Source organism: Pleurodeles waltl, chromosome 6 (assembly GCF_031143425.1).
Source record: "Pleurodeles waltl isolate 20211129_DDA chromosome 6, aPleWal1.hap1.20221129, whole genome shotgun sequence".
Lineage (NCBI taxonomy): Eukaryota > Metazoa > Chordata > Amphibia > Caudata > Salamandridae > Pleurodeles > Pleurodeles waltl.
Genome location: NC_090445.1, coordinates 345214039 through 345358217, shown reverse-complemented (window position 1 = coordinate 345358217; position 144179 = coordinate 345214039). Strand labels below are relative to the sequence as shown.

General features: G+C 46.0%; 1 protein-coding gene across 1 annotated transcript; it reads left to right on the top strand.

Moving 5' to 3' along the window:
• Window positions 1-22855: 22855 nt before the first annotated feature.
• Window positions 22856-104540, top strand: MMP14 (matrix metallopeptidase 14). Its single transcript, XM_069238243.1, has 10 exons — window positions 22856-23307; window positions 68441-68589; window positions 78038-78160; window positions 78568-78875; window positions 79514-79681; window positions 86844-86998; window positions 87464-87602; window positions 95035-95185; window positions 99398-99513; window positions 100365-104540. The coding sequence occupies exons 1-10, from the start codon at window positions 23230-23232 to the stop codon at window positions 100679-100681; spliced, it is 1704 nt and encodes a 567-aa protein (XP_069094344.1). The 5' UTR covers window positions 22856-23229; the 3' UTR covers window positions 100682-104540.
• Window positions 104541-144179: the final 39639 nt, after the last annotated feature.

Below are 144179 nucleotides of genomic sequence, written 5' to 3'. Positions count from 1 at the left end.
GTAGGAATGTACACCACATCCTCAAGTCCTCCTTGACGCCAGCATTAAGCCGCACATGATGGTGTGGTGCTGTCCCGCCTGTGAGAGCCATCCCCAGCCGTCTACAAAAAGTCCTGCCCGCTCGCACCACCCTGCAAGCAAAATTCAGATGCCCCAATAGCACCTGAATATCCTTCACAGTCACTTTCTTCCTTTGCAACACCGTCCGCACCGTACCCAGCATGTGCACCTTTTTGTCATTTGGCAACCGTGCAACCATGGCTTGAGTGTCCAACTCTATGCCTAAAAACGACAAGGCCGTGCAGGGCCCTACCGTCTTTTCCGGGGCCAGGGGCACACCCAGGTCCCCCATAATCTCTTGGAATCGCTGCAGCGCCATCCTGCAAGATTCCAACTCTGCTGGTCCTGCGATGAAGAAATCATCTAAATAGTGCGTGACGGAACTATGACCCGTAACCGTCACAAAAATCCACTGCAAAAACGAGCTGAATGCTTCGAACAAAAAACAAGAGCTCGAGCATCCCATGGGCAATGCCTTGTCAACATACCAGTTGCCTTGGAATTGAATGCCCAACAATTCGAAATCTCGCGGGTGTACCGGCAGCAACCGAAAAGCAGATTTTATGTCTGTTTTCGCCATAAGGGTGCCCTGACCCAATGTCTCCACTAATGCCATTGCCACGTCCACAGAGGCATACGACACTTTTGTGACCTCCTCCGGAATAAAGTCATTGACCGACGCCCCTTTCGGCCAAGACAAATGATGTATTAGCCGATATTGCCCTGGCTCCTTCTTAGGCACCACACCAATAGAGGACACAATCAAATTAGGTAAAGGCCAATCCGCAAAAGGGCCTTCCATTCTTCCTTCTTCCACTTCCTTCCCAAGTTTTTGCCGCACCAGCTCTTCCTTCCCGTAGACCGAACGCAAATTCTCCGCCCACCGCCGCTGCCGCGGACCCGTGTAGCCCAATTCGAAACCTTCAGAGAAACCCCGCAACAATAAACGCCCCTGCTCCTGCAAATGATACCGACTCGCCCAATAACAGAGCCTCTCCAACCTAACTGGCGTAAAAGCCTTTTCCCAAAGGCCCCTGCCCCCTGGGCTTGGGCTGTGCCGCACTCCCCTGTGTATTGGCTCCTGACCCCGCAAACTGTGGGCCTCCGCCGGTACCCCCGAAACAGCTGGTAATGGCATGCTTTCCCCCACACTTGGAGCATTCGTGCCGAAATTTACAGTACTCCTGTGTGCACAACCCTTTGTTGAAATCCCAGCATGCTCCAGGTTTTTTCCCACCTGCGCCTGCGCCTGTCGCTCCCGCTCCTTTATCACTTGAGTTATTGCCACTGGCCCCACCCTGGGTGGGGCGATCCCGAAAGGGCCGATAAATTATGGGCAGCCCGCTAGCCGTAAAAATTGTTTTACCGAATTTGGCTGGCCCCATTGTGTGCTGCCACAAATCAGCATCAATCTCGCCCCACTGCGCTTCCTCATCTGCTGCCATACGCGCTCTAAACTCTTCATCGTATTGCGCCCATGCATACCCACCATAATTCAAGTAGGCCTTCCGAATTACGTCCATATATTTAAATAGCGCCACCGCCCGCTCCGGATGGCGCTCACAGTACACACTCGCATAAATCAAAAACGCCGCTGTCCAATTTTCTATCGTAACCGGGACCCTAGGCCTCTTAGCCAGCTCATATTCCTCCTCCTTTGACCCTTCTTTCGCCCTGACCTCCCTGTGAAGCAGCTTAAGCATCTCCACATACTCTCCTTTCCAAATCTTCTCCTTAGTAGCTGGCATGAGATGAGCTCCCAGAGGTTTTGCTGTCCCCATGTAGGGGAGGCGCTTATGTTTTCCCCCTATCTTACCCGGACCAAATTCCTCTCCCCCGTTCCCCGAGACCTCCTCCGCTTCCTTACCTGCACTTTTTTGAGCTACTTCCTTACCTGCAGTTTTTTGAGCCACCTCTTCCTTAGCCTCCTCCGTACCCACCCCCGCATCCGCAACATATACCCCTTTATACAACCTCTCCCCCTTCATGCCATCCGTACCTACTGCCACCCCAACCTGGGTCACTGTCTTACCTTTCTGCAGCAACGGGGGCCGCTCCGTAACCGTCCGCTTTGCAGCCGTCTTCTCCTTTGACGCGCCATCAGTCACCTGTAACGACTTAGGCACAACATTAGCTTCGCCCCCCGCCCACCAGACCTCCTCATCCCTGATCTCGCCCTCCTCCACACTGTCCTCGTCAAAGTCCAAGCCGTCCCCACTCTCCATTCCCTCAATATCCGCATCGCGAAACTTACTCCCAAAACGCGCTTTCTTAATGAACTCCTCAATCGGCGCCGCCGGCATGTGCGGTCGCCGCAGGGGCGCTTTGCCTCCTTCCCGCTGTAATGCATAGCCAGGCCGCTTACCCTTACTCACCCATCCCCCGGGGGCGCAGAACCCTGTCCAGAGGTGGACTGCGTAATTACCTCCTTGGCTCGCACTGCCTTACCGTCCCGACGACATCCTGTCCAGCTGGCCGCACTGGGCCCTGCCAGCACTTCTTCTTCTTCCCAGGGTTCCGAGCCCGCCAATAGCTCGCCTGGGTCTTCCTCATCGCTCCTACACTGAGCCCCCTGAAAAAATTCCATATCAATGTCACTCCGGCAGCCACCAGCTACACCCTGACTCCTACGCCTAAATCCTGGTCCCCCTGCCTTGCCCCCGGCTACCCCTGCCACCTCACCTCCCCCAAAAACGCCATACGTGCGAACTGGAGGGCGCACCCTGAATTTGAGCCCCTCCCCGCCTCCATCCTGCACCTCATCTACGGCCCCTCCCTGGCTGGAATCATCACTCCATTCAAGGATGTGACTTATTTCCCCTCCAGGGTCCAAACCGCCCCCATTCTCACCCTCAGTCTGTCCCAGAAAACCCTCATCCACAGTGTCGATGACCTGATCCCGCCCCCATGCCATCTGGTCGCCTCCCCCACTCCCTGTTCCCACCCCAAATCCTCCCTGCCCCTCCCCCTCGCTCTCGGCCGCGGCGGCCAAGCCTGCAGGCCTTCGTGTCCCTGCACCCCTCCTTTCACTCTGTTCCCCCGCCCCACTGCCCTCGAGAGCCTTTTCCCCCACCAGGCCGCTCCCCACATGCGCGCGTCCAACCCGGGGCTGGCCACGCTGCTCGCGTTGCCGGATCCCAACAAGACTTCCCGCCCCGCCCCTCGCACCACCACTGGTAGCTCCCCGCGGCCGCCGAGCCCCCAAGGGGCGCGGCTGGCCCTTCACTCCCGCAGCGACCCGCCCTTGGGAAACCGGGGCCAACCTCCCGCTCCTCCCACGACCCGCCCCACTCACCTGCCTCCTCTCCCTCGGCGGGGAGCACGCCGCCACCGTGGCCGCAACTCCACTCGCCGCCCGTCTGATCGGGCGGCCCCGGGGAGCAGCGGGGTCCGCCAGCAAATCGAGGCGCCCCGCCTCCTTCAGGAGCTCCATCGCTCGGACCACCCTGGCATCCATTCCGCCAAAGAAAAGGAACGCTGCCGCCGATCTGTGAGTAAGCCCACTTAATCCCTCCCACACTACTGCGCAAGACGAACTCTGATCTAACTGCCAACAAAAACGCTGCAAACTCCCCAAATGCTCTTCAAAGCACATACACCCCACCGCTATACCGAAACTCCTCCCTAATACTATGCACCCACAGCGCGAGAAAGCTCGACCACTGGTCAGCTCAATCTCCCACAAAATGGTGGCGAACAAAATGTCGCCCAGCTTTTATTCTGTAGCCCTGGGCTACAGAATAACGCTCTAAGTATAGCCCAAGTAGCGCCCAAATTGGCGCGAATGGGCCATACCACTCTCGCAAACTTCCCCGGGGGGGAGACTGCTGGTTCCGGCGCTCCCCCCCAAAACCCCCTGGACATGGAGTAGAGTTCGGTGCTCGCACAAGGAGGCAGGAGCCGCGCACCTGTGGTGCATTAGAAAGGAGAAATTGGAATTTAGCACCAGCGCAGCAGCATGAAACAGAGTGGTGTTTTGCCTCACCACAATGGAGGTTGGAACCGCTAACCCCGTGCTACGGATAGGAAAGAGAGACAGAGATGAAGATGGAGAGAGGCTCGCCCTCTGCAGTTCACAGAGGGGATGTAAGGTTACAGCTGTAAGGATTTGGAGGCAGAAGGCAGCGGCTCGCATGGAGGCTTGCATAAAGCTCAGTGGGTGTTCAAGGACTGGAGACTGGGGAAAAGTTGGGTTAGTACTAATCACTGATGGCTGTAGGCAATTAAGGAAGGCCCTCCCCCCTCCTGTTTGGATAGTGCAAATCTTTGTGCAAATGCCTCACTTCCCCCCTTTTCAGGACCTTCGAGGGTAGCCGTTTTTTTGCTACCCTCTGCCCCACCTGCATAGTGCGATAAAGAATGAGTAATAGTAGCCCCTGCCCTTGCTGTGCTCGTGCTCCTGAAAAAGGAAAGGAAAAAAAGAGGACCTTTCTTCCAAGCAATGAGCCAAGCTGGGGTTTGGCTTGGCAGACTTTACTGGTAAATGTTACTGGCAAGCACTACCCTGAATTACAGGGCCTTGCAGTTGCATTATATTGAGGAGGAAAGAGCCCGGGATTCTTTATTGAGAGGGCTCATCAATCATGAGAAGGGCCAGGTTGCAGCATGCTTTGGGCAATGAAACCGGATTGCAGGGAAGCCATATAAGTAAAAGAGGGCTTATGAAAGCTTCCACTTTCCAATAAATCCAAGGTATTGCAGAACTGAATCGAAGGTCTTGAATCCGAACGTATACTAAAAAGGAGAACCTCCACAAGAAACGGGGGGGGGAAGGGGGGGAGCTGAATAAAGACCAAAAACCCACAGAAACTTTATTGTCTGAGCCATCTTCAATAGTGACAATAAATCCAAATGGCATAGCACGAATCAGAACACAAAAATGTGGCTCAAATGGACCCGCCGGGCCCACTGGCCCCACCAGCCCCACTGGAGATGCCAGGAAAGAAGAAGCTTGTTTGATCAAGCAGAGAGGCATCATGGGTGGGGGGATCTAGAGGAGCCTCCTGGAAACATCTGTCTGCAACCCCTCCGTAAATGCAACTAGCCCCAGCTCTACACAAGAAGGACCACCCAGTGGGACACAATACCCTACTTTCCCATGGCCAGGTAAGGTGGAGTGCAGAAGAATGCAATTCTAGAAGGTGGTGGACATGGTGGCCAATAAGGAGAAGAGGGTCCCTGACTCTCCCAGTCTCCAATTTTAAAGAGGGGGAAGACCCTCCGCCTCCCAGGATCAGAGACACTTGGACACTCCTTCACCCTGCTCGAGGTCCAATGGGGCGAAGGCCATGTCACTGATGGAAAATAAGGTAGAACAACAGGCGCTATCTGCTCCAAAATTTACTATGGCAGATTTTGGGGGCTTGGAGGAGAAAATACTCTCCATGTTCCAGCTCCTTTTTAGAAAAGTTCAGGAGCTCAAAGTAGCACAGACTGTACTGGTCAGCAAACTGGAAGAAAAGCTGGAGAAAATATGGACTAAAATAGCAGGTTTGAATGTCCTCTATTGAGATAGAGCAGAGGGTGTCCATTTGGGGGATGCCCTCCTGAACCAGTCACAATTGTTCAGATCAATGCAAAATGAGCAGAGGAAAATAAGCCCAGATAAATGAGAAAGAGATCTGAAAATGACTGAGGCGATCTCCAACCTGATTTATTCCCATCTGCTGAAGGAACCTCTATCACATTTATCTTTAGCTCGCGCCAACTGAGTGAGATGGGTGGAATAAAAGATGTGAGAAAGCCTTGTGTAATATTAGTTCATTTCCAAGATTTCCGTACTTGCGAAAGAATTATGAGAAAGGCTATTCAATGTAGATCAGTAAATGTAGAGAATGATTTCTCTTTTCACATCTTTCCTGACGTGTCCTTTGAAAATTCTCGCCGACGGTGGAAGTTCAAGCACAAGATTAATGCTCTTAAGGATAAAGGGGTGCAGGCTCAAGTGATTCGACCGGCCAAACTGAACGTGTTATGGAGGCTGGTTCAGGCTCGATGTTAGGGTTTGCTTTTTCCTATCTCTATCTATTTTCCTTCTTTTTCCCTGCTCTTGTCTTCCCTTGTTTTGGGGGGGAGGACTCGGACTCTGAAGCTGCTCCAGGTGCCTATCCAGTGCACCAACTACATGGAAGGAAAGGTGAGACTTAGCCTGCGGGGGCTAAGTCTTGTAGGTGGTATGATTTTGGGAGAGGAGGAGTAGTGGAAAGGGGTGGGTAGGAGGGATAGGAGGAGAAGCAGGGAAGGTGAGGCCAAGGAAGGTAAATGGACTGCGTTCCTTAAAAATGATGAGTACTTAAATCTGTGGAAGTCAAGGGCTGGAACCCTAGACATGTTACGGTGGGTCCTCAGATTACAATGGGATATTTTGTATTTTTAGAATGGTAGGTCTGACAGTGATTAGCCTTAACACCAATTTGCTTAACAATAAAATGAAGAGAGAGGCTGTCTTTACCTGGTGCATGCAGTTCCATCCCAGCATAATCTTTTTGCAGGAGACTCATTGGGTAAAGGGAAAGGAATCTAATAAGACTAGGGTTTGAGGCACTGGGATTGCTTCTTCTCCACTAGTCACACCCAAAGGGGCCTACCAATTTTAGTGAATAAAGAGCTGCAGGTCAGGTTTTAACCTTTGATTTCAGATTGGATGGTTATAGGGTAATACTCCCAGCACAGATCAGCAATTATAAGGTTAATTTTGAATCCCCCTTACTGAAACTGGGATGGGAACTAAGCTATTTGCAGGGAGATGTCTTGATCAGGGGTGACTTTAATTTCATACCAGGTTTGTGCTTAGATTCCTCTAAGATTTTTAAGATAGCTGCCATCGGTTATGGGTGGTGGATGCCCAGCAGGTAAATAAGGTGGGAGCTAGGTCATACAACTCTTACTTTAAAGGGTTTAAAAAGGTCTCCTGTATCGATATGTTTCTGGGGTCCCCCACACTCTCAATTGTTGACATTACCCATTGCATTAGTGGCTTAATGAATCACCAAGCTGTAGTTCTGAAATGTACGGTTCCCGTGCCAAGTGGGGTTACAAGGTGGGCAATGGACAAGACCATTATTTTGGAAAAGGACCTGATTAATTTGATTACCTGAGAGATTGTTTCTTTTATTTTTCGATTAGTGAGGCATCTGCAGAGATATCGACAATTTGGGAGGCTTTCAAAGGTACTATCATGGAGATTTTGATATCCATACAGTCCTTTTGAGAGAAAAGAAAGATTTAAGCACCCTGCAGACCACCCCAAAAAGAGCTTTTCAGACTTTCGGGCCACCCTCCTCAGTAGAGGGCTGGATGTCTGTTAAAGAGAGAGTAAGGGATTTCTTTTTGCACAAAGCACTGGTCAAAAATCAGACATTTCAGATGTGTAAGCAGCTAGTCTACGAGGAGGTCGATTTTTGGCCTTGAGGGCGAAAGAGAGGGCCAACCGCAACACAGTTGTTAGAATGAGGAACCCTCAGACAGGGGAGTGTACTGTATAGTTAAGACAGAGGAAATCAAACACATTTGTTTTGAGTACTACGCTGGTCTGTACTCTGATGATATGCCGAAAATAGCAGGCAGGACCAGCAAATAGGGGATTTTCTGGAAGGCTTAAAATTACACCCCTCCCCCCCAACCAAAGGAAGTGGAACAGACTATAGGCAAACTCCCTAATGACAAAGCTCCCCAGGGAGGATGGCTTTGGCTCTGAGTTTTAGAAAACTTTTGTAATATCATTAGAGGTCCCTATAACTGTGTTTTTCAATCATTTTTTGGCAGGGTACCAGATTCCTTTAGAAACTGGGTCTTGGTGAACTTCTTGAAGGCAGAGAAAGATCCAGAGGACCCGAAATCTTGTAGACCTATAACTCTAAACTCTGATTACGAGGTTGGCAAATTGGATTAACAAGTTAGCCTGATTTCTTATAGTGGGGATCAGAACGGATTTATTAGCACCCAAATTTGTACTGTAATGCTCATTTCATGTTTGAATTCATTAAATATTGTGATGACCAATGGTATTCCAGCAGTGACTGTTTTGGTCTAAGCCGAGAAGGCCTTTGATCTTGTGAATTGAGGGAGCTCATTCTGTATTTTGGACAAGTTTCAATTTCCACCCTGGTACACAAGTTCAATGCAATCATTATATCGAGGGGCAACAGCTCTGTTGATATTTAATCATTCTTTGGCAGGCCAAATTTGGTTAAATCGAAGCACCCGCCAAGGGTGCCCTCTTTCCCCTTTATTATTTCCCCATTTCATCGAACTATTAGCACAGTCTAGTCACTAGGATACAAGTAATCTATCTCCCCTTCCTCAGGAGTCAAACTAAAACTGCATGCAGACGATATGGCCCTGTTCCTGAATCCAATTATATTTAACGTAGAAAGGGCCTTACTGGTAATTAAGCCCTTTAAGGAAATTGCAGAGTATAGAATAATTGAGCCGAAAACTAGATGCTTGTTGTTTAATCCATCCCTGGAGGCTTTCCTGACATTACTCAGGCATATCTGTCAGCCAGGCCCAAAAAGATGTATTTTTTTATTCAGAAGAACCAGGAGAAGTTTTAAGTAACCACTTTACCCCTTTGATGAGAATTTGCAATTTGATGAGGCCTCCCTCTGTCACCTATGGCGGTCGTCCCTGATCAAAGTGTCAGTTTTACAAATATTCTGTTCCTAATTTTATCTATACCTTGTAATCTGGAGGCTTTTTTTTCTTTAAAAAAAAAAACGGAACAAGCTATCGCATCGTTTGCATGGTCTCAGAAACAATCATGAGCAAAGTTAAAAGTGTTACAGCTGCCTAAGGGAAGGGAGGTTTAGGACTGCTGGATTTTCAGAAATATTATTTGCCATCTACCGTTCCACAATTACAGTGTTTTATATGCCTTCCTGCTGCTTTGACAACTCTATTCTCCTACTTAAAACATTAAGGGGCGCCAGACTTAAGGTGTGGCGTTTTTATTCCCAAACTGCCCTAAAAGGTTAGGCACAAGGCATTGAGGGCCAGATGTAGCAAAGTTTTGCAAGTCGCAAAAGGGCAGAATCGCTATTTGCGACAGTGCAAAATCGGAAATGGGATGCAAAAAGCCCATTTCCGACTTGCAAAAAGCGATGGGACCCATTTGCGACTCGCATCAGTTGCGACCCCATTTTGCAACCCGCAATTTGCGAGTCGCAAACCTTATGCAATTGCAACTCGCAAATTGCGACTAGTCGCAAAAAGCCCATTTTGCACGTCCCATTTACCACTAACTCAGAGCAGGTGGTAACCATTACCAAAGTATAAAAGGAGACCCAGAAGGCATCTGGGTTCACCAAGATGGCGGAGATATACCTGATAGCAGTGAGAAGGAGAGTCCACGCTGCGCAGCAGAGGAGGAGGAGGGGCCACAGACAGGAGAAGATATATAGAACAAGGCAGACTCTTTTTCAGCAAACTGAGGATGAGATATACGATAAATACCGCCTTAGCAGCACAGCCATCCTAGAATTAATTGATTTACTCAAACCACAGCTAGAACACCAGACTCTGCGTGGCTGCGCCATCCCTGCGCATGTGCAAGTGCTATGCTCACTGCACCTCTTGGCCTCAGGGAGCTATCAGGGGGTCATTGCTGTGGCAGGTGGGGTATCCCAAAGTGCAGTGTCAAGGTTCCTCAGGGCCTTCCTAGATGCCTTAGTCACGCACATGTCTCACTTCATATACCTACCAAGGAATGAGGCAGAAATGAACAGCACCAAGCTGGACTTTTACCGCATTGCCCACTTTCCCCATGTCATAGGGTGTGTAGATGGGACACACATTCAAATATGCCCCCCTGCAAATCTTGAACACCTTTTCCGCAACAGAAAGTATACCCACTCACCCAATATTCAGGTTGTTTGTGACGCCCATTATGTCATCACAGACATTGTAGCTAAGTTTCCAGGCAGTACCCATGACTCATACATGTTTAGGCATAGTGGGATACATCAACGCCTGGAACATGGGGAATTCGGAGACGGTTACCTCCTAGGTAGAGCTACAGACACTTGCAGACATACACACAGGTCACTGTGCACGACAATATGGACTTCCTAACAGTTTACTTTTTGTGCCCAACAGGTGACAGTGCATATGCTCTTAGGCCTTGGATCATGACTCCGTTTTTAACACCCAGCAATGATTCAGAGAGGCAATACAACAATGCACATAAGAGGACCAGGAACCTCATTGAGCGCACCTTTGGACTCCTGAAAGCAAGATTCAGATGCCTCCACCGCAGTGGAGGTGCCCTCCAATATACCCCCATTACCGCATTCAAAATTGTGGTCGCATGCGCCATCCTCCACAACATAGCCACCCGACGTGGGCTACCTCTCACCCCTGCAGACCCAGATCCTGATGATGAAGAGCAAGAACAACCACATCGCCATCATGGGGATAGGAGTATCGCTAATCAAGGCAGACTGAGATGGGAACACATCGCAACACAATATTTTGGAAGGTACGTGTCAACTCCAACCATACTCACCTATTGACCAAAAACTCCATTTGTTAAGTGGAACAAAAATAACTGTTTTATTAGTGCATTAATGAAACTATTTCTAAGTACTCATTGTCCATGGGCATGAAAATGCAAACCAGGCATGTGGCACATTAACGTCATGTGCCACATCTTATGGTCCAGGGTGATCTCTAAGACCTTCTGCCCCTCCTGCCAGCCTGGCTGCTCCCTGGTGCTTCCGTCGTGCTCTGCCTGCTACTCCTGAGCACCCTGCTGTCAGTTACAGAGACACTGCTCACTGTTGAGCCCTCCTCACTGTCCTGGGGTGTTTCCCCTGTGCCCCTCGACATATTCCGTGTCTCCATCATGTCTATGATGTGGGTCAGACGTCCCAGGCCCCTAGCCACATCCCCAGCAAAATGGCCCATTTCCACCTGCAGCCCAACTGTTCTCCTCGACAGGCCTGTGGTGTTCATGGCGAGCCTGCCGATGGAAGTGGCCATCCTGTCCAGTCTGTGCAGGAGCTGACGGTCCCTGCGCCGCCCACCCTCGGCCTGGGCCAGTAGTCCTCCCGCCAGTTCCCTCATGGACAGGGCAAGGTCCCCAGTGTTATTGCAAATCATGTCCATCCTTGAGTTCAGGTGCTGCATGCTGGCATGGTTATTGCGCACGAAGCAGTGCAGCACACCACTAATCCTCCCTAAAATCCGATTTTGTAGGCGCTGACCATGCAGCAGATGTGCCTCACTGGTGCTGGGAGGAAGTAGCCCGGATGCAGACTGCAGCCCTGATGTAATGGATCTGCGACGCCTGCGCAGCGGTGGCTTCCCTGTGCTTTCACATGTCTCATCCCTGCCTGTTGCTGGGGCAGCCTCTTGGGATACTGTTGCAGCAGGTGTGGCTACTGCAGGGATGCTGTTGACCGTGCAGGTGGGGGTGCTGGCGGGTCCTGAGGTGTCCTCATGGGGCTGGCTGCTTGGAGTAGTGGTGGTGTCTTGTTGGAGACCTGTGGGACATGGGGAACAGACTGTCAGTGTCTACTATCTATTGCACACTTCACAATAAACATTTGCCTATGAACTGCCTACTTGACTACATTTCCCATAATGCACCATTCTGGTGTTTGCTACCCTGAAATAGAGCTATCTTGGTTGTACATGCCCCTGTGTACATGGTGGGTGGGGGTATGGCATTGATAGGGGTACAGGCATATCACATGGTACTCACCGGTTGATGTGGTGGGCTCTGAGGTGTCCAGGTCCCCAAATCCAGACACTGCCTCCTGCTCCAAGGTTTCCTCCACCCTTTCTTCCAGGGGTGTGGGTGGTGGCACAGACGATGGTCCCCCTCCTGTGCCTCTCATCTCCCGGAGCCTTTCAGCCACCCTCTCCTTGGTCCGGGAGCGGAGGTCATACCACCTTTTCTTGATGTCGTCTATGGTCCTATGGCTCACCCCCAGGGAATTAATCTTGTCCTGTATGTCCTGCCACAGCTGTTTCTTGGTGGCTTCAGGAACATTGAGGGCTGATCTACCAAACAAGTCATCATAGTGCTGACAGCATTCCTCTGTCAGCACCTCCAGCTCCCTCTCAGAGAATTTCAGCTTCCTCTTCCTTGGTGTTCCCTCCATGGCAGCTGCTGTTTGTCCTGTGTGTAGTTCGGCAGTTATAAAAGGGTGTGGTCCTCCCTCCTCCCAGGTGTATTAGTAAACTTCCTGGCTGTGATGTCATCATCATGTGCCAGGAAGTGTTTCCAGAGTGTTCTGGAGTGTTCTACTGCACCTGAAATCAATTTACAAGTTAATCGCAATTTGCGACATGTACTCGCTAATTGCGAGTTCGTTTTTTGCACACTCGCAAAAAGCGACCTCGCAATCGGCGGACTCGCACACTGCGTTGCGAGTCCGGGTGCGAGTCGCTATTTCTGCACGTTTTTTTTCCCTGCATTCCAATTTGTGACTCGCATTTTGCGACTTGCATCAACTCGCAAAATGCGAGTCGCTAAATTTTTGTTTGCTACATCTGGCCCTGAATCTCTTGGGACTTTGAAAGAATAAAGTGTTCATTCGATATGGGCATTAATGCAGAAACCCCATCGCTGTATTGTAAAACTCTTACCCCTGCCTTATTGGGAGGAGTAATAGGGGATTTCTTTGAAGGGACCGGGGTGAAAACTCCCTCGGCTCTTTTTTGGGGAAAGACCGCTCACAAGCATTAGGGCCATTTTTCGTAAATTTGCCTAGGGAAGATATACATTCCTCAAGAAATATGGCTAAAAAGCTTGTCCGGGAAGGATAAAGTTAATCTTACTCTGAGTTATTGGTATAATGAATTGCACTTGGGGTCAGATGTTATGGTCCAGAACTAACATCAAAATGGGAGAATCACACAGAAGTCATGTTAAATATGACCCAGTGGGAAAGATATTTTGATTTTAGTTATTCAACTCTTAGAAGGGCCATCTTCAAGCATATTTTTTTTTTTCAATGGGTGGATGTCATGCCACAACTAATGAATAAGATGTTTTCCAGAAACATTAAGGGTTTCCCAAAGTGCAATCAGGCGCTGCATATATTCTAGACCTGCGGACATCTGGAGACATTTTGGAGGGGTATTTCAGGCAGTAGGTGAGATAATTGGACAGGATATCCACCCCTCCCTGAGAATGGCACTTTTTGGACATTTGACATGGGGAGGTGATAGGGCAAAATGATAGAAAGTACTTTATATTCATTGAAATGTTAGTAGCCCGCCTCCGTATCACAACTTACTGGAAATCTCCCACTGTGCCCAAACTAGCAGAGTGGGAGGAAAACATGTGGAGGGTTAGCAAGCGGGAAGCTTGGTTCCACACTACAGTTAACTGCTTCCCGCAATATTATAAAAAATACTATAGAAAATGATGGAAACTGGCTTGGAAGGAGTAAGGTTGGGTCTTTAGGCTATCTATTAGGACTTTTAAAATAAAACACAGACAGAAGGTGTATTGCACATTGGCACTTACTCTTTTTCCTCTAGCCACCAGGCTTGCAGTATTGGAGAAGAATTTACGCTTTCTGGCACAATGGCACTTTAGGGAGCTGTGAGAAACTGGCACCTTGTTGCAGTACCTCCACTTTTTGCCTGGTTTCTGAATGCAACTTGGACTGGAGTGCATTGGGATCCTGCTAACCAGGTTCCCAGTGTCCTTGCCCTAAAAACATTGTAAAAGTAATTGGACACACCTTCAACTACCACAATAAGTCCCTAGTAAAAGGTACTTAGGTACCTGGGGCATGGGGTACTATGGGTAAGCCCATGAGGGCAGCAGCGCTGATTGTGCTGAGTGTTCTGGTTCAAACCTAACACACAAACTCAACTTGCCACAACCCATCTGTGCCCTGTCCACCATACACTGTATTTACTATGGGTAAGACACGCCTCTAGCAGGCCTTACAGCCCTAAGGCAGGGTGCTCCATATTATGTGTGATGGCATAGCTGCATGAGCAATATACCCCCACCATGTCCTTGCCAAACTTGGGACTTAGTGAGTGAACAGGGCAGCCATTTTTATACATGTGCTGGACACTGCTCAACACAAGTTTACCAGCTACATAACAGCTACTCTGAACCCTGGGTTGTTTGGTATCAAACAACTCAGAATGATAAATCCAAACTGGTACCAGTACTGGATTTATGTAAAATGTACCCGGGCCATCTAAAAGGTGCCCCCTACAAAAGCTAATTATCCTGGCATGGTTACTGACTGGTTCCAGCCAGCCTGCCACATCCAGACAGCCAATATCCAAACCTGGGGGAGAGCCCTGGCTCTCTGGTTTGTAAAACAATGCCCTTCCTGAGTGGAGGAGCTAACACCCTCTTCCACAGGAATGTGCAGTCTCCAGACGGTGAGCTTCAAAGGCTACTCCCCTTGAAACTCGAGCCCCTAGGCCTGCTGCTAGCAGTAGATGGCCTCCCCCTTTGCAAAACCCCACTTATGGAGGGAGAAAAGGCGGGAAACCACAAAAAGGGTATGATGAGTGGCCTCACATAGCATGCACCACCCCTAGGAGCTTGCAGGCGAAGTGGACCCTCCATTTCATTTTCCTCCATGATGGATGGCAGGACAATAGCCAATGAGGTTTTAGGTTACTGACCCTTCCCACAGGAAGTGGTCACTGTAGTGGGTATAGCCACTCAAGGGTAAGTGTCCCATTGGACACTACCAGGTTCCCCCTAAAACGTCCACTAAATTCAGTATTTAGTGGGCTCCCCTAGACCAAGAAATCAGATTTGAAAAAACAAAGAAGACCAGCACCATAGAAGATCCAAAGCAAGAGAACTGTGGACCTGTTGCACAAGAAACCACTCAACAACCAAGCAAGAATCAACAAGCCAGTGAAGGTCACTTCACTGACTGGCTGATATCTCCTCAACTGGAAGTTGCAGCCTGACCTGACGACAACAACAACAGTAGTCCGGATGCAAACTACAAGTGTGCCAAGTTTGGTGGCACTGCGTCCTCCAGTGGCCGAGTTACACCAACTCCCTGGGTATAGGCCAGCTGACGATGGACAACCAGAAAACCAGCTCCCTCGGAGTTGAAAAAGGATCAGGAGGAAGCCCCAGTCAAGAGACTTCAGGAACACCCCAGACCTCCTACCAGAGTGCCCCTGTTGTCCTGTAAGCAGCCCACAAAGAGACTCACCTCCAGCTCCAAAGGGCTCCATTGCGCACAGCTCCTGGATCACCAACTCGCCCTGTAATAGGCTGCCCTGCACCTTGCAACGAGGAACCAGCTGTGCTCCACAGGTCGCTAACCCCTTGTGACCTCTACAGCCCGATGGGACCCCAAGGCACCACCTTTAAATCTGCAAACCATCTCCTTTTCCTTGTGGCCCCTCCAATTGGCCCTGTGCCAAGAGACCTTCCAGCTCTGCTCCCACCGGAACCGGGAACCGCCTGAGGTTCTCCAGCTGGCACAGTGTGCCACAGACTGCTGCGACCATCCTGCAAAAGAAGAGACTGGTAACTCAACTGTATTATTTTCAATGCATTTTTAAAAGTGACTGCCTATTGATTCCTATGGGGCGTAGTTGCACACAGAAAGATTAACTTTAATAAAACTTTGAAAAGTCATATCACAAAAAGTACTCAACGTATCTTAAAGATCTTGGTCTTAGAATGTATATAAGAGTCTGAAGTATTTTTATAAATTCTGGTCTTGAGTTATTCATTGAGTGTGTGTGATGCATGATTGGATTTGTGAGTACAACAAATGCTTAGCACATCTCCTAGATTAGCCTAACTACTCGACCCGCTACCTTAAAAATTGGAGCATTAGGTGGTCTAATGTTTACCTCTGGAAACCAACATGTGGTTGCCTGGACCCCCTACACAGTGTGCCTAGTTTTGCACACTACATAGAGGGCCATCCTCCTACAGGAGCAGAGGCACTTTACGAAGTACACCACTTTAAAAGCCACAATAATTGGGGACAATGGGGATTGGGCTAGTCAGGAAAAGAATATTTTTAAAGGTGTACTTGCATATTTTTGTGCAAAAGCACTTTATGATGCTGAGTACTTTAGGATGTGCAATAATTTGAGACAATTGGGGATTCATGCAATGCTGTTGAAAGGAAAAGTAAAGACTGGAATCCTGCTGTAGTGGAATATGTTTTGTGGGTGGGGTGGGAAAAGGAGACATAATTGTTTTTTTATCGCCTCTGGCATTTCTGGATTACACATGTATTTGGATCACTATATTGTACTAGGGATTTTCCTTCCGTGGATGATTTGCATTAAAATCAATAAAAAAAAAGATTTAACAAAAAGAAAAGAAAAGAGAGGTGCACCTCTGAGACCCAGACCTCAGATCTTGCCAGCCTAGGAAGCAGGACTGGGGAAGAACTGCCCTGCTGCACCGAATGCCCAGCAAAGAGAAGCTGCACTGTCAAGGACTACACCTGCTGCACCTGGTGGCTACTGTAGGAAAGTACCATCTTGCCTGGCATGTTACCCCCATATTTCACTGTATATATGTTGTTTTAGTTGTATGTGTCACTGGGACCCTGCCAGCCAGGGCCCCAGTGCTCATAAGTGTGCCCTATAAGTGTTACCTGTGTTATGACTAACTGTCTCACTGAGGCTCTGCTAATCAGAACCTCAGTGGCTATGCTCTCTCATTTCTTTCCAAATTGTCACTAACAGGCTAGTGACCAATTTCACCAATTTACATTGGCATACTGGAACACCCTTATAATTCCCTAGTATATGGTACTGAGGTACCCAGGGTATTGGGGTTCCAGTAGATCTCTATGGGCTTTTGCCACCCATAGGGAGCTCTGACAATTCTTACACAGGCCTGCCACTGCAGCCTGAGTGAAATAACGTCCACGTTATTTCACAGCCATTTACCAATGCACTTAAGTAACTTATAAGTCACCTATATGTCTAACCTTTACCTGGTAAAGGTTGGGTGCTAAGTTACTTAGTGTGAGGGCACCCTGGCACTAGCCAAGGTGCCCCCACATTGTTCAGGGCAAATTCCCCGGACTTTGTGAGTGCGGGGACACCATTACACGTGTGCACTATACATAGGTCACTACCTATGTATAGCTTCACAATGGTAACTCCGAACATGGCCATGTAACATGTCTAAGATCATGGAATTGTCCCCCCAATGCCATCCTCGTATTGGGGAGACAATCCCATGATTCCCCGGGTCTCTAGCACAGACCTGGGTACTGCCAAACTACCTTTCCCGGGGTTTCACTGCAGCCGCTGCTGCTGCCAACCCCTCAGACAGGTTTCTGCCCTCCTGGGGTCCAGCCAGGCTTGGCCCAGGAAGGCAGAACAAAGGACTTCCTCAGAGAAAGGGTGTTACACCCTCTCCCTTTGGAAAAAGGTGTCAGGGCTGGGGAGGAGTAGCCTCCCCCAGCCTCTGGAAATGCTTTGATGGGCACAGATGGTGCCCATCTCTGCATAAGCCAGTCTGCACCGGTTCAGGGATCCCTCAGCCCTGCTCTGGCGCGAAACTGGACAAAGGAAAGGGGAGTGACCACTCCCCTGACCTGCACCTCCCCTGGGAGGTGCCCAGAGCTCCTCCAGTGTGCTCCAGACCACTGCCATCTTGGAAACAGAGGTGCTGCTGGCACACTGGACTGCTCTGAGTGGCCAGTGCCAGCAGGTGACGTCAGAGACTCCTTCTGATAGGCTCCTTCAGGTGTTGCTAGCCTATCCTCTCTCCTAAGTAGCCAAACCTCCTTTTCTGGCTATTTAGGGTCTCTGCTTTGGGGAATTCCTTAGATAACGAATGCAAGAGCTAACCAGAGTTCCTCTGCATCTCTCTCTTCACCTTCTGCCAAGGAATCGACTGCTGACCGCGCTGGAAGCCTGCAAAACTGCAACAAAGTAGCGAAGACGACTACTGCGACCTTGTAACGCTGATCCTGCCGCCTTCTCAACTGTTTTCCTGGTGGTGCATGCTGTGGGGGTAGTCTGCCTCCTCTCTGCACTAGAAGCTCCGAAGAAATCTCCCGTGGGTCGACGGAATCTTCCCCCTGCAACCGCAGGCACCAAAGAACTGCATCACCGGTCCTCTGGGTCTCCTCTCAGCATGACGAGCGAGGTCCCTTGAACTCAGCAACTCTGTCCAAATGACTCCCACAGTCCAGTGACTTTTCAGTCCACGTTTGGTGGAGGTAAGTCCTTGCCTCCCCACGCTATACTGCATTGCTGGGAACCGCGTGTTTTGCAGCTACTCCGGCTCCTGTGCACCCACCGAGGATTTCCTTTGTGCACAGCCAAGCCTGGATCCCCGGCACTCTAACCTGCATTGCACGACCTCCTGAGTTGTCCTCCGGCTTCGTGGGATACTCTTGTGAAACTTCGGGTGAGCTCCGGTTCACTCCACTTCGTAGTGCCTGTTCCGGCACTTCTGCGGGTGCTGCTTGCTTCTGAGTGGGCTCTTTGTCTTGCTGGACGCCCCCTATGTCCCCTCACGCAATTGGTGACATCCTGGTCCCTCCTGGGCCACAGCAGCATCCAAAAACCCTAACCACGACCCTTGCAGCTAGCAAGGCTTGTTTGCGGTCTTTCTGCGGGGAAAACACTTCTGCACGACTCTTCATGACGTGGGACATCCATCCTCCAAAGGGGAAGTTTCTAGCCCTTGTCGTTCTTGCAGAATCCAGAGCTTCTACCATCCTGTGGCAGCTTCTTTGTACTCACAGCTGGCATTTCCTGGGCATCTGCCCACTCCCGACTTGATCGTGACTCTTGGACTTGGTTCCCCTTGTTCCACAGGTACTCTTGTCAGGAAATCCATCATTGTTGCATTGCTGGTGTTGTTGTTTCTGGCAGAATTCCCCTATCACGACTTCTGTGCTCTTTGGGGAACTTAGGTGCACTTTGCACCCACTTTTCAGGGTCTTAGGGTGGGCTATTTTTCTAACCCTCACTGTTTTCTTACAATCCCAGCGACCCTCTACAAGGTCACATAGGTTTGGGGTCCATTCATGGTTCGCATTCCACTTCTAGAGTATATGTTTGTGTTGCCCCTATCCCTATGTGCCCCCATTGCATTCTATTGTGACTATACATTGCTTGCACTGTTTTCTACTGCTATTACTGCATATTTTGGTATTGTGTACATATATCTTGTGTATAGTTGCTATCCTCATACTGAGGGTAATCACTGAGATACTTTGGCATATTGTCAGTATATCTGTGTATTGTGTTTTCTTATGATATTGTGCATATGACACTAGTGGTACTGTAGGAGCTTCACTCGTCTCCTAGTTCAGCCTAAGCTTCTCTGCTAAGCTACCTTTTCTATCAGCCTAAGCTGCTAGACACCCCTCTACACTAATAAGGGATACCTGGGCCTGGTGCAAGGTGTAAGTACCCCTTGGTACTCACTACAAGCCAGTCCAGCCTCCTACAGCTACTGAATAGAGGACTGTGCCTGCTGTGTCGTGCGTAAGGAGGAATTATCTCCTGAGCCCAGCAAAGCCAACAGACTCTAAGGGCCAGACGACTGACCTCCTGTTTGCAGCACAAGGACACAACAATTGAAGAAGCCTGCGGGGGCAAGTTGGTAGTCCAAAGTCTTCAAGTCCCTCTCACCACCTCCATGCACCACCAGGGGCCAAGACTCAAAACATAGAGTTACAATGAATTTGTTGAGCCCAGGAGTACTGTAAGAGATCTGCTGGGACTTCAGAGGACGAGCTATCAACCCAGGAAATGTTGGCCTGTGACCGTGACACCGGGCGACTGGTAGTCTGGACTTTGGTGACCTCATGGGACATCAACCATGTTACCAGGACCCCCACACCATCTTTTGGGACTGAGGAGTGCCTACAGGAAGACTGAAGTCGACTAAGTCACATCCACAGCTTCCATGAGACTCTTCAGCATCCTTCATCCCTTGCCTCAGGATCACTTCCATTGGAAAAGCCCGCAAAGGATAAAAGTACCTGGATTTAACAGAGGATTGCTTTTGCAGCTAAGCTAACTGTTCTTAAGGACAAGGTTGTTTCCCCCAACTGGCTCCCAACTATAGTTGGTCTCCTGCATTGGCTCCAAGTGACTACATGTCACCAAACCCAAATTTTTACTGGAAAGGTTTCTAAGTGTCAAATTTGTTGCGTTTGCCTAGTGCTTGTTCACAGTTTAAAAAATAGTCTTGATTTTGTAATTCTTTTGTTTACTTACAGGGGGCTTAGAGCTCGCCTATTGCTTACCATGGGCTGGCTTTATCATCACTCCCACTTCAATGCTTCTCTTTGGTCAGTGAGTGCTGGCTTCTCTTTATGTGTTTGTCCCTATCTTGCAACATGACCCAAGTACTGCTTCCCTTACTCTGTATCCTTCCACTGCTTGTCGCTTTCAGAGGTACTGTTTTTTTTCCTTTTTACTTGTAATCCCCTTCTTCACACCCACCCCCTCAACATTGTTGCTTGCACTGCCACTACTCACCCCCCCTGCGTTGTTGCTTGTCCCGTTTGACCCTGCCCCCTTTACCGTTGTTGGTTGCCTCATCCATTCCCTCCACTCCCCTTCATTGCCTGCCTCCTCCGATCCTGCCAAAATAAAAAGTGCCCAAGAGCCATAGAAACAGGTTTCATGATGCTACAAAAATGCAGACAGCACTGCACTGCCTCCTCTGCATGACCTTTTAGGCACTTATCATGTAGGGCAAACAGGGCGAATTTCAGTGCAGTGGTAAGATAATTTGTAAACAAGTGAGTTTTTTCCTTGAATACCTTTTATGTATTTGTAAGTGTCAGATATTGCAGCCATGCCGTGATCCTTCTCAATTTTGACAACTTCAGGCCGCTTTAAGTAGACTGCAACGTTTGTACATGTTTGTGGATGGCGGTTATCATTTGTTTTTGTTATTGTTACTTAATCTGTATTTTACCCAGCACCCTCAGCCTTTGAGCCACATTTTCTACACCCAATAAAAAAAATGAATGCATAAACTTTAATTTCTTTTTGGTTTACATTTGCTAACAAAGTGTTATTGTCATTTGTTCCAGGAAATGTTTTTTGTGATGGCAGCAAGTAATCTATTTAGAAAACAGATCATTGCCGCTCGTGGACAATGCTGGCTGCATCACAAAGCTTTTTTTCTAACTTTTAGCCATGCTGCACAGCAGCTCTGCTGCAGTATAACATGACTAAAAGACACTGACAAAGCCAATAGATCCCCCCATACGGAAGACCTGTTGGATTTACCAATGCTTGTTTAATTGGATGTAACTTTTATGTGAAAATATGCGTGAATTGGTCTTCCCAGTGACACTTAGAAGAACTCTGCTTAGTCGTCTGGCTCATCTCAGGTTAAACTGAAGGTCACCTGACGCCTTCCTCTCCCAGAGTGGCCAAAATTCAAAGAGTAAACGAAATAATACACCTTATCAGCAAAAAAGGGGAAAATAATTTCCAGCCTCCCACAGAGTGGGCGCCAGCTGTCCCAGTGCTGACAGCCTGCTTTTTCCCTTCAAAGATGACTTTACGTTTTTTCTTTTCTGCAAGGCTTTCCACCCCTTTCCCACTTCCTGCTGACTCCGCGCTCCTTCCTTTTTTGTCTTTTTTCTCATTCTAAATCCATTTTTCCCTTCTCTGACCACTTCCCTGGATTTCACCTCCCTCTCCCCGCCTCTTATATTCTGTCTCCTCCCATCTCTCTTTGTCCTCTAGTTTCTAACCCACCCATTCCTTAAAAAAAAAATAGCATAAATCATTTTTTTTGCTCTTATGTCTGCCAGTAGCTTCCATTGTTCAGGAATAACGATGCCTTATTATTATATAGCGCCTGCTGCCACAGTATTTGTTTCTTCATAGCGCTACAAAAATCATGATAATGTGTTGGTCTAATGCACTGTGCACATACACGGGTTTTGTTAACATGTAAAGCACACACTTTAGAAGTCGCAAAGTTTCGATCAGAGTCCAACAAAAAAAAAGAAAAAGAAACTTTTTTTTGTGTGCTAGTTCAAGCAGATCTCTGAGGCCGGGATAATAATTTACCAGCGTGTCCTGCATTGACATAGCATTCTCTTTTGTGTGACGCCGTCAGCCAGTCATGACTTTACAGCAAAACGTTCGTTGCACTGTGTGACTTGTGGTGTCCGGCTTTGATGGGTTCCAAAGCCCCCGCCTGCAATGTGCTTGTGATTAGAAAGCTAGACCTACGAATGAATGGGCTACACACAACCAGCATTGACCGGGCGGCTATATCAGGTTGACTGTGACACCTGTAGCCTGCAAGTTGCACTCAAGAGTCCTACAGCAGGTAAATGAACCAGCTAACTAATGATATAGGGATGGTAACCGGGGACTTACCGGCTCCACTCTAGCTACAGCAGGGTCTTTGGCCGAGTGAGCTATCCTCACAACTATCCCTCTCACGTGTCTGTTAAGGAACCTTGATGAAGCGCCAACCCCACCCAGCTTTGGGAGCATGGTTTTCCTCTTTGCCTTTGGGCGGCATGACTGCAAAACGAAAAAACATCTACAGTATAAATACTTCTTTTTATACCCTGTACCTTCAGTGAAACAATACAGTTATTGAAGTTCCACATCCTCCTCGGTGACTGTTGAAAACTGGCCGATTGAAAAAGTGCTCTGGCGCCTTCGGGCCATGCTCGAGCTGTTGAACATCACCAAACAGTAAAAAAGAGGAAAAAAAAAACCTTCTCCTACCAGCAGAGGGCGGCCCTGACCGCAGCGCAAAAAAAGTAAGAGGTCCCTAGGCAGACCCCTCCCTGATCTTTTTTCCCTTCCCCTTTTGGTTCTAATTACTTTCAGCAGCGACCACGTCTCCACTTGGCTTCGGGGAGTAGGGGAGAGAAGGAGGAAAGAAAAACCTGGGAGAATAAAAAAAAAAATAGCATTCCCTCGAAAACCGAACCGCTGGTATACCGCTATTCCCCCGTTATTACATTCCACGTCCCGGAGACGCGGAGGATTTTCTATTTATCACATTTTTCCTTCTATAACTTATTAAATTTTATGGGGCAGTTTTGGGTTTTCGGCGTTGTTTTAAAGAACGTTTTTCCCGGGAAAGAGGATTTCTCCGCCGGACGGAGGAAATAATAAAATAATAGCAAAATCAAAAAACACAAGGAAGAAGAAATAAGGAGAGTTAAGCTCGAAACGCCCCAAAGTCGCGCCGAGAAGTTTCAAGGTGCTACAAAGATGCAGACGGCGCTGCGGTTCCTGCTTTGCATGGCGCTGTCTTCGTGTGGAGCCAACACGGCCAACTTCAGCCCCGAGGTAAGATAATTAAATAATCGTGTGTTTTTTCTTGGACGCCTTTGTATATTTATGAGTTTCAGGCTACGCAGCTATACCGTGATCCCTCTCGCTTTTGACAACTTCAGGCCACTTAAAATAGATTGCAGCCCTCCCACCCCTTTATGGTTGGTGGTTATATTTATTATTGCTTAATTTATTTTTTGCCCAGCACTCGGCCTTTGGCTCAGTTACCCGTCCTTATTTTAAAAAAAATGGATTCCTAAATATTCGTATTTCTTGCTGGGTTGGATTTGCTGACAAGGTGTTATTGTCATTTGTTCCTGAAAACGGTTTATTTCCTTAATAAAGGCAGGGGAATGGCTCCCTTCCAGCCTCCCCGGGGGACATGAGGTCACTCGCACATGAGATCTGCTGAAAGGTTTTAGGAGAGCAGCCTGGGGATGGGCCAAGGCCGGACCTCCCCTTCGCCTCCTTCCCTGCCTGGCTGACTCCTCTGTGTTTTTTTTTTTACTTTTCTTTGTCTGCTTTTGGAGGAAGAACTTCTGATAAAGTAATCCCACTACGAAGAAAACAGACCCCTTCCCCTCACGTTTAAGCATTACGTACAGATTTGGTATTTGGAGCAGACGTGCCTTACAGAGGTCACATGTAGTGGTGCAGAGGTCAAGGAAATGGTTGAGCAGCAAGAATTACCCTGTGCGGTAGTGCAATCGTGATTTAACCTGACTTTGGGGATGTTGGAGCACGACGGGGTCTCTACTGGCGAACGGAAGGGGCTGCGGAAGGCGGGTTCTTTGTTAGCACGTAGGTGTAGTGCTGTTTGGAGGGGATGGGCTGTTAACCGGCGCGTAACCTGGACATTACTGGCTTCTATCCGGCCAGCTCGTTCTTCTGGAGTATTAAAACGGGTACCATTGAATTGGGTAATGACTCGTATCACGGGCGCGTGGTGTGGACTACGCTGGGTGCTGTGCATCGATCGGGCGTGTACGTAGAAGTGCTGGGGAGGTAATATATGTGTGGATACTAGAGGCAGGAAGCGGTGCCCTGAATCTTTGGCTCGGGATGCAGGCGGGGGAGAGCCAGCGCCTCACCCATCTGTTTGCAATTGTACATTTTCGCGCTGCTCAGCAGAACTCGGGTCTTTTGCAGAACAGCAGTAAAGTACAGCTCAGGCATTCGCCCCTACCCCTACTTGCGCGTTCTGCTGAGCTTGTTGTTTGTTTGTTACCTAATTAAGTCTCTGGAATGATTATTTTGAAACGAAGCAGCCCCCAACTTAAGCAAGTCCCTACTCCATCCATGCAAACACCGACTTTAGGAAATGTACAGCAGCTTGGCTGCTCCCTTCTCCCACTTGATAGAATCATTGAGACTCGAATAAATGCCCTCATTATAGACCTGATAAGAATTAACCTCCTCCTTGCTGGGCAGAAACATGTCTCACTTAAATGGACTGCCCGGCCCCTGTGGCTGAAACATTAGCTCACCCACCCTGAAGGAGAAATGGACACCCACCCTCGATTTCCGTGTGCACTGAAACTCCCCGAAAAAGTACGGCAGCCTCTTCAGGCCCTCCTTTGATGCGCACACCTACCTACTCGAGCCCTCAGTCGCGTCATAAAGACCGTAAACATTTACACTCTATATTTTTACTTGAAGCACCCAGCTGCCATCGGGACACAACTTTTCTATTCTGGGATTTCGCTTTTCAATATATATATTTTAATCGGATGTGTTGGGCCAGTGGGGGTCACTTAAAATGAAGTAACACTACACCTCCCAGAATGCCCTGCCATGTTAAATGAAAACCCAGAACTGGAAAAGTTATGGCCAGGTGACATGGAGTCACTTGGCCGTCCTAGGACGGAACGCAGCGAATGTGGTACCCCATGATCGGGATGGTGGTGGTGTCGCCTGGCGAAGGGGCAACTTGTGCTCCTTTCTCCAGTAACTAATGTTCTAAACCGAGCGGGAGGCCCTAGTTAAGAAATGTGTACGCTTAATGTCGATGAAAGCTATTTTCCCATTTTTGTGTATAATTCCTGTGTTGCCCACATGGAATTTAAGAGGAGGGGTGAGAGACTGCAGCAGCAGAGTTTGGATAAAAGGCATCTTGTCAATGCTTGACTAGGCCACCTCTCATCCTGCCCAAGTCCCACAAAGGTCTCTTTGTTGGGCTCCCCCCATATCCGTGACCCCCCGCTCCTCAGACCTCCGGCAATCCCTCCCCGCCCACTCACTCTTTCAGCCAAACACACAAGAACATTCAAACAGCCGAGCCCTGCAGCTCCAAAAAACTGAAGGGAAAGAATTGCAATCGCGAAAAACCGAACCTTTTCCCCGCCAATCAGAATCGGGACATAAAAGTGAAGTTTTCTTACGTAAAAAAAGGTCAAATACCGAGATGCTCAGAACATCCAGAAAATGAATGTATATGGTAGTTGGCAAGAGGGACATCATGAGATGCAGACGCGCGCGGGTCAGCTGTGACCAGGGAGGAGTGACTTCCTCCTTCAAATAATTGGTGGGCGGTGGAGGGGGCACTGGGCACAATGTCTTGTGTGGGTGGGGGCTCACCAGTGACGTAAGGAAAAGTAGGAAGAGGATGTGGCGTCAGGGCCAAAGCTGCCGACTTTGGAACCAGGTTCAGGCTGAACATCCTGTGTTTCAGAGAAAATCACTTAATCTCCTCGTGTCTGGTAAAATGAATGTGACCTTGTGTAAAGCAACTGGTGCACAGGTAACGCGGTCCGATCCCTTCGGATCGAGTTCCTGCTAAATAAAGCTGCAAAAAAGCCCCCCCCTGCTCTGTAAAATGTAGTGAGGTGTCCCGAAACTGCCATAACGCTAAGAGATTCACAGGCTGTGGGCTGACGTGGGGGAGTCCAAAAATAATTTTAATTGCAAAAAAATGTAGAGTCTGACGATCACAGGATGAATTATTATTATTTTTTTGATTTCTTTCCTTGCCTGAGGACACCTGTACTCTGGAATTAAAACGTGTTAATGTCATGTTCTAAAAAACAGATCAGCTGTATTTAGTTATAGTTCAGTCAGTCCCTGATATGACTAAATAATATTCTTTTGAAGAGCTTTATGAAAGTGGATCTCAGAGGTCGCAGCAATCCGAGGTTCGAGCGTCAAAATAGTTTCTTACAATAAATGGAACAGATACATTTCCCAGAAACCCAAGAGGAGACTGTGTCGCGTTTCCAGCGATCATGTCAGTTTCGGCCTGGTTCGTGCTGTGGACCTTGAGATGCATCTGGTCTGTAGGCACTTCATTTGATCTGCATTTGTTCTCTTAAGTAGCTGGGAATCCGCTTAGATTTGAGATATGGTACACATTATGAGGCAGCAATGACCTCGACCCCTGGGGCATGCCAGGCTAGGAGTTGAGTGAACACAAGCATTGCCAACACATGAACTATTCAGGCAGGAAGGTCCTGAGCAACTGATCTTATAAGATCAGGACCCCCCATCACCAACCAATGAATGGCGAAAGAGAAATTGTTCACTTTTTACCAGAGGAAGCTAAATAAAGGATTTGTTTATGACAGCCCTAGTTAAAGGGTTGAGGACACAGACGGGCAGAGGACTTTTCACAGTGAACCTCTAGCAGCCGGGCTCAGATAAAGGAAGAAACTCAGACAAGTAGGCTTGTGACAAAATACTCATGAGAGTAAGCGCAGGGCTCTGAGTCAAAGTATCTGATGCCAGTTTCCTTATCATTCAATATTTCCACACAAGAAGGATGCTATTACAGCAGAGAGCTCCTTGGGTGGCACAGGATTACAATTATTTTATCCAAAGGTCTGAGCTTGCCAAGGATGCTCCAAAACTCTTTGAGAAGTAGAGGAGGGAGTTCTCTGTTCTCCAAAAATGCCTTATTTTAAACCCGGATTTGGAGCATGTGATGATGCAGATATTGAAGACCTGTCTACTTTTCTATTTAATCATAGCCAGTGTGTCATCTTTTCTCTAGTATCCTGTTTTACATTTAGTCTCTTTAGGTTTTTTCACTACCACGTTAAGATGAATGAAACATTCAAAAGAAAGAGAAAAAACAGGGCTTAGTTTGTGCCAATGGTAGGCAATGGAACTCATTTTTTTGGGGTACCAGACATATTTTCATCATCAGACCCAGACCATCCAGAGCAAAAGATAAGTCAGAGAAGGGGGTTAGAAAGATGAGGAAGCAATGTCGAAGGGAGAAGCCAGGGATGAAAAAGAACCAGAGAAAGTTAGATAAAGAGAAAACAAGTGTTGGATGGTAGGAAAAAGAGGCATGAGGTGGAATCAAGACCATAGAACACAAAGGAGAGTTATGGGAGTAATACCATCCCATACATACTCCCAAGATAAATCTACATATCCATAAACCACTGGAAGTGTGGGGTAGTCAAAGGTGAGGGTGAGACTGGATCGGTGTACCCCTCAGCTAGTGATACCGGTTAAGTGTGGGTTAGAACTATGGGAAGTGTATATTGAGTGTTTCTATAAGGGTGGCTGTATCATACAAAGGGGAGTTCCTTTTACGGACTAGGTGGTCTCACACACCTAATAGTAACATGCTTCCTCATTTGACCGCCTAGCCCCACCCAGGTAAGATGGTACTACCTGGACAGACTCCACCTCTTTGTTAAAGGAACAAGAGGGAGTGCTGAAATAAATCTTACTGGATAAATATCAGGGATCCAGATGGGGTGAGAATAAAATTACCATACATATCACCTATTTCAATTGATTAAATTTAATAAAGGTGCATGCAGGTAAGGTTGAAAGTGGGAGTGAGACTCATTAGAGTGCTTATGTCGCTTAGAGTCTACTTTTCAGTGGTTTGTGGAATCAAGACCAGACAGCCTCCGCATTCACCAGTCCTGGCATTCAAGAGCGCCGGCAGTAGTCTTCTAAGAAAACCCTTTGTGTTGCTGCACTTTTTTGTAACATTGTTTTAGAGAGGGTGTTCCAGTAGAGCTCCTATAGCATGGTGGACTGTCCATGACCAGGTGGAAAAGTTGGTGCACCTGTGTGAGTCGATCCGGACAGCTGCTAAGCAAGTATAGTGTATGTCCTTCCGTATTGGCAGGACAGGACACCCACTCGTCCAATTTTAATGCATCCAGATTTTGCAGAAAATTCTGGGATATTCTGAAGTCTGGGGCATCTACGTAAATATTGAAATTCCCCGATTTGGACAGATAAACGTGAATAGAGTGAATTTAGCTTTAAGATGTACATAATTGTTTGAAAAATCTGTCTAAGGATGGAGCCTGTACATAACTAAAGGACGCTCAGTATATTGGGGACAGCAAAATAGTTGAATTAGTAATGATTCTGCTTTAAGAGCAGACTCCGTATTGGTATCTTTCAGAGTAAATCAATTCCATTTGACAGCTGCCTTCCCCCTCTCCCTTTAGGCTGGAGATTTAAAAGCATTTATAGCCTTGCTTGACCAAGATTCAGTGATAAAAAGGAAGCGAGGCTTACTGTAGGAGATATTAAAAGGGCTTGAGTACATTTTGCAGCTGAGCGGACAGTGCAGCTGTGTTCTGTAGTCCTTTTGTGCCTCATAGTTTTTAGGGGTTGGCTAGGGTTATGTTAAGGAAGGGGGGCACAGAGCAGCCTATTGTCAGTAGAGCTTCGGGTGGCTTATGTGTCTGGTCAGTAACTGTGATGTGACAGGCGCCTACAATATACGTGTTATTTGTTAGAGACCAGGCAATACAAAGTTCAAAGTCAGAATAGTTACACTGTGTGGGGATCCTAGCAGCATGTGATGCCTTTGGTACTGTACAGGAACGGGCAGACTTTCCTTGGTGTACTGCTGGTACTTGTGCACATCCATCTTGTTTAAGACCTTTGCTCGTTTTTCACATCCCTCGTGACTCACAAACCCAATGGAAACCAACAAAGAGTAAACTCCTCCCAGAATGGAATAGACACTGAGAAAAGGAATGGCCGTACCAGAGATAACCTCCAGAAACGCAAATTAGCTTCAGCCTGTAGACACAAAGTTAATTCCTGTAAACTAAAAGTTCAACCAAATCTAGTACAACTTGTGTATAAAGCACTCTCTACGTACTAGAAGAAGGAACTGAAGCCATTTTGGAGTTTAAAAAGGTTTAAATTTCAGAGCATTTCAGTACTGTCACTCATATGTCAAGCATACACTTGTCACCACCTTCCTTAAGACCTTTTATTCTTCCCTTTCCACCCACCTCAAGACTCACCCTAACAGAAACCAACAGGAATAATAACCCTGAGTAATCACGGTGGCGATGCACCAGTGGTGGCCCACTGGAGTGGCCTAGCTGCCGAACCACATTTGTTTACAATGGTTCTGTGAGACAAAAGGGAAAAAGCATACAGCATAGTTGCTTTACCAGGCGTTCCTAGACCAGTCAAAAAGCAACTTAGAACTTCTCGAGAAAGATGGGCAGTAGATCTTGGTTCCCCCATCAGTGACGAGCACACAACCTCCAAGTATTGCGCAGGATGCACGGGAGGGATCCAGATGTGGGGAAGATAATGCAGAGTTTTATCATTAGGTCTGGCGTTGCCTCATACTAACCTCCTATTGGGAAGGGTATTGGGAACGTGTCAAGGTGGCTACTAATAGGACCTTGGCTAAGACCCCACGTGTCTGCCTGCTGGGATGGTTCTCTAGATCGACAGCCACTGCCATCACATCTCGGTTCCTGGACCTAGCACTGATACTGGCTAGGCACCAGCTGGCAATGAACTGGAAAGGGCCCAAGGGTGAAGAGATGGCTCTCTGAACGCAGCAAGTTTTGAGGTAGCCAGCCGGCTGCAAGTGGGCAATGTCACAAAAGGAGATTAACAGGGGGTTGAGGACCAGGGAAAGGAGAGAAGCCTGAACTCAAATAACACAAGACCTACCGCAGTTAGATGACAGAGGGCAACTAGTGTTCTCCGGGAGGCATGATGACGCATCATGAATGAGTACAGGGTGTGAGGACCCCTCTGGGCTAAGGGACACCTGCTGACGCCAGGCTGGAAACTCCTCTGGTCACTACTACATCCAGGGATGGGCAAAGGCGGCGAAATAGTATTGGGTATCTGCAGCACCAGGCCCTGGTGTATACACTGACCTGTGTATACTGTTTCACCTTTTTCTGGCAGAGTTCTTGTTTGTTTGGGCGATATATAATTGGTTGTAATTAAGAGATTGTAGAGGTACCAATCTAAAAAAAGAGGGTTCTAGACATCAGATATAGATAGCACAAGGTTCCGAGTCACGTGTTTATAGGATTTGAGGGTCTAGAACCTTGTTTGCAGCCTGTTTTTTAAAAATCCATATCTGTTTTAGTTTGGCTGTTAGCTGATCGGGGTGGCCTTCCACCACCTACCAGAGTCGGGGTGGACCTGTGGTCGTATGTTCAGGGCAGTGTAACCTCTTTATTTTAGGGCTGGCCATTGATGTCATGCCTACAACGTTTATCTGTGCTCCTGGTGGATGGCTGAGTGGCAATGTTGCCTTCTTTGAGTGTGTGAAATTGGTGCCAGATGGCTGGGGCGGGGAGGCTTTATCCTGCACTTAGTAGATTAACATTCCTGGGAGACAAAGGAATTTGATCGTGGTATTGCTGTCAAAATGGTTTGTCAGGGCTGTCTGAAATGAATGATGTTCTGCCCAGTGTACATGTGTCTCCTTAGACCGCGGTATCCATGTTGTTAAAGGCTTTATGGGGGATTGTTCTGCCTTATGTATTTGTATAGCATCTCTAAGTTTAAGTGGAGATGTGATTTAACTGTACAGTCCATTTTTGTGCGCTCTCTCCCTCGCTCTTATAGATATAGATATATATATATCTATCTCATATCTGTGATACGTTGAATGCATGCCAGGTGTTCCGCCTCATGTTCTGCTGCAGGCTTTTGTGCTGTGTGTGTGTGTGTGTGTGTAGGGGGCAAATGCTGGTAAGAGCCCACGACAGCTGACTACGTGGCTTACCTGTTTCCTGTCAGATGTAAGTGAAGCTTTCTGTCTAATGTTGTTTTTGCATTTGGAGAGTTTGTGGTAAGTGCCATTGGTAGCACTGCGCCAGCAAGCCGTCATATTTGTTTTGTGTTGGGTGTAGGTGAGCTGTCTCCTGTGTCATGTTGCAAGTTTCTGCATGGCACATTTAAGTGGCAAATATGGTTGGTAGGTAATTATATGGCATATGTGGTCTGTGCTGTATTTTTGAAGTGTTGGTCTAATATATTCTTTTGAGAATTGGATTCTCCTGTAGGAGCAATCTAAGCAATACAAAATGTTAAGTTCTCTAGATGAGATGGCTATAATTTAGATACCATAAACATACCCTAAATACCTTTTAAATGTGTTGCAAACCTGTAAATTGAGCAATGGGTAGCAGCTGATATTCAATGCTACCCCATGGCTGGGGTGGTCATTGCGCACTCAGAGCCACTTTGAGGCCACAGGCAGTGGAACTGCTGTGGTCCCTCAGTTCTAGATACAGAGGTCTTGAGGGCCTCAATCCTAACTATTCGGGTTGGAGAGATGTGACGGTGGCTGTTGTCTTCCCAGTGGTCTGAGGTCTGGCACGAGCCTTGTGGAAGTGGCAGGTTTCTCCGTTCAGCAATGTGAGAACTAGCCGAGCTAACAGTGACCTCTCTGTCGCAGAACTGGCAGCCCAGAGATTGAGGTACCCACCTTGGTTACAGTGGTAGGAAAATTATGTGGCTGTTTGGAGTTCTTTTGAGCCCCCAACCCAGTAAGGAGCTGTATGTTGTCCCTTCCAAAATTACTTATTGAGAGTGCAAATGCCACATGTCTGATTTCAAAAGGTTTGAGGCAAGAGAGTAGGGTGATCTCTCCTCTTTACACACGGGTTGACGCTGCTGCTGCAGTGCTTTGGTTTGTGGTCCACCTGGAACTGCTCTTTCTTCCCTGGTTTCAGCTGTCTGGAAGGCTGCGACAGAATGAGCTAATAAGATGGTAGATGAGGGATCTGCTTGCTTTATATAATATCCGATTCATCCCATGCCTCGGCTTTGGGTGAAGGCCCCCACCCGAAGAGAGCTCGAGGGGCCGGACCGGAAACCCCTCCAAGGCCCTTGAGTAAAGCGTGCCAGAATGGGGTGTACAAATATGGGGGGGGGGGGAACAGAAGTGGTCTCCCCTCCGCTCAAACCACCTCCTGCCCCCCCCGTGACCCTGGCACAGAGTGGAAGCAGAAAGGGGGCAGTAGAACTGGTTGGCCCAGTGGGGGACGAAGCATCATTTAAATTCACCCCTCCCTCCACCATGCCCTAGGGCATAGGTGGGGACTTAAAAGGAGGCTGTCCGGCACGGAACCCCTCTTTGTTATCCGGGATGCCGGGCAGCGACGCAAGGAAGACACCCACCCCTAACACTAAGTGCCCAGATTGTCGCAGGCTGGAATGAAGGGTGAAGCAGAAAAGGAGAGATCAAGAACAAAGAAGGCCACACCCAACACAGCGGGGTGGCAGGGCTACTTACCTTGGGATGCCTCACGGCAGGGTAAAGCAGTCGGGGGAGGTACATGAAAACACGGCACTCGCAGCCCAGGTCCCCCAGAGAGCTGGACACAAGGACTTAACAAGGTAGCGAGTTGAGCCTAAAAGGAAATGAATACCCTCCTACATAAAAAGGAATAATGCCAAGGGGCAAGGTACACAAAGGACTAAACGCAGGAGTGATTTGTGACAAATTGATTGATGGGCATGTGACAGGTAGATATCGAGAATTTATGGGGTTGTTAATATGCAAAGTGATTTATGACCCAAATGTATCAATTTTAAGCATAAACCTATAGGCCTGCAACCTCATGGACGATAACGTGATTTATGACAACCTCAGGACCTCTATTGCATGTATCAGTGATATGACACAATGATTTATGGCCCTCATAAAAGCAGGGCAAATATGCTGTAAATCAACGCTAATAAATGCGGCCAACATTGGCAAACATTTCCCAAACCAAGTAACCAACTGATGTATTATTTATAAGTATTTGCATGAATGGGCCGTCTGGTGTGGGGGTGGGGAGTGAAAGAGGAGACTGTTACACAAAGGTGGGTCAGAGGTCTGCCCTGTTATACTGTAATCAAATAATGTGCGGTCACTTCCCCCATACCTGACATTTCAGAGCGTCACCATCTTTCTCTTAAAGGACCCAAGGAAGCAAAAAGACCACACCCTCGACAGTCAAGTTTGACCTTGATCGAGAGTGTGGAAGCCCAGTGAGAAAATTAAGGGGCATGAAGAAGGGTGGCCTGGGTGAACTAGTTTAGAGGTCTTGTGCCTGGCAACAGAAGGCCACAGGCTCAAGCCAGACATGGGGGCCAGTGAGAGCGAGGTGGTGAGCCAGCCCCTCAAACCCCCCCTCCCCCAAACACACACACACACATATAGGGAGTGGAGGAGGGGAGGCTATTTGCAGGCGGTAGGTCACCGGCCTATTGTGCTCCAGCCTGAAAGCCTTACTCACTGAGAAGACGCACCTCCCCACCAGGTTTATAGTGTTCAGTTTGGAGGCTGGATACCTACTTCATAATGGGGCCCATCAAACACTGCCGAGTTTGATGGAAGGAGGGGTCGCGTTCTCCGGGTTAGTGGGCGCCATGCAGAATGTTAAAAGGGGCACCCTATACTCCCAGATCGCTCAGACATTCACAGGCCTTGGAACAAATGAGCCTCAACCAGACCGGAAGAAAGGAGCCTCTGCACTTCGCCCCGCTCGAGTATCTGTGAACAATTCCCGTCAAAAGTAATGAGAATATTCGTAAATTAATTAGTAAAGTTACGATTTAACAGATTGTAATTGTTCGCTTTCAGAACACTATATGCTGAGATACTGGATCTGTCCGGCGGTTGATAAAAACCAAAATCTGGGCCCACAGTTGTAAGGGGCAGAAGCCGGTAGATATGCACCTCACGCAAACTGTGGCTATGTAAACCTTAGTGGCAGAAGCCGACGAGATTGTCGTCGGCCTAGGGTGTGGGGGGCCTGCGGACATCGCGTTTATGGGGTATTTGGTTTGAAACGTTGAGATGGGCCCGAACAAGTCCCAGCATTCTGGTAAATATACAAACCGGACGATAAACCCTGCACTGCATTCCTTTCATACCTGTCAGCAGAGAGGGCTTGTCTGTCGCCTCTGACGGCTGACCTCAGCAGAGGTGTTCGGAGCCCAGCACAGGCCTCGACAGGCGGAGAGGAGGAACCGTGAAATTTACCTTGGCACAGAAGGTGACGCAGTTCTTCTAAATTGAGGTTTCTGTCTCCCCCACAGCCCCAGCGAACAGAAAAATACTGGGTTTCAAATGTTGTTAAGGGGTTATCCAAATAAGTCGACCAGGGTGAAACACTTGAGGTCTACATTCAGGTGACAACACAAATTGTTGCTGTCCTTGCCACCCCCTCCCCCCGCCCAAGGGTTTAGTGCTTCACCCAGAACAGCACGAAGCGTGAAACACACCTGCCTCCTAAACAGTTGCCCCTTCCCCGCTCATAACACAAAGGGAGCGTGTAACCCCACCTCTGTCCTCAAAGAACCCGCCCATTCATGGGGCAGGAATGGTGGCAGTGCACCACATTTTTGTAAATGATTAGCCCTAACGAGCTTTTTTCTGTGTAAGAAAGGGATGCAGTCTACATACCTCACGCAAGTAAAGTTCCACTTTAGTCTGACCCCCCCATACCCTTGCGTTCACATGTCTTGTGTGTACTGATTGCCTGTATGTATGGTGCATGTGTAGCACATGCATGGAAACCATGCTCAGAATATGGTCAGAGTTTCAGTACTGGGACCAGTGAGATCCATTTTGGATGGCCCTTGTTTTTGCATGGTACAATATAGAGAGTAGAATTCATTTCCCCAGGCAAGTTTAGCATATTGATTGTATTTCTGTGGCCAATCAGATACAAAAGTGTGGGTTGGGTTGAGGCAGGGCTACCATAGAAATGTTATTGGGTCTTTTTATTTGGGGACAGCTGATTATTTCTTCCTTAGCCCTGGCATTTGGTGAGGCAGATGTTTCTGTTAAGACTGCGGAAGTCTGTAGACATGCATGTCGTTTTTGTTTTTGTTAGTTTGCTGCTTCAGGGGGGCTGATGAAGGCTAGGTACACAGATCTTACTTTTAATTGTGCCCTTGCTTTGGATACTCCTACTTGAAGCCAGCCTCATATCTACCTGGCTTGGGAGCTATTATCTTCCACAAAGGCTGTGTCTGCAGCCCAGCCGGAAAATTACATTTGATAGAAATTCAAATAGGTTCCAAAACCTCAGAAAACTTACTGTATCGCAAAAATGAGTATAATGAGGGACCTACACACCCTACTTTATCCTGACTCCAAGTTCATCTCAACCAATGAAGGAAGTGCTCTGCAGAGTTCATGAAGAGGAGCAGTTTACCTAGGGCTGGTGTCTCTATGACTCCTTGTCTCCAGGAAGTGAACAGACATCACCTGAAGGCTGTAAGTTGCTGGAGATGCTGAGGATCTGCATAGTGCCTAGAGGTCTGCCTGCTCAGAGAGGGAAGGAGAATGCCTGGTCTTACAGGAGGAGAGGCTGTCCAGAAGGAGAAGCCCAGCCATGTTCCACGTCTGAGGTACACCCAGAAGCAGCTGACTGCCCTCCGGAGTAAAACCCAAGCAGACCTGTATTTTGTGGGGTCTCAACAAATCAAACACGAATGAAAAGTCGGGCTTTCCAGCACCCCCGCAACGTACCCTGCAGGCTGGTGCTGCCATTGTTTTACATTAGCACACCAGTTGAAGGAAGCTCTGCACAAACCCTGTTTGTGACTTGGAGGTACCAGCTGCCAAAGAGCGGCACAAAGGGAAGCACCCGTCTGCAAATAACCTGGAGGTCAAACTACCAAAGAGAAGCACCCATTTGAGACCAGCCTAAAGGCTGCTGCTGACAAAGGGGGATCACTTGTCCGATCCCAGCCAGGAGACCGCATCTGCCAAAGAGCAGCACCCACCCACCAAGCAGGCCTGCCATGCTGCTCGACCCCAGTGGTCCAAGTCCAGAGTGAGGGAGTCACCATGGTCCCGTGACACCACTGCTGACACTTACAGTGCAGGTCAGATGAGAGCCCCCTCCAGTGCTGCACATTCTGCATCTCCTTAAGCAGGGAGAGCAATACCTAAATGTGAAAGACTGAGCTGAATGTGCACAAGTAAATGTAAATCTGTTGTGAGAACACTGTGTTTCCCGTGTAATCACTTTTGGCAAGAATAGTTTGAACTGATCTATTAGTTAACCATGGCAAGTGAACTGCGGTTGTGCCATTACTTTTGTGAAGGTTGCCATGGACATTGGGACAGCTTTCTAGAATGGGGATAGGGCACTGTAGTGGGTGTAATGCCTGGTTGGATTCGTAATTGAGATTGCAACCTGTAACAGTCCTTATTAGACTGTTTAGCATTTCGTTTTGCTGTGATGTACTTTCTTTTCACTACGATAAGTACCGGGGTCAACAGTATGGTATAGCATTTGTTGTTTGAATGTTGAGTTCTGGGCTCTTGCCCACCTCACTACCTTCCTGATAAGCTTTTGACTGCTCACCCTGGCTACCCTGAGAGAAAAGTGCACAAGTCTAGTTTGCAGAGCCAAAGGAAGATGGGCACCAGTGCCAAACGACCCCCGGTCCATTAGCCCCTACTTGCCCTTTAGACCCCCCCAACCCTGGAAGGTGGTCTGAAAAAACTGGCTGTGCTCCAAACCACATAGGGAGACTCTTTTACCTTCATCCAGTGCACACGTTTTCAATTTTCTCCCCCCCTAACATGTGATGTTAACAATCCGCCGCATTATAGGACAAGCAAGTTGCACTATCTCACTTCTCCATAGCAAGAGATTGCACTCCCCAAAAAGCAAACAATTTACAGTCTTACAGAAGACGAGGAATATGTTAATCTTCTACCTTCCACCTAGAAACTTGAAGGTTTATACTCGTTTTCCTCTGAACTTATGTGGAAACTTCTTCTTTTGAGAAACGTGGTCTGGAGGTGGTCCTTTTAAATAACATGGAACGTTAGACCCTACCCTTCCATAAGAACACTACTGAGGCTTGTACCTTTTCCTCCAACCTGGAGAACAGGAGGGTTACATTCTAAGTGTTTGCACCTCCTCTCTTCCAGAACATGACAGTAGATACTGTCATTTAGAGTTCAAGATGCTTTTCTACTCCCTACTATACAGCAAGAGATTATTCAATTTCCTCCTTCAGAACAAAATGTTCTAGGGCAAAAGGTTACAGTGTTTCCTCTTTCCAGAAAATGGTGAGGAGGTTCTTGTATCCTCTTTCATAACAAGAGCAGCCTTCTATAATTAGAGGTTGAAATCTTTCTTTTTTCGAGAGAAAGGGATTGTGTTCCTGTTTTCGTGAATAAGGTTGCACTCTCAACTCTCCACTCCAAAACGAGGTTTTGTAATTCTATCTTTCAGGAGAAGTTGCACTTTTTCGCCTTTTCCAGAATGGTACATCTTCCAGAAAGAGAAGTTCCGTAGTATCGATGATCCAGAACAAATAGCTGTACTTTTCCAAAACAAGAAGCTGTGCTGGGACCCTCATCCAGAAGAAGAGGTTGCACTGTTCCAGAACAATATTACTTGTGCTCTTCTAGAATGAGGTTTTCCTCATCCCCTCTTCCAGAAAGTGAGGCTGTCCTTTTCCCCCTCTTCCAAAATAATAGCGCTGTTCAGCTCCTGCAGAACTAAAAATAAATGTGGACAAAACCAAAGTAATTCTGCTATGCTCTAAGCTATACGCTCTGAACCCATACTTGTCCCCACCTCTTCCAACTTGACAAGGTTGTTCAAAGCTTTCAGGCTCTTCCAAAAGTAGAGGATTTTTACAAGATGTGGACATGAAGTTTTGTTATCATATAAATTGAGTGCCAAAGGATTGCTGTTTGAATTACGACCACTTGTTCCCCCCCCCCCCCCCCCCACAGCTACTCATACGATGGTAGGGCATACCTTGGTTAATTCTAAATCAGACTACTCAAACTCCTTATTTTGTGGTCTTCTGGAGATGCAACCTTATCACCTACAATTTGTACAAAACGCAGCATTCTCTTTACAGCTAGGTTTTTTTTTTAAAGGGACAGGCTTCCAAACTGACAAATGCTCTTCATTAGTGACCTGCCTGTCACAGGTAACCAACGAACAGTATTTTTACCACCATCTGTAGATCTTTATTTTCTATTAGTTACTTGGATCTTATTGTAAGGCTTGCTGGGACTGAAGACTGTCAGTGTTATTTTTCCTAAGTTTTTTTTAATCCACCCCACCACACACAGCTATTCTGTTCTCATTCCCCCAGTGGTTTCATGACCTAGATTTGATCTTCAGTCCCCATGTCCCTCATGGCGCCCACGCTTGGACACCCTCTTAAGGACCTAAATCATTTTGGACTGCGGTGTGTGCTTTATGAAGAAAATAACATTTTAGTGCAGGGGTCTTCAAACTGGGGGGCCTCAAGTGACCCAGGCTCTGGCTAAAAGAAATATTATGCAGATAATAGTGCTTTGTTTTAAGCAGAAAACTGTTTTTTACACTTGTAAAAAGGTAACACATCTTAACTGCAATTTTTAAATAAGTCTAGAATTATTTAAAGATTGCCAACTTAATAGAATAGTTATGAAAAATTCTGAAGGAGGGCCGGGATGATTTATATTTCTCTCACTAGGGGGACGTGGTATTAACAAGTTTGAAAACCACTGTTTTAGTGCAAGAACAGTGGCAGAGGAGACTGGTGGAGTATAAGAAGTTGAGTTGCTTTTCAAACCAGCAGCCTCGCTACAAACTCCTCGATTATTTCTCAATACTGTCTCCATCTGTCATCCGATGTTGCAATCTGTTTTCGATTAAGCTTGCACGTGCCTTGTACTTTTAATCACTTCCGGTGTCCTGAAGTGCGACGTCAGCGTCAATAACAAGAACCCTATTGAGAAATCGTGTACGGGAGGGGATGTGAGGCCCATCTGGACTCGGTTACTACCTCCCAACCCTTTCTTGTCCTCGCTCCGTGTTCCTGTCTTATCCGGACTATCATTAATGGAGGGGACGTGTTTAATGGTGGTGTCCTCAAAAGAACCCCACCCCCAATGTGTCCCTGACTCGGGTTTCATCTCACACGACGCAAACTCCCTTGTTCAGGACTTGTCTAGTTACTGGGGGTGCCTCTCTGTTACCTAGCAGTGCTAGGGAAGTCTGGAATAGAAGCCCACCCTTTTCCTGAGACTGTTCGCTTACAGGTAGGCAGACAGGTGAAATGGGTCATTTTTTTTCTGAAAAGTATGGCAGGGCCTTGGACAAAGACGTGGTCAGTTGGACAGTCCAGGCTAGTAGCTTGTATGGTCTGGGCTTGACGTCTTGAGGCCTTCTGACTTGCAAAAAGGCATTCTTAGGGTTTGGTAGGAGATGACGTTTGACAGTGAAATGGTGACTGTTAGCCAAGACAAGCAATTAATTTCAGTTCTACATCTGTTTAGTTTTCCCACTTGTGGCTTGTGCATGCTGGTCTGGTATATAAATGAGGACTTCCGTCAGTGCTGGTTCCTTCCCTTCTCATTTCGTTGACTGTTTTGTTCTTTTTAGGTGAGATAGTGCAAGCTGTTTTGTTGCAAAAGAACTATTGTCAGCTTATGTCAGTGCCTTAAGCCCGCCCATTGTTTATCATAGATTGGGTTGGTCACTTTGATTTGCGTTGTCTATCTTGTTTGTCCCTTCCCCTGGAGCATAGACTCTTTACTTGTGCCCTTCTAGTGCTCACTTCTATATAACCTTTTTGTTTGCTACGGCATCCCAAAAGAGTGCACATTTATAGCTTTCTCCCTCATGCTGTTTTCTGCCCGTGTGCTTCATAATGGATTCTCCCATCCATTTGCTCCTCTCGCCCTTGTGCACTATGTTGCTCTCTGTAGCACGTGTGCTTCTCTTACCCCCCCACACTTTGTGTTACTCTCATCTGGGTATTTCTCTGTTTGCCCCTGTGTTATTCTCTCGCCCGTGTGTGTTTCCTCCACCCTCCTGGTTGCTTCCTCCTACTTGTGCTGCCTTACTCCTCCTCTTGACCTACTGGGTGACCCGCTCCTTCGTTGCCCTCTTCCCCCTTACAGTACTATAATATATATTCATTTAAGGGAAGCCAGATACCAAATTACTGCTGACCCTTTCAATTTATAAATAAAAACGCTGTTCTGTTACTTCATTTTTATTTATTTATTTACCGATCCATCTCCGATTTGTACATTTTAAAAATGCTACCCGGGTTTTTGCCTATGCCGTACATCATGAACAAATTAACACGAGACAAAACAGGGCAAATATGTCTCAAAGACAAAACCTATTGACTTTGCCCATGCTTTTTTAGGGTCGAGGCTGCGTTGCATGCGCTCGCGCATGCGTATCGCAGCGAGACGCTTTAGTTATCAGAAAAGGGCTCGGAGCTCTCTCGACGTCACATCAGTGTGTTTCATTGGTTCCTCGGCTTGCCTAATAAAATCTGCTTGCTTTCATTCGTCGAAGGCATGCACACGTCATGCCTTTTCCGGTGGCTAGCCCTCCTCGAGTGCAGCGACCAAGTAAAGAAAACATGCGAGGCTCGCTGTTTTCTGTCGGATCGTGGACTACTTTTTCTCTATTTTATTAGCACGATTTCGCTTGGCAGAAGTCGAGCGCTTTACACAGTTAATTTCACTTTTTCGGTTTAGGTACATAAAAGCACTTTTACCAATAGATGAAAAGTCGGGTTAGGAGTTTACAACGCGATCAGCTCTAACATGAGCAAACGCGAGACCCATTGCATTGCAAATGCTTGTTCTATTTTGCATTAAGTCCCTCCCCTGTGAGTAGGCACATGGCACAGCCTTGCCCCGCCTTTCCATGTGCCCTTCCTGCCTTCATTATTGCAGCGCTGTTGCCATGAGGCTGTTACTGTGTCACTGGGTCTTTAATGACCTTTGATCTTTTATTAACCCAGCCCAACAGGACGTTCGCTTCCTTTTCATTGTGAACGGAGCCCTTCTAACCGGACCAGAAGGAGGGAGGTGGTCCTCGAACAGACCAAGGCCAGGGAGCACACTTCAGAACAGCCCTAGTCAGGAAATGAACCCTCTGCAGCACATTGCATAGTGTTCTTTCCAGCACAGACTGAGGCAACCCGCCCTGTGTTCAGTACTGATTGAGGCAGACCCCTTCTCCCTGCCAATGGGAGCTCATGTGTTAAACTCCCGTACCCACCGCCGCCGCCACCACCCACCCACCTGCCTCCCACCCCCAAATGTGATAACTCCTACTTTACAAATACAGACTGGGCTATGTGGTAGTCTGAGCTGTGCTAGCTCACCTGCATGGATTTCAGGCAAGTTTATCATGTGGTTGTGTGGTTTATTCCTAGCTTTACAGTCTCTCCACAAGTGTCCCTGCCAAGGTATGAACCTGCCCTGCAGCATGGAACTTCCTCTGTCTCGTGTCTGTATGATTAGTGTCATTGTGAGCTCTGCAGACAGACCTGTCCTTCACGCCTATGTGCCTGTAAGTGTAGTATTACAGTTAGTTCTACACACATTGCTTTACCTCGTATCAGGGGGAGTTTCGTTATGGTTGCAATACCTTGCTTGGCAACCTCCATATTCCACAATGGCCTCCTTCAGGGGCATCCTACATGTTGTAGTCCTCATCAAGATCCTGAAGGCATATGGTACATTACCCTCCCCCAGCCACCCATATCCCATGCACCATCTGCCAGCCTCCACCATCTTCAACACCAGCTGAATCGTTCACAAAGACAACACGATCGCCACACCCTTGTCTATCTGGCTGGCAAGCTCACCGCCTCTGATGGCTCTCGGCGCTACACTTCCCCTATGCACGAGGATCTTAAACAAAACCCCTGTATCTTTCAAGACTTTCCCTAAAATTCTCCAATTTAGGGAAGAGCTAAATGCATACTCTTTGAAGAACACACTACTTAATGTCAATGAAACAACTCAACCCAACTCCACTCCTAGAACCCAGCGCTCCCCTCCGAGAACTACACTTTCTTTTTGCCCTTCTATAGGGCTCTTCCGCCGTACTTTTTGGTTTGTACTACACAAATACCACGTGAATAGTACCTAGTAAAGGTGTGCAGCCACTTTCACACAGCACAAGTATGATTAATTGCCGAGATTCCTCCTCCCCATGAACAGAACCCTCGAGTGACTTGTCTGCGCCCCAAAAGTTACAAACCCGATGTTGAGGGCTTGAACCATGTTGTATAATTCCCCCCTCGCATTTTACCGACGGTGTCCTTGTGTGTGTGCCACACTTTAGCTTTGCGAACCTTTCCTTGGGTACGCCGTTTCCACCAAAAGCCCCACACTCTCTACTTGGTCTCTCGGAACTCTGAAATACTATTGGTCAGAATTCGATATGTAGGCGCTATATGAAATGATCAAATACATTCTCTGCGCATGGAGCACCCTCCCGTCCGGTGTCTTGTTACTGCAAGCTCTGCAGGTATATGATTGGTCACTGCACCTGTATGAATTATCGCAGTGAATTCGGCTGGTATGCGATTTGTTGTGGACCCTATATGACTCGCCATGTCTGTGGGCACGCAAGCCATGCTTTCTCTCGACTCTTTTGTTTTAGGGGGATATGTGGGGTTCCGGGGGAGGGGGAGCTGTCATTACTGGTTCCTTATTCTTTGAACCCCCTCCCCCGACTACAGGATGTGGACACAGCTGAGCGGATGCATGGCTGATATGCATCCTATGAGCTCACCCTCAGGCTTTTCCTTGTGAGCCTATTATAGAGATTCTTGTCTTCGGAGGCCTCTGACCTCAGAGAGGAAGGACATTATACAGCTGTTCATTGTGTGTGACGGACTGGGGGAGGGAGGAGGGTTATCGGGGTCTGAAATCTGTGCCGCTCCCCCACTCTCATCCTTAAAAATATGAGCATTTCACTCCAAATAATCACGGACGCTGTGTTTTAGGTCCTGGGCTTTTCAATGAGAGATCACTGCTGTCAGGTGTGGTAGTTTAATTAGTTAAATTGCAATAAACCACAACTACAGCTCCCAGAGTGTACTGCGTTACATCGCCGCTCTAAGCCCGGTGTGGGAAACGCGGTGTTAGAGCCTACGGAGTGCTGAGGCCATCCTACTACTAAACCGGTTTAGCGAGCTTGAAGCGAACATAAAGCCGTTTAGAGATGTTGACCAAACCATAAACTGACCCACAAAGCGGATCAGAGATCTTGACCCGTAAACCTCGGACCTCCCTCTTCCTGAACTGGATTTGGAGCCCGGGAGTTTTTCACTGCGCCGAGGGACGTACCGTCACGCGCAGTGCGTGCTTGCGTCATCTCCGCGTGTCTGCGCTTTGGACTGCGCGTGACAGCACCTTTCCGTCATTAATTGTAAATGTCGCTTGCTTTGTCTGCACCCCTCTCTTTACCCCTTGCCTCTCACTGTATGCCGCCTCCTCTCTGTATCCCTCTATCCTGCTCTTGCTTTCAATCACTGTTTCTCTTTCTCCTTGGATATGTCTCCCGCCCGCTCCATCCCTACGCCTCTCCCTGCCTCTCTTGCTTTGTCTCCCTCTTCTCATTGTGTACGCCTTATGCTTTCTATGCTAGTTTCTGTTGTTTTCTTGTCTCTCTTGAGCGCACTCTCTACCTCTTCCTCAGTGTATGTTCCTTACACTCTCACTATCCTTTTCTTTCTTCTTGTCCCCGTGTTGCTTTTTACCCCTCTCGCGTTTTCATTGTATCCAGCTCTTGATTTACTTCTCTTTGTATCTTCTCAACACATTGTTCTTACTCCTTGCATCGCCCTCTTGCTCGCTCACTGCTTGTTTTGACCTTGAATCGCCTCCTCTGTGTACTCCTTTCACCAGTCTTCTGCTCTTCACCCCTTTCTTTCTCCTTGTACAGCTTTTGCTTTCTCACGTATCTCTTGTCCTCTCATTTTGTCTCCTGTCCATCTCTTGCTTTATCTACTCTTTTCCTTGTGCAGTTCTCTCTGCCTCTACGCCTTCACAGATCTTTACTTTTTTTTTTTTTTTCTTTTTCTTTTTCTTTCTCTTTGTATCCCCTTATTGACTAGCCTTTTAGTCCTCTCTCTCTCTGGCCCTCTAATTCATGTCTTTCTGTAATGCATTCGGATCCACTGGCTCGATGTTTTACGGTATACGGAGATCTTTTTCATCTATTCATTGCACTGGCTGAAGCCTGAGATCTCAAACTAATTACCTCCTGTCCAGGAAACGGCTGCAACCCACACACTGAACAGCCTTTAGCTATTGATGTCTGATAAAAGCCTCCAGGACTTCTCTACTCTATACCATGCTAGTTCCTGCAAGATAGTTCAGTGGGTTAATGTGCCTAATGCACCCTGACGTCATCGGTCAAATTGTAGTATAAGTGAGCTGAGGAACAATCCTAGTCGTTTTTTAAGCATACTAAATAAACAGGCAATCGTGTCACAGAGTTATCCAGATTCTTCTGTATATATTGTTTGAGGTCTATACAAGTTTTTAATGTCTTGTGTACTAAGCACAAAGAGTACACTCGTATTAAAAAAAAAAAAGCATGCAGATTATCGCAAACCCTCTTCGCACAAAGTGTAATTTTGTGAGATGTATTTGGAAGTTAATGAAAAATATTAAGCAATTTCGCCCACTCCTAGGGAATTGGGGGGGGAAAACATGTTTTCTCCTTAACTCTGGCAAGTTTTGCTCATCGTTCCCCAAATTGCAAATATCCAGGTGGACTGAATACGTGCTTGTAAAAGTGAAGTTTGCGACTAGTAGTCGTGATTTCGAGGCCTTTAATTCACGTTTGAGGTCCTGATCTACACTCTGGATCCTCAATGGAATATCTCAAATCTGCTGCAACCAGCTCTGCTGAGCTCGACCTGCGCTTAGAAACCAGTGGGAGAGGTGTGCACTAAAAATATGCTGAGCAATGATACAGCCGCTTTGGCAACGAAAAGCTTTAAATAAATATATTACAGAGAAACCTCCTTTCCCAGTGTACATTTATTGTTGGCCACCATAGCCTTTTGCAAAGTGATAAGGAGAAAAAAAATCACCACAGAAATAACAAAGTGAACCAGAGACAGGCAGAAAGTTGATGTGAAATAAGGGGTCGTCTGGTTACCTACGCTCTCCATAACCAGAGATGATCTTGTTAACTTTTATCACTGCAGGGCTCCCCTTTCTTTCCTGTATCACTATATTGTCACAAGTTTGTCTCGTTACTCACTAGAGCATGGGGGCCACACAGTTTGGTCTGTAATGTGACCAAGGTCCACATTGATGCCTGCAAGGCGGCGTTCAGAGGGTGGGCTAAGGAGAGGTTGTGGTAAGGTAGGTGAAAGCAAAGCATATACATTTAATGTCTGAACTGCACAATGTGAAACCAAAAACTTCATATTTTTCCTTACTTCTCCGCTTAACCAAAATGTGTGATCCTCGCTGGATGTTTTATTTGACTTTACCTCTCCTTTTTCTTCATTATCATATACATAACATCAGGATGTGGGCTGTACAAAACCTGTTTTTGATTGAATACACTATAATGTTAAGGTATAAAACCAGGCCACCCGAAGAGGTCACATGACTGACCTGCCTCATAGTTCACTATTCGCATTGCCAGGGTGGGGGCGGAGGGAGAATAAAGGTTTGAAAATTTGTGTTTGAAAATTACTTAAAAAAATAATAATTATTATCCATGCACTGATATAATCTGATGTACTAGGGTGAAATGGTTCTGCATGTTAATGAAATAGACTTTTTGAACTTTGAACAGCCTTTGTCATACTTTTACTGCAAGATGTCTGTAAAAAGTAAAAATGAAGGCATTGCTAAAGTTTAGCAATAATCTACACCTTTATTACTTCCTTTCTTTAACTTCAATTAACCTTTTAATATATTATTGCCTTTGTATTTAAAATGTTTAGTGTTAGTTGAGTAAGCAGCGGCCCAGTGCTGCTGTTGACGGGGCGCATGTAAAGGTCAGGAGGGCCGTATGCAACCTCCCCTGCCCCCATCCCCAGTATTCCCCCCCCCCCCCCACACACACACACACACACACATTTTGAGTATCACTATCCTAGATAGTCACTGCTGTATTTGGCCCCACATGGCCTTCACAGCCCAGGGTTGACTCCTTTTGTTCTAATTGTTTTACTGGCCCGTCCCTTCCCCCACATCCTGCATTAGAAAGAAGCTGTTGAGCGGTTCTCTGACTCTGAGCTGAAATCGATATCCAGTCCTTCGGAAATGATAGGTCAACTCCTGCCCAGATCTTTCTACAACACAATTCTATGTATATATATTCAACTAAAAAACACTGTTCAAGTACACTTATGGCTACCAATTTAAACCATTGGCAGGTTTTGGTTTGCTCCACATTCCAAAACTCACATGACAGCCATGCAAGCCTTAACAATGTAATGCTCATGACCTCACTGGTGATGTGACATACCATTACAGATGTCATAAATTATCATAGAGAAGAGCAAATTTGTCATAATACCATTAATACAATGAAAGGTTGTGAATGTAGTATTTTATATCTTGGTATCATTATGCATTATGTGTTTTGCTTTCACGTGGTGTTACATATTGGTATCAAGAGTGTGAGCTTATAAGCATTGTCTTTGGTGTGCAGTTAAATCTTGCAAGATTGTTGATTGAGGTATGCATTACTTAACTAACCATGACTTAAAAATTTCAATAATTTTCAGTTTTAATTTGTAACCTATACTGTACTTCAACTGTGGTTTATTTAAGTGACTTGCTCTGGTTTCTTAAACCTAGGTTAAACTGTTATAGCCAAAGTTTGCTCTTCCTTCTGAAGTCCCACATTTACCCCTTTTACCTCTACTACTACCACCACCACCACCACCACCTTGGCCAGGAGATTCTCCTTTTTAATTTTTCAGGTCTTTGTAACTGAATGCCCTATGCCTGTCATAGCAGCCACAACATTGTTCTCAAAGTCGTGGCCACCTAATCGATGGGTCCCATCTTTGTATGGACCATATTTAAGTGCACTTACCCGAAACTGATGATGCACCAAAACTTATTCCATGAGATTTTTGTTCTTTTTTTGTTCTGTTTTTTGTAGACCAAGCATAGAAGTGCACAAGCACTGCTCTTCTCAACATGTCATTTATTCTGAGGGCTCTAACCACGCCCATCTCACACCCATCATTCATTCCTGGGCCTGCCTTTCCAAAAACCCTTGATGTCTTTGGTAAATGCTTTACGTTTGACCCTCCTTGAGGCTGTTTTTTTTTTTTTTTTTTTTAACTGCCTTGGAGCCTGACCGTGTTACATGGATTATTGCACGATCGGGATGGTACCCTAGTATGGCGCACTATTTTTTCATTTGCCTCACCGCTTAGCTCATGGATATGTTTCTTCATCTTCCTTCGTTTCGGGTGTCTTGCTGTTTTTTTGTGCTGTCTGTGGGGTTTTTTTTTTTTTTTTTTTTTTTTTTTTTGCAGATTTATATAGCGCAAAATCAACATTAATGTTTTTGAGCGCTTAATTGTTATTTTTTTATTTTTTTTGCAGATTTGTAGCGCGAACTCGATACAAAGGAAGTGCAGCACTGTACATGAGCACCTGTATTACAAGAACCTATTCATTTTAGGTAACAAGGGGGGATTAAGTGAATTGCCCAGAATCACAGGATGTTGAGCTGGTGCCAAGACTCCAACCATATTCCTCTGCTCCAAAGTTGGCAAATCTGGCCCTTATGCCACATCCTCTTCCCTAGGGTTTTTTTGCCCAGTGCGTGTAGAGGCAGTTTGGGAATAACTTTTATTTTTTTTTTTTATTATATATATCACTTGATAAAACAGTTTCTGCCATTTCATAGCACTCCAAAGCAAGTGCCATTCTAAACAAAATCGCTAGAATTTATTTGCATTGACCTTGCAGCGATGAGGTTAAAAAGCTATGTCAGGATTGTAAAATTTGCCATTCTCGTTCTCTCAAGACCTCTGCAGTGGGTGCATTAACCAACTGACTTGAGTAGACCTTGGCACCAGCACGTGCTCTTAATAACCTTGAGAGTGTCACCAACCAAGCACATAGGTTAGTTCTAGGAAAGAAGATGGTGAAAGGTGTTGTCTCCAAAATGGTGTCAAAGGAGTTGTGGCTCTAGACCCAAGCACTTCACGGCCTCAAGCTTGATAGTAGAAATCATCTAGCCTTTGGATGTAAACTGGGCCTCTTCAAATGGGGCTCAGTTAGCACAAGCTATATATAATGGAATTACAGCACTTTACATGAGCACCGGTTACATTACACATTCATTTTTGGTAGCAAGGGGAGATTAATGTAATTTGCCCAAAATCACAGGATGTTGAGCCTGCGCCGAGACTTGATCCTGTTCCCCTGCTCCAAGGTCAGCAGCTCTGGCACTTATGCCATGTCCTCTCCCCAACGATTCTTTGTCTGGTGCATATTGGGGCATTCTGGGATTAAGCTGCCTTTCTCTTTATATACAGTCAATATTTTTAAAAGTTAGGCTGGTATTGCCAAATTGGAGGACAAATTACTTTAAAAGTTTAACACACAGAAATATGACTGTCCCCTTTTCTTTGCTCCTAACTCTTCCAACCCCTTCATTCTCTGGGCTAAATGCCAGAAAGTGCCTCTTTGTGGCTAGTTTGGTACTTTAAAAGTTTAGCTAAACACGCTAGAAAGGGTTGCATCCCTAGGGTATCACAGCCAAGTCTGTAGGAATGAGGCAAAAATGCTACCAAGATGCCGGCCTTGTTGTGTCCTTTCTTTTGCAGCGACAAGCCTGGAAGGGTCGCTGTGGCACCTGGCATACATCCACTACACTCAAAAACACATAGGTAAAAGACATTGTCATTTACTGGGCCAATAGCTCGAACTCTCACAAATGCGAGACCTATTGCATTGCAAATGCTTGTTTTTTTTTTTTTTTTTTTTTAGCCTTGGGTTTGTTGTTTTGTAGACCCCTGCGGACTAGTGGACCATATGTTTACAATTTGCTAACCCTTTCAGGCCCACCTAAAAGCATTTTTAAATGCTAATTTCTGTAAAACTACTGAACAGATTTATGCCAAACCACAAGGCAATTCCCTGTGTAAAGTTCTATTTCCATTAAACGTTTTGTGTAGTTTGGTTAAGCAGTTTTTTGTGTGTCTGAAAGCAAGTAATTCTTTCTGGATTAAAATGGGGGAGTTGGGGGGGGGGGGGGGGGTCACTTTTTTACACCCCCATTTTCTCCCTTTTCCTTAATGAATTGGCACGAAACTCATTATGCCGAACCCAAATAGAACAAACATTTTGTTTTAAAGTGTCATGCAGATTTGTTGAACTGTACTAAAGAAATACCCATTCAGTCTGGATGCAGAGATCGAGAAATAACCTTCCTCACAACGACAGAATTCGAGATGGCAAGCTCTTGACTAGTTGCCTTAGCTGAAAGGATGACTGTACCCTGTATTCGTGTCCGCACCCTGGTGTGTATCTAGACGAACCCCTCCTACCCTGGAGCGCAGCTCCTGACTCACCTGCAGCCTATTCCCCTCACCTCTACAAGTGAACTTGGAGGGTACCCCTTACTGACCTGTAAAAGCGAAGTTCCAACACCCGACATTGACACTTTGGGCCAAAAGGCAGTGTTTGTTAATGCTCCTGGTTTTTAGGTTGAGCGCACAAGCACTCTGACGTGTTGTAATTTATCTGTGGGCTTTTAACCACACATACCCATCACTTTCACTCATTCCTGGGCATGTCTTTCAAAACTCCTTATCATTGGTAAATGCTTTACGTTTGTCCCTCCTTGGGACAGTTTTGTTAGGGTCTTGACCTTCGACCCTGTTACATGGATAATTGCAGGTTTGCCCATACGTTTGACTGCGAGTGAACTTATTTTTCCTTTGTCTCTCTCCGTAGGGCTGATGCCCATGGCGGCCCTTGCGCTTTGAATTGTCTTGCTTATGTCAACTGTTTTAACTTTCATTTTCAATTTCCATGAAAAGCAAAGTTAAATTAGGAATTTACAACACTAATAGCTCTAACTCGAGCAAACGCGAGACCCATAGCATTGCAATGTTTGTTTTGTATCTGATGCTCTGAGCTCCGGAAGTAGGTAGAATCTTTAGGCCCAGCCGTTGGAATTTCCCCGATACTGTGTATTGATACAGTGCGGATTACCGTAGCCGCTAGACTAAAAGGCGTCAAAGCAGTTTATTTACTACGGACTTCTTTGATTTAACATCTAGGACCCCTGGGGTACCAGACACAGCCCCTTGGCTGCCTAGTGTATTGATAAATGGTCCATGTAAGAGGGTAACACCTATATGTGCGCCGCAGGAAGCCTCGGAGCACCTTCGAACCTTTGAAAAAATGTTTATTCGTAAGTGAGACAAAACCTCCCAGCCCTCCCCTCAATGCTGTCTAACCTTCCTGACTCTCAGTACTGTGTTTCCTGTGTCCAAAGCCCAGACTTGCAGTTTTGTGGAGCGAACCGTGGCTGCTGCGCTAGCCTACCTCTTGCTGCGGAGTGTCTCCCAAGGACTGAGGTTTACCGAGAGCAATCTCCCAGCAGCGCCTAAAGAGCCCGGGCTCAATCTTCTTTTAACGGTTATTATTGCAGTGACTGTGCTCCCTCTGGGAGGCCACCTCGAAGTGGAGGTTCGGTGCTATCTTTATTTTGTTTAATATACTTGATGCACAAGGTGCCTCGAAATGGACGGGGAGGAGGCGCTGTAATTTTAAAAGCGAAAGCATATCTACCATTTGTGCAACTGGTGTCGTAACAGAGGGGAGGCGAGGGGCCTACTAAACCCGAGCACTACACAACTGGGGGGCAGGGGAGACCATTATCCACACTTTAAATCCCGTGCCTACTTTGCTGGACCTGTTTACGTATCTCAAATGTTAAAGAAAGGCCCGGCTTCCTTCCTTATCCCACAATAACTCACTTGATGCGAATTTGGATTGCAAATCTCCAAATCCCAGAAGCTGCGTCTAATTGCCCATACATCAAAATAGTCTAAAAATAGCAGATTATAATATCTTCAGAGAAGTTCATCGGATGTTGTCTCTGTTGGGATTAGAATCTGTGTTTTGTCGCTCTAGGGGGTAATGCACGTCCCCTAGTCCCTCCCTACCCCCCCGCCCCCCAACACCACCATCACTCTCTTCCCGTTGGTTTCCGCCCACTCATTCCTTCTGAGAGCCACAGACGGCGGTGGCAAGATCAATAGCTGATAAATGTCTCTTTCTGCTCTTGTACCTAAAAACGCTATTCCCAGGTGTGAGTCTTACAGTCAGTGACGTGTGAAGACTGGCAGGAAGCGACCCAGCTTCAGGGCGCTAGAGCCGTACCCACTGACCAGCTTGTGGTCCTGATTACGCGAGACCGACGCCGCTTTGTGAGTTGGACTGTTCTACTTCCGAAACTCGCAGCCAATTCCAGGCTGACAATCACACCCACAAAGAGTGGCGGGTGTCCATCTTTATGCCCCCTCTAACCTCCCCCCCCAACCCCGTCACCCATCAATCTTCCCATATCAGCAGATTACTTCCTTGACGCCTCTATCGTGGTTCCCTCTTATTGTTGTCTCGTCTTTTCTTCTTCCCACTTCTGTTCCATCCTGGGCCTCCACTGGCCTCTGAGGTTTGTGTCAGGAGACGATTCACGGCGTAGTGTTTGCGATCGGAGACCAACATAGTGTGATAAGTTACTGTGCTGTATCAAAGCGCTTTGAGAAAAACGTAAAGTGGTGCTTTGGCACTAAATGGATGCAGACCTCCTCTTTCTTCTGCATCCCTACATAGGTGGCATGGAATAGGTACAGGGCGAGCACACCGTTCAGACTCCAATGCAAACGTATAGCATCGGGCCATGTTTAAGTAACACTCCTTTGTGGAAAGCCAAAGGGTGCAGGCAGGTATAAGGACACTGCACCGACAAAGGGTGCATGTAAAACGCTATGATGGGCCTATACCGTCAGCGGGTACATGCAGCCAAGCTCTGCAGGGTCTGCACTATGGATGCGTGTGTGCAGACATTTTGTGCAGTCTTTGCACTGTAAAAGGGCGCTGGCAAAAAGTGGCGATCCTGCACCGGTAATGGGGGCACGCCAGCCTGGGACTCCGGTCAGTGTGTGGAATTCTGCGCCGGCAGAGGGCACATGCGCCTACTCTGGCGGTAAAGAACCGACACCGTCTGGGGTTTAGTCTGAAGGCGCGTGATAAGGACAGCTTCGGAATAGCCTCTTGGGTGTCCAGAGCAGAGGTCTTGAACCTGGTGGGCAAGCCCCCTCGTGGGCCTTAATTGAGAGGAAGGAGGTCTGTGTGTTGCTGAGGTTTTGGGGGGCGTAGATTGGGGGGGGGGGGCTGACCCAGAGAAGCATCACACTGATAACATTGCTTCGTTTTAAGTGTATAAAGAAAGCGACAGTCGGCCGCTCTGCAGTAGGCGATCACTAACATCTTTTGTCATTCAGATCCTGGCTGGGTGTCAAGGGACAGGGCCTCAGACTCGGTATGTAAACATTCCAGTGCTTTAAATGGGCCGGTACTCAGTACCGGTACTTTTTTTATTTTGAGAGGTAGAGTACCGGCACATCTTAAGAAAAACGTTATGCTTTTAATTGGAGAGTACCAGCACTTCTCAGAAACAAGCAGGTACTCTATCACAGAGTACCCGCACTTCTATTTTTCCATTTCAAGCACTGAAATGGACATTTTATACTTTAGATAGTCCTGGTTGAATAGAATGGAATGTTGGCAACCAAGTGTTTGATTGCCTTTTGTAAAACATGTTTGAACGTAACCGCATTGTTTATATTTATACATATTTAAACATTGCCAATTTTATATAATAAAATCATGTGTAAACATATGTTCAATCTTGGGGACCCTATTATTATTATTATTATTTTTTTTAACATGGGGGGGGGGGGGCTTGGGCATTACAACGTTCGAAGACCACTGGTTTAGAGATTGTGAAAGTGCTTGTGACCTTATCAACTTTCTTAGCTGTTCTGCTCCAGCCCTTTACTACACTAAAGGTATTATTCCTAATATTTGGCCCCCAGAGACCCGTCCCATCCTGAGCAGATATTTCTCACCATCCACCTCCTCCTTGAGTGCATTAGCTAATTTGCAAGGATTTGTTTAATGGAAGCCCAGCTGGACTCCCACGGATCTGTGTCCTGGCCATTATGGTTAATGCGTAGAGCAAGGCAGCCTGTCTTCTTGTCGATATTCTCTCTTGTGACTAAAGCTCGTGGCTTTCAGTGTGATACAGGCCATGAGAGTGATGTGCTCGAAGCCGATACTGCTGCTGTGGCTTGTGCCAGAGTCACGGTCGTTCTGCGAGAAAGATTTTCCATCGAACTCCATTGTGCATACACCTTAGCTAAGGTTCAGAAGCCGATGCTAGTCGGCCATCATTAACTAGTAATAGATGGCACATTTCCAGATTTTCTTGAGTAGTTAATATTCTGTGTGAGATGTATTTCAAATGATGGCTTCTAACCAAGTACATAATTCAGTTAGTCTATAATGAAATGAAAATGCATCTGTCAGATAGAGGACCACACCTCAGCTGCCTAGGGAAACTTTCTCCTATGTTGTGTGCCGTCTTTAAATTTTCTTTGGCAGTGACATTTTTCCATCTGTTTGTAAGCCTGCTCTCATCACTTCTTTTGAGCAGCCCTACTAGATCCTAAAAGCCCTTGTGACCACCAGTGCATTACTTATCTTCGGATGATGGCCAGATACCTCAAAAGGCTGGTAAATGGACAGAGTCTGGGCTTCCTTAAACAATACACCGTACTAGATGGGCAACAGACAGCATGGAATCTGACTTTTGAGCAGCTTGGAATGATGTACTAGGGGTCCAAATGACTGTTTAGGTCCTCAACTTTGCCTACAATGTTTCCCTGGATCTTCTTGAAACTTCAAAAGGTGCAGCCTAAGTTGGGTGTTTTGAACATCTGTATGACTTCATGGAACCCTTTTTCACAAGTTAGATAAGATCTTTTATTGTAGATTAATAAAAATCAATGCAATTAAAAAGCATCATCAAACATTTGCAATACCCATTTCTCACGAAACTCATCCTATTCATCTGTTTCTGTTCTTTATGCTCACTGGAATCTACATAACTGACTTGGCTAGCCTGTCAATATGACCACAGCATACGTATCATGGTCCAAATGTGTAGGATGGAGCTAATCTTTGCAGCTATGGAAATGCACTGTTATTTTGTGCATAGGAAAGCTATCGAATCATGGGTGACAATGAGCACTAGCTTAAGTAGGGATCATATAAATGTCTTAGCATCATCAAAATGTGCAACTCATCTCGCTGTTTTTTTTCTTCTTATAAACCATCTTCTATCTGGCTAATGATCACTTTAGCTGTTTTTCCAGCCTCATGTAATAAAAGAAGTAAATACAAAATGCACAAATCTAGAGTTCAGTTTTCTCCAGTGAGTGACACGCATGACTATAGAACTGAGAGAGCTTATCTGGGTGCATTGGCGCTGGAAGTAGGGGCGTCGGGGTGCAGCAGTACCCCAGATATCCTTACTTAGTTTAGATGGAGAATCAACAATGTAGAAACCATTGTGTTAGCCTTTGAGCATTTACTCTACGTTGAAGTACAAACTGTCAGAGGACATTCGTCTTAGTTTTACAGAATTCCGCCAATTCTTTTTACACAGAGAGCTGTGTTGATCTTTTGACTAACTGCGATTTCATTTTCTAATTCTAAAAAGTGACACTCTTGCTGAGACAGTGAAAAGAGAGCTTCAGTATCCCCAAGATTTTCTAGCACAGAGAAGTAAAAACATGATTTACTTTAGAAAGAAAATTACAAATATCTGAAAATATTTATAAGCAGCATGGAAGGTACAAAGGCACTTCATCGATGGCCAGCAACCCCACATGAAAAATTGTACTGCGCCACAGTTGGGGCTCGAGGGCCTCTAGCATTGGAGACCACAGTAGCTATCATTGAGTTGCAACTTGATGCTCTGTTACTCAGAGATCTCAGTTTTGCGACTGCGTGAGGACTCTGACTGTATTGTCAATGAGAGTTCTCGGTATTTGTCATAGTAAACCTGGGAGGGTGTAACATATAGATACTGCCCCTGAGGGTCGTCCTAGGGCCCATGAAATGGTAGTATGGAGAAAAGCTCAATGCGGTGTCGGCAAATGTGGGCGTGAAGTTGGGACTGCATTACTCTAAGATGTCTTCTCTGGTGAGTGAAAAATAATCTAACCAGGCCAAAAACAAGGGATGAAGGGGCAGGGCAGGGTGGATGCTTTTTGAGATAGGAATGCAAGAGCCTAATTTAAGTTAAATAAATTCATCCCCTGTAGGCATCATGCGCTAGTTCAACCGGTTTGTGGTGCAGCAAAAAAGTGTGTTGGACACTCCCACTCCACTGAAAACGCATGCATTGCAAGCTGAGCTATGGAAAGTACAGTGAAAGCTGGCAAAGCATCTCGGCCCATCCACCTATCAGCTGGTGCCTATCCTTTTTAAAATACCGTATTTTGCCTAGTACATAGTAACAGCAAATTGAACACCAACCTTCATTCACACTCAACTCGAGGAGGACAGAACCTTCCCTCCTTTGACTGGTTCCAACCTCCTTCCTGAAAGAACACCATCTTCTTTCCAGGAAGGCGGGTAGAAGACAGACTTATGAAACTGATCGAGGTGTTTCCTGTATTGGGCGGACATAGACTCGGCCAGGTACAAGGTGTAGGGAATTGGAAAGGTCGGAAGCCCAAGAACAAATGGAATGCAGTTTCACATGTCCGGGGTGTACAAACACCACTGGCTGAGAAAACCCACCATGGTCTCCACACTCAGAGGTTCTAGTCTTTGGACTGCAGTCACCCTCGCACACCATCTGCTGTTCCCACAAACAGCGTAACCAACAGGCATCATTAATCATTGATACTAGAATTGCATGGTTCCGCTGGTTTCCACAGAAGGATGGGTTTGTACGGCTTGCCACATGATTCCCAATATACTTCCATCATTTGTCGATTTTACTGCAAGTACAAACGCCACCACTGACACTTGGTGTAAGTCTGATTGTTTGTTTCAGCTGTTTTCAGGCATTTAAAAAGGCGTAAATTGGGGGAAGGCTTTCGTCTGCAACAGGAAGCAATAAGAAAAAAACTTGATACATGCCATTCAAACAAGATGGAAAGAATGAGTCCCTGGCCTTCATATTTTCCGTATGTTAGACGCTGTTCTCAAAGCAGCAGTTGCTTCTTGAGAGCACGCAGTTCAGAAGACTCCCAAACATTCTGATTCACTTTAAGGTCCAAAATTCAGAATTAGAGAGTTCCTCAATGTGAGAAAAATGAAATTAAAAAATAAACGGTAATATAGCGCGCAACAGGGTTCTTTCTTAATATTTTTGAATAGGGAACTCGGATTATGTATAGTTTTCTGTCTAAAGACATCGGTTTTTGTTGCACTGGGCTTCTATTTTTGTCAGCGTGTTCAAGTGTCAAAGGTGCCGGACAACCAGGCCTCATAATTTGCCCTTAATAGCATAATATGTTGCCTACTTTGCCTGTCTTCGCTGCTATATATATATATATATATATATATATATATATATATATATATATATATATATATATATATATATATATAGTCAACCCTACTGCATTTTGTGGCATGCCGCACTAAACTCACTCTAAAAAAAAAAAAAAAAAAGTTATGCTGAAGTGGGTGATTTTATCTGGGGCCCAAGGGCAGGGTCCCTGGTAAGGACCCCCGTAATAAGTCATCTGCCAGTCACCCTGTAGCCTGCTCTGAAAGGGTGGTAGCCACCCTTAAGTAGAGCCAATATATCTTGGGCTCTACGTTTGAACACCACGCAAAATAATGTAGACCCGGCAGTGGACTCGCAGAATGTCGTGTCCACTCACTGGTGAAACATTAGCCAGGCTGGAAAAAAGGAAAGTGCCACCAATTTTCCAAACTGTCATAACTTCTGTCTCAAAAGTAGACTGACCAGCCTCCATTCTCTTATGCAGTCCAAGCTGTGTACACCTGCATAAAGTGGGAGTATGCAGAGTGCCATGGAAAAAGGCTTCGTCTCACCCCTCTGCCCAGGTTGCACACAACATCAACTGGCCAGTAGTGCCCAGTCTCAAGGTTGCAGACTGTTGTACTACTGGGAGACTGACAACCCCCAATCTGCGTGTGCTGTAAATAACACTAAGGTCCTTGTTTACCTCTCTGTAAATGGGATGGTGGATCTAGGCACTGAAAGATTCAAGAGACATCTGGCTCAGTCAAGCACAACACACTAATGGCTTCAGATAGGTGCCCTTGTTCTGTTTCACATGAAGTGGAAGACAAAGCTCCTTTGCAAGGTTGGGCAGAATCATGAAAGTGGCATTATTCAAGTAATTATGATGAATATCTGAATGCATCACTTGAAAATGTTGAAGATGGAATCTAGCAAAATTATGACTAACTAGAATAGTTAGAACAGCAGTGTATACCTTAACACGTACTGTGTAGGGCTGGGTGGAATTTGTGGAGTCCTGCTAGGCGGAACTCCACAAAGGGCTGAGAAATACTCCACCACGCTACACGGAGTTCCATGAGTGGCGGAATTTGGGTAAGGCACGTATTTCGCACTGATTTTCAGCGCAGGATTTTCTCCCGCTCTGTAAAATCAGCGCAAACAGCATCACGCAGTGCGACAGAGGGAGCTAACTTCTTTTTTCCGCTGGAGTAGGTTTTCTACTTGAGCTGCAGCTTTCTCATCATGAGCCGTCGCGGCCTACCGCTCGCGTTCAGAAATCTCGCTTGCCAATTTAGTGATTTCTCTTGCTCGCGCTCACCAACTTAAGAAGAGAAAAACTCCGCTCTGTGTCACTCTGCAGAGTTTTCAGAACTCCACGTGGCAGAGGGGAAAACCCTGCGAACTCCACCGGCAGAGCGGAATTCTTCATCCACCCCTAGTACTGTGTAGCACTGGGGTCTCCAAAAGGTAGCTTGAGAGATGCTGGTACATAGTTTGAAGTTATGGAGCCCAGCATGTCATTCTGAGGGTCTGGAGCTGAACATTGTCTTCTCCTGCACATTGCTGAAGGCAGTGCTGCTCATCTCCAGCCTGTGTCAGTCTGTGGCAATATTGGGATTAAATGTGCACAAATTCACCCATACCCCCATTGTAGGTATCTATATGGTATTTCTATACCGTAAACTTAGGCCAGTGGAGAGCTGTACAGTGTCAAAGACCAGCATAAAGTCAATGAGTGATAGGAGAGGTAGCTGGGCTGTGGACAGATAATGCATTGTGACTTGTTCTTTAAAGAGGTGCATTTTCAAACCCCTTCCTAAATTGGAGGAGCCTTGGGGTGATCTTGATGGAAACAGGAATGGTATTCCAGATCCTCTATGAATACAGGGGAAAAAAGCCTAATACGTTGCGTTTTTTTTTTTCTTTGTTTTTTTACACTTCTTAGTCTGCAGTCTGATGGTGTCCTGGCTGTGCCAAGAATTACCAGAGATGGTGAGCTTGTCTGCAAAACAGGTGTGGGTGCTGGTCGTGAGGGCTTCGTGAATCATACAGGTGTTTTTGAAGATGATATGGTCTTACTAGGGGAGCCACTGGAACTGCATCTGGGTGGGGTCAGTGCAGTCTTATGTATGTCTTCAGGCCCTGAATAACGGATGATAGTGTGAAGCCTTGAAGACCATTAACTTGCCCTTTTCGTGGTCATTCCTTCATAATGATGAGCATCTTTTGGCTTAAAAGGTGATCAGGCTGGCATAATGCATTGTCTATTGAAGGCATCTTTGGTCCAATCATGGTCACCACATAATAGGATTGACTCTTGATGTAATTGTGGCTATCCTGTACTGCTAACCCCAAGTCTATTGATGGTCAGCCAGGACAAAATTAGGGCGTTTCTTAATGTGTTGAGTACAAACATAGCTTTATGGTACTATACCTGGCATGTGGTATAAAGCATAGGCATCTGAGAACATCCATTGGAGGTGGGTTTTGTATGATTGATGAAAACTATGCATTTATGTTTCTGGGCAGCTAATGTACATTTATTAAAAAAAAACTAAGTACATATGTGTCAGAAGTATTGGACTTTGTTTGTTTTCGCAAAATGATAGCCCCATAAAAAGCGATGTAGATTTTGTTTACCTAATAAAATGTATTTGATAGCAAAGCATGAATATTTTCTGAAACCATTAGGCTGATGAGCTGTGACTCAATGATTATATTCCCAATATTTTTAAAGGTTACAGTGGAATGAGAATTAATTGGAACTTTGGGAGACGTAATATTTTTTTCAGTTCAAAAAACATTTTTGCTCCGTTAATTAAAACTTTAAAACAAAAATCAACGGTAATTTCAGTAGGAATGCCGAACGCTTTGTTGGTTGCAGAAATAACGTTAGATACTGGTACTGAACCAATTAACATAAATCCCTAAAATTCAAACACCCACCTCGATAAAGCATCTTAAAATTGTTTACATCTATCTGATGAATCTACCGAATAGCTCGGACCCTCTCCATGAAGATACAGCAAAATAGCGCTGCACGGAGTTGACCCCATCCTTGAGGAATAGCTCCTCATTAAACTTCTCTGTTCACTAATCGGGGCTAGACATCAACACAATACACGGGAAAGGGTTTCCTTTGGCACGTGACATTTCCTGCACTGCATAGCAGCGATATTAGGCATTTTCCCAATGAGAATAAACAGTAACAAAGCAAAATTCACTTTATATTTTTTTAACGCTTATCTGCTTGGTTTGTTAATAAAATGCTACATTTGGCAGAGAGAGAAGGAACTCCCCACAAGCCATGAGTGTTTTCTATGTGTGAGGGCCATGTAATGATTTAAAAAAGAATGAACTTTCAGCTATTCACTTAGCACGGCTTTATAAGCGAAGGGGGGCTGATCGCAGCGCAGTCTCCTCCGCAATAATTGCATTTAATACTTAGCCCAGAGCCATCCACTTCCCTCAAACTTGTGCAATAGCAGGCTTTTAAAATGTGCTTCCCTTGCACGCGATTGCTTGAGAAGCTACAATTCTAGCCGCTCTGCGGGCCCGGCAGACCGAGCTGTCTCCCGTTAACACTATTGCTATGTCTAACCATTCTGAAAGATTGCTTTGAAAACTTTCTGAGACTACAGGATAACGAAGGCATGGCATTCACTTTGCTTGAGTTACTTTTAGCACAGGTTGCAGGAAGGGGTAGTTCTTTGGATGAAGTTCATATGGCGCAGGTAAGTGATGAACATCGCCAGGTCTTGACAGTAAGATGGTGGTGATGCCCGCCCTCTGATGAAAGCAGGCTCGTGATATTTCTACATCTGCGCTCTGGTTGATGTCCTCTGAAGTACCACTGCCAAGCCTTTTTCAGCACGCGCCCAGTGATCGTAGTCTTTGTTTTAGCTGGTTGACAGTCCTTTGAGGTGAAATTAGGAGGTCAAGAACACACCTTCTTTAGCCACCTACTGGTGTTGATCTGAGGGTTGAAGATCGATTTTGGGACAACTTCGATTTCGCCCCTATTTTGGAATGAAAGGCCTGAATTACTGACAGAGGAGAGATCCCAGTGTTGGTCACTTTAGCCCAAAGTATGCCCCTTCCACGCCATCAAATGCAGCTTGAAAGCCAATAAAGCAAATGTACAACAATGCACTAGTGCAATGGACAGTACAGTGCTGTACAAAGATACAGCGAGCTCATGTCTAAGGTGCTGCATCCATGTCAAAATCCCATCTGATAAAATGGCAGTTTTGTGGCATGAATGTAGGAGGCTGGACTGGCTTGTAGTGAGTACCAAGGGGTACTTGCCTTGCACCAGGCCCAGTTATCCCTGATTAGTGTATAGGGTGTCTAGCAGCTTAGGCTGATAGATAATGGTAGCTTAGCAGAGCAGCTTAGGCTGAACTAGGAGACGTGTGAAGCTACTACAGTACCACTTAGTGTCATATGCACAATATCATAAGAAAACACAATACACAGTTATACTAAAAATAAAGGTACTTTATTTTTGACAATATGCCAAAGTATCTTAGAGTGTACCCTCAGTGAGAGGATAGGAAATATACACAAGATATATATACACAATAGCAAAAATATGCAGTATAGTCTTAGAAAACAGTGCAAACAATGTATAGTTACAATAGGATGCAATGGGGAAACATAGGGATAGGGGCAACACAAACCATATACTCCAAAAGTGGAATGTGAACCACGAATGGACCCCAAACCTATGTGACCTTGTAGAGGGTCGCTGGGACTATTAGAAAATAGTGAGAGTTAGAAAAATAACCCTCCCCAAGACCCTGAAAAGTGAGTGCAAAGTGCACTAAAGTTCCCCTAAGGACAACGAAGTCGTGTTAGAGGAATAATGCAGGAAAGACACAAACCAACAATGCAACAACGGTGGATTTCCAATCTAGGGTACCTGTGGAACAAGGGGACCAAGTCCAAAAGTCACAAGCAAGTCGGAGATGGGCAAATGCCCAGGAAATGCCAGCTGCGGGTGCAAAGAAGCTTCTACTGGTCAGAAGAAGCTGAGGTTTCTGCAGGAACGAAAAGGGCTAGAGACTTCCCCTTTGGTGGACGGATCCCTCTCGCCGTGGAGAGTTGTGCAGAAGTGTTTTCCCGCCGAAAGAACGCCAACAAGCCTTGCTAGCTGCAAATCGTGCGGTTAGCGTTTTTGGACGCTGCTGAGGCCCAGGTGGGACCAGGAGGTCGCAAATTGGACCAGCAGAGAGAGGGGACGTCGAGCAAGACAAGGAGCCCTCTCTGAAGCCGGTAGCACCTGGAGAAGTGCCAGCAACAGGCACTACGAGGATGCGTGAAACGGTGCTCGCCGAAGTTGCACAAAGGAGTCCCACGTCGCCGGAGACCAACTTAGAAAGTCGTGCAATGCAGGTTAGAGTGCCGTGGACCCAGGCTTGGCTGTGCACAAAGGATTTCCGCCGGAAGTGCACAGGGGCCGGAGTAGCTGCAAAGTCGCGGTTCCCAGCAATGCAGCCCAGCGAGGTGAGGCAAGGACTTACCTCCACCAAACTTGGACTGAAGAGTCACTGGACTGTGGGGGTCACTTGGACAGAGTCGCTGGATTCGAGGGACCTCGCTCGTCGTGCTGAGAGGAGACCCAAGGGACAGGTAATGCAGCTTTTTGGTGCCTGCGGTTGCAGGGGGAAGATTCCGTCGACCCACGGGAGATTTCTTCGGAGCTTCTGGTGCAGAGAGGAGGCAGACTACCCCCACAGCATGCACAAGCAGGAAAACAGTCGAGAAGGCGGCAGGATCAGCGTTACAGAGTTGCAGTAGTCATCTTTGCTACTATGTTGCAGGTTTGCAGGCTTCCAGCGCGGTCAGCAGTCGATTCCTTGGCAGAAGGTGAAGAGAGAGATGCAGAGGAACTCGGATGAGCTCTTGCATTCGTTATCTAAAGTTTCCCCAGAGACAGAGACCCTAAATAGCCAGAAAAGAGGGTTTGGCTACCTAGGAGAGAGGATAGGCTACTAACACCTGAAGGAGCCTATCAGAAGGAGTCTCTGATGTCACCTGGTGGCACTGGCCACTCAGAGCAGTCCAGTGTGCCAGCAGCACCTCTGTTTCCAAGATGGCAGAGGTCTGGAGCACACTGGAGGAGCTCTGGACACCTCCCAGGGGAGGTGCAGGTCAGGGGAGTGGTCACTCCCCTTTCCTTTGTCCAGTTTCGCGCCAGAGCAGGGCTAAGGGGTCCCCTGAACCGGTGTAGACTGGCTTATGCAGAATTGGGCACATCTGTGCCCAACAAAGCATTTCCAGAGGCTGGGGGAGGCTACTCCTCCCCTGCCTTCACACCATTTTCCAAAGGGAGAGGGTGTCACACCCTCTCTCAGAGGAAGTTCTTTGTTCTGCCATCCTGGGCCAGGCCTGGCTGGACCCCAGGAGGGCAGATGCCTGTCTGAGGGGTTGGCAGCAGCAGCAGCTGCAGTGAAACCCCAGGAAGGGCAGTTTGGCAGTACCAGGGTCTGTGCTACAGACCACTGGGATCATGGGATTGTGCCAACTATGCCAGGATGGCATAGAGGGGGCAATTCCATGATCATAGACATGTTACATGGCCATATTCGGAGTTACCATTGTGAAGCTACATATAGGTAGTGACCTATATGTAGTGCACGCGTGTAATGGTGTCCCCGCACACACAAAGTTCAGGGAATTGGCTCTGAACAATGTGGGGGCACCTTGGCTAGTGCCAGGGTGCCCTCACACTAAGTAACTTTGCACCTAACCTTTACCAGGTAAAGGTTAGACATATAGGTGACTTATAAGTTACTTAAGTGCAGTGTAAAATGGCTGTGAAATAACGTGGACGTTATTTCACTCAGGCTGCAGTGGCAGGCCTGTGTAAGAATTGTCAGAGCTCCCTATGGGTGGCAAAAGAAATGCTGCAGCCCATAGGGATCTCCTGGAACCCCAATACCCTGGGTACCTCAGTACCATATACTAGGGAATTATAAGGGTGTTCCAGTAAGCCAATGTAAATTGGTAAAAATCGTCACTAGCCTGTCAGTGACAATTTGGAAAGAAATGAGAGAGCATGACCACTGAGGTTCTGATTAGCAGAGCCTCAGTGAGACAGTTAGGCACTACACAGGGAACACATTCAGGCACACTTATGAGCACTGGGGCCCTGGGTTACCAGGGTCCCAGTGACACATACAACTAAAACAACATATATACAGTGAAAAATGGGGGTAACATGCCAGGCAAGATGGTACTTTCCTACAATGAACATTTGTCATTTGGGGACCGAGGTCACTTGTTGCTATTACTTTTACTTCCTTGTGTAGGGACATTTCATATTGATCCATTTGTAAAGTTATTACTATTGGTAACCCTTCAGTTGCCCTCAGGTGATCACCACTGGATGGGGCTTCCACTATGTTAATCTTATCTGGTGTCACCATTGGTGATATTACTCTTTAGTTCATTTTTGTAACTCAGAATGATTTTCATTGTAGCTGTCATTACCGAAAGGTTGGGAGATCCCGCTATAGAATCAAGGCCCTGGAAAAGCCATTATTACTGGCCTTATTAGTAGTGTGTAGTATTGTTTACACTGGTGTCTCGGGTCCCCAACTAGACAGACTAATTGTTGTTTTAGGGCGCTTGACACTGCGGGGGTAATGACATCATGCTTATGCATAGAGTTTGTTGTACCTCAAATAAAATAAGGGCAAATGGCAATTTACTTTTCTTAGGATGAGTTCAGGTGTTCTTGGCAACCTTTGATTTGATTCTTTCAGGGGGGAGAGGGGTACCAGACAGAGTGCAACAATGTATCACATTTGTTATGTTTACCGTCAGCCTCATTCTCTTGGTGCCATGGGCTATAAGGCTGGACAACTCAGGTTTGAGCTGGGCGGACTGGTTTCCCGCAAAGGCAGTCCGAAAATCAGTAGCACTCGAAGACCAACTACCCAAGCAAATAGTGGGCCTTTCCCAAGTTCTGTGTTTGTCCCTTTTAAAGATGTTAACAATGGTCTAACAGTATGGATAAAGCCCGGTACTTGGGCTCCAAACAGGGAGTCTTACTGGTCTGTCAGTGCTGAAGGAGTTGGATCCGGGAACTGAACTGAATTTTCCAGCACAGCTGTCGCATAAATGAACTAAAAATCCAGAGGCTGTGTTGGGGCACTAATGAAATAGCCCACTAATGTTGTGGTGTATCACGCATCAAGCCATTCACACTCTTTCATAGAAGTGTTTGAAACAATGGGGGCACAATTTCTCTAAAAATACATTGTGTAAATTCACGTGGCCTATCATTTATTATTAAAATATATATGGCATCTTTCATCATTTAATTTTTCCATTCAGCATTTTGAAAGTTAATTGCGAATGTGCCCGTAAGGAACAGGATTGAATAATTAACAAATGCAAATCTCACAAACAAATACCTTTATAGATATATCTCCCAGTAAGAGCGTTTTCTGAAACATAAGCATGGTAGTTTCTAGCTTTTCATCATAAAATAAAACATTTGAATTTTCAGTGAATTATCTCGCCCAAACAAGTATTTTTGTCCTTGAATGCCAGAATTCTTTTGTAGTCCACACGGGTGTGGCTCTCCAAAATGGCAGCTTATTTTCACCAAGCCCTTGTGTATTGCTGTGATGCAGATTCTGCTTTTCTTGCCCACGTATCACCATCATCCTATAACAGGAATGACCATCTAATGGTAGGGATGTTCAATCCCACCCCCCACCATCAAACCAGGTATAGCCAGGATTATGTCAAGAAGAGCCACAATAAATTGAATGAGCATTATTGTGAGAGGTGCACTATTATGCATTCACTAGACATAATTATGCTAAGAAGGCCCACAAAAAATCGAGGATGTGCCACTGTTTTGCCAGGGACAGCCACTTTTTATTGCCAACCATACCCACAGTGTTTCAAATCAACCTCCATTATGCCAGAGACAGCCAGAACGTTGTCCCAAATGCCCAAAGTCAAATCTGGGTATTCCATATTGTTAGGGAGCATAAATATTGTTTCCAAGAACGACCACCATTATGTCAGGAAGAGCCAAAATGCACCTGAGCTTGTTTGGGCCTGTGTGCTACGATTATCATTCCTTCAGGCACTGCCCAGCTGTATGCCCCATGTTTACTGCACCGCACAGGACCAAGATTGTCATCATGTCATGCCCCTCCTTGGCCTGCCTCTCACCCGTGCAGGGTGCTAACAGGTGCCATTGTAGTGCTTTCTCCATCATCACCCTACCACCTGTGCAGTTGCCATAGAGATGCGTAAGTGAGGAACCCATTGTTCTCAGTGTAGCAGTGACAGCGGGTGGGGTTGGTCCTCCATATTACTAGCCTGCTTGGACATTGCTGTGGGTAGACTTTATTGCACCAGTGAGTACCACCCTCTGCACCACAACCACACCAAGCACCAGTTGAGAACCACATGGGTGAGCAGAAAAGCAATGCCAGAATAGTTAAGAGACCACTGCCACTCTAGTTAAGAGAACTCAGAGGCAAGTCTTTGATGCCCATGAAGCAATTGCTGTTCAAGAGACCCAGGTCCACCCTCCTGGCTGGGCCTATGTAGCAGCGGATAGTCTGTAGCGCAGATTGGCCACTGTCCTCGTTCTCTGGCAGTCAAGGTTGCACTGGACTTAAACATTTCCATCTTTAATGTTTATACTGCGTGTGAGCAGGTAACGCTACATTCTCGACAAAAGAAGTAGGAGGTAAGACAGTGAGAACCCTACAGGAGATAGGGCAGGAAAACAGAGCAATAACCGTTTCGGGACCCAGCCTTGTTAAAAATGATTGGGTAGGGAGTTTGACCCAGACTGTTTGGCCAGATGCTATCCTAGCCACATCTTAGTCTTGCCAGAAAAACAGTCCTGTATGAAATGGGGCAGATGCCCCCCCCCCCCCCACCCCACCATGTCCTGTATGTGTAGTAATAAATATCAAAGAGGAGACCCATGATGGGTCCTGAGAGAAGGGAGGATGCGCAGAATCGTCCCATGTGTGTACGCAGCCAAGATTAGTCTACAACGGCAGTTCCAGCAACAGATTTTGGGGTAGTAGGAAATGGGTGCTATTCCTATGGGGTAATAGGGAATGGGTGCTATTCCTATGGGGCAATAGGGAATGGGTGCTATTCCTATGGGGTAATAGGGAATGGGTGCTATTCCTATGGTGTAATAGGGAATGGGTGCTATTCCTATGGGGTAATAGGGAATGGGTGCTATTCCTATGGGGTAATAGGGAATGGGTGCTATTCCTATGGGGCAATAGGGAATGGGTGCTATTCCTATGGGGTAATAGGGAATGGGTGCTATTCCTATGGGGTAATAGGGAATGGGTGCTATTCCTATGGGGCAATAGGGAATGGGTGCTATTCCTGTGCTTGTCCTGGAATTCTGACTTAAACACGCACATACAACACACTTACAAAGAAAGATTCACTCTTGCACTGAAATAATGACTTTCTCCTAAACTTATAGCACAGGAGAACCGGGATCTATGACTAGCATGCTTTGTAGCATGAGTTCTCACAAACATTTTCCAAGGGGCCACAAAGTGTGATCTGTGGTGTGCCGCGTTGGTGGCAGCAGGAAGGCGGTTTGGTGTGGGTGGGCAGGGGAGTGATTGTAGGGGAAGGGAAGCATGTACATCTAGGAGCTGAATTGCACAATGTGAAACCAGAAAACCTGGACTCTCCCCACTTCCCCATTTGACCAAATTGTGTAATTCTAGGCAATTGTTTTATTTAACTTTCCCTCCTTTTTCTTTATGATCACATATAGGAGGACCTGGAAATACATGACGTCAGGGAGTGCGTTGCATATATCCTTCTCCTGTGTTTGTTTTAATAAACTTTAATATTATTCATGTATAATAGCAACTGAGGCCACCCTCATGGAGCACATAACAATTGACTTGACTCAGTTCACTACTGGCATTGTTGTCTGCGGGGGGAGATTTTTAAATTAATGTTTGACAGCTATCACTTTTTAAAACGTACTTCTCAATGCAATCCATTGATATAATCTGATGTATTAAGGTCAAACAGTTATACCTTTTCTATTTTTTCGAATTATGAGGAGACCATCATATTTTTACATGTTTGCTGCAATGTATATTTAAAAATGAAGGTGTTTTATAAAGTTAAATGGTGCAGGACACCCTATCTTTTGCCTTTGTTTAACATCAATTAACCTTTGACTAAATGCTTGCCAGTTTATTTAATATATTACTAATATTAGAGCTGAGTGGAGTAAACAGCAGCCCAGTGCTATTGTTGATTGGGGGGGGAGGGGCACATGAAAAGATCAGGAGGGACAAATCCAGCCCCCCAAGTAGTACTTTGAGTATCACTGCATTATAGCAAATAATGTAAAATCTCCCCTCCATCCATAGTAGACACGCCTTCCAGGGCAGTTGCGTGGGAGATGGAACACAAGTGGATATGTGTGACCTCTCTCTTATAATGCCCACCCCTTCACGTGTGTAGTGCTCACTCTAGAATGCTCTTAATAATCACTTAAATTGTCTCTCCCCCAGGCCTGGCTGCAGCAGTATGGATACCTTCCTCCTGGAGACCTGCGCACCCATGCACAGCGCTCGCCAAAGTCGGTAACAGCAGCCATTGCATCCATGCAGCGATTCTACGGTTTGAAGGTTACAGGAACTGTGGACCTCCAGACAACAATGTGAGTGCATTATGCTTTCTCCAGTTGCATTATTCGTCACCTGCCACCCCTGTTCTCTGCTCATCCCCTCTATCCTGTCTTTCCCCTTTCATTTGCCCTCTTCTGTCCCCATTCACCTCTGGTGTGTGCTCACAACCTGTGTTCTCCACATACGATTGATTCCCCACAAACCACTAATCCCCACCACTTGTGTCAAATGGGTGCTTGGCATTCTGAATGTTCTTGAAAAATTAGTGTCCTGTTGAAATATCATGTGGGAAGTTTGGAGGTGAAAAATACCTTTGGGAGGCTGGCGCCGAACATCCCACAGGTACATCCTTAAGGAGTTACCTGGCACACAGATGCCCAGTGGACTGGGAGAGGGCACAGGAGTAGCCTGATATTAGGACACGAGGCAAGAAACCTAACCTGTGCTGCTGCATGGTGTTCCCCTGAGATGACCTGCTGGTCTCATGTACTTTGAGGATGGATTGTCCCTGAGTTCGATGGTGACTGGACTTTTTGGACTGTAGGAGATCCGTAAGTGGTCATGCATTCTGGGTTAGCACACAGGACCACTGACCCTGTGGGTGGATCCCCCATGTATGTTCTGGATGGTTCCTGGATCTCCATGTTGTTCTATCGCGTGACATAGCAATTAAATCTGGTTTATAAATGCCTCAACTCATTCCCCTTTGTTCCCACATGGAGGAATTTGCAAAGGTCAGCACCTCTCTTTAGACCCACAGGTTCTCCGCAGTCTACCCAGAACCATGACATTTAGGTCTGCTGGCTGGTATAGGAGCTTCTAGTGCAGGAAAGCCAGAGCCTAGGAATGTATAGGATGATGAGCCTGTCAGAACAATAAGAACATAAGGAATTCAGGTGTCATCAAGGTCCACTACTATCTTCTTGTCTGACTTAATACGTTATTTAGAAAAAGTGTGCTAGTAAACGCTCATTTAAAGATTTATTACTACATGCAAAAATCACATTTGCGTTTATTTCCACAGTAGAACATTATTGACACGTGAAAAACAATGTATTGCCTCAAAAAACCATATTATTAGCTTACACAGGAAAACACCTCTCTTAAAAGTTAGGTGTCTTGAGTGTGATTATACTATAGTGCAAACAATTAACCCATTTCATCCTGGTTTCGGTTTAATGACTTTTGCTTGATGCAGGTCAAATACTCTAGTGCAACACTACCGGACAAACTTGTCATGAAGTGTGTACTCCATTGCAAAGTGAGTCTCTTTATTAGAACAAGAGAGTGCAACAACATTGACTTGTTTCGGTTCCTGAGAGCTCAAACTTGCAAATGGTTACAAGGTTCAGAAGTTGTGTGGGCCATATCCCCACCCCCTAAAAGAGAACTCCAGTGTACTTTTCCACATGCAGTCACACTGTTAACATCCACATGCCTGTTACTCCCCAGAAAAGGAGAGTGATACACCTAGTCTGGGTCTGTCTTTACTGGGAGAGATATTCTGGGGTCTGCTGTTCCTGCATAGGTCCTTTTGTATGTTGGTTAGGTCTGATCATCCGAGTCTGCCTTAGGTTGTGCCATTCTCAGTTCATTCAAGGGGCAGTGAACTACACCCTTTTTTATGGCCAACACAAAGGCTTAACCAGGGGCGTCTGGAGATCTAAAGTGCGAAGACCAATGATTCCTTTGTATTAGCTTTCATTTATGAATGCAGCCCAAAACCCATCTTCAACATCTAGAGACCATAGTCACTGTAGTTCCCTTTATGTGCCCTATGGTAGACTGGAAATTGTCTGCCACAATGTTGACTGTGTCTCCTCATAAACTCGAGGACTGCCCAATACAAGAACCATCACATGATATTTGACTGCATGTAGCACCTGCAAATCTGTTAATTGAGTTATGCAGCATGAATCCTTTTCCGGATTCATATTTTGGATTCCACTTTCTAGTGGATGGGTCCAGAATCTCGTTTCTTCTCTTATTTATTTATTTCTTCTGGACATTGTCAACCACTATTTGGCAGTAAGTCAATCCCCTGTGTGACGTCAGAGATATGGCCGGGACGTTCTTGTGCATGGTCGACATCTCAGATTCTCTTTTCTGCTGTTGGGTATGAAAGCAGAACGGAGGAGCTAAAAAGAATCCTACAAAGTGACTGAAATCCCCAAGGTTTTTTCCCCCAACAAAAACACCAGAAATCATGGAAGGCGTGAAAGGTTGAACAGCAGATGAAGTGAGCGTTCTTCACTGCGATGGGAGACCCTGCCGGTGAAGGCCACTAGTGAATACTTCCTCGTCTGAGAACGCAGGGGAGGGAGGCAGCAAAGAGACACAGAGAACACCTCTTTAAAATTGTGTTCCAACTGCCACCACAAGTTCACGTGGAGAGATCCCAGTGAGGCTTGCAGAATGTGCCACCTGAAAGACCACAGCACAGAAGACTGGGAGGCTTGCACAGAATTTAACCTGAAGATGCTGAAAGCAAGACTCGGATAGCACATGGAACTTCACACCATGGCCACACACCGAACACAGGAGTCCCTGAAGGACTTGGACCACTCCAGCAAGGATGATGCAGAGAACATCGAGGACTCTGAGCTGGCAGAAGAAGGAGAGTCGGACACAGAGGAAAGTGTCATTGTCGAAAATCGGGAGGCTGTGAGGAGGGCGATAAGAGACTCAAAAATAAAAAAATGTAGCAGCAAACGGTAACAAGGACGCCTAAAGGCCTGGACTCTCAAGTCCTCAAAGACTGCCTCAGCATCAAAATACTCAACAGCTAGAGGTAGGCATAAAAAGAGCCGTTCGAGTCCCAACCAAAGGACAGCAATGGGAGCAAGCAGCCTAACCAACCCTCATCATCAGCAGGCATACGAGAAGGGCCAAAGGACAAGTATCCAAAGACCTGCTGATCTGTTAGTGTTGATAGTCAAAGCCGGGCAACAGCCACTCAAGGTTGAGCAAAAAAAATTCCTGCTCGAAGCCAAAAACAACTCCTACAAAGAAAGTAGTAGTTAAACAACTCCTTAAAGGGGTTTCGCAACCCTCAGAGAAGAGAGAAATGGAGGCCAATCACCGGATAGAGAAGGAGAGCAGGAGGATGGACCTGGTGGGCAGGATGATGAAAAGAGAAGCAGCTACACAATGCAGAACTGTCAACTCCAGTGCCCTTCTCAACCGCTACGGCCACCAGCAGTGGGATGAAGTGGAACACCTCATCCAACACCTCCCAGAGGAATTTAAGAAGAGCGGCAAAGCAGTCATCCAAGATGGAAGGAACATTGCAGATTCCTGCTTCAGGTCAGCACTGGATGCGGCCAATAGGTAAATGTGCACTGGCACACCAAGCTAGGGGTCTTCGGGTTCAAGATGGAGGTGCAGGCATCAGTAATCAACATGCCCTTCACAGGAGAAGCACTCTTCTAACTAGATGTGGACAAGGCACTACAACAAATTAAGGACAATAAAACCTCAAAGGCAATGGGTGCTTTGCAGTTCAGGGCATCCTTCAAGAAAGAAGGCATGACCACAAGGGGACAGCAGGCAGGGACTATACACCAGTCTACCAACAGCAAGGTTTTAGCCAGGATGCTGTGCACTAGACCTGCCTGCAGCAGTGGCAGCACTGGGCAAGACAGCCCTTTTGTGGAAAAGCCGAGGGAGAGGCCAACCCATGAGGGGGTGTGGTGGGAGCAGGCAAAGAATCCCACCACAAAACATCAATGGGAGGGGAGAATAGAGTTTCCTCCAGGAGTGGAGATCAATCACCTCAGACAATTGGATACTAAACATAATAAAACACAGCCACTGCATTGAACTCGTCAAGAAACAGCCTCTTCTGGCCTCTAGCCCTTCCCAAAGAGAGAACCATTATGGGATCAATAACTCATACAAATGTGACAGGAAGTCAAAGAACTTATCAAAAACAAGCTACAAAAATATTCCCATACCGGGAGGACTACTCGCGTACTTTCTAGCCCCAAGGCAGGACATCACACTGAGACCAATACTAGATCTCAGACATTTAAACAATTTTATATGAACACAACACTTTACGTTGACAATACTGCAAGAAGTAATCCCACTCATAAGGAAAGGAGACTACATGGCCACCATGGACCTAAAGGATGCCTTCCTACATATACTAATGAAGCAAGGGCACAGTAAGTACCTCAGATTCATTTTAGAGAAGGTACACTGCCAGTTAAGAGTGCTACTTTTTGGCATAAAATCGACACCAAGGGTGTTCACAAAATGCCTGGTGGCAGTAGCCGCTCACAGGAGGAGACAATATAGACACATCTACCCTTAACTGGATGACTTGCTAGTAAAGGCAAGTTCAGAACAGAAGTGCCAACAAGACATACAAATGGCCATTGGCACATTACAACTGGTAGGATTCACCATAACTCATGAGAAATTATCTCCACACCCAGAGCAGTAGAAGATATTCTGGGAGCGACACTGACTTCAGACAGCACATACCTACCCAGTGCCCAAAAGGATGAAAGGAATAACTGAGCAAGCTTGCCTGTACCTGAAGGGTCAATCTGTGACAGTGAGGACAGTTCTGACACTAATGGGCAATGATATCTTCCTGTATCTCGCTCATTCTGCAAATAAGACTACACTTAAGGACCATAAAGTATGAGCAGCCTCCGACTGACCCAGATCATCCATGCCCCTACACACACTGCAGGACACACGTTGGACTCCATTTTCACCTCCAGCAACCTCATGAAATACAGCCATGTCACAGAACTCGCATGGACCGATCACTTCATCATCCACTTCAGCATCTCCAGCCCGCGCACCTCCACCCCCAAGATGACCAGTACTCCACACCGGAGGTGGAACAAAATCTGAGACCAGCTGGGCAGATACCCTCAAGCCCTCCAACCCTGCTACCTAGAACTCAGAACAGTGAAATGAAACAGCAAACAGCTGAAGAGAAGATGCGCACCAGCAAGGACACCTCCAATAAAGCAGCTTCTGTCGTCGGCCATATGGTGGTTTGTCTCTCCTCTATGAAGTCAGACATACACCCTGGAAGCTCCATGGCATGGTCACCATGTTCAGATTCTTTATTCCAGTGCAGAGTCTAGATCCAGTAGAGGGAGATCACCGGTCCCGGACCTCAGTATAGTACTCACTCAACTCATGGGCCCTCTTTTTTGTAACCCCTCCACTCGTGCCTTCTCCAGTATCTATCTTGGATAGTTGCCTTCCTTGAGGCCATCAAGTCTTTACAGCGTGTGATCGAGCCCCAAGCTCTTACCCTGGAGGAGCTCTACTTTCAAGTTCATAACAGTAGAGTTGTCCTTATTACCACCCTGTCCAAAAGAGGGCATGGCCAGATGGCTTGTCAAGTGTATTCAAACTTGCTATGCTAAAGCCAAAGGCAACTGCTGGCCCCGCATTCCACTCACAAAAAAGGGGCCTCTATGGCTTTTCTCAGCAACATTCCCATACTTGACATATCTAAGGCAGCTACTTAGTCCACTCCACACATGCTCACCAGGCAGTACTGTGTGGACGTCTTAGCATGGTAACAAGCTAAGGTTGACCAAGCTGTGCTACAAAGTCTTTTTCAGTCCTCTTCAACATCCTCCGGATTGCCATTGCTTAGGGGAGTACTGCTTTACAGTCTATGGAGAGCATGCATATCTACAGCCACACATACCACGATCTGGATCGGTTATTTACCCTGTAAGCATTTGTTTGTGGCATGTAGTCATTGCACATGTTCTTTTCTCTTTCTTCTTTTGCATGGTCATCTATTTTTTCCTTTCAGTGCTCCACCCTTATCCTCCCAGTGGGGCCAGTGTCCTTGCGCATTACCAGTTGTAGGAGGAGTCATTATACCTCGTAACTTATAAAAACAAATTGCACATGTCCAAGCCCAACACTAGATGACAGGAGTATGAAAAACATGAGAATCTACAGCACTACAAGCCACAAACAAATGCTTACATGGGGAAAGCTACAACTATCTTTTACCTCAACAAACAGGGGTGGGAGGGCACAGAATCAAGTAACCTAGCCATTCTAGCACAGGAGATATAGACATGGGCTTTGCAGAGGAACACAGTTCTAGTGGGAATCCACATGCTGGCAGTGGAAAACACGGAAGCAGACAGACAAAGGGGAGTGAAAAACAAAGAAGCAGACTAAAAAGAACAAACCAGTCCAGTGAATGGAATAGAAACAGCAAGGGCCACAGGATCTTTAGCAGGTGGGATGCCCAACAGGTGTACTTGTTCACAACACAAGAGAATGCGAAATGCCGAGACTTTGCATCCAGATACTAAAGCCGGCAAGCAGTGAGGAATGCCCTAGCGGTTCAATGATCAGGGAAATCTGCACACACTTTTCCAATTCCCCACATTGCCCTTGTAATAAGAGGCTCAAACAGATGAGTATGGCCCTCCTAATCATATTGGGCCTGACAAGCATGCTTCGCCGACCTTGGCGGTCGTGATGCCACTACCAATATGGCAGGGTATTCTACCAAGCAGTAGAGGAAAGTCTTTCAACAGAAAGCAAAATCACTACGCGTGTGAGAATTTGGATATCTCCAGCTTCCAAAAAAACCTTAGAGGTACTAAGAGAAGCAAGAAGATTGACACCTCAGAAGTGTTATTCTTAATAATAGAAAAGGTTTTGAAAATGGTGCACCAAAGACCATGGCCCACAGCCCACACCAGAGGATGCCACAGTCTTAAAATATCTCACACTCCTGTAGAATGTAGGACTGTCTTACCCAACACTAAAGATACACCTGGCAACAATTCTGGCTCACACAAGGGTCTGTGATAGGAAAAAGATTTTTTTCACACAGCAGTGATCAGGAGGGTTCTGGAGAGAGTAAAAAAGAATAGTGCCGTCCAGAGCAGAGGCAACCCTCATATGTAACCTAATTCTGGTGCTTATGCAACTGATGAAACTACCTTTTGAACCCAGTACACAGGTCTACAATTCTTTACTTCAAAGACTGCCTTCCTGATGGTGATAACATCCCTCCACAGAGTGGGTGAACTGCAAAAATTAACAGTGCAGGAACCATACATTCAAATTCACAGGGTCAGGGTAGTCATGAGCACTAACCATAAATTCCTGTCAAAAGTTGTTTCACACTTCCATGTCAACCAAACCGTTCAACTTCCCAAGTTCTTCCAGGACCCAATGTCAGAAGCAGAACACACCCTACACATGCTTGACGTCAGGAGGGGGTGATGTGCTACACACAGGAAACAAAAATGTTTGGGTTTTTTTTTTTGGTCTTTCTCATCAGCAACAAAAGGGTTACCAGTGACAAATGAAACTATTGCAAGAACCAAGGGTCTCCAATCTTTTCTGTAGTAAATGCTACTTATGTTGCTGAAAATCATCCAGAGCTACAAATATTAGACTTTTAATACTGACCACATCAGACAAGTTTACATGTTTGTTTTAAATATAAACTTTTCTGTTTTTGTGTGCTGTGCTACATACAGGAGAGCTACTTATGGGTAGCTTGAGATCTACTAGTAGGTCAAAAGCTACTCGTTGGAGACCGCTGGTTCTAGACAATACTGAGGTGTTGCACAGCAGTAATGGTGATTGATGAAAACCCAGGGGCTTCCTCCACGGAAAAAAGGGGCAATGCTGGCCTTTTTTAGTGAATGTCTCAATCAAAGACATCTGCATGGAGGCCACATGGGCCTTCATGCATACCTTTCCAAAATACTACTGTATCTACTTCCAAGCAAGCAAAGAAGCACAGGAGGAACAGAAAGTACTTAAACATCTGTTAGCAAACTCACACTCATTCTCCACCCAACCTCCTACATGATAGGAAAACACCAGTACATAATCTACGCACACCATGAGAATCCAGAAAGATTACAATGTAAAACTAAATAGTTACTTACCTGTAGGTGTAGTTTTTCAGCTTGAATACTTTGTGGATTCACATGTGACCCAATTACACCCACCCCGTGCCAGCAAACGAGTGCGAACATTGGAGCAGGGGAGATTGGGACAGTTTATACAATCCAAGGGAAAAAACACACAAGGACGCTGGGTAAAATTAATCTAAAAGTGTCTACCACGAAGTGGAGCTTCCTGGACAAGGGGCATACCACCAAAATGTCAACCCCAAAGGGTTGACAACTATGTCCACTTAAAAAAAATTAAAACGTGGGAAAAGAAAATCTAGGGAATTCCGGACCCGGCCACTAAGTGTCGTAATAATGGACGGCATATGACTTCAGAAAGTCTTCAAGATGCAAAACTAATCCTTTGGGTAAGTAATCATTTTATTCTTCTTGTTTCCCAGAAACAAGTTCCTGCTTGTGATATCTGTGGGGCAGCACTTGGTAGCCACTACAAGTGTTCTGTATACGCTACCTTTATTTTGGTTTGAGAAGCTGATGTTCAGTTCTGTCTTGCGAATCCTTCATGATCTGTTCTTCTGCTGCTTGGCCTGGCCTACGCTCCCATCATTCTCCCAACATATTTTGGCAGTTGATCGGAGCATCTGAAACAATGTCAAACATAAAAGTAGGGAAAAATTATTCCCTGTACTAATTCGATGCTGTCCCTTTAAAGCCTTCTCTGAGGCCAGCGCCCACCTGCATTCTCCAGTTCTTCTTAAGCCAACTTGTGCCTGCCTTTTCCTTTATTTTAACACAAGAGGCTAGGAGCCCTGATGAGATTTGACCAACCACGCAGTGGATGAATGCTCTGTGCATTCCCGCCTGTCCAGAGTTTTGACCTGATGTTCATGATACAGTTCTCCTTTTGTGTTCTCTTGGTTGTGGTTTACTTTTACTTTAGCTCCATGCTTCCGGAGTCTACCTCTTCCTTATACACATCTTACGATCTTATTAATTCAGTAGCCCCTCTATAACACTCAATATTTGCCAGACTGCAACTGACCCATTCCTCGGATAGCTAACACCTTTAATATGTTATCCCAGCTGTGCCTTATTATTGATTAATGCCTTATTTTCTAGGCACCTCCTTCCCACATATTTGCTACTATGGTTGCTCAACTGTTAATCTCCGAATTTCTTATTCCTTCCCTCCGCCTCCACCATTTCTTGCTGTCGCAGCGATGCCTTCACCTTGTTCCTCTCTGGTGCTCTCATCTTGCCGGGCTCCCCCCCCACCACATGTCTCCTAAGTGACCTCAGCATTAATTCTATCTCATGCCATCTCTGCCTTCTCAGCCCTCAATATCCCATTCTACAGCCAACTTTTCTTGCCATCTTAGCAACGCTTGGTCCTCTCCTATTCCAGCTAGAGCTCTCGTCCATTCCCCCCCCCCACCATCCCCCCCCCCCCCCCACCACTTCTTACATCTTCATCTTTCTATTTTATGGCATCCTGTTTATCACTCAGAAAACCCTTCAGTGTCCCCATGGTCCTCGTGCCCGGTCTCTGTCCATTGCCACTCAGTGACGTGTACTGATATCTTAACCCCTGCAGGGCAATGAAGAAACCTCGTTGTGGTGTCCCCGATAAGTTTGGTTCAGAGATCAAAGCCAATGTCCGGAGGAAACGTTATGCCATTCAGGGGCTTAAGTGGACGCAGACGGATCTCACATTCTGGTGAGTGGCACCATTGGTTGGTACTGTACTGTGTGTAAGTGGGTGCATCGTCATCTGGCGGAAGCTTGCATTTCTTCTACAGCGGTTTTACTTGTGTATGAGACCAGATTGAACTGCCGCTGCCCGCGCCTGCACTTCAGTGCGTGTGAAGGGCGCTTGCACTGCTGCTGCTGCCGCCGCCATTTTGTGATTGCAAGAGAGACTTCTACTCCTGATGTTGGTGCTATAGCTATAGCCTGTGTATGTGTCTTGCACTGCTGTTGCATGTGCAGCACCTGCTGTGTTTGTGTGGTTTTTTTTGGTTGCTTTTTTTAAGGGAACTTCAAACTGCAGCTGGTATGTGAGGAAATCTTGTACTGATGCTGTTCAAGTTCCTTCTGTGACCCTTTGTTTCCCCGTCTTGGCAGCATCCAGAACTACAGTCCTAAGATTGGAGAGTATGAGACCAACGAGGCAATCCGTCGAGCTTTTCGTGTGTGGCAAGAGGTCACACCGCTTCGATTCCGGGAAATCGATTACCACCTCATCCGAGACGGACATGAGAAACATGCCGACATCATGCTCTTCTTCGCTGAAGGGTTCCATGGCGACAGCACCCCCTTTGATGGCGAGGGTGGCTTTCTGGCCCATGCCTACTTCCCCGGTCCTGCCATAGGCGGGGACACACATTTTGATGCTGCTGAACCTTGGACAGCAAGGAACGATGACCTCGCTGGTAAGTTGAGTGGCAGCAGACCAGCAATCTACTTCTATCTCCTGGTGTGAAACACTTCAGCACCTTTCAGTTCCTGGCATTCTGGCTACTGGCAGTCCTGTGTAGAAATCCTGTCGATGCCACTTTGAATCTGTTCACTGGTTGTCACTGCCACACCCATGTCTGCTGTATTTCTGTAGGATGTCGTTCTCTGACTCTCCCTGGGGGGAGCAACCAGGGGAGTTAGGCCAGTGGGAAAATATCGATTTTAAGTAGTAAAGTGAGACCACAGAAAAGTCAGGGCAAATTTAAGGAGCTTTCCCTTTCTCTTTGATCTCTGCTCCTGAGAAAAGGTCAGAAAAAAGAATACACCCACCCACTCAAAAATATTTTCATAGTTGGAAAAAAAAACATCTCTTTAGTACATCAAGCATGTGTTCAATGTGTCCCTCCCCCACTGCTATTTGTGACTCACCTCTTTGTTCTGAAGTTCTTTGTGCATGTAACGTCTACCAGGTGCCCTGATGTGTGGCAGTTCCATAGCCATTTCTGGCTGAAGAGACTTCCTTTTGAATGGGCTACTGGTCTTAATTGGAGCTCTTACTATTCGTTGTACTGTAATGTAAGTGAAGTCTCTTGTTTCTCCTGATTTCCCCTAGGTAATGACATATTTTTGGTGGCTGTGCACGAGCTAGGCCATGCCCTGGGTCTAGAACACTCCAATGATCCATCTGCCATCATGGCACCCTTCTACCAGTGGATGGACACCCAGAACTTTGAGCTGCCAGATGATGACCGTCGTGGCATACAGGAGTTGTACGGAAGCAGTGAGTATTTTAAGTAGGGCAGTGGAAGAGGGTGGAGCTAAGCTTAGAGAGAAACTGGAAATGTTAATAGACTTGCTTGAAACCTTAAACCTCCTGCTTGTTATGGTCATTGAAAGATGGGTTACTACCTTTATTAAGCTGCGTGTGAACTGATGATTGGATTACTTTGTGAACGGACTGGTGAGGTTCTAATGTTGATAGCGGAACGGGATAGCACTTATGAGAGAATGGTTGTCGGTGAGAGACCTATAGTTAGATGGGAGGTTTTGAGTGTTTAAATAGATTGCTGGCTGGGTCAATGTGTGGCTTTGATCGATGGAAGTTAGACTGGGTGCGTGGCTGTCTTTTTTTTGATTGATGGCTGAGCAGATTGCTGGATTTTGGGGTTTGTGAATGGGAGGGTAATTTGATATCTGCTTTATAAATCTGGTTCTGTATCTTTTCATACCTTGATAGATTAATTCTGTGGTAGATAATGTGCAGCTGAGTGGTTTCATGTTGGGATTGCTCAGTGGGTGACTATGCTGGATTTTCGGCGGATTGTGTAGAAGATGTAGAATAGTTCTAACTGAGAAAATAAGCCTGGACAGAACTCTGATTAAGACAAATCGCAGAAAACACAGACTTTGTAGTGTGATATTCCAAATCTCAAAAGGAATGAGCTGTACAAGCCTATGTCTCTAGGTGCTATATTTCTAACCATTGTCTCACGCTTGGTCCTAGTATTCGAATCCTATAATGTAGTTTCCCATTTTCATCAACGCATTTGTTCTATTAGAATAATTGAATTTGCTATCTATTTTGAACACCAGAAGTTACGCAGCAAAAAGGAACTTCTGCAGTTCCACAAAATTATCTGCCAAAGGCTTTTTGGAAAATGTATTTGTAACAAAGGAATTTTTGGGAAGCGCAATAGCAAACTGCACATTTTTCAGGTAAATTGGAGTATTTATATTTGCAAGTCAAAAATGGCGGTCTAGTTACACACTCTGGTGGTAGTTCTGTTCTTTACCGATTGCCACAGGGATCAACAAGCGTTCATTCAACAAGAAAGGGAGAGAGGCAGGTGGGTGGCAATTTGATGTTCTTAATGGGGATATTAATTTTGGCACATCTTGAATTTGTTGTTAACATGATTTTCTTGTTGGGACTGACACCACATTTATGGACAGAGCTTGTCTAATATCGATCATTACATGTTGTTTTCCTATAGTGTCACCTGCAACACTTGGCAACAAAGATTTCTTTGTGTTTTTCATGGTATGCCGTTATATGCATGGGGAGTCCTTCAAATCCATGGTATTTGGTTTATGGGTACATTGTCCCGTATGTGTTCCCATTTTGTGAGACTTCAGGTGTTACTTAATCTGTGCATAGCTCGTAACTACACATGACTGTGTCCTTTGATGTATTTACTTTCCAGGCTCGAGATTGAGTGCTGATTTATGGCTTCTTTGCTTAGAAAGTGTTTTTCAGTTTGAGTGACTTAGTCTGCTATGCAGACAGTTATTCATTAATTGCCCTTGCACGTTTATTTGTTTTACTTTACGGTCTATGATTACTTGGCAATTTTTTGCTGTGTATGGCTTTTAAGCTCACTACTCAAAACACAAGCATCTGAAGCCTTTTAATAACACGCTTCTTTGAGCATATATCGTAATTTTGCTAATGCTTGTTTTTGGGCTAAAGGGCCCTGTTTACATATTATTTTGTAGTCCAAAACTTTGCTTCATTTTGGAATCTTGTGCCTCGTGTTCAAAGCCCTTTGTGATCATCCAGGGCTGCGACTACCTAGGGGCTTTTCTTTATGTACAAACACCCTGCTACGAGTTAGAAAAGGGCTTTTGTGATCTTTCTGAATTTCAAATGGGGGGGTCGTGAAAGGGACTCCCTCATTTCTGGTTTATGAAGGAATGTTTCGATGGATTAGAACTGCAGTTGCAAACCACAGATGAGTTATAGACCCCGAGTTGGGACTGGTAATTGATTTGCAAAAGGGGAAGGTGTTGCTGCTCTTCTCGACATATTGTAATCTATTCTGTGGGCTTTAACCACACCAATCTCATGCCCATCACTTTCCTTTGTTCCTGGGCCTGCCTTTCAAAAACTTCTTGATGTCTCTGGTAAATGCTTCTGTTTTGTCCCACCTTGAGGCTGTTTTGTTACCACCTTGGCGACTGACTACGTTACATGGATTATTGCACAATCAGCCATGTACCTTAGTGTGACACGCTATTTTTTCTTTTGCCTCACCGCTTTGCTCGTGGCGGGTTGTTGTTTGTCTTCCTTGGTTATGGGCATCTTGCTGTTTCTTTGCGATGTCTGTGGGGTCTTTTTATTTATTTTTCTTGCAGTTTTATGTAGCGCAAACTCAGCACGAAGTTATTGGAGTGCTTATATATTTTATTTTTTTTGCACATTAAAATATCGCAAACTCAATACAAATGTCTTGCAGCACTTTACATGAGCACTAGTTGCATTACACAAGAACACATTCATTTTTGGTAGCAAGGAGAGATTAAGTGATTTGCCCAGAATCATAGGATGTTGAGCCAGCGCCGAGAGTCAAAGCGTGTTTCCCAGCTCCAAAGTCAGTAGCCCTGGCCCTAATGCCACTCCCTCTCTCCTGGGGTTCTTTGTCCGGTGCGTATTGGGGCAGTCTGGGAATAACTTGTTTTTTATTAAATAGCAGTTGGTAATACAGGTTCTGCCATTTCATAGTGCTGCAAAGCAGGTGTTAGAAATGGGGCTTCTGGTTGGCTAGGGTATGCGCCTTAGCCAGGCAGAACCCACCACTCTAGTCGGGGCAAGAGAGTGACACACCCAAGATTACCTCTGCTCACCCCCTTGGTAGCTTGGCAGGAGCAGTCAGGCTTATCCCAGGACAATGTGTAAAGTGTTTGTACAACACACGTGATACAATAAATACACTACAAAGGAAAAGCTATAGCAAGTTATATAAAAATAAACTGTATTGCATAGAACACCATTAGACCAAACACGATTTATCAGTAATTCCCTGCTACACGAGCAGTTGTGAAAACATTGCACATGTTACTAGTACTCTGCGAAAGCAAGCAGTAGTCGGTAAATATATAGATTACTGGGTATTTGCAACACAAGCAGTAGTCAGGTTGTCATTATCACCAAAAAAAGGCAATGTCAGGATAAACATATCAGGAATGCCAAGACCTCATCATGAATGTACATACAATAAAACATTCCCACGTGGCAAATGTCAGGCAACAAAACAATATATATAATCATCAGCAGGGCATGCTATACAAGCGTTCCTAAACAAGGCACATCACATAAATAATTCAGTGAAATCACATTCCACGTCTAATAATGCATAATATGGTAATCCAACTGAAACTGGGCCTACTACGCGTCTTACGGTAATTTCCTGCAGCACCTTGCTGAGGGGCTTGCAAAGTGATCGGGACCTGTTTCCTCCCCCTTCTCTCAAGTAAGGCAAACATCACCTTTCTCTCCCCCCTGACCCACATCCGCCCCCCCCCCCCCCACTTCCTTCGTTAGGATTTCACCAGTGGGGGAAGGCTTGTGCAGGGGGCAGTAGCAGTGTAGTCCTTCTCGGCCCCTGCCCCTGTGTGCAAAGAATATTGAGGAGAACCGATTGGGAACCAATAGCTCCCCTCCCAAGAGTGGTGTGCTTGGCCATGCCCACAGGGGTTGCTGCTTTCTGGAGGCGGCACCCTAGGTGATCCCAGTCAGTGTCTTGGCAGGTTCACCTCCTCTCTGTGCATCTTTTGAACTAGTGGGGGGGGAGGGAGTCCCTCTAGGAGTATCCCTAGAGAGAAATGGGCACAAGAAGCCCAGAGTACTGCACCAAACACTGGGAAAATCCCACTGGCACTCTGGAGAGAACCTGCTTTGCAAGCCCCAGGGCCAAAAAGAAAGAGAAGGTGCTCTTCATGTGCTAGGGACAACAACAAGAGAGCGAGACCGGAAGAATGAGGCACTCTCCTGTGCTAGTTTTGGAAAAGGGCCAAGGAGCAGTACGCAGTGCTTCCCACGTGCTGGGCTCCTCGAGAGGCACCGGAGGGGGGACACGGGCAAACAGGCCAGCACACACAACAAGGAGTTCAAGTGGCAGTTCCCTCTAGCAGCTCCACAGAACCTTGGCAGTCCAGAGTCGGGGGAAAGGCTGGCTGCAGGCCAACATACAAAAAAAGTAATCCAGAAGAGTCTTTCATGCCACCCAGCAAACACCAGGCAGCAGGGCATCAAAAGAGCAGTCCAGATGAGTCCTTTGTGCAGTCAGGCAGTCCTCCTGGCAGAGGTTCGGTCCCAAGTACAAAAAGACACAAAGAGACACAGGGGTCCAACCAGCACTTACCGGTTCCATGAATCCCCCCTTTCTCCTCCAGCACTGGCTCCAGATATCAGTAGGGGGTAAATGAGCCATTTGTGTGAGGCCAGGGCCCAGCCTTTACAGATGCAGGTGTGCTCCGCCTCCACCGCTCCCAGCCTAGGAAAACCATTCAGTTTGCAGATGCACTCTTGTGACACCTCCACCCTCCCTGTGTGCAGGCTGTCTGAGAAGTATGCACAAAGCCCAGCTGTCACTCTGCCCCAGTAGTGGATTGGAGTCAAGCTGCAAAACACCAGAGTAATAAGTACAGAGAAATGCCCACTTTCTAAAAGTGGTATTCCTATGATGGTAAAAAATTCCACCCACACCAGTAAGCAGCATTTCTTATCACCATTCCAACCATACCAAACATGCCTATGCCACCCCTCATAGATCAGACAATACCACGTAGACATATGTTAAGGCATTTCCAATGCAATCCTATGAGAGGAGCAGCGCTCACATTAGTGAGAAAATTAATAGGCTGTTTGTTACTACTAGGACATGTAGTACATAAAGGCATATGTCCTACCTTTTACTTACACAGCACCCTGCCCATAGGGCTAGTTCGGCCTATCTTAGGGGTGCCTTATGTGTAGTAAAAAGGAAGTTTGGGCCATGGCACGTACTTTGACTTGCCAAGTCAATATGGCAGTAAACTACGCATGCAGGCGCTGCCGTGGCAGGCCTGAGACAGGTTTGAAAGGCTACTTCTGTGGGTGGCGCAAGCTGTGCTGGAGGCCCACTAGTAGCATTTAAATTACAGTCCCTGGTTATAGGGGATACAAGGGACTTAGTTACATTAAATGTGCCTATCATACCAAGTTTAGAAGGGAAAGCACATGCACTTCAGCACTGATCAGGAGTGATAAAGTGCTCAGTCTTGAAGCCAACAAAAAGAGGTCAGAAAAATAGGAGAAGGAAGGCAAAAAGTTTGGGGATGACCCTGCAAAAAGGGCCAGTTCCAACAAGGTCCCATTCTTAACAAGCTGCCTCTTCTGTTATTTTCTTTGTATACAGTGTTGTTATGTCAATGTTTTAAAAAGTTAAGCTGGTATTGTCAATGTAGAGGAAAAAGTCCTTTAAAAGTTACACAGACATATATGGCTGCCCCTTTTACTTTGCTCCTACCTCTTTTGACCCCCTTCATTCTCCGGGTTAAATGCCACAAAGGTTTGGTGCTATAAAGGTTTAGGTAAACACACTAGGAATGGTTGCATCTCTATGGTACCAGAGCCAGTCTGTAGGAATGAGGCAAAAACACTCCCAAGATGGTGGCATTGTTGTGTCCTCTCTCCTGCAGCGACAGGCCTTGGAGGGTCGCTGTGGCACCTGGCATACATCCACTACACTCCAAACCAAAACACATAGGTAAAATTCATTGTCATTTACAATGCCAATGCCAATACCACTAACTCTCACAAATGTGAGACCTATTGCATTGCAAAAGATTGTTGCAGTTATGTTACCAGCCTCAAAGGGAGGTGGCAGTGGTCCAGAGACCACTGCCTTTTCCCCCTGAAGTTTTCCAAAATAGAATACTTTCTTTTTTTGAGTGGCACTGGTTCCTTTAAGAAACACACACTACTTTCAAGGGAAAAAAAGATTTAGGGCTTGATTTAGAACTTGCGAGACTGGTTACTCCATCACAACGGTGACTGATAGCCCGTCCACAGAAATCGAAATCCCATACTATCATATGGGATTTAGATTTTGGTGGATGGGATGTATGTCACCGTTGTGACAGAGTAACCCATCCGACGAGTTCTAAATCAGGCCCTTCATTTTGAAATGAAATCACTGGGTTGGTAGCCTGTTGTCTCTTGCACGCCACTATGCATGTGATTGCTGCCAATCACATGGGGTTGCAAATTGCAATCTGCTTAATGAATGTTAATTAGCCAGGTTGTTTTGGAACTCCCGTGTGAAGCGACCTATACTACATAGGTTGGTTTGCAAAATACTATTCAGTTTGCCAAAAGTTGGTGCGCAATTTGCAGCCACTTTTTACGAGTGGCGTAGTCATAAGTCAGGCTCCTTATTTCTATGGCAGTCAGGTCACCCAGCTATTACTATAACGAAAAAAGTAGATCTATTGGCTTTGCAAATGCTTATTTTTAACTACATAACTTCAATGAAAGCAAATATTTGTACCTCAGGGAGGTCTATAGTTTCGAAAAGAAGCAGGTCAACTGGCAATTTGCTTGCCGCTAATGCAGTGCGAGTCACACACTTGTTTATTTTCATGGATCTCGAAATGTTCCAATTAGTTTTTTTTTTTGTTTTTTTTTTTTCCTATCATAATTTCTGATAAGTATTAGGACTTTATGATCTACTCTTCTCTGCCAAAGGCATCGTCGAGCTCTGCACTTTTCTGAAACAGGAGTGGGGAAGTGGTGTTCCCAACTCATGTTCTTAAGGAGTTCAAGCTTGTAATTTACCACTCCACAGCACCGATTAATTTCACCTTAAAAACAAAGTGTTGTGCAATTTCTGAGAAGAGAATAGTAACACCCTTGTGTTCATGCGGTAGGTAAATGATAGTAGTTTAATATGGCTATATCCTACTGCTGTTAAAATACTGTAGCAGGCCCTGTTGGAGGTAGAAATAAGGTATGTCCTAAAGTTTTGTCGAAAGAATGGCATTATGGTGTTTAGTTAGCACAATGTAAGGTACCTCCTGATGGTTTTTGGATGAAATGTGTGTGCACACAAGCTCTCTGTGAGCCAACATTTAGGATATTCACTAGTGCATTAAACCTCCTTTTTAATATTTTTTTTCCATAGGTCATGGAGGGAACGTCCCAACCAGATCCACCAAGACAACAACCACCACGAAGCCAAGAACACGCAATCCACATATTCCCACATTCGGGCCCAACATATGCGAAGGAAACTTTGACACAATTGCCGTGCTGAGGGGAGAGATGTTTGTGTTCAAGGTGAGGGCAAAGTAAAAAATGATTACCCAAATCGAATAGAGCATGCGTGGACAGTGTATGAGGCACAGTAGTCCATTTTAGGATCTTTGTACTACCAAGGGGTTGCTTCCAGACTCCAGAAGTTGCAGTATAATACAGCAGGAGACCAAGAATCCCACCCCAATTTCTTCGGATTTTGGAGGCTACCTCAGTGTTCGCAGTAGGGATCACAGAATCCAGTGTAGGTTTTGTTCACACTTTTTTTTTAAAATGGAAGACTGTGTATCCCTCTCGCACTGTCTAAAGTTCTGGCTCAGGTTCTTCTCCCGCAGGAACTGAACCTAGAGCTAATGCCACAGGATGCAGTAACCTGTAATGAATGTTCAGCACCCCGTGTGACTGTTTTTGATGAGGTTGCTATGAAGCTGTGGAAATGCTTGGCCAATTAACAGACTTCTACATGTTGTGCTCATTTCTTCCCTTAAGGAACGCTGGTTTTGGCGGGTACGTGAAAACCGAGTTTTGGATGGATACCCTCTCCCCATTGGGCAGTTCTGGCAAGGGCTTCCCAGTACCATCAACGCGGCCTACGAACGGAAGGATGGCAAATTTGTCTTCCTCAAAGGTAACCACTGTTCTGCGTACTTGATCAACTATTCCTTTCTGTCACAGCTCCCTTCTCTCTCCTCCAAGACACCTTAGGTGTTGGCCCTGTGTTCTCCACAATTTTCAAGGTGGAAGCGAAGCGGCTTTGAAGTAGAATGCAAATTATTGGCATTACTGAATGTCTATGTGCTACCTATAGCAACAGGGTCTTGGAGTTGTCTTCTATGTAATACGAAACAGAATCAATCTGATGAAGACGTAAGTTTATTAACATAGACTACATACACCTAGGTAAAAGCATTAATGATCACACAATTATATCACAATGTCTACCTCGTCCAGAAAAGGGGCCAGAAGAAGAATGACATCTTATTCTTATTGAAGGGTGCACCATGCGACTTGTGCTGGTTTCATTATAAGAGAGACACAATAGTTTTGCTTTTTGCAAAGCACTGCAACAAGCAGAGGGAGTAACGTGTAGTAGGTCTGTGGATTGGCAGATAGCCCCCTTTTCATACTGGCTTTCTTTGATTTCCCGAGCCTGGCCATACAATGAACAATTTCCAGACAGAGGAGGAAGGCTGCATCCTAGCCAACCAAGCCATTTGGTGATTTACATTGCCTTAAATGGCCCGCCTGTTGATGTCACACAAGTAGCATCCCCTCAGTTTCCATTTTCCACACCTGAGGTTGTTGCTCCTTGAATTGTGACAGCCCTCAGTCACTCAAAACGAAGGGGTTGGGATACATCACGTGGAGCCTACCAGGGCTCAGGGTGAAATGTAGTGTTTGACACTTAAACAAAAGATGGTATGATGCACCCTTATTTCACTTCCTCCATGTACACCCTGGTCTTTTTAAAAGCTGCCACTCAGATGTTCTAGATGCTGTTTAATGGAAGAGAAACCAGCAGTGTGTTTGCTAATACCAGGCTTAGCCATGATTTGCTCTCTTAAACTTGTGTCCTGCATCTGCAATGAGGAACCCGACATGCAGACCGCTTACCAGAAGGGGAGGAACATAGACTCAAAAGAATTGTCACTTCTTGCTGGTGTTAACATACCCCAGTAGATGTACCCATATGATAGAACTAAGCACTCCTACTGAGAGTCTGAATCAGGTACTGCCTTTCAGGAGGATTAAGCACACTTAGATAATCCTGAATGGCTGGACCAATTAAATAAATACGTAAGCCTGGGATGCTGAGTATAGCTGTCCTAGAAGCCTACACCATTTTCACCATTTTCAAAATCACCCATGTACTGTTACAAGAAGGCTCCAAGCTCTCACTCTTATCCACCTGGCCAGTCACACACTCCTATTATGCATACTTACCAGCAGGGCCTACACTGAGAGCCTATCAGGCCATCCTGCAGTTGCGTCTGATTCCAACACTTCCATCTGATGGGGCCAGCAGCATTATGTATATTATATTATAATTGAATTTATATAGAGCTTAATAACTCTGGAGAGGCTTTTAAGCACATTATGGTGAGTATCACACTATTCTGAAACTCACGGTTAGTGGTGAATTTAGTTGCTTTTTGTTAGTGAGTTTAGTCTTGTGTTTTAAAAGAAAATCTGACATGCATTCCCTTACTTTTTTGTTGATGGGATAAGAGGAAATTAGATGTCATCCCTATCAGGAGAGTGAGTATATTAGTTTGTGAGAATGACTGGTGAGGTGAATAAATAGGGCAGAGGAAATGTTAAACATGGACAGATGGTAGGTAGATAAGTGAGTACCAGTTTGTGAGAATGAGAGTTATGGACAATGGGGCGAGGCTTGGGCAGTTCACCGTAAGTACAACTGATAATTGTAAGGAAATGCCTCTTTTGTATGGTCACCCCTAAGTTTTCCATCTGATGCCTCTCTTTCAAACAAGACCTCCGTACTAGTTTTGTGATCTTAAAGTATTTGTCAAATTTGCCCTACCCAATTGGAGATGGCTAACTTACATGGACGTTCCTAGTATATGGTACCCTGGTACCCAGAGCATGTAAGTTACAGGGGTACCCCATTGCTTGCAGCATTGGTTGTGCCATCCTAGAGTTTCCCAGCCTCTCTTTGCAGACTGTTAGAGCAGTCACGCACTAGTAGCCCGACTTTACCATTGAAATCAATGGCAAAACCACTACTTCCCTGTACATCTACTAAGTCACCCCACTGGTAAGTCTACAGAGTTCTACGGAAGGATGCAACACATGATACCAGCAGGGAATGACTTGGTTGACCAATTGGCGAGTACAAGATTACACTCTAATCCGCAGCTGTGCTCAGTCCTTAATGGCGCAACCAAAGCGGGCACTTTGAGTTATTAAGCAATTTTTTACATTAAACCCGACTTGTATCTCATGTCGAAGATAATGTGACGTGTTGCAGTAAGCAGCTTTTACAAAACTGCCACTTTGTTTCCTTTAAAAGTTCTGTGCCTTCCAGAGCACACATGGAGCTTATTCCACGAGAAGGCTTTCTGTCCTCCTGGAGATATGCGGCAACAACTCTCAGGAACTGGAACAATGAGGGATTGGAGGTAAAGGAGGTGTTATCACCCTCATGCTGGAAGCCACTTGAGTGTTAGCCACAAAAGGCAGGCCTCAAAGGAGAAGCCGCCTTTGGAAAGCAGATGTGTTAACACTAGAGAGGAGGGTTGCCTCATTGTTTAGGCAGACAAGCTGGCACAAGGAGCAAATAGGGGAAACCAGTTACAAAACTGGTTTCCCCAGGGGTGTGTAGTCCTGATGTAGCCATATCCCAGGGTTGGGCTAGTGAGATCTGAACAACTAGAGAGGGGTCTTGGGAGTGGGCAGAATGGTGCATCCTGGGATAGCCAGAAGCCACACTTCACAGGAAGTGATCACCAGGTGGGAGGTTACCTGGTAGCCCACTGGCTAATAACCACATCCTGCCCCGGGACGTTTTCCAAGCATAAAGTGGGCACCTCTGGCTCCCAGTCCTCAGATCTCAACTGACCTGGACTAAGGGAGCGACAAAGAAAGGCTGCACTGTTGAACTGCACTGCTGTATCTGGTGGTTAGCAAAAAGAGGGCCTGTGTCTGCTGTGCCCAGCTCAGGAAGAAATAGTCTTCAGAGCCCAGTGAAGCCTAGAGACTTCAAGGGCCAGCCGACTGGTCTCCTGCTCGCAGCACTGGGACACAATAACTGCTGGGCAGGTTCGTAGCCCAAAGTCTTCAAGTTGCTGTCACTGCTGTCGTGCAGCACCTGTGCCCTAGCCCCAACACACAAAGCTGAACCAGAGTTTATGAGCCCAGGGGTGCTGCCAGAGAGCTACTGGGACCCCCAGGGGGTGGGTTATCAACCCAGCAGGGCTTGGCCTGGGACTGCAACACCAGACGGCTGGTAGTCCAGTGGCGACTAGGTTTCAACCAGATGGGAGAGGATCCCGTGGGACTTTGACAGTGTTGCATCCACAGCAACCTTGGAGCATCTTCAGCATTCTTCATCTCTTGCTTCAGGACTACTCTATTGGAATACATTGCAGCATGGATAAAGTGCTGGAACTTCTTAAAGACTGCTTCTTTTGTGGAGGCAACTGTTTCTGAGAACCTTGCTGGTCCCCCTGACTATAGCTCCCTGCCAGAGGTGGTTGCCCGAAGTAACTAACTGACAGAATTGATACTTGCCCACGTTTGCCTTTTAAAAAGTCTCAAAGTATCAAATTTGTTACATTTGCCAGTGTTTGTTCACGGTTCAGTGAAATGCTCTGATTCATTATTTGTCCAAATCTCTGGGACCCTTGGGGATCTTTTGTTGTGGTGTCTGAATTCTTATAAAAAAAAATATTAACTATTTTTGTAAATTGGTGTCTGATTTCTTGAGTGTCGTGTCAATGTCTTTAATTGTTTTGATTCTGTTTAAATGTTTTACACCTACTCCTTTGTGTAAGCCTTGCTGCTCAGAGCCACAGCTACACAGTGCTGAGCTGAAGGTTTTACAAACGAAACCAAAGGGTCCTAAAGGGGTTGGCAAGTGTAGTACATGTGAGATTGCACAACCACTCCATATAATACACCCCATTTCATCACAGAAATGCAAGCCACAGTGCATGCAGTTTTGGATAGGAGCTCAATAAGGACACACAGTCTGGAGCAAGAGTGGAGTAATAAAAGCATGGCATGCAGAGGATGATGATACATATTTGATGATCATTCATTAAAGCATTTTCTTTTTGTGCAAGGACTATACCATATACTGGTGGAAACTTGCTTCTTGGGTATCATGCAATCTTGAGCAGGTGAGAGGAAAAACGCTATAGCATTTAGGTGTTTGATATTACTTTTAGTTCACATTTAATAGTAGAATTATACAGGAACTGGGTGAGAGGAAGATCGGTTTGCAGGTAAGATTGATAGAGTTCTTGCATAGGATCTTAAGAAGTTGGATAGAACTTCTGCAGAGCAATCTTTGTTCTTGTGTGTCATTTTTAGGGTTGAGTCTGCGGGTGTATGCACTAGCGCATGTGTCTCGCTTGTGAGACACTGTTGTGTTGAGTAAAGGGCTTGTAGCCCACTTGTCACTCACCATTTGTTGGTTTCCGTGGCACTCCGCTTTACAGCTTTGTAATTCGTCAAGGCACGTCTGGCATAATTTCCGTTCCTCTGTGTGGAGCAGAGATCACTCACTAATTGATTCTACTTAATTAGTGCCCGCCCGCTGCTCCCGACGTGATCAAGATACTATTTTGTTCATTTTAAATTCTAGTGCCCTGTAAACAGAAGGCTTGTGAATGGCAAAAACATGCCTAGCAGGACAAACAAAATTGCAAAGTTTTATTTTTCAAACGTAGCCTTCTTTTATTTTGCCAAGTCGTCTAGTCTCACTTTCCACTTATGTTTTCTTTTGTTTTTGCTGTTGGGCGCTGTTCTCAAAAGATGACAATTAACTTCTTGGAAACTTTACAAAGCGACAGTGTTTCTTCATAATGTGTAATCTCTAAAATTATGCTGTAACACACAATCATCCAGTACACCTCAAACCACCCTACTACTATCCACCTCAATACGACCCACTTTACCAAACCACATCACCTGAATCCAGTCCACTCCAATACACCCCACTTCAATCCTCCCTACCCAATGCACCCCAATCCTATTCGCCCCTCTTATCAACAATTTCCACCACTCCAAAGCAGTCTGCCCCACGCCAGTGAAAACAATCTGCCTCAATCAACAACAATCTGCCCCAATGCAATCTGTTGCTCTCCAATCTAAAACAATCTGCCCCACTCCAATGTTCCACACTAGTCTGCCCCAAACCAATCAAAAACAGCCCACCCAATCTGCCCCACTCCAGTCCAAAACAATATGCCCCTCTCCAATCCAAACCACCCAATTCATCCCAATTCACCCCACTCACATCCAATCATTCTCACACCAACCCAATCCACCCATATACAATCTGCCCTCTCCAATCAAAAACAATCTGCCCCACTCAATCCAAAACAATCTGACTTACTTAAGACCCAAACAACCTGCCCCACTTCAATTAATTCAAACCTGCCCCTCTCCAATCTGTCCCACTTTAATCCAAAACTACCTGCCCCACTAGAATGCCAAACAACCCACTCCAAAATAATCTGCCCCACTCAATCCAATACATCTCACCCCAATCCAACCTTCCCAATTAACACCACTCCTGTCCAGCATACACCAATCCAGCGCGTCCAATCTACCCTGCTCCAATCCAATACATCTCACTCCGATCCACACACTCCAGTCCACCCCACCCCAATCTGATCCACCCTTGCCCTCTCCAATCCAACCCACCCACTCCAATCTCATCCCAGTCCAGTCCAACCCACCACACTCCTGTCCAATCCACCGACTCAATTAAATTCACCACTATCCAATTCACCCCACTCCAATAAAATCCACTTTAATCCATCCCAATCAGTCCAGTCTAGTCCACGTTAATCCACCCTATTCCAGTTGAATCCACCCCACTCCAAATCACCTTAATCTACCCCACTTCAATCCAGTTAACCACTCTCCAAACAATCCACCCACTCCAATCCACTCCAGTCCATTCGACCACAATCCAGTCCACTCAAATCCACCTGTCCAGTTTACCCCACCCCAATCCATCCCATCACACCCTAATTCACCCAACTCAGTCCAATCTACCTCCACTCAAATACACCCCACACCAGTCCACCCCACTCCAGTCAGCCCTACCCCATGCCAATCCAATCTACCTCACCTCAGTGTAGTCCACTCCACCACACCCTGATTCGATCCACCTCCTCCAGTCCACCCCAATCCACTCCATCCCATTTCAGTCCCCTCCACCTCACCTCACTTCACTCCAACCCACAACACTCTACCCCAATCTAGCCCACCACATCCCAGATCTGTCCACCGCACTCCAATCCACTCCATTCAGTCTACCCCACTCCAATCCACTTAAGTCCACCCCACTACAGTCCAATCCACCCCACCCCAGTTCCGTCCACCACACTCCAATCCACTCCATCCAGTCTACCCCACTCCAATCCACTCCAGTCCACCCCACTACATTCCATCCCAGGCCAATCCACCCCATCCTATCCCAGTTCAGTCCACCCCACTCCAGTCTATCCACCCCACCGCACTGCAATCCATCCCACCTCCATGCAACCCATCCAACTCCAATCCAATCCACCCCGGCCCTTCAGTCCAACATAATCTACCCCATCCAATCTAATCTATTGCACCCCATTTCAGTCCACCCAACTCAAGCCACCCCAGTCCAATCCACCCCACTACCTCAATCCACTCTAACCCATTCCACCCTATTCCATGCCACTCTACAACGCTCTCTGCCACTGAGTCCTACTCCCCTCTACTCAAGTCTGACACACTAATCCTCCTACTCCACTTCACAACATTCAGACAAACCCACGCTATGGCACTCTACTTACTCTCCCACTCCACTCTGACACTCCACGCCACTAACCTGTAGCCACGTGGAGCAGGAACGATGCTGATGTACAACATGGCAAAACAAAGCCAATAGGTCTTCCATAGGCGAGACCTACTGGCTTTGCCAATGCTCGCTTAGAAGATGCCACATCAGGGTATCCATGCTGGCCAGGTTTGATTTTGCGTAATTTCCAGATGGCGGTCAGTGACTACTATTTTGGTTGGGAGGGAACACCATTATTTGACAGCATGTACTGAGAAACCAGTGCCACTAACTGTTTTATTTTTGTAAAGTGGAATGATTATTCAATATACTAGTCGGGAATTCTAGGTTGAAAGTACTTGCTGATTTTCATCCATGGTTGCACAATAAGCGTTAGTCGTGCATTTGAGGGCTCTGAAAACAAGTCCGCTGTCGAAACAGATCATTTTATAGAAACATGTTGATTATAATATCAGTAAAGCTGCTTAAACATGGAACATAGAAACCAGCCCCTGGATTTATCATTTTCCTCTTTCCACCCCTACAGGGGACAAGCACTGGGTGTTTGACGAAGCCACTCTGGAGCCTGGGTACCCTAGGTCACTGAAGGAGCTCGGGAGGGGTCTGCCCAGTGATCGGATTGATGCAGCTCTCTACTGGATCCCCAACGGCAAGACATACTTCTTCCGAGGCAACAAGTGAGTCCTGGTTTGCTGTTGCATGAATGTTCTTCCACCTCCCTGATAGGAACATCCTCCCTGAAATAATCATTCCTGCAATCATTGCCTCCAGTCTAAGAGCTTCCATGCTTTGAAATGCCTGTTCCTCGTGTGAGTGCCTTTGGAGTCAGTGCCCGGGCCCGCCTCGGTGAGATATCTCCATCCTGGTGAGAGCAGCTCTACTGCTGTGGCATCACTGTTTTGAGAACACCCTCTGCTATATACATGCCCTGCAATCAGTGCCCCTAAGCCTGGTGAAAGTGCATGTGCCAGCACCCGCAGCAAGCACCCACTGAGGCAAATGCCACAACTTTGGCTATGGTTTCATCATTTATCTATCTTAGTTGTGTACCCTAAGTCTACAGGTTTATATCCCGTAACCTTCTAGCCCAAGGAGTTAGTTCACTGTGCTATGTATGAGGAAGGCAAATCTCGTTTACTGCTCTATGTATGAGGAAGGCAAATCTCGTTTACTGCAAACCTGCACTCTGAGATATTTCACGGGGGAGAAGTGCTTTCTGGTAAACAAAACAGTCCCTTTGTTCTCGGGATGCAGTGGTGTTTGCGAAACCCATCTTTCATGCGTAGAATGTCACTCTCAAGCACCTGTGCTAATAATGATGGTGTATATTGAAAAACATTTATTGCCCGAACCTGCTACTGAGTACCGGCATTGTGACCACAAGATACATAGAGCATGTTGCAAATATCAGAGTTACTATAAATGTGAACAGGACTAGCATTCCTACCATATTTCCCAAGAATATCTTACCTAACTCGTACACCCTATTTTAAAACGAATTTGAAAGCATACATTTAACTAACATTCTGGGGGAATGTTGGCATTGTCATTACATACCTGAGCACAGCTGCCTCTGTGTTATCAGACTTAAACTTAATGAGCGGGACAGGACGAAGTACCATTGTTCACCCAATGAAAACAGGCAGTCCATCGTCGGAACTTGGCTTCTGTGTGGATGTCCAATCTCAGTCCAAAAAGGTGACAGTAACAAGTAGTCTGGAATCTGACTTCTTACTAGAGAATTTGGGTGTGAAGTGCTCTCTAACCTGAGTGGTCAAATGTCAGTGTTTATATCATAAACTGACCACTGCTTATTCTAGCTGATTGTGAGTTAAAAGCAAATTAGAAACGCAGCAGAAAAATGCAGATGGAACCAGCGTTTCTATGATGCATCACGTCTCGTGACCATACCGTCTCCTTCTCTAGACATGTGTACCAGGCACTCTGGGATGTAGATGTTCATGGCATCTTGGCCATGCTCATGTCTTCTAATCTCCTAATAATTAAGGAGATGATGATGTTCTGCAAACTGAATGTGCTTGTGTGTCGTGAAGTATGGAGTACCTTGTTTGAGGCTGAAAGTTGGAAAGTAACTCAGTCAAGCTAACGCTAAGGGTATTTTAAGATGGAGTCTGGCTCGGGAATCTATATCGCATTGCTCTTTTCTGGTTAGAGCGTCCTTTCCTAGCACTGGCAGCAATTTTCCCTGCTCTCAGTTCTCCCAGAACTGTTAGAGCGCCACCTGGTGTTGGAGTCCTTCCAAGATGCACAGACCCTCTACTGTTAGTGGCCAGTGCTAGAATGAGCGCCCCTGCTGCCGCTCCACTCCCAACCACAGAGAGAGCACACCTAGCTGGTAATTCTAGGACAGCCATTTATCACTTCTCTTGAGTCGCTTCCTTAGTACTGTGAATACTTGACCTCTGAGAGTGTTGGCATCTCTGCAGTTCTGGGATTTTGGTTTGACAAAAAATTAAGTGATCTTGAATTGAGTAATTTTTGTAGTTTCATGTTATGAGATGGATTATAATGGCTAGCAACAGGCTAAAGTAAAGCACGTCAGCTGCTCAGTGAGACCACACGCTTGCAGTCCCCACCTCAGTAAAAATAAATGCTTCCTGCCACCCTCACCCTCCAACCCTATTGTCACTCCGAGAGGCGTGTCAGCGGGCACCCACAAGTTAATCACGTCCGGTGGTGGTTTTCCCACCTGATAGGCACTGGACATGACCGTCCCTCTTGTTCGATGCCTGCAGTCTTGGCCCATGATGTCATTGGCACTGAAGACCGAGCTGTAATGAGCGCCTCCAGTCCCCAGGAAGTGGGCAAGTCTGCTCTTACTGGGGCGCCTCGTTGTTTGCTAAGAGTGTCTGTCTCGGTGGCATGCCTGGGCAGCGCTAATTATAGGACACCTCCTGTGTCATCCACCACCTCCTCCTCCTCCTTCCTGCCTGGGATAGCCTTGGCGCCGGATGGTAGGAGACCTTCAATCACATTGTGTCAGCTGCACCTGACAGTACTCGACTGGCATTCTTACATATTTCATGATGGCCCTGAGATCTGTTTGGATTGCATTCTGAAGTCCTTACAGTGACTTTTTCCAACGTGTTGGCATTCCAGGATGCCATTTTTACCAGATCTGCTTTTGAAAGGCAACCCATGTGATGATCTTGGTATGCCATCCTTTTAGGTGAACATCGTAGGAATTCATCTTGCTGACAGTTATTGGAACGCATTTGCCTATTTGCCCATCCTGAATGGCAGCCTATCAGGTCACTGGTTTGGAATCTTAGCATTCTGGGTGACAGTCATGGAATGGCAACCCTGTAGGTGCACATCTTGGGATAGTAACCTGCCAGGGATACAGCTTTGAATTACTGTTGACAGCCAGTTGCCTTAGAAGACATCGAACTATTTGACCGTGTAGGAATGTGCCTAACTGTCAATCTCAAAATGCTATCCATCAAGTTGGCAGACGCGCAAGTGGAGTTCTGCAGTGGGATTTTTGTGGGTGTCCTTCAGATAATGTTTTACAACACACAACAGTTTTGAACCGCCGCCCTTCAAAGTATTTATATCTGACTAATATTGCGAGAGTCGTCTATCCATGAATTTCCTGTGTGTGAATGCTGATTGTGGTGTGATCATGAATGTAGGGAGTGAGACCTGATGGCTTCAAGTTGACCGCCTCAAAAATGTGTTTGACCATTAAATTTCCCACTAAATCTCAGATTGGTGTACACACTGAGTACCATCTTGGTGAAGGTGCATATGCCTGCTGGTAGACCACATGACATTGTGGGTCAGGGTGAAATGGGCCCCTGTATGCCTGGAGTGCCAGAGGCAAGCCTCACACATTTCCTTCTGCTATCGTATAACTTGGAGCAGGAGTCAGTAGCGGTCACCATCGCCTTAAGCTAGCTCGCTTTTGCTCTTAAGTACAGGGGCATTCATTAACCACTAACTGTGTCTTCCCCTGCCTTTTGCAGTGAGAATAAAAACGGCATCTGCCCAGCCCTTTGAAGCTGGTGATGTCTGTGTTTTTGACGTGTAGATTTTGGGGACAGCTGGGAAGGATTGGATTGCAGGGCAAAGCTACCCGGGCCGAGTAAACCAGCTCCAGATGGGTTCCTGAGCTGAAGGCTAAGTGATACCTGATTGCCCTTTGATGTGGCAGAAGGCCTCGAAAGCGAAAGGGGCTGTCCTGCTGCTGTTGACTAACTGTTCATGCACTTTCAAGGAACATTTCATGAGTTAAGACCCTTTTTTGGGTAGGGAAGGGCCTCTTAAAACGGGGGCCATAGGAAAGTGAATTCTAGTAATCCGAGCAAGTTTTTGTTTTGAACCCCAGCTGTATTAACTATATTGCCTTACAGATGATCATCCCTAGCTATTCGTGTATGGGCAGTCTAAACCGTTCCGTGTTTTACACAGATGCATTTTATTTCCCAGCCTCATTTCTACTTTTTCTCCGGGGAGTAGAACACATGGCCAGCATCTTTTGTATGGCAGACTATCCTACTGAAATAATGGGTTTAACCTGTAGGCATAGGTTCCAGTGTTGCCTTCCTCAGCCACTGATCTAGAAAATGTTCAAGCTTTAGAAGAAGAAAAGTATTCAGTCTTTGAATAAAATAGAGAGAGTGTTCATTGTGGAAAGGAAAATGTTACTTACCTTTAACAACAATTTTACAGCTTGAGGCTATTAAAGTTTTACCAGCTGTGCATCATTCTGCTGCCTAGTGTTAAGGCTCCTAATAGCAGGTTAGTTGCAAGAATAAAGCCTAGGACGGTCTATCTTCTGTCTCTGAATGTATACATGGAAGGAACTTAGGGCCTTGGTCATGTTGCAAAAAACACTTATTAACTGGTGGTTTTAATGCTTTCAGGTATTACCGATTTAATGAGGAGATGAGGGCGGTGGACAGCGATTACCCAAAACCCATCAGTGTATGGGACGGAGTTCCAGAATCTCCCAAAGCAGCCTTTATGGGTCCAGATGGAGGTAAGGAAAAAGGCATTGATCTGGAGAATGCAAAGAAGATGCACGTGGAGAGTCTGAACAAAGTGTGCAATGACATGCAGTGCACTTGTTCTCTTTGTTTGAACTCTGATTCTACTTCAGCATTTTCTCTTTTGCATTTCCTTTCAGTTTCTGCTGCGGAGCCAACTTTGTTCTCATTGTATTTTTGGAGCGTTCTAATTTTTAGGGTCGAGCGCACAAGCGCTCTGGCCTGTTATAATCTCTCTGTGGGCTTTTAACCACGCCCACTCTTGCTATTCATTCTTTGTTGTGCTAGTCTTAGATGCTTCATTTTTATTGGTGCATTTTGTGAAATGCCCCCCCTTGGTGTGCTGAGTTCCCTCCCAGGCGATTTCACTTAGTGAACATTTTTGCTTGCCTTCACACTACGTCATGCTTCCTTCTGTTACAACATGTGATGGCCCCTCCTTCGGTTTTGGTTTGCCTTTCATCCCAGCCGCGATCCTTTCTAGACATTCACGCAGGGAGCCAATAACTTGCATGGTCATGGTGGCCGTGGCGCTTTCAAATGTGCTTGCTTTGGTCAACTGTTTTAATTTTTAATTTTCAATTTATGTGCCAAGAAAAGTCCAGTTAGGGATTTACAACACTAATAGCTCTAACTCGAGCAAACGCAAGACCCATTGCATTGCAAATGCTTGTTTTCTTCTATTGTCAGTCTCCAATGGCTCCAACTCCTTTTGAAACCTTTCCTCTTGGGAACTGCTGCTGATTCGAGATTGTACTCTTTGTGTGCTCCGAAACTTTATTTGGGCTTATTATTTATTCTCTGTTTTGAGTGATCTTCTGTTTCCTCTAAACCTCTTCTTCAGCCTTCACCTACTTCTACAAAGGCAGCAAGTACTGGAAGTTCAACAACCAGCAGCTGAAATCTGAACCCGGCTACCCCAAGTCAGTGCTTCGTGACTGGATGGGCTGCCAGCCTACTCGTAAGGATGAAGACGAGACAGAGGTGGTCATCGTGGAGGTGGATGAGGAAGGAGGCTCGATCAGCGCTGCCGCCATTATTGTACCAGTACTTCTCCTCATCTGTGTCTGCGCTCTTGGAATCACGGTCTTCCTCTTCCGGCGGCATGGTACCCCCAAGAAGCTCATCTACTGCAAGCGCTCCCTGCTGGACAAGGTCTGAGACTGTGCCCTGGCAGGTCGGACATTGCGCACATGCCGGCATCTGTGCTGCGCATCGACAAAACGAGGAGATGGATCCCCCTTCTCTGCTTGATGAACAATGTGGGATGTTTACTTCGTATTTGTAGGGGGGTGTTGGGGTGGGGATGAGTTGCAGGGGGTACCCATCATTCCTTTCCATTGTGTTTACTCTTTTATACAAGTGACAAACCGTACGCCCTTCTCTCTCTCTTCTCCCTATATCCGATTATGTTCGCCTTGACTTTTGCTTGGTAACAATGGCTCACCCTTTTCTTCTGTGCTTCCATGTTCTCTACACCCCCACCCACGTCCCTCTCCAGCAGCCTATTTTAATGTCACTTCATCTAGAACATGAGTGGGGTGCTGCGCACCTTCCACACTTCAGAAACTATTTGAACTCCTTGTGGGAGCTGGAGACATTTAAATAAAATAATAGGACTATCAAATTATTTTTTTGCCCTCAAAAGACCCTACCTCCTCGCATTTCTGCTGATGGCTGAAAAGAAGATTACATCGAAGATTAAAGGGCAGTCAGGAGGGGAAGCTTTGTTATGTCTACCCAGGTGCATCTGGGAGAGAGTGGGCTATGTATTTGAGGAGTTGGGAGGGTGCTGGCATGTGTTTTCGGAGGTCCTTCGTCTGCGTTCATGTGATGGGGATATTGAGAGCAGTTGGGTACCTGAATGTGGTTAGTAGTTGAGACTTGGGTGCCACCGCCTGCATCCTGTGGTGTTGCTAATACAGAACTTTCATGGCTGTTTGGGGGGGGGGGGGTGGTACATTTCCCTGATACCCTCCATATTGTAGTGCTGGGTTTCTTTGCATTTTTATGAACACCATGACATGGTAAACGCCTCCCACCACAAGTTATAGTCCCAGAGCATGCTTAATAAGAAAGGGGGAAGGAGTGCTCTTGCCTTGCGATTGGCAGTCGCGCCACAGAATGATCTGACCACCGTTAGAAACAAAAAGGGGCCACAGCGACTCAGATGGAGGCGAAATGTTAAAGTAGAGCGAAGGAGAATGGTGGACATGTTTGGCCTTACACTTGGTGTTCTCGTGTCTCACTCGCCCATCACCCGATTCTGCAGAAGGCAGCTATTCCTCTCTCACGTTGTCCAGTCTTTAGGAGACATACAGTACAGCTAGCTAGCTCCGGCCGTGGCCATAAGAGACTGCCTTCCCATGGAAGGCAACCGGGAGACTGCAGCATTTGACCTAGCTGGCAAAGGTCAAAGTGTATCATGTTCAGGCCCGGATTATCTTCATTTGAGACATACTTTTGTTGTGTAGGTTTTTATTAAGTCTGATGTCTTCTGGTTTTAGGCCGTTCAGCACACATTTTGATCTGAAGGTCAGCACGCAGTAGGCTTTGTTGCGTTTTTAGAAATTTCAATGTTGTAACTTTTTTTGCTTAAGATTCAAGCAGATTTAGAGTTACTCCCCTAAGAGAATGCAGGAACACTCCTGGACACGCTTTTTCACATTCTAGACAAGGACCTGAAAGAGCCCATTAAATATTGTTCACCCCGATAAAAGCTACCGAGGACTTTAGATAATGTCTCAAATTATGTTAATGTTGCCCCCTCTGAACTCAATTCTCCCTCTCGTTCCTTGAATGTATACCCATCCTCAACTGTTCATCATCTTGTGTGGTGCCGGATACCTGTCATGGGACACTGCTTTCAACTCCTGGTATAAAACACCAGAAAACCTTGAGCAAAAATGGCCGGAAAAGACTGGGGCAACTAACTGCTTCTATCACTTGACATCCTCAACTCCTTTATGGGGATTTTTTCTATGCTTTACGCTATAACTTTCGCAGGGTCCAAATGATGTTTTAAATTTATTATGTACAGATAGCCACTTTCTTGGTATTAATACGTCTTATCGGGTAAGCCCGACATAACCATTCTCCTGAATGCTTCATACAGTGCTGCATTTATTGGGCTTGCAGACAAAAGGTATGAAATGAAACTTTAAAAAATATATATATATTTTTTTTTCTTTTACATTTTACCGTCTGAATGGCCATACGTTTCTAAAACTCACTTACCCGTAAGCAGCTACTCTGAGTAAGGGATGAGAGAGGAATCTGTCCTAAACTAGAAAAAGCAGCAGGGTGATGTCTTGAGATGAGGTCTCTCCTGATAGACATTGGTTCACAGAAAAAGGCAAAGGACCTGGACAGACAATAGCATCAGCTAAATTGAGTCCTAAAGATAAATTGCAAAAGGGATTAAAAGAAAGGAACATTATTTTTGGTGATGTGGCAGGCTTCCAGGCCAATGAAGCTTGTAGTTTTGCAAAGATGCTAGGTAGCACCCCCAATGTGGATTTTACCAGTTCTTTTAGCATACTTGGCCAAAACAATGTTGCGATTTTTGCAAAACCTATGAACCTCGTATTACAACGGGAATGTAACCCTCTCAAGGTTTCTTTTTTGTCACCATAACTGCAAGCTGATCGGCATGCAACTCTTGTGTAGATCCCTGGAGACCCTTCAGGGTTAGCTTTTCTTTAGGCATTGTTTATTGCTTGCCAAGGGGAAAGCAGCTTTTGGTCAGTCACTACAAACCTCCTCCAATGGGGATTCAGTAGTAAAATTGCATTATGAGCCTCAGCCAGTGGGATTTTAGCAATAGTTGAGGTGCTAGTAACCTTAACCAATACGTATGTATTAAATGCAGGCACTAAATGCCGCAGCTAAAAAGGGATCTATCCATAACAAAATCGGAAAAAGGCCCCAATCAGCAGAGGTTCTCGCCAACAATGGAGACTCGAGCTTTTGATTGGCATAAAGATTTACTGTAAGCACTGTTAAATGTTTTCCTTAATTGGGACACAATACATTGGCATGGAAGTCCAGTGTTGGTTGCAACACTAGCAAAAGGTCCTAGAAATGCACCTGTCACTGGAGGTGCAAGCTAGTGATAACCCTCTCCAACACATGGATCTATGTCAGAGGCACAACCAGCTCACCGGGGCCACACCTGACCCTGTCCTCGCATCTTCTCTAAACTTCTCTTGTTCTCTTCCATAGCATCTGCTTTTGACACTTTTTCGACACTGATTGCTCATGGTCATACTGGACTGTGCCTTACCCTGATGTGTGATATACGAAGAGGGGCATTGATGGCAACGCATTTTCAGGTAATTTAAATGTTCCCCTGCCCCCCATCATGACAATACAATAGTTAGCTGTTGTTTGTTTTTTATTTTCAAGCTCAGTGCTTCACACTTCCTTCTCAGAAAAATCAGCCTATCTGGTCAAGTTTTCTACCAAATAAAAAAATAAAACAATCAGTTGTAGTTGGTGGGACTGCAAAACTCCAAGTCACCCACAAAGGTACCAGGCATCGGTAGGGTAGACAGGTGCCAAACGTGGCCCAGCATTTTTGCACGCCACCTCCGGTTTTAGTGCCTTTTTTTTGTTATTTTTTTATTTTATCCATATTTTTAATACTATAATTATGATGTAAAAAATATTAATAGATAAGGAGGAATTAGCGAGGCCCTCTCTATTACAGGGGAGGGTTTCCTTACACATCCGGCCTTGCAGGTCAGGGTTCCGGGTTAAAAAAAACAAACCTCTCCTGGCATGTGTTTTTAAAAATGATTTGACTAAAAAAGGGAAAATATATACGTTGTACAGGGTTTTTGGGGCGGGAGGGGTGCCAATGCCAGTGGAGAGGTGGGAGGGAAGTGTTAATTCGGAGCTGTTAGTTCTGGTTATGTTTTTTAAAGAGTAAGTGATTTGAAATGAAACAAAATATGCAGCTTCTAAAGAAAATGTTTTGTATCTTTTTGGAGAACTGAATAAAAAAAAAAAAAGAAAACTTGTATATGGTGGCTGATATTTTCATTAGTTTTCCAGTTTTGTTTTGTAGGCTGGGAAAAGGGAAATCTGTGCTTGTTGACCCGTAAGGCGTCGAAATTACGACACTAGTGACCAACTGGGTGCTATGTAAATCCTAAATAACAATACCAGAAATTAGTCCCAGAAAACTATAGTCAAAGACCGTATGCTGAAACAAAAACGCAGAGCGGTAATAAACACCTACCCCTTTTGCATTTATAAATAAATATTGTATTGAGTTTTACAGTGCATTATACCGCTGAGGAGGTGCCGAAGTTCATTTGTGGATGGGTAGCTGTAGGAAGTTGGCTCTGTATGCACTATTTCAAAGTAAGGAATAGTATGCACAGAGTCCAGGGGTTCCCCTTCGAGGTAAGATAGTGGCAAAAAGAGATAATACTAATGCTCTATTTTGTGGTAGTGTGGTCGAGCAGTAGGCTCATCAAAGGAGTAGTGTTAAGCATTTGTTGTACACACACAGGCAATAAATGAGGAACACACACTCAAAGACAATTCCAGGCCAATAGGTTTTTGTATAGAAAAATATATTTTCTTAGTTTATTTTACGAACCACAGGTTCAAGATTTACATGTAATACTTCAAATGAAAGGTATTGCAGGTAGGTACTTTAGGAACTTTGAATTAGCAAAATAGCATATATACTTTTCACATAAATCACATATAGCTATTTTAAAACTAAACAGTGCAATTTTCAACAGTTCCTGGGGGGAGTAAGAGTTTGTTAGTTTTTGCAGATAAGTAAACCACCTATGGGGTTCAAGTTTGGGTCCAAGTTGGGGGTTCAGAGCAACCCCAAAGTTACCACACCAGCAGCTCCGGGCCGGTCAGGTGCAGAGGTCAGAGTGGTGCCCAAAACGCATAGGTTTCAATGGAGAAGGGGGTACCCCGGTTCCAGTCTGCCAGCAGGTAAGTACCCGCGTCTTCGGATGGCAGACCAGGGGGGTTTTTTAGGGCACCGGGGGGGGGGGGACACAAGTCCACACAGAAAGTACACCCTCAGCGGCACGGGGCAGCCGGGTGCAGTGTGCAAACAAGCGTCAGGTTTGTAATTGAAATCAATGGGAGACCAAGGGGTCTCTTCAGCGATGCAGGCAGGCAAGGGGGGGGCTCCTCGGGGTAACCACCACCTGGGCAAGGGAGAGGGCCTCCTGGGGGTCACTCCTGCACTGGAGTTCAGATCCTTCAGGTCCTGGGGGCTGCGGGTGCAGAGTCTTTACCAGGCGTCGGGATCTGAGAGCAGGCAGTCGCGGTGAGGGGGAGCCTCGGGATTCCCTCTGCAGGCGTCGCTGTGGGGGCTCGGGGGGGGGGGGGTCAACTCTGGCTACTCACGGTCTCGCAGTCGCCGGGGAGTCCTCCCTGAAGTGTTTGTTCTCCACAAGTCGAGCCGGGGGCGTCGGGTGCAGAGTGGCAAGTCTCGCGCTTCCGGCGGGAAACTCAAGTTGTTTTAAAGTTGCTCCTTTGTTACAAAGTTGCAGTCTTGGGTGAACAGAGCCGCTGTCCTCTGGAGTTCTTGGTCCTTCTAGATGCAGGGCAGTCCTCTGAGGCTTCAGAGGTCGCTAGTCCCTGGGGAGAGCGTCTCTGGAGCAGTGTCTTTAGAAGTGGGGAGACAGGCCGGTAGAGCTGGGGCCAAAGCAGTTGGTGTCTCCGTCTTCTCTGCAGGGTTTTTCAGCTTAGCAGTCCTCTTCTTCTTAGGTTGCAGGAATCTGAGTTCCTAGGTTCTGGGGAGCCCTTAAATACTAAATTTAAGGGCGTGTTAAGGTCTGGGGGTTAGTAGCCAATGGCTACTAGCCCTGAGGGTGGGTACACCCTCTTTGTGCCTCCTCCCGAGCGGAGGGGGGCACATTCCTATCCCTACTGGGGGAATCCTCCATCTGCAAGATGGAGGATTTCTAAAAGACAGTCACCCCAGCTCAGGACACCTTAGGGGCTGTCCTGACTGGCCAGTGACTCCTCCTTGTTTTTCTCATTATCTCCTCCGGCCTTGCCGCCAAAAGTGGGGCCGTGGCCAGAGGGGGCGGGCAACTCCACTAGCTGGAGTGCCTTGGGGTGCTGTAACAAAGGGGGTGAGCCTTTGAGGCTCACCGCCAGGTGTTACAGTTCCTGCAAGGGGGAGGTGATAAGCATCTCCACCCAGTACAGGCTTTGTTACTAGCCACAGAGTGACAAAGGCACGCTCCCCATGTGGCCAGCAACATGTCTGGTGTGTGGCAGGCTGCTAGAACTAGTCAGCCTACACGGATAGTCGGTTAAGGTTTCAGGGGGCACCTCTAAGGTGCCCTCTGTGGTGTATGTTACAATAAAATGTACACTGGCATCAGTGTGCATTTATTGTGCTGAGAAGTTTGATACCAAACTTCCCAGTTTTCAGTGTAGCCATTATGGTGCTGTGGAGTTCGTGCATGACAGACTCCCAGACCATATACTCTTATGGCTACCCTGCACTTACAATGTCTAAGGTTTTGCTTAGACACTGTAGGGGCACAGTGCTCATGCACTGGTGCCCTCACCTATGGTATTGTGCACCCTGCCTTAGGGCTGTAAGGCCTGCTAGAGGGGTGACTTATCTATACTGCATAGGCAGTGTGAGGTTGGCATGGCACCCTGAGGGGAGTGCCATGTCGACTTACTCGTTTTGTCCTCACTAGCACACAAGCTGGCAAGCAGTGTGTGTGTGCTGAGTGAGGGGTCCCCAGGGTGGCATAAGACATGCTGCATCCCTTAGAGACCTTTCCTGGCATCAGGGCCCTTGGTACGAGGGGTACCAGTTACAAGGGACTTACCTGGATGCCAGGGTGTGCCAATTGTGGAAACAAAAGTACAGGTTAGGGAAAGAACACTGGTGCTGGGGCCTGGTTAGCAGGCCTCAGCACACTTTCAAATCAAAACTTAGCATCAGCAAAGGCAAAAAGTCAGGGGGTAACCATGACAAGGAGGCATTTCCTTACAGTAGCCTGCTACTGTGTGGAAGTATTTCACTGGGGTTTGCAGTCTTGCTTTTATCTCTTGTCTTGGGGCCAGAGTTATGCTCTTGTTCTTTTGTCGCTGTAACTTTGAGTATAGTAAATCAGAGGAGTGAGGGATAGGAATCTTAGGCTTGAAACTATTGCTGTTTTGATGGAGAAGAACCACGAATGTAGTGTTGGGGTATTTGGTGTCATGCATACGGCTCATACAGTGACTGGGAACATGCAGCTGTGCACGTGCTTGGAGCTGGACAAAGGAGAGTGGCAGATAGTTACGTACATGGTTGTATCTGGTATCCTTCCTTATTACACCCGTGTCGGCCGGTATCGCCCTGGGTTCTGGATAGTCCATCTCTTCGAGGGAGGTGGCTCAGTCTGCTCGTTATCTGTCTTTCTTGAGAAGAGCCAGGTCTTCAATGACTTCCTGAATTCGAGGTGTTCTTTACTGTTTCTTGACATTTCATACTTGTTCATCTGTGCACCCTGCTTCTGAAGAGAGAGGATATGTCATCGAATGAGACAAAAGGTATAATGTGCACTTGACCAAATATCTTACGTAAACCAGCAGAAATGAAAAGAAATGCAACATAACAATGAACACAAGTGCCAGAATAAGGATTTACAAAGTCAAACATAGTGAATGCTGCTTTTTCGGGAAAAGGCTGGACCCCAAGCTAGTGCAAGGAAGAAATATGCATGTGTACCCGGTTGAGTAAGTTATTTGACGCCCTTCTCATTTCACTCTTCTCCTAACTTGCCCTCTATTGTTTATCCATTTAATTCAACAGTATCATTCCACTGGAGGATCTCCACAGTTTACTGACATTTGGCAGCACAAGGCTGGCGAGAGGCCCCATCAGTTCTATCATCGCCACTAGTAAAAAGTGGGTATTGCCATCCCATAATCTTCCTGAGACTGAAATGTTGGTAGCAGCATAGACTATTTCAGGAGCACATTTCTGTCCAACCCTTTGTATGGCGCTAACCAGTTTACCCTAAAAAAATTCCTCCAGTCCCACGTTAGTGCGGGTCCCTGCTTATTCCTTCTCCTTTCACAGTGCGAGGACTGTGGGCTGCTGGTGTGGCATCTTTTGCAGCATGCAAATTGTACATTCCAAACGTGTATCTTACTGGCAGTAGCTGGGAAGCACCTTGCTTACTGAAATAACTCTTTAGTGACCACAGGTCTAAAGACCGGTGCAATTCTGAGGGAATAATGCTGGGTGTTTATGCTATATCATCAGAAACAGCTGAGGTGTAGTAAGGTTCTGAACTGTGCAAAAGGATGCAGCTGTGGAGCCTTGGATCCCTAAAACTAGAATCAGAAAATTCAGAACCTCTACTGCTCCCCTATGAGTTATATTCTTAAGTATTCTCAGGTTTTCTTCTCACTTGCGGGACCTCCACTGGCTGCCAACTGAGAAACTTATCAGATTTAAAGCCTTTTGCTTCACCTATAGATATTTGGCACAGGCAGGACCCCACTACCTTAGTAACCATGTTCACCCTTATTACCCTTCTTGAGCCCTGCAGTTTTAAATCAGATTTTCGTTTTGGTACCTTGATTAAAGCGTTCCAGTCATGGGGGCTGTACTTCTTTAGATATCTGGCTCCAAAGCTATAAAACACTCTTCTCCTACACACACAATCTGCCCTTCAGAAGAGATCTCTCACAAACAACTCAAGACCGGGCTATTATTGCCATGCGGGTCTCTAGCTATATAGGCGCCAATCCAGCTCGCTGACGTCAGTTACTTGCATGACTTTCCATGCCAGAGGTTCGGAGTCACAATGAGAACTGACCACTGGTGTGAAATGCTAAGCCTCTGTGAAAAGCACTCCTTATACTGCAATCGATTCGCAGAGCGGGGAGGGTGGGACTGCTGGTAAGGAATCTGTGGCTAGATAAGAGTCTCTACTTATTAAGGTATTATCAAAAGTAAGTAACTTGTTCATCTGATGGAGACTTCTAGCCACAGATTCCTTGCCTTAGAATAGACACCCAAACAATACCTCCCTGGAGGTGGGTCTGCAGAGCCAGTTTAAACCAAAAAGTCCTGCAGGACCAAACTGATGAAGTGGCAGTCGCAACAGCCCTGACTGTCCAGATAGTAGCGCTTGGTAAACGTGTGCAAAGATGCCCGCATTGCTGCCTGACAGATGTTCAGGACAAGGATTCAGTGGGCGAAAGCAGTTGTCAGAGCCTTAGTTCTGGTGGAATAAGCACACATGCCCTCAGGGTGTTGCTTCTTGGCCAATGCGTAGCAGATATTGATGCAGTTTAGTATCCAACTTGAGATTGTCTGTTTCTACACAGCCTTGCCTTTCTTGGCTCCCACGTACCCCACAAGGAGTTTATTGTCCATATGTAACTCTTTTGTGTGATAAAGGTAGAAGGTCAACACACTTTGGGCCCAGATGGTGAAGTTTCTTCTCTTTAGAAGGGTGAGGTAGAGCAACGAAGGTAGGCAGGATGATGTTCCTGCCTACATGGCAGGAAGGCAAAACCTTTGAAGAGAAGAAGGCACTTGCTCAGAGTACTAGCTTGTCCGAATAGAAGACAGTGCAGAGAGTGCCTGCAATTTGCTGACTCTCCTGGCTGATGTAATGGTCACTAAAAAGACAGTTTTGATGGGTCAATAGCTCTTGAGGGCAATTGTGCAGAGGCTCAAAAACTGCACACATTAAGTCAGGAAAAGGTTTAAATCCTCTTGAAGCATGATGAATGGCCTGGGGGAACATGTGTTATAAGCCTCTAAGAAACCTAGCCACAACAGGTGACTTGAATAAAGAAGGTTGGTCCGGTAACCTCAAATATGTCAAAATGGCTGATAATGAACTTTACTGCTGCCCATAGTAGAGCCCTGCTAGGCCAAAGATAGAACAAATAGAACATTCTTAGAAGGAGGTGCAGAAAGAGGGTTGTTATTTCTAGAAGCACACCATACCACAAATGTATTCCAACGGCATAAGTACCCCGACTGGGTGGAGGGAAGCCTAGTTGTCAGAATAACATCACAGACTTCAGGAGGAAGGTCAAATGATATCCACAGTCGCTGCTCAATCTCCACGCATGAAGGTGCAGGTTCAGGTGCTGAACCCTCCCTTGTTGCTGCGACAGAAGATCCCTCCAAAGGGGCAGCCTGATCAGGGGGCCGATGCTTATGCTCAACAGCTAAGGATACCAAACTCTCCATTCCCAATCAGGAGCCACAGGAATAACTTGAGCCTGATTGGTCCTGGATTTCTTGAGAAATGTGGGCAAGTGTGGTATTGGCAGAAATTATACAGGAGTCCGGAGCCCCACTCAATTCAAAAAGTTTCTCGGAGGAACTCCAGCCTTCCCTTGACCAAAGAAAGGAAGGCTTTTAATGGCAAGTGAATCACCTGAAGCTCCAACGGGTTGATGTGGAGCCTGGACTCTGCCGAGACCAGAATCCTCTGATGTTTACATCTCTCGGACGGCTACCCCATCCCAGAAGTGAAGCAGCACTAAGAGATGGATCTGTCACTACAATCTGCTTTGGTTGGCGTCTGCCACTGACCCAACTGCGTTTCGTCAGCCACCACTGCAGATCTTTTGCGGTTCCATCCTAGATCTGGACCATCTCAGAGATTTCCCTGATGCTGCGCCCACTAGGGTTTCAGGTGCCACTGCAAAGCCAGCATATGCAAATGGGCATGGATTACAAGCAGGATTCAGGAGGCCATGAGGCCCAACAACCCCAGGGTCATTCTTACTGAAATCCAGAACAGAGGCTGAAATATGGCTATAATAGCCTGAATATCCTGGGTTCACCACTCGGGAGGATACACTAAAACTGCACTGTGTCCAGAACAGCTCCAATGAAAGGAAGCGTCTGAGACAGAGTTAGGTGTGACTTCTGCCAGTTGACCGTGATCCCCAGTAAGTGCAGAAGATTCTGCATAGTCTGGAGGTCAGAGGTGACTGCCTGTGGGGAGTCTGCCTTCAACAGCGAATCGTTGAGGTTGGGAAAGACTGGAACCCCTGACCTCCACAAATGAGCTGCGACCACCACCATCACCTTGGTGAACACTTGAGGGGCACTGGTAAGGCCAAAAGGGAGCATAGCAAAATGAAAGAGCTCTTGGCCCACTGTGAACTGCAGGTAACGTCTGTGGGCAGCAGGATGGGAATGTATAAATATGCGTCCTACAAGTCCAATGCTACCAACCAGTCTTGTGGGTCCTTTGCAGACAGAACTTACGCAAAAGTGAGACTCTTTATTGTTTTCTGTTTTCAGGAAGAGCTTGCGAATGTGCAGGTCTAGGACAGGAGAAAGGCCTCTGTCCTTCTTGGGCACCTTAAAGCAGCCACGACTTACTTCTGATGCCAGTACTCTCTTGATAGCTCCCTTAGTCAAGAGAGCCAACACTTCCTGACGGAGCAAGGAGAGGTGGTCCTCCATCAGCCAGTCATATGGGTGGAGAGGTGGTCACAAAGGGTATGGAGCAGCTCTTTAGACGATTTGAAAAACTCAACAGTTCAATGTTACTGACTTCCAGTGGAGCAGGTGATGGCATATCCTGCTGCCCACTGGGTGCCCATGGGCAAAGTGCTGCAGAAGGATGGATTGAGCCCTAGGCCAGTGCCACTGGGTTGAGGGGGTGGGCAGATGGGAGTGGTGTGGAGACTTTTTGCTTGGTTGGGCATTCTGCCTTGCCTGACTTGATCTGGACTCCAGGTGTGGGCATGAGGACGTCTGCTCATGGCTCTTAATTAGCCCTCACAGAGATGTCCCCACCCCTCCCCCCATCTCTCAGATGGCACCTAAACTACCTAGTTCTGGTATCTGGAGTGGCCCTGCCTGACTAGAATAGGGAGGATGTGGGGCTGAGTTTGGTTGGGCTACGCAGAATAGGCCTACCTTCTCTCCAGTGGTTGTGGCTGAAGCAGGCTGTACTTATCGGTACAGTCTGCTAGCATGTTACGGACCTCACAACACTTGATAGAAACTGTGTTGGAGACACTAAGAAGGCTCAAGGCTGAGACCTAGCAGAGTGTAACTGATTTTGTGATACATCCTGTGTCTGAGGTAGATCGCTTGATGTATGGGAACTTTGCCCTATGGTGGGTTCCTGGACCTCACATCATCCTATGGAACTGCGTTGGGATACTTCGGAGGCTCCAGGGCTGGGACTTGAGTGTGTGACTGACTTTGCAATAGAACCTGTGTCTGAAGGAGAGTGCCTCAAGTGTAAGAATGCCGTGACCTGACTGGTGACTGTCCTGGACTAGCAGCCTTCTTTGGTATACCTCTGTGCTTCACCTTGGCCGCGCCAGTGTACTGTGGCAAAATGGGGAAGGCTGATAACTGGCAATTTAATCTACCTTTTGAGCATAGGTGTGACACCATGATGTCCTCCCAAGACCTAACAGCTGGAGCCTCGGACTCCCTACCTGACCCTGGTCATGTTGCTATGAAATCATAGCTGTGGGTGATACTGGAGAGCCTGACTTCTATACACTATAAAATGGATGTGCTCACCTCCCACATGGACTCCACTAAAAGCTAGATAAGCATGATGACAGACTAACAGAGGTGGATAGCCATTTCATTGGCAGAGGGCAGCCTTACTGGAACCCTTTTACATATGGAAAAAGGTCTGGAGGTTAGAGCTGCCAAGAACCAGGACCTTGAGGCTATGTCCCAACACAACAACATTTGTATAATTGACATCCCAGAAACCTCCAACACAGGCGGAATGAGTACTATGTGGAGAGGTTTCTCCTTCAGGTTTTCGGGTCTGAGGCTTTCTCATGTTTGCTGGTGGTGGAGCGTGCGCATCGGTCGTTTGGGAGGGGCAGGGAGGGGCACCTGCTTGCTCCATCACACCCAGACTGCTGAATGTCCACTGCAGGGATGAGGCACTCTGCTTAGCCACGGAAAAAGAGGAGAGGGAAAAAAAGGAGACTCATGTTTGCAAGCTACAATATTTTGCTTTAATGCAGATTACATGATTGTAGTCCAAGATCCTAGAAGGAAAGTTGCGCCCATCCAGCAGCAACTTCTCAAGGCCAATATTCAACATGTCGAGTTATATGCTGCAAGGTTGAAGGTCACTTGTGACTGCAAACATCATATTTTTCAGGCTCTACAGCAAGCCACTGAACTCTTAAAGCATTCCCAACATGCCTGGCAGAAGAAAAATAGCCAATAGAGCAGTGAGCCACTTTTGAGGCAAACACTCTGAATAACATTCTTCTTCCCCAGTCTGTGGATGGAGGGCTATTTCCAGTGGGGCCCCTTCCAGTTAGTTTGATACCCAGAGGCCTGGGTAAGAACTCCCAGGATTGATAATGCATGCCACCATTGTTTTTATTCAGCACTGTCAGCTTTACCTGTTTTCTCGATCCCTTTTCAGTAGTGTACGACAACTCCCTTGACTCCTGCGATACAAATTTGTAGTAGACCCCTGACACCCCCACCCCAAGGGTTGTACCCATTTCATTGTAGCCTACTAGGCTATTTGTCTTTCTAGACAGACATTAGATCTCTTGCTCTCCTGCAGGAGACCCATTTAGACCCTTGTGTGGATTCCACATTTGCAAACAGGTGGGCAGCACATTGTATTTTGTCATCATACTCCTCATATGCCTGAGGGATTGCTATGCTGATCAAGAGGGGTGTACCATTCAATGTTGTGGGATCGTATTCAGATAACCAGGGACGTTATACTGATGATGGGATTGGAACAACTTAATATAGTTAATTGTTACTGTCCCAACAGAAATGACCCTTGCTTCTATGATGCACTGAGGGGAAGGGTCCTTTCTACTGATCCCAGGTCATTAATCTTGGGAGACTTTAACCACATTAAATGATTACATGGATAGATCTCGGGTGACTCTTGGGTGAATAACCCTTGCCTTCAGAATATACAAAAGATATGGTATATTGTGGGGAAGAACCTTGCATACATTATTAAAACAGCGAATACCTAAATTAATCATTGGTATAGCTGAAAAAAAAATTTAAGTAAACAATTTATTCTGTTAGTCACAATAGGTCAATAGACTGTTACTCAGTGCATTAGTACTTGGAGTGTGAAATAATCATATCAACGTTCAAAAACACATAAAACAAGAAGACAAAAAACAAAACATGCCAGTCATCTGGCTAGGAGAAGAACCCTTGTGGCCATTAGTCTTACTCCAGCCTTCCAAGTCGATAAACGTAATGTGGCTCTATTCCTTATTTCAAGACGAGTCCAAGTGGGAGGTACTTTATGGGGCAAACACATGAAGAGAACACTCCTGTCCTCTGTTTTTTAATGTGAGTCCCAAATATAACTGACTGAATATCTCTCTGGTTTTGATAAACTCCTCCAAAAAGGTGCTCGCATATTGACACCGATGGTGGTAAAGCACTCGTTGCTGTCTAGGGAGCAAAAATACCAACAACAAATGCTCAGGTAAATTGGCTAACTGAGTAAGCCACCTCACACTAGAAGCTTGCAGCCACTGTCGACCCCATCCGGGGAAGCACTTATCCGCTGGGGGTAGAAAAACTTCTTCGAGTGCTCGAGGGTTCCCGTACTGAGTCCAACAACTACCTACTTCATGGAGGTCAAGAAAGACAAACGTATGAAGGAGGCTGATGGGTGGGTAAAAAGCGTGCTGCTCTCCGAGGGTAACAGTACTTGGGTGGCTGCCGGAAATCCCAGCTGTCACCGGAGATGCACAACCTTGCATTATTAAAGGCGAAGAGGCTGGTGACGTGTTGCTATGGCGGAAGGAGGTCCCATAAATTTAAGAAATGGCTTGATGCAGGGGTACAGGGGTACATCACAGTAAACTAAAACAAACTTTATGCAGAGCTGCTACCTGCCTCATCCCATCCCAAAGATATCTGGGGTTGACTTAGAGTGTTCCTTTTTCTACATCCTATCAAGCTCCCTGAGACTGGATCATGCTATTGTAGCCCCTCTCTAGGTGGGATGGACATTGCTGTAAGTCCGCAGAGCCTGAGGACTACTGTTACTCTGGGATCAATCGAACAGAATCTTTAAGGTTGCTGCACACACAAACTATAGCAGTGCTAGCCGTGGTCATTTATCTCCAATGACTTTGCTGCAGAACTTTGAATATCTTCCAACTATAAATAGAAAAGTAGTCCAAAATACTATGTTCTAATCCCTGTTAGTATTACAAATCTTTGTTTAATGGATTCTTCTTCCACTCTAGCCAACACGTGTACTCAGTTATGACTTCATCAGGGCTAGAAAACCACACAATACATAACAAAATTACTATCAAAATTACTGAGGGGACTTATCTAGAGAACCTGGGTGTAAGGAAATGCCTCCTTGGCATGGTTACCCCCTAACGTTTTGCCTTTGCTGATGCTAAGTTATGATTTGAAAGTGTGCTGGGACCCTGCTAACCAGACCCCAGCACCAGTGTTCTTTGTCTCCACAATTGGCACAACCCTGGCACTCTGGTAAGTCCCTTGTAACTGGTACCAAGGGCCCTGATGCCAGGGAAGGTCTCTAAGGGCTGCAGCATGTCTTATGCCACCCTAGGGACCCTTCACTCAGCACACGCACACTGCCTCACAGCTTGTGTGTGCTGGTGGGGAGAAAATGACTACGTCGAAATGGCATTCCCCTCAGAGTGCCATGCTAACCTCACACTTCCTGTGGCAAAAGTAAGTCACCCCTCTAGCAGGCCTTACAGCCCTGAGGCAGGGTGCACTATACCACAGGTAAGGGCATATGTGCATGAGCACTATGCCCCTACAGTGTCTAAGCAAAACCTTAGACATTGTAAGTGCCGGGTAGCCATAAGAGTATATGGTCTGGGAGTCTGTCCAACACGAACTCCACAGTTCCATAATGGCTACACTGAAAACTGGGAAGTTTGGTATCAAACTTCTCACCACAAAATGCACACTGATCCCAGTGTGCAATTCATTGTAACATATACCCAGAGGGCATCTTAGAGATACCCTCTGAATACCAACCCGACTTCTAGTGTAGGCTGACCAGTTTCTGCCAGCCTACCACACACCATACATGTTGCTGGCCACATGGGGAGAGTGCCTTTGTCACTCTGTGGCCAGGAACAAAGCCTATACTGGGTGGAGATGCTTCTCACCTCCCCGTGCAGGAACTGTAACACCTGGCGGTGAGCCTCAAAGGCTCACCCCTTTTGTTACAGCGCCCCAGGGCATCCCAGCTAGTGGAGATGCCCACCCCTCTGGCCACTGCCCCCACTTTTGGCTGCAAGGCTCAAGGAGGTAATGAGGAAAACAAGGAGGAGTCACCCACCAGTCAGGACATCCCCTAAGATGCCCTGAGCTGAGGTGACCCCTGCCTTGAGAAATCCTCCATCTTGAGTTTGGAGGATTCCCACAATAGGATTAGGGATGTGCCCCCTCCCCACAGGGAGGAGGCACAAAGAGGGTGTAGCCACCCTCAAGGACAGTAGCCATTGGCTACTGCCCTCCCAGACCTAAACACACCCCTAAATTCAGTATTTAGGGGCTCCCCAGATCCCAGGAAATCAGATTTCTGCAACCTGAAGAAAGGAGGAGGACTGCAGACCTACAAGCCTGCAGAGAAGGAGGAAGACGACAACTGATTTGGCCCCAGCCCTACCGGCCTGTCTCCAACTTCGAAAACCTGCTCCAGCGATGTATCCAACAGGGACCAGCGACCTCTGAAGCCTCAGAGGACTGCCCTGGACTACAGGACCAAGAAGCTCCCGTGAACAGAGGCCCTGTTCAAAACCAGCTACTTCTTTGCAACAAAGAAGCAACTTCCAAGGGTTTCACGTTTCCCGCTGGAAGCGTGAGACTCTACTCTCTGTACCCGACGCCCCCGGCTCGACCTGCAGAAAACCAACACCTCAGGGAGGACTCCTCAGCGACTGAGAGCCCATGAGTAACCAGAGACGACACCACTGAGCCCCCACAGCGACGCCTGCAGAGAGAATCCAGAGGCTCCCCCTGACCGCGACTGCCTGTAACAAGGGGCCCGAGGCCTGAAACCAACACCGCACCGCAGCCCCCAGGACCTGAAGGAACCGAACTTCAACACAGGGGTGACCCCCAGGCGACCCTCTGCCTTGCCCAGGTGGTGGCTATCCCGAGAAGCCCACCCCCTGTGCCTGCCTGCACCGCTAGAGTGACCCCTGGGTCCCTCCATTGAAACCTATACAAAACCCGATGCCTGGTTTGCACACTGCACCCCGGCTGTCCCTGTGCCGCTGATGGTGTGTTTTGTGTGCCTACTTGTGTCCGCCCTACCCCCCCCCCCCAGTGCTCTACAAAAACCCCCTGGTCTGCCCCCGAGGACGCAGGTACTTACCTGCTGGCAGACTGGAACCGTAGCACCCCTGTTCTCCATAGGCGCCTATGTTGTTTGGGCATCTATTTGACCTCTGCACCTGACCAGCCCTGAGCTGCTGGTGTGGTAACTTTGGGGTTGCCTTGAACCCACAACGGTGGGCTGCCTATGCGCCAGGAGTGAGACTTGTAAGTGTTTTACTTACCTCCTAACCTAACCTTTACTTACCTCCCCCAGGAACTGTTGATTTTTGCACTGTGTCCACTTTGAAAATAGCTTATTGCCATCTTTACAAAGATTGTACATGATATTGTTTTCATCCAAAGTATCTAAAGTATCTAAGTAAAGTACCTTACATTTAAAGCATTAACTGTAAATCTTGAACCTGTGGTTCTTAAAATAAACTAAGAAAATATATTTTTCAATATAAAAACCTATTGGCCTGGAGTAAGTCTTTGAGTGTGTGTTCCTCATTTATTGCCTGTGTGTGTACAACAAATGCTTAACACTACCCTCTGATAAGCCTACTGCTCGACCACACTACCACAAAATAGAGCATTAGAATTAGCTACTTTTGCCACTATCTTACCTCTAAGGGGGCCCCCTTGGACTCTGTGCACACTATTTCTTACTTTGAAATTGTATATAAAGAGCCAACTTCCTTCACTGGGCAATTAGGTCCAATAGAAATTAAATCTAAATATAAAGACAAGGATGAGAATCTGCAAGATGCTGCCTTATCCGACGATATGAAATCAGACAGCGAATCCTCTCAAAAGAATCAGTGTCAAGGGCAATAAGAAGGTAAATGCATGAATGGCTGCTTCAGGCAAATTAGGGTATTTTCTAACCGTTACCCTACTAGTTTCCTTTTACCACACAGTGAAGTCTTCCCTACAGACCATGTCCCAAAAACGCTGGGATTTGTAAGAGATTATGCACACTCATCTAGTGGAGCGAGGCTCTGCCACATGCCTTCAGAGGGAAAGAAGAGTGCATTTTGTGTTAAGTGATTTTATTACACAATAGATATAACCCCTTAGTGCTCAGGTTTTGTTCGGTGTTTACAGTTTAGCAGTCAGGCTAAACTTAGAGGCCTCTAACGTAGTGAACGCACCCGAGATCAAAATAAAGCCCACTTAGTGTGTATGTATTTTAAATGACAATGTTCATACCTGGACAACATCACTGATAAGAATGTAGTGCTTTGGTACAAATATTACATCCAGTATTCTTCTTGAAGAGGTCAGGATGACTTTTGACGTGGAGACTGGCCAGCTTTATATGTCCCTGATGACTGCAATGATAGTAGTTAACTGAATGAAGGTTTTGTGAAATCCATATATGTGGGTAGGACTTGGGTGGATGTTGAATAGTTCTAGCTTTCTATGCCTCGGGGCAAGTAATGCATTATTGCTGTCAGTAGATGTCTACACAGCACTGCTGTCTGTGGTGTTCTCCATCCTGAAAATATGGTGTTGGTGGTAGGCACCATGCTCAATCCTAGCCTTGTTACTCAATCCACCCACCTTCCTTGGAAGCTTATGTTAATTTTTCTGAGGATCCGCAGAAAACCTGCTCACAGCGCACCTCCAAGAGTGCAAAGGAAAGAAAAAGACAGTAGGTGTTACATCTTTCTCTGTTCAAGCGGGCAAACCATGGAATTCATTACCCCCAAATATAAGATCCATGGATAACTATCTTATCTTCAGAAGACTATTGAAGATTTGTCTCTTCCCTATATAACCACCATACTCAAACCTTAATATACAGGATATCCCTGTAAATGTAAACGTTCATAATTTATTCATATGTATGTATCTATATCTGTGTATTTCTTTGTACAAATATGTATAATAGCTATGCTTTAAAAAAATATATAGATACTCTTAAGGTCTGCTTAACAAACGTATATATTACTTACGGCTAAAAAAATAAAAATGTGCGCATATATATATATATATGTTCGATGGCATGTGTAGCTGCAGATACACATGCTGTGCACATCCCACCATCTAGTGTTGGGCTCGGAGTGTTACAAGTTGTTTTTCTTCAAAGAAGTCTTATCGAGTCACGAGATCGAGGGACTCCTCCCATTTCGGCTCCATTGCGCATGGGCGTCGACTACATCTTAGATTGTTTTCTTTCCGCCATCGGGTTCGGACGTGTTCCTTTTCGCTCCGTGTTTCGGTTCGGAAAGATAGTTAGAATTTCGGAAAATTCAACGGTATTGTTTGCGTTCGGTATCGGGTTAGTTACAACAGATCGACACCGAATTTTGAAGAGCTTCGGCGGCCATTCGGGGTTTTCGATCCCCCGGCGGGGCCTGGTCGGCCCGACCATGTGCATCTTCAAGGCAAATGAACGGACCCCATTCCGCTTCTCCCCCAAATGTCACAACAAGTATCCTTATACAGATCAGCATCCGGTCTGTAACTTGTGTTTGTCTCCAGAACACAAAGAAGATACTTGTGAAGCCTGTCAAGTGTTTCGGTCGAGGAAGACATTAAGAGACCAAAGAGCGAGAAGACTACAAATGGCGTTGGCGCCGACAGGACAAAAACACTTGGAGGAGGAAGAAGAAACCTTCTCCATCGAGGATTCGGACTCGGATGAGGTCGATCCCGAACAGACGCCAAAAACCGTGAGTAAGACCTTGACACACAAAACTCACGAAAAGACCACTAAAGCCCAGGGGACGCCACCGCCAGCAGGCCATGGCTTAACCCAGAAAATAGGTGACCGACCACTGGCACCGAAAAAGGGCACGCATGTGTCGAAGGCATCCGACTCCGGTCGAGATACCGGCACAGAGCAGACTCGACCCCGAGACAGTGGGTCAGAGCAATCTCTGCACTGAGAGGGCGGCACCGAAGCGAGTCGGCATCGAGAGACCGGAACGCCGAAAATTTAAAAAGTGTTGTCGGAGCCGAAAAAGACTGCCGAAAAAGTTTCCATACCGAAACATCCATCCTCGGAACCAAAATCAAGTTCCTACACAGAGGAACAGGGACTGTCCTCACAAATGCAAGGACATAGGTTCGGACAAGAACTAGAGTCAATGGAGCCAGATTACACTCAAAGAAGGCTCCACATCCAAAAAGACACAGGGAAGATAAGTACTCTTCCCCCAGTTCGGATGAAAAGAAGACTTGCCTTCCAAGAGAAAGACAAGCAGCCACAGGCAAAGGTGGCAAGACAAGTAACCCCGCCACCATCTCCACCACGCTCAACACAACCATCACCGGTAGCCACTCCACCACTGATGCAGTCTCCAACTCATACTGGAATGAGTCAGGATGATCCCGACGCATGGGATCTTTATGATGCACCAGTATCAGATAACAACCCAGACTGTTATCCAGCGAGACCATCACCACCTGAGGACAGTACAGCCTACACACAGGTGGTGTCAAGAGCAGCAGCTTTTCATAATGTCACCCTACATGCAGAGCCTATCGAGGATGACTTTTTATTTAACACACTATCGTCCACACATAGCCAGTACCAGAGTCTCCCTATGCTACCTGGAATGCTAAAACACTCCAAACAAGTGTTTCAGGGGCCTGTGAAGGGCAGTGCCATAACTCCAAGGGTGGAGAAGAAATACAAGCCGCCACCAACAGACCCTGTATACATCATGCAGCAATTAACACCAGACTCTGTGGTAGTAGGGACAGCTCACAAGAGAGCGAACTCACACACCTCAGGAGACGCACCACCTCCAGACAGGGAGAGTCGCAAGTTCGACGCTGCAGGGAAAAGGGTTGCAGCACAAGCGGCCAACCAATGGCGCATGGCCAACTCACAGGCATTGCTGGCGAGATATGATAGGGCTCATTGGGACGAAATGCAACATTTCATTGAACCCTTGCCCAAAGAGTTCCAAAAAAGGGCACAACAAGTGGTGGAGGAAGGACAGAGTATCTCGAACAATCAGATACGCTCTGCAATGGATACAGCGGATACAGCTGCTAGGACAGTAAATACAGCAGTGACCATAAGGAGACACGCATGGCTGCGTACATCGGGATTCAAGCCGGAAATAAAACAAGCTGTGCTGAATATGCCATTTAACAGACAGCAGTTGTTTGGGCCGGAGGTGGACACTGCTATCGAAAAACTCAAAAAAGACACAGATACGGCCAAAGCCATGGGCGCACTCTACTCCTCTCAGAGCAGAGGCACATTTCGTAAATCAGTTTCGAGGGGGGTTTCGAGGACAAAGCACAGAACCCACAACCTCACAAACAAGGCCCACTTATCAGAGCCAATATCAGCGGGGAAGTTTTCGGGGACACTATAAAGGGGGACAGTTCCCAAAAAGTAGAGGGAAGTTCCAAAGTCCCAAAACTCCACAGAACAAGCAGTGACTTCGACGTCACAAATCCCCAACACATAACACCAGTGGGGGGGAGACTAACCAAGTTCTACAAACAATGGGAGGAAATAACAACAGACACTTGGGTCCTAGCAATTATCCAGCATGGTTATTGCATAGAATTTCTAAAATTCCCTCCAAATGTCCCACCGAAAACACACAATATGTCAAAACAACACATGGATCTTCTACAACTGGAGGTCCAAGCGTTGTTACAAAAAGATGCAATAGAACTGGTACCAATTCATCAGAGAGGAACAGGAGTTTACCCGCTGTACTTTCTCATACCCAAAAAAGACGAAACTCTAAGACCTATATTAGATCTCAGAACATTAAATATCTACATCAAATCAGATCACTTTCACATGGTGACACTGCAGGACGTAATCCCATTGCTCAAACAACAAGACTACATGACAACACTAGACCTAAAGGATGCATTCTTCCATATACCGATACATCCTTCACACAGAAAGTACTTAAGGTTTGTGTTCCAAGGGCTACATTACCAATTCAAAGTGTTGCCATTCGGGATAACAACTGCGCCAAGAGTTTTTACAAAATGCCTGGCAGTAGTGGCTGCTCATATCAGAAGGCAGCAGATACATGTGTTCTCGTACCTAGACGATTGGTTAATCAAAACCAACATGCAAGAACGGTGTTCACAACACACAAAGTATGTCATAGAAACCCTCCACAAACTAGGTTTTCTCACTCAACTACAACAAGTCACACCTTCAGCCGTGTCAAACACAGCAATACTTAGGGGTGACAATCAACACAACAAAAGGGATTGCCACTCCAAGTCCTCAAAGGGTACAAGCATTTCACAATGTAATACAGGCCATGTACCCAAAACAAAAGATGCAAGTGAAGATGGTGATGAAACTACTAGGCATGATGTCCTCATGCATAGCCATTGTCCCAAACGCAAGATTGCACATGCAGCCCTTACAACAGTGCCTAGCATCACAATGGTCACAGGCACAGGGTCAACTTCAAGATCTAGTGTTGATAGACCGCCAAACATACACCTCGCTTCAGTGGTGGAACAATATAAATTTAAACCAAGGGCGGCCTTTCCAAGACCCAGTGCCTCAATACGTAATAACGACAGATGCCTCCATGATAGGATGGGGAGCACACCTCAACCAACACAGCATCCAAGGACAATGGGACACTCAGCAGAGATAGTTTCACATAAATCACTTAGAACTTCTGGCAGTATTTTTAGCGTTGAAAGCATTTCAACCGATAATAAGCCACAAACACATTCTTGTCAAAACAGACAACATGACAACGATGTATTATCTGAACAAACAGGGAGGAACACACTCGACACAGTTGTGTCTCCTGGCACAGAGAATCTGGCATTGGGCGATTCACAACCACATTCACCTAATAGTGCAGTTTATTCCAGGGATTCAGAATCAGTTATCAGACAATCTCTCTCGGGATCACCAACAGATCCACGAATGGGAGATTCACCCCCAAATACTAAACACTTACTTCCAAAAATGGGGAACACCACAAATAGACCTATTTGCAACAAAAGATAACGCAAAATGCCAAAACTTCGCATCCAGATAGCCACAGGATCAGTCTCAAGGCAATGCGTTATGGATGAGTTGGTCAGGGATATTTGCATACGCTTTTCCCCCTCTCCCACTCCTTCCATATCTGGTAAACAAAATGAGTCAAAACAAACTCAAACTCATACTAATAGCACCATCTTGGGCAAGGCAACCTTGGTACACAACACTACTAGACCTATCAGTAGTACCTCATGTCAAACTACCAAACAGGCCAGATCTGTTAACTCAACACAAACAACAGATCAGACACCCAAATCTAGCATCGCTGAATCTAGCAATCTGGCTCGTGAAGTCTTAGAATTCGGACATCTAGACCTCATACAGGAATGTATGGAGGTCATAAAACAAGCAAGGAAACCAACCACAAGACATTGCTATGCAATTAAGTGGAAAAGATGTGTTCATTACTGCCATAATAAACAAATACAACCCTTACATGCATCTGCTAAAGACATCGTCAGCTACCTACTGCACTTACAAAAGTCAAAGCTAGCTTTTTCATCCATTAAAATACATCTCACCACAATTTCAGCTTATCTGCAAATTACGCAACATCACTTTTTAGGATCCCAGTCATAAAGGCTTTTATGGAGGGCCTGAAAAGAATTATCCCTTCAAGGACGCCAGTGTTACAAGTTGTTTTTCTTCGAAGAAGTCTTTTCGAGTCACGGGACCGAGTGACTCCTCCCTTTCGGCTCCATTGCGCATGGGCGTCGACTCCATCTTAGATTGTTTTCTTTCCGCCATCGAGTTCAGACATGTTCCTCTTCGCTCCGTATTTCGAATCAGGAAAGTTAGAAAAGAATCGAAAATTCATTGGTATTGTTCTCGTTCGTACCGGTTTAGTTTTAGTGTATCAGCACCGACATCAAGACCGCTTCGGCGGCCCTTTGGGGTTTCCGCTCTTCATCGAGGCCTGGTCTGCCTGACCGCACCCGTCATCTAAGACTAATGGACCGGACCCCCTTCCGTTTCTGTCCTAAGTGTCACGCCAAGTATCCTTATACAGACCAGCACTGGGTCTTTAACCGGTTTGTCGCCCGAACACAGAGAGGATACTTGTGAAGCTTGCCGAGCATTTCGATCCAAGAAGACCTTAAGGGATCGACGCGCAAGACGACTACAAATGGCGTCGAAGCCGAAACATCTCAACGTTGAGGAGGAAGAGAGAATTTCCATCCAAGAAACGGACTCGGATGAATCCGACGGTGATCGACCCTCGACGGCGCGGCAAACAGTGAGTACACCTGCCCCGCCCCACACCCAGGGTCACACCAAAAAACTCAAGGCCACGGGACGCCACCGCCAGCAGGCCATGGCTCAACCCACAGAAAAGAAGGTGACCAAATGACATTGGCACGGAAAAAGGACAAAGATTTGCTGAAGACTTCCGACTCTGGTCGAGAATCCGGCACTGAAAAAAATCTGCATCGAGTTATCAAGTCGGGAAAGCCTCGAAAAAGCTCATCGGAACCGAAAAAGACAAATTCGTTGGGAATTTCGGTACCGGAAAAACCGGCTTCGGAGCCAAAACGCTCTTCCTACACTGAGGAGCAAGGTCTTTCTATGCAGCGCAAAGAAAAGCACAGATTTGAGCAAGATCTGGATTTAGAAGAACATGACCAGACACAACAAAGGTTAGAAATCCAGAAGGACACAGGGAAGGTACAAACCATCCCTCCACTCAAATCGAAAAGAAAACTAGCTTTTCAAGACACTGAGATGCAGCCCAAAGCCACAGTGGTTAGAGACAAGTCACCACCACAACATTTCACACCACAACCATCCCCACTGCAATCACCACACTTGTCACCAGTGGGTACCCCGATGGCGCAGTCACCCACACATACTGGGATGACTCAAGATGATGCGGATCCCTGGGATCTATACGACCCACCTATATCGGACAACAGCCCAGAGTGTTATCCAACCAAGCCTTCACCACCAGAGGACAGTACAGCATATATGCAAGTACTAGACAGGGCAGCTACGTTCCACAACGTAACAATGCACTCAGAACCGGTGGAAGATGACTTCCTGTTCAACACTCTGGCATCCACTCACGCATCCTACCAAAGCCTGCCAATGCTACCGGGCATGCTCAAGCACGCACAACAGGTCTTCCAAGAGCCTGTAAAAGGGAGGGCCATCACATCAAGGGTCGAAAAGAAATATAAACCGCCCCGTCAGACCCAGTGTTTATAACTCAACAGCCCCCTCTGGACTCGGTGGTTGTGGGGGCTGCAAGAAAAAGAGCAAATTCACAATCATCAGGGGATGCCCCACCCCCTGATAAAGAGAGTCGAAAGTTCGACGCAGCGGGGAAAAGAGTGGCATCATAAGCAGCCAATCAATGGCGAATTGCAAACTCGCAAGCCCTACTTGCACGCTACGACAGGGCACACTGGGACAAAATGCAAGACATCATCCAGCATTTGGCCAAAGAACACCAAAAACGTGCCCAACAAGTGGTTGAAGAGGGACAGGTCATTTCAAATAATCAAATACGGTCTGCCCTAGACTCTGCAGATTCAGCTGCACGGACTGTCAACACAGCTGTGACAATTCGAAGGCACGCATGGCTGCAAAGTTCTGGATTTAAACCAGAAATACAATAGGCGGTACTAAAAATGCAGTTTAATCAACATCAGTTGTTTGGGCCGGAGGTGGATACCGCGATCGAGAAAATGAAAAAAGACACGGACACGGCCAAAGCCATGGGCGTGCTCTACTCCTCACAATACAGAGGCACATTTATGAAACCTCAGTTTAGAGGGGGGTTTCGACAACAGACATCTGAACCATCCACCTCCCAAAGAAAACCCACCTACCAGTCACAGTACCAAAGAGGGGGGTTTTGTGGTTCGTACAGAGGACAATTCCCAAGAGGAAGAGGGAAATTCCAGCCCTCCAAACCAAGCCCTAGCAAACAATGACTTCAATGTCACACTTCCCCAACACTTGTCACCAGTGGGGGGGGAGGCTTACCAAATACTACCACAATTGGACACACATTACCACAGACATGTGGGTCCTATCAATTATCCAACATGGTTATTGCATAGAATTCACAACATTCCCTCCACATGTTCCACCAAAACAGCACAGATTGTCTCCACAACACTTAGACCTATTACAAATAGAGGTCCAAGCACTGCTACAAAAACAAGCCATAGAGTAGTACCCTATCACCAGAAGGGAACAGGCGTTTACTCCCTGTATTTCCTTATTCCAAAAAAGGACAAAACACTAAGGCCTATCTTAGATCTCAGAACACTGAATCTCTTCATCAAATCAGATCATTTCCACATGGTAACACTTCAGGACGTAGTTCCCTTACAAAAAAAAAAAAAAGGGGAATACATGACAACACTGGATCTCAAGGATGCGTATTTTCACATACCCATCCATCCATCTCACAGGAAATACCTCAGGTTTGTAATACAAGGCAAACATTATCAATTCAAAGTGCTACTGTTCAGAATAACAACAGCCCCAAGAGTATTTACAAAATGCCTAGCCGTAGTAGCAGCTCATTAAAGGAGACAGCACATGCACGTATTCCCATATTCTGAATATTGGCTCATAAAAGCCAACACTCAGCAACAATGTCAATTTCACACGCAATATGTCATAGATACTCTACACAAACTAGGGTTTTCTATAAATTACCAAAAATCACATCTACAACCATCCCAAATACATCAATACTTGGGAGCAACACTCAACACACAAAAAGCAATTGCCACTCCAAGTCCACAAAGAGTTCAGTCGTTTCAAAATGTAAGATCAAGTATACAACCAAACCAACAATACACAGTAAGGTTTGTGATTAAACTACTAGGCATAATGTCCTCATGCATAGCTATTGTCCCAAACGCAAGACTACACATGCAGCCCTTACAGAAGTGCCTTGCAAAACAATGGACGCAGGCACAGGGCCAACTCCAAGATCTAGTGTTGATAGACCGCCAAACACACTCTTCACTTCAATGGTGGAACCCTGTAAATTTAAACAAAGGGCAGCCTTTTCAAGACCTAGTGCCTCACGCCATTATCACAACAGACGCTTCCATGATTGGGTGGGGAGCACACCTCAACAATCACAGCATACAAGGTCAATGGGACAATCAACAAAAACTACTTCACATAAATCACTTGGAACTTCTAGCAGTATTTCTAGCATTAACAGCGTTTCAGCCACTTCTAGCCCACAAACACATTCTTGTCAAGACAGACAATATGACAACAATGTATTATCTAAACAAACGGGGGGACACACTCGTCACAGCTGTGTCTCTCTGCACAAAAAATTTGGCATTGGGCAATTTACAACAACATTCGCCTGATAGCACAATACACACCAGGCATTCAAAATCAGTTGGCCGACAATCTCAGTCGAGATCAACAGCAAACTCACGAGTGGGAAATACTTCCCCAGATTCAACAAGATCACTTCTACCACTGGGGGACACCAAACATAGATCTATTTGCAACAAAAGAAAACGCAAAATGCCAAAACTTCGCGTCCAGGTACCCACACCATCAGTCCAAGGGCAATGCTCTATGGATCAGCTGGTCAGAGATATTTGCTTACGCTTTTCCCCCTCTCCCACCCATTCCTTATCTGGTCAACAAACTGAGTCAAAACATAAGGTGGTTCTCCGTACAAATCCACAATTCTTACCAAAAGTCATATCACCATTTCATCTAAACCAAACAGTAGAACTCCCAGTCTTCTTCTACACACAGCCAGACTCAGTAGCAGAAAGGGCATTACATACGTTAGATATAAAAAGAGCGCTAATGTATTACATTGACAGAACAAAACAATTTCGTAAAATGAAACAATTGTTCGTAGCTTTCCAAAAAACACATGCAGATAATCCTATATACAAACATATACAAACAGGGCATTGCCAGATGGATAGTCAAATGCATATAAACCTGTTACCAAAAAGCTAAAAGAGAATTACCCATTACTCCAAGGGCACACTCCACTAGGAAAAAAGGAGCCACAATGGCTTTTCTTGGTAATATACCAATGACCGAGATTTGTAAGGCAGCCACTTGGTCTACGCCTCATACATTTACTAAGCATTTCTGTGTAGATGTGTTAGCAGCACAAAAAGCCACAGTAGGACAGGCTGTACTAAGAACATTATTTCAGACAACTTCAACTCCTACAGGCTAACCACCGCTTTTGGGGAGATTACTGCTTTGTAGTTTATGCACAGCATGTGTATCTGCAGCTACACATGCCATCGAACGGAAAATGTCACTTACCCAGTGTACATCTGTTCGTGGCATGTTGCGCTGCAGATTCACATGAGCCCTCCCACCTCCAGGAAGCCTGTAGCCATTTCAGTTGCATTAAAATTGTAAATATGTAAATAATGTTTACTTTAATACGCTATGTACATACACATTTACTCCATTGCATGGGCACCTCTAGTATCCTTACTTTAACAACTCCTACCTCACCCTCTGCGGGGAAAACAATCTAAGATGGAATCAACGCCCATTCGCAATGGAGCCGAAAGGGAGGAGTCACTCGGTCCCGTGACTCGAAAAGACTTCTTCGAAGAAAAACAACTTGTAACACTCCGAGCCCAACACTAGGTGGCAGGAACAGTGCACAGCATGTGAATCTGCAGCGTAACATGCCACAAAAAGATGTACACTGGGTAAGTGACATTTTCCATATATATAATATATATATATATATGTCCGATGGCATGTGTAGCTGCAGATATACATGCTATGCACAGCTCCTGCCATCTAGTGTTGGGCTCGGAGTGTTACAAGTCGTTTTTCTTCGAAGAAGTCTTTTTGAGTCACAGGATCGAGTGACTCCTCCTTTTCGGCTCCATTGCGCATGGGCATCGACTCCATCTTAGATTGTTTACTTTCCGCCATCGGGTTCGGACGTGTTCCTCTTCACTCCGTTTGTTCGAGTCGGAAAAATATTACAAACCCTCTAAATTCGTCGGTATTGTTTTCGATTGTGTATCATCCATCATCGACACCTCGGAACCGGCGGATATAGATCTCTACTTGACCTTCGGGGCACCCGCGCCCAACTTGGTCAGCCCAACCAAAAGTATTGTCGAAGCCTCATGGACCTGACCCCGTTTAGATTCTGCCCTCGGTGCCACGCCAAGTATCCCTACAAGGATCAATATCTGGTTTGTAACCTGTGTTTATCACCGGATCATCAAGAGGATACCTGCGATGCCTGTAGATCCTTCCGCTCGAAAAAGACTCTAAGAGACCGAAGAGCGCGTAGATTAGAGATGACGTCCAGAAGCACCGAACGCCTCGACGCAGAAGAGGAGGAGATGATCCACACAGCCATCTCCGTTCGGGGGTCCGATTCCGAACAAGAGTCCGACATCGACCGACCAATAACAGCGGGCCAGCACGTGAGTACGCTTGACCCGACCCAATCCAAGCCCAAATACAAGGCCTCAGGGACGCCACTGCCGGAAGGCCATGGCTCCACCTGTAAGAAAGCTACCGGTGACCAAGAAACATCTTCGGCACCGAAAAAGGCCACGCCAACAACAAAGCCTTCGGACTCGAGCCGAGGCACAGGCTCTGAAATTATAAGGCACCGACACATCGAGTCGAAACCCTGAAAGTCACTTTCGGAGCTGAGACCAACAAGTACTCCAGGCCCCTCGGTGCCGAAAAAACCGGCTTCCGAGCCGAAAAAGCATACCTACACAGAGGAGCATGGACTTTCAAAACAAATAAAATGAAAGCCATAGGTTTGATGAGGAATTGGCACAAATGGAGGATTTCGATGAAAGACAGGCCTGGATACAAATCCACAAAGACACTGGCAAGATCCTCACAGCACCTCCTCTGAAAACAAAGAGGAAACTGGCCTTCCATGGACAATTGGACACTGACCAGCCAACGGCTAAAGTGCCAAAAACAAGAGAAAGATCTCAACCGCCCCAGTTTTCACCTCAACAGTCTCCTCCTCATTCTCCTCAACTAACTGTCTCCCCGTCTGCTAACCCTGCACAGTCTCCATCACACACTATGCAGTCACAACATGACACGGATCCATGGGATCTCTATGATGACCCAGTCTCAGGCAATAGTCCAGAGTGCTATCCGTCAAAGCCATTACCACCTGAGGATAACACCTCATATACACAGGTTCTAGCCAGGGTAGCGGCATTTCACAATGTGGCCATGCACACCGACCCTCTGGAGGACGACTTCTTATTCAACACATTGTCCTCCACTCACGCCACATACCAAAGTCTACCCATGCTTCCTGGCTGCTAAAACATACACAACAAATCTTCCAGGAGCCAGTTAAGGGAAGGGCTATAACTCCTAGGGTAGAAAGAAAATATAAGCCACCACCCTCAGACCCCATTTTTTGTTTACACAACAGCTACCCCAAGAATCCGTAGTGGTCAGCGCAGCAAGGAAAAGGGCTAATTCACAGTCCTCTGGAGATCCACCCCCTCCAGATAAAGAAAGCAAGAAATGTGATGCTGCAGGGAAAAGGGTGGCGTCACAGGCAGCCAATCAGTGGCGTATAGCCAATTCACAGACCCTACTAGCCAGATATGACAGAGCTCACTGGGATGAGATGAAGGACATTATTCAATATCTCCCCAAGGACCAACAGAAGAGAACCCAGCAGGTAGTAGAGGAGGGACAAGCAATCACGAATAACCAAGTAAGGTCGGCGCTAGACTCCGCAGATACAGCAGCAAGAACTATCAATACGGCTGTCACCATTAGGTGACATGCGTGGCTTAGGTCATCAGGATTTAAATCTGAAATTCAGCAGGCTGTCCTCAACATGCCTTTGAATCAACAACAATTATTCGGCACACAGTTTGACACAGCCATAGACAAAATTAAAAAAGATGCTGACACTGCCAAAGCTTTGGGGGCGCTTTATTCATCCCTATACAGAGGCTCATTTCGAAAGCCTCAATATAGGGAAGGCTTCAGACCCCAACCATCCGAACCATCTACTTCGAAAGCCAAACCCTCTTACCAGATGCAATACCAGAGAGGGGGGTTTTGGGGATCCTACAGAGGGCAATTCCCCAGATCTAGAGGAAAATACCAATCCTCAAAACAACCCACTAATACCAAACAGTGACTTTACCAACACCTTCCCTCACCACACTTCCCCTGTGGGAGGAAGACTGCAAAAGTTCCACACCCACTGGTTACCCATCACAACAGACAATTGGGTACTATCCATTATCCAACATGGTTACTGCATAGAGTTCACACAAATTCCTCCAGACATTTCCCCAAAAGCGCACAAACTTCCAACTCAATACATTTCAATGTTGCAAACAGAAGTACAGGCACTATTAATCAAACAAGCCATAGAACTTGTGTCGCATCATCAAACAGGAACAGCGGTTTACTCCCTGTACTTCCTCATTCCCGAAAAGGACAAAACATTAAGACCAATATTAGATCTCTGGACTCTCAACCTCTACATCCGATCAGAACACTTTCACATGGTAATGCTACAAGATGTAGTCCCACTGCTACAACAGGAAGAATTTATGGCAACACTGGATCTAAAAGATGTGTATTTTTCACATAGCCATCCATTCAGCTCACAGAAAATATCTCAGATTTGTAATACAGGGAAAACATTACCAGTTCAAAGTGTTACCTTTCGGGATAACAACAGCTCCCTGAGTATTTACAAAATGCCTTCGCCGTAGTCGTAGCATACATAAGGAGACAACATATACATGTCTTCCCATATCTCGACGATTGGCTAATAAAAGCCAACACTCAAAAACAGTGCCAACATCACACACGTTATGTAATAAACACCCTACACACACTAGGGTTCTCAATAAATTACCAAACATCACATGTACAACCTGCACAAATTCAGCAGTACTTAGGGGCCACATTAGACACCCAAAAAGCACTTGCAAGCCCAAGTCCACAAAGAGTGCAATTGTTCCTCACCATATTGCCAAAACTCCAGCCAAACCAACAATACACTGTCCGATTTGTCATGAAACTGTTGGGTATGATGGCATCATGCATCGCCATTGTCCCAAACGCAAGATTACACATGCAGCCCTTACAACAGTGCCTCTCAAAACAATGGTCGAAGGCACATGGTCATCTTCAAGATCTAGTGTTGATAGACCGCCAAACACACATTTCGCTTCAGTGGTGGAATCCCACAAATTTAAACAAAAGGAGGCCATTTCAAGACCCTGTGCCTCACGCCATTCTTACAACAGATGCATCAATGATTGGATTGGGGTCACACCTCAACAATCACAATATTCAGGGATAATGGGACAAAAAACAAAAACAATTTCACATAAATCGCTTAGAACTGCTAGCAGTGTCCCTAGCACTAAGAGCCTTTCAACCTTTTCTTGCTCACCAACACATTCTTGTCAGAACAGACAATATGACAACAATGTACTACCTAAACAAACAGGGAGGAACCCACTCATCACAACTTTGCCTTCTAGCACAAAACATTTGGCATTGGGCAATTCACAACAACATACACCTGGGAGCTCAATACATTCCAAGAATTCACAATCAATTAGCAGACGCCCTCAGTCGAGATCACCAACAAACCCACAAGTGGGAAATTCACCCCCACTTCACAAATACTTTCGTCAGTGGGGGACATCAGACATAGATCTGTTCGCCACCAACCACAACGCAAAATGCCGAAACTTCGCGTCCAGGTACCCACACCCTCAATCCAAGGGCAATGCTCTGTGGATCAACTGGTCAGGGATATTTGCTTACGCTTTTCCCCCTCTCCCGCTCATTCCATTTCTGGTCAACAAACTGCGTCAAAACAAACTCAAACTTATACTTCTAGCACCAATGTGGGCACGTCAACCATGGTACACCACATTGCTAGACCTGTCAGTAGTACCACACATCAAACTCCCAAACAGATCAGACCAGACCTGTTGACACAAAACAAACAACAGATCAGACACCCCAATCCAGCAATGCTCAATCTGGCAATCTGGCTCCTGAAATCTTAGAGTTTGGATATCTAAATCTTCCACCAGAATGTATGGAAGTGATTAAACAGGCAAGAAAACCTACCACCAGGCAGTGTTATGCTAACAAATGGAAAAGATTTGTTTTCTACTGTCAAGCAAAACACATAACACCCTTAGACACAACCATACAAAACATTGTAGGTTATTTACTCCACCTGCAAAAAGCTAATTTAGCTTTTTCATCCATTAAGATACATCTCACAGAAATTTCTGCTTATTTGCAAAATAAACAAACCAAATCTCTATTTAGAGTGCCTGTCATCAAAGCTTTCATGGACTAAAACAATTTCTGCTTATTTGCAAAATAAACAAACCAAATCTCTATTTAGAGTGCCTGTCATCAAAGCTTTCATGGACTAAAACAAATCATACCTCCAAGAACGCCGCCAGTACCCTCATGGAATCTTAACATTATACTCACACGACTCATGGGTCCACCCTTTGAACCCATGCACTCCTGTCAGATCCAATCCCTAACTTGGAAAGTAGCATTTCTAGTGGCAATCACTTCATTACGAAGAGTTAGTGAAATACAAGCATTCACTATTGAACAACCCTTTATACAAGTACACAAACATAAGGTTGTACTTCGCACAAACCCTAAATTTCTACCTTAAGTAATCTCACCGTTTCATTTAAATCAAGCAGTGGGACTTCCAGTCTTCTTCCCACAGCCAGACTCAGTGGCAGAAAGAGCACTACATACATTAGATATTAAGAGAGCTTTAATGTATTACATTGACAGAACAAAATCATTTAGGAAAACTAAAAAGGTGTTTGTCGCATTCCAAAAACCCCATACTGGTAATCCTATATCGAAACAAGGCATAGCCAGATGGATAGTGAAATGTATCCAAACTTGTTACCTAAAGACTAAAAGACAGCTGTTAAGTACGCCAAAAGCACATTCCACTAGGAAAAAAGGAGCAACAATGGCATTTCTAGGAAATATACCAATGACAGAAATCTGTAAAGCAGCCACTTGGTCGACACCTCATACATTTACCAAGCATTACTGTGTAGATGTGTTAGCAACACAACAGGCCACAGTAGGACAGGCTGTCCTAAGAACACTATTTCAAACAACTTCAACTCCTACTGGCTGACCACCGCTTAAAGGAGGAGAACTGCTTTGTAGTCTATGCATAGCATGTGTATCTGCAGCTACACATGCCATTGAACGGAAAATGTCACTTACCCAGTGTACATCTGTTCGTGGCATGTTCCACTGCAGATTCACATGCGCCATCCCTCCTCCCTGGGAGCCTTTAGCTGTTTAAGTTACATTTAAAATTTGTACATATGTATATACATCTCTATTCCATTGCATGGACATCTCTTTCTTTACACTTTATCACTCCTACCTTACCCTCTTCGGGAAAACAATCTAAGATGGAGTCGATGCCCATGCGCAATGGAGCCTAAAAGGAGGAGTCACTCGATCCTGTGACTCGAAAATACTTCTTCGAAGAAAAACAACTTGTAACACTCCGAGCCCAACACTGGATGGCAGGACCTGTGCATAGCATGTGAATTTGCAGCAGAACATGCCACGAACAGATGTACACTGGGTAAGTGACATTTTCCATATATATGTTCGATGGCATGTGTAGCTGCAAATACACATGCTGTGCATTATCCTGATTTATCCCAATTTGGGCCGACCACGTGGAAGCCTCATGGATTAGACTCCATTCCGATTCTGTCCTCGGTGCCACGCGAAGTACACGTACACACACCAGCATCTGGTTTGCAACCTCTGCCTTTCCCCAGATCATCAGGAAGAAAACTGTGAGGCCTGTCAAGCCTTCCGATCGAAGAAGACTCTTCGAGACAGAAGGGCAGGAAGACTCGAAATGACGTCGAGAAGCAGTGAACATCTCGACGTAGAAGAAGAACTGATGCAAACCGCAGTCTCAGTTCGAGATTCCGAGTCCGAGCAGGAATCAGAGGAAGACAGACCGATCACAGCAGGTCAACATGTGAGTACGTCTACCCCTGTAACCTCACAAAAGAAAAAGCACAAGGCATTAGCTATGCCACCTACCGGAAGGTCATGGCTCAGCTTGAAAAAAGACTGGCGGTGACAAACTTACCAGTTCGGCACCGAAAAAGGCCACTCCTCTGAAAACATTGACATCGGAGGAAACAAAAAGCTCAGTTTCCAACTCCACTAGACACCATTTTTCAAAATCGAAAATTAGAAAACCAGTTTCGGAGCCGAAACCTTCCTCCTCAACATCTTTTTTCAATCCAGAAAAAGCATGCTTCGGAGCCAAAAAGGCCAACATATACATAGGAACATGGACTTTCAAATAGACTTAAAGAAAGCCACAAAACCTCTGAAGAGGAGTTAGAGGTACAGCCAATACTAGAAGTTATGGATGAAAGGCAATCCAGGATCCACATCTATAAGGAAACAGGAAGAATTCTGATAGCACTGCCTTTAAAAACCAAAAGGAAGCTAGCTTTTCAGGAGGAATTGGACACTATACAGCCTCCAGCAAAAGTGCCAAAGCACAAGGAGAAACCACCACCTCCTCAATCTTCTCCTCCTCATTCTCCCCACCTACCTACCTCTCTTCCTACTAGCCCTACACCAGTGCAGTCTCCTGCTCACTCTTAAGATTCACAACAAGACAATGTGGATCCATGGGATCTTTATGACCCAGGTCCCATTCCAAGTAATGATCCAGACAGCTATCTCTCTAAACCATCGACACCTGAGGATAGTGCTGTCTATAACCAAGTTATAGCTAGGGCTGCAGCATATCATGGTGTCACCATGCATACAGAACCCCTAGAAGAGGATTTCTTATTTAACACTCTATCCTTAACACATTCTAGATATCAATGCCTCCTGATGCTCCCAGGCATGATAAAACATGCGGATCAGATATTCAGTGAACCTGTTAAAGCATGCATCATAACACCTAGGAGAGATAAATATAAACCTGCACCCTCTGACCCTGATTATATCCCTCATCAGGTACCTCCTGATTCTGTAGTAGTTAGCGCTGCCAGGAAGAGAGCAAATAGTCAGTCATCAGGGGATGCACCCCCTCATGATAAAGAGAGCAGGAAATTGGATGCTGCAGGGAAAAGAGTTGTGTCCCAGGCAGCAAATCAGTGGAGAATAGCCAACTCGCAACCACTATTAGCTCGCTATGACAGAGCCCATTGGGACGAGATGCAAGACATAATCCAGCATCTCCCCAAAGAACACCAGAAAAGAGCACAACAAGTAGTGGAGGAAGGGCTAGCCATTACTAACAATCAAATATGATCTGCCCTAGATGCAGCAGATACCGCTGCTAGAAGTGTCAATACTGCGGTAACTATACGCAGGCATGCATGGCTCACATCTTCTGGATTCAAGCCAGAAATTCAGCAGGCTGTATTAAATATGCTGTTCGATAAAAAAACATCTTTTTGGGCCAGAAGTAGATGCAGCCATAGAAAAATTGAGAAAGGACTCTGACACAGCAAAAGCAATGTGTGCACTCTACTCTGCACCATACAGGGGGTTCTTTTGAAAGCCTCAGTTTCGAGGTAGATTCAGACCACAGCCCGCTGAGGCATCCACCTCACAGGCTAAGTCATCCTACCAACCGCAATACCAACAGGGTGCTTATAGGGGCACATATAGAGGACAGTACCCCAGAAATAGAGGAAAATTTCAGGCCTCTAAGCAGCCTCCACAGTACCCAAAACAGTGACTTCTGTCATTCCCTTCCACTCCACACCTCTCCTGAGGGGGGAAGACTACAACAGTTCCACACAAATTGGCAAAATATTACCACAGACAATTGGGTACTATCAATTATCCGCAATGGCTATTGCCTAGAATTAATACACACTACTCCAAATATCCCACCAACGTCACACAAACTATCCACAGAACACACCATTATGTTGCAAGAAGAGGTCCAATCTCTACTACTCAAACACGCAATAGAATTGGTGCCACAGTCTCAAATAGGGACAGGAGTTTAGTCACTATATTTTCTAATTCCCCAAAAAGATGGCACCCTCAAGCCAATATTAGACCTAAAGGCCCTCAATTTTTACATCCTGTCAGAACGTTTTCACATGATAACTTTACGGGATTTCATCCCACTTCTACAAAAACAAGATTTCATGACAGCTTTAGACCTCAAAGATGCGTATTTTCATATACCCATCCATCCTGTACACAGAAAATATCTCAGGTTTGTCATTCAGGAAAAACCCTACCAGCTCAAGGTGTTGCCCTTTGGAATAACAACAGCTCCAAGGGTATTCACAAAGTGCTTAGCAGTAGTGGCAGCTTACCTAAGAAGACAACATATACATGTATTTCCATATCTAGACGGCTGGCTAATAAAATCAAACAGTCATACGCAATGCCAAAATCATACGCATTATGTAATACAAACCTTGCACACACTAGGGTTCTCAATAAACTACCAAAAATCACACCTTCAACCAGCACAAATACAGCAATATTTGAGCAAAATATTAGACACTCATCAAGCTCTAGCATATGCAAATACCCAAAGGATACAAGCTTTCCAAAATATAATCACACAAATACAAACAAATCAACAATACACTGCCAGATTTGTCATGAAGATTTTAGGAATTATGGCATCATGCACTGCAATTGTGCCACATGCAAGATCAAACATGCAGCCCTTACAACAGTGCCTTGCACATCAAAGGTCACAGGCACACGGTCAACTTCAAGATCTAGTGTTGATAGACCGCCAAATGTACATGTCCCTTCAGTGGTGGAATTCCACAAATCTAAAAAAAGGGCAGCCATTTCAAGACCCTGTGCCTCAGACCATAATCACAACAGATGCATCAATGATTGGTTGGGGAGCTCACCCAAACAATCACAACATTCAAGAGCAATGGGATGTCAAACACAAACAGGTACACATAAACCACTTGGAGTTATTAGCTGTTTTTCTAGCACTCAAAGCTTTCCAACCTCTTCTCACACTGAAGAATGTTCTTATCAAAACAGTCAACATAACAACCATGTATTATCTTAACAAACAGGGAGGGACACATTCATGCCAACTCTCAATTCTAGCCTCGAAAATGTGGAAATGGGCAATCCACAACCAAATTCATCTATTAGAACAATACGTTCCAGGGATAGACAATCAATTGGCAGATATCCTCAGCAGAAATCACCACCAAACTCACGAATGGGAGATTTATCCTCAAGTACTTCAAAAATACTTTCAAAAGTGGGGAACACCAAACATAGCCTTGTTCACAACAAGCGAAAACACAAAGTGCCAGAACTTCGCATCCAGACACCCACATCCCCTATCCAAGGGCAATGCTCTATGGATCAATTTGTCAGGGATATTTGCATACGCTTTTCCCCCTCTCCCACTCCTTCCATTTCTAGTCAACAAGTTGCGTCATACTTCACTCAACTTGATACTCATCGTACCAACTTGGGCATGTCAACCGTGGTACACAACATTATTAGATCTGTCAGTGGTACCACACTCCAAACTCCCAACCAGACCAGATCTGTTGACACAAAACAGAAGTCAAATCAGACATCCAAATCCCAAGACACTCAGGGGCTGATTCTAACCCCGGCGGTCTTCGACCGCCGGGGCGAGGGTCGGCGGGAGCACCGCCGACAGGCCGGCGGTGCCCCGCAGGGCTTTCTGACCGCGGCGCTTTGGCCGAGGTCAGAAAGGGTAAACCGGCGGTCTCCCGCCGGTTTACCGCTGCCCTCAGAATCCCCCATGGCGGCGCAGCTTGCTGCGCCGCCATGGGGGATTCTGACCCCCCCCCTACCGCCATCCTGTTCATGGCGGGAAAGCCGCCATGAACAGGATGGCGGTAGGGGGGGGTCGCGGGGCCCCTGGGGGCCCCTGCCGTGCCCATGCCAATGGCATGGGCACGGCAGGGGCCCCCGTAAGAGGGCCCCGCAAGGTATTTCAGTGTCTGCCTTGCAGACACTGAAATACGCGACGGGTGCTACTGCACCCGTCGCACCTTCCCACTCCGCCGGCTCGATTACGAGCCGGCATCCTCGTGGGAAGGGAGTTTTTCCCTGGGCTGGCGGGCGGTCTTTTGGAGACCGCCCGCCAGCCCAGGGAAAAACTCATAATACCCTCCGCGGTCTTCTGGCCGCGGAGCGGTATTATGGGGGCGGAATTCTGCTGGGCGGCCTCCGCCGCCCGCCAGAATTAGAATCACCCCCTCAGTCTAGCAATTTGGCTCCTGAGGTCATGGAGTTTGGATATTTACAACTCCCATCAGAATGTATGGAAGTTATTAAGCAAACAAGAAAACCCACTACCAGACAGTGCTATGCAAACAAATGGAAATATTTGTATATTACTATCAATCCAAAAATATTGACCATCTTACAGCATCAACACAAGAGATTGTATGTTATTTACTTCATTTACAAAAAACAAATTTAGCATTCTCTTCAATAAAAATTAATCCTACTGCAATTTCAGCATATTTACAAAATAGACAACGTAGCTAGCTCTTTATTTAGAGTTGCTGTCATTAAAGCTTTCATGGAAGGTTTAAAACGCCTCATTCCACCCAGAACACCACCAGTTCCTTCTTGGAATTTAAATATAGTGCTTACACGACTTATGGGACCACCATTTGAGCCTATGCACTCGTGCCAAATTCAATTTCTAACATGGAAGGTTGCCTTCCTAGTGGCAATTACTTCCTTAAGTAAGTTAAATCCAAGCCTTTACTCTTGAAGAACCGTTCTTCCAAGTACACAAGCACACAATTGTACTAAGAACAAACTCAAAATTTCTTCCAAAGGTTGTATCACCATTTCATATAAATCAAACAGTGGAACTGCCAGTCTTCTTCCCACAGCCAGATTCTGTGGCAGACAGAGCTCTGCATACATTAGACATCAAAAGAGCTTTAATATACTATATAAATAGAACTAAACTGTTTAGAAAGACTAAACAACTATTTGTCGCTTTCCAAAAACTTCATACAGGCAATCCCATATCAAAACAAGGTTTAGCACGATGGATTGTAATATGCATCCAAACATGCTATATTAAAGCAAAAACCCCATCTTCTAGTTACTCCTAAAGCACATTCTACAAGGAAAAAAGGTGCAGCAATGGCTTTTTTTAGGGAATATTCCAATGGCTGAAATATGTAAATCTGCCACTTGGTCAACACCACATACTTTTACTAAACACTACCGTGTAGACGTATTATCACAACAACAAGCCACAGTAGGCCAAGCTGTACTAAGAACTTTATTTCAAACAACTTCAACTCCTACAGGCTAACCACCGCTCTTTTATGGGAGGACAAACTGCTTTGTAGTCTATGCACAGCATGTCTATCTGCAGCTACACATGCCATTGAACAGAAAATTTCACTTACCCAGTGTACAGCTGTTCTTGGCATGTTCCGCTGCAGTTTCACATGCACCCTCCCTCCTCCCCAGAAGCCTGTAGTTGTTTAGGTTACAAACATTTGTATATAATGGATATACGTTTACATTAGCATGGACATCTCTTAATTTGTACCTATATACTCTATCACTCCTTCCTTTACCCTCTGAGGGAAAACAATCTAACAATGGAGTCGAGGCCCATGCACAATGGAACCGAAGAGGAGGAGTCACTCGATCCCATGACTCGAAAACACTTCTTCGAAGAAAAACAACTTGTAACACTCCGAGTCCAACACTAGATGGCAGAATAATGCACAGCATGTGAATCTGCAGCGGAACATGCCACAAACAGATGTACACTGGGTAAGTTACATTTTCCATATATAATTCTATGGTTTTATAAAATACAACTTAAAATCTCAATATAGTATCTTCCTTATACATACATACCCTTTCTATGTCATGAATCTGTATACTTATTACTTTACTCCTACTGTACAAGAGAAAAAAGCACTCTCTCCAATGCACTACTTTGTCTCATCCTATACCTCTCTCAATCCTTCCTCTAACTCCACTCTGACTCATACCAAACCTAATCTTACTACTATGATCTCCCAATTAACACTTAGGTTATTCCCTCTTCTATCCCTCCATTATTCTTTTCAATCCAACTAACACTCACATGTCCACCTCTCAAATTAACTTTAAGCAAATTAACTTTAAGCAGTTTAAGCAAATATGTAGTCTCTAGTCAATATGTTGAAGGGAAATAAAATGTTGTGCAGAACTCTATGTACACAGCAATCCACAAATAAGCTGATTGAACTGAAAGACAGGGAGAGAAACCCATCAGAGGTGCTAAATGCTATACGCAACTTTGCATATAATGTTCCACTGCTTCAGCTGATGCCACAAAACAGTACATAGGCAAAGTCATAAAGCCCTGTATTGGGAACTTGGTGATGAGACCCCGATACAGCCTAACACAAGTTCTGAAGAAAAGCCATAATATCTATGGTGTGGGTAATTCTGGCTCTACCATTTAATGTCCATGATCAAATAGGTATGGGCGATCAGGATGCTTGTGCTGTGTCTGACAGAGACAGTTGTCATGGTATTACCAAAAGATGGAGAGCAGCCCAATGTATGCTCTTCATACAGTCCACTGTTTCCCATTGATGATGATAATGATGGTGATTAATGATGATGCTAAACTTTTGGCAAGAATCATTGCCATGGTCGTTATGCCTCATGTTATTCCGGGGCATAGTACAGCACACAATGTTTAGACACTTTTAAAATAATACATCAATTCAACCCGACATTCCAGTGAGAGACCAAGGGGTAGAGGGTTGGAAATAAGAGATAAATGGAGACGGCCTGGCCAGTGTCAGCTGTCGAGCTGAGACACCTTACGGATTGCTGTATTGGATTTTCTTTAGCTGGAAGATGGATAATAGTAAATGACGTTTCTGATTTATCTGATACTAAGTAACCTTCAATTTAACAAGCTTTAATATCGTGTGTCTTAAACTCTGGATTGCTCTTATCTGTCTTTATGAACTGCTTCAAACTACTCAAGCTTCTGTCATTACTTTTGGTCTCCTACAACAGAGAATTGTTTGTACATAAATCCCTAGTACTTCCCCATCAAACCACAGATGTAGATAGCTGGTATTAAACCCAGGAGAAACGGATGTTACTTTCCTTTACTTCACATTTACTTTAATAAAATCTATTAAAATACCAGGAATCCCGCAGTGAACACCACAATACTATCTAAAGAATACCTGTTGTGGGGGTTTAGACTATCCTCCAAAAATACATCTTTATGGAAACTTTGAAGTTCTAGTTCTCTTATCTTTAGAGTCAAACTGTGTTTAGTTGAACATTATTCTTTAGTGTCTTATTTTTCAGACTCTGAATCTCAACACTCTCGAGGCCTGCTGAGGTAATGGAACACTGCTTTGGGAAAACAATGTCAGGTAAGTCTAAAAACGAAATCGCCTTTTCCTTCTTCTGGAAGACTATGGGAACTCGACTCTCTATGCGCTGAAGAACAAGCGTGAGTGCAGAGGTGAAGATAATTGAATTATGTGACATGGACAAAATGTTGGCTAGATCTGCAGATCCCTTGATTTTTGTTGATAAACCAAGAGTCACTTCCAAGCGCCATGGCTAATATGCTGCTCCGTAAAATTTGACCTTCAACAATGGCATGGCCCTTCTACAAAATATCGAATTAAGTATGACCCTAATCACTCACTGGCCACTGTCATTAATGTGATCATCAGAAGCTTGGGACTCACAGTCCGGGAATGCATGAGGATTGTGACATTAAGATGGCAATACTCTCCAAACTCCTATACCTTTCTCAATATTGCGATCCCTCTCACCAAAGCTTTCTGTAAGACCCTGCATATCCTGATGATAAAACAGCTAGAGGCGGATACATAACCAAGGTTGAGCTGGGATACCGTGATGCACCTTAATGGTGATGGCAGCAGTGGAGTCTCAGACCTAGAACTACCCTATGATGTCACCAAGACACATTTTGCTCATTATTGGTTTCATCTCTATCTGCACATACCCCAGGAGGTGATCCAGAGTGAGATACCTTCTCACTGAATGCAGCACTGACAAGCCACCTGCATAGACTATCCATACATGTTAACACCGTAGCTTCACCAACTGGGCATGGCACTGCTCGGTGAATATGTGGGACTAACTTCCCTGTGTTCTCTAGCTTTGCTGATAAGGAATAATTCAAGTACGCCACAGTCAATGGAACCCAAAACGCAATCCAACCGAAACACCTGGGACTGAGTCAGATGCAGAATGAATACCCTCCTGGTCATTTG

Bases quoted from the DNA above. Each gene is read 5' to 3' on its own strand.
- MMP14 (XM_069238243.1), top strand. From the start codon at position 23,230: ATGCAGACGGCGCTGCGGTTCCTGCTTTGCATGGCGCTGTCTTCGTGT. The intron at 23,308-68,440 runs GTAAGATAATTA...TCTCTCCCCCAG, and splicing joins CGGCCAACTTCAGCCCCGAG to GCCTGGCTGCAGCAGTATGG. The intron at 79,682-86,843 runs GTGAGTATTTTA...TTTTTTCCATAG, and splicing joins ACAGGAGTTGTACGGAAGCA to GTCATGGAGGGAACGTCCCA.